Source organism: Phocoena phocoena, chromosome 5 (assembly GCF_963924675.1).
Source record: "Phocoena phocoena chromosome 5, mPhoPho1.1, whole genome shotgun sequence".
Classification (NCBI taxonomy): Eukaryota; Metazoa; Chordata; class Mammalia; order Artiodactyla; family Phocoenidae; genus Phocoena; species Phocoena phocoena.
In genome coordinates, this window is record NC_089223.1 from 69,845,157 (window position 1) to 69,989,335 (window position 144,179).

The 144,179-nt window shown below is 34.1% G+C and overlaps 1 protein-coding gene and 1 non-coding gene across 3 annotated transcripts; one reads left to right on the top strand and one right to left on the bottom strand.

The window, feature by feature from the left end:
* Positions 1-404: 404 nt before the first annotated feature.
* Positions 405-65,990, top strand: GABRG1 (gamma-aminobutyric acid type A receptor subunit gamma1). Of its 2 annotated transcripts, XM_065878331.1 has the most exons (9): positions 405-575; positions 17,241-17,389; positions 31,307-31,374; positions 45,990-46,210; positions 47,049-47,131; positions 50,344-50,481; positions 50,607-50,759; positions 54,819-55,030; positions 63,173-65,990. In XM_065878331.1, exons 1-9 carry the CDS (start codon positions 472-474, stop codon positions 63,440-63,442), a joined length of 1,398 nt encoding a protein of 465 aa, XP_065734403.1. In that variant the 5' UTR covers positions 405-471; the 3' UTR covers positions 63,443-65,990. The 2 variants fall into 2 exon arrangements, with proteins under 2 accessions (XP_065734403.1, XP_065734405.1); XM_065878333.1 differs by lacking the exons at positions 405-575; positions 17,241-17,389; positions 31,307-31,374 and adding an exon at positions 57,711-57,741 and having other exon boundaries at positions 46,083-46,210; positions 63,186-63,442.
* Positions 65,991-90,034: 24,044 nt separating this feature from the next.
* On the bottom strand, positions 90,035-90,107 carry TRNAR-CCG (transfer RNA arginine (anticodon CCG)). The gene has a single exon. It is a non-coding gene; the product is annotated as a tRNA-Arg (tRNA).
* Between the last annotated feature and the right edge of the window lie 54,072 nt (positions 90,108-144,179).

Below are 144,179 nucleotides of genomic sequence, written 5' to 3' on the forward strand. Positions count from 1 at the left end.
ACTCCCCACGGATCCCTCTTGGTAGACAGATTCAGAATCCAAACACGGGAGAGGAAACAGATCCCCGAAATAGAGTCAGGCAGGAGGGAAGGCTAGAGGGAAGAGGGAAGCCGTCTTTCCCTAGCGAGGGAAATCTGTCAGGGCCACTCAACTGCTTCTCTGAGGCTGCCGGGGAGAAGAGGTTTGTTTTTCTTTCAGAAAGACGGAGCCCTTTTCCCTACTGGGCTCGATTTCTAGTAGGGGAAGCCCCGCCTTTTGGGGCTGTTGATTGGTCCAACTTCTTTTCAGATAATTTATGCCAGCATCCTCTCGGTCTGATTGGCTCCCTTGCTCAATTCCGCTGGGAGTCGCATCCTACCTGGTTGGGAGGTGTACTGCCTTCCCACACTCTCCCTTCTGTACTCACCAGGCTGCAGCTAAGGTGGGAGAAAAAGTCCTGGCTTGGAGAACTGAGCGGAAAAAGCGATCCCAATGGGTTCTTGGAAAACTCTTCTCTTCTCCCCTTTTCTTCTGTGGAGTCAAAGGAAAGGGTTGAGGTTGATGTTCCTGTTACTGACCCTGCATCTAGGAAACTGGTGAGTAAATTCAAGGACTCAAAACTATTCTTTGGTATCTACCCACTCCCCCCTCATTTCTCTTTTTTTTAAAAAAAATCATTCTAGGTTAAATAATTTGCATTTCCCTGGGCACATGTGCAACATTTTACCATCAGTTTATTTTTTGATTAGATCTACTCTTTTTCTGATAGAATGAAATTAGCCTATGTGTGAAGCATGGAGATTAGCTCAGTTGAAGCAGAGTAGAAACTAGTAAAGATTCAGTTACTGGAAGTGGGGAGGGGAGTAGAAATGTTTTCGCTACTACATTTAGTCAATGAATGCCACTGATGAACTTTCTGGATGATTCTGCATTTTAAAGACAAAGTTATTTTAGAAACTTGTTACAGAGCATGGCATGTATGATGCTTTTTTATACACTAATATTGCCTTTTCCCTTACCTTTTTGCTATTCTAAAAAAAAAAATCAAAGTTTTACATCAAGAAAGATCATAAATATGGCTAAAAATCCATCAGGGTTAAAGCTATGTTACATTTAAGTTAGAAATAACCATGTATATTTTACTGAGCCAGCTTTGAATCATTTTTTTTAACTTGGCTGTGTACAAGTAAATAAATATTGTAAGGTGATGTGATTGTCCTGTGTGTGTGTGTGTGTGTGTGTGTGTGTGTGTGTGTGACAGAGAGGAAGAGAGAGAGGGAGTGCTTAGAACTCAAGAGTAAAATGCAATCACTATAGAGATGGAAAAATGCCTTTTTAAGTACTTGCATCACTGCTAAAATTTATTATTATGACGATTATTTTTAGCATATAGCTAGAGTGGATTTTTACCATTACTAACAGATAGAACAACTGTATTTTCTCTCCAAAAATAGAGAATAAAGTATGCTAAGTAATATTAGACTTGCCAGAATATGTTTGACACTCAATGCTTTTTAAATATTACAGTTTTAGTTTATTTACCCTTTTCCCTTAGAAACATAAATGTTCTGCATGAGCACAAACATACTACTTGATTAATTATTTCTTATATTTAAGTGCATTGTAATGGTTTATTTCTTTTAATATATTATAAAATTATGGAAGATATTTTGGTAGGCCATGTATTAGTGCTCTCATGCATCTTCATAATATCGCAAATGAATCTGTGTTCTCATAAGTAAAAACAGACTAACCCACTGATTTTCTGAAATAACAAGCTGTAAGCTGATTTATCACTGTAAGTGCAAGTTTCTCTTGCAACCTAATAGACAAGCTGCTTACTAAAGGGCATACTGTCTACTTAAAGAGATGTTTGGTTTTAAATAATACATTTTCTTCTTGAGGATATTTACATTATGAGAATCATGATGGGTTTCAGACTCTCTTCAAGCTGCTCAGAATTAACAAGTTGTGTGGTATAGTGGACAGAGATGGGCTCTGGAAGTCTGGAGACATGATTCTATGTGTCAAGGGTCCTTAACCACTCTGAACACAGTTCCTTCATCTAGGAAATGAAGGGCAGTAGTAGATCATTTATGATTTCTTCAAGTTTTCATATTCAATATTTCTAAGATTTGAACTGAAACATAAAATAACTCAATAGCTGCATCACTGGCTTTTTGTAGCAGTTTTCAAGAAGGAAATTCTAACTGGGAATGCTGTGTACTTTTGTTTTGGTCGTATGTATGAGTGAGAGAGAGAGAGATGCGTTATGCAGCTAAAATAAATAAATCATTTTATCATAGTACTATAGAGAATATGGATTATTCTGGCCAGTGAAAAAATACATATTAAAAAATAGAGCTGTATGTTGCTGTTGTAATTAACTCTTAGGGTCTCAGTTATGGGAGTGTATGTCTTCACTTTTCAAAGTAGCTACAGTTGTGATGAACTTTTTATCCTTTTAATATTTAGTTGAAGATAATTGATGTCAACATGTATAAACCATTTACATTCATAATTTCTTCTTCCTTTCTTCTTCTTTTGAGGGACCTTTCTAAAACTAATCACAGATGGTTCTATTTGTAAGAATTTTGATGTCTGATGCCAGTTCCTAAATTAAATTTTCAAAGTCACCTATTTTGGGACTTACCGAATTGGAGGCTATTATTTTTCGTATCTAATCAAAGACAGTAGCTTGTTTACTCATTTTTCATCAAGAGCATAAAGGAGAGGCACTTTATTGATTTTTACATTGCTGAACTATGAAAACCAATCCTGTTGTTGTAATTAAAATCTGTAGTCATGGTTCCTATGTTTCATTCTTTGTGAGGCTCTATGGCATCTTGGCAAGTTGGTTAAAATCTCTCAAGCTTGAGTTGACTTATTTGTAATGCTGAAAAAAATATAATTATAATCAGACTTTTGAAAAGAATTGAAAAAGTGCTTTGAGATTTTACATAGTCTAAAATGTAATTCATGGTAAGCTTTGACTAAGAAGTTATACTTTGAGAGAGCTAAAGAGAGATTGTTTTAGAGATTGTTTCTAAAAACAATCTCATGAGTCAATAATCATACAATTTAGCAGTCAGTTGCCCAAATCACAATATTCAAGTATAATTACATTATAAAATATATTATTTTAAAATAATTTCAGTAATATATTTTGTGGAGATGGTAATGCATGATTTTTCTTTAGGCATACAGAGCTTTGGCTTCATTTTCTAATAAAATATAGATGCAAATGAGTACAAAATGACTAATGATGCTCCATGATAATTAAATATTCAAAGAAGAACTGAGGGACAAAATGATTTTGAAGTTAAAATGTAAATGCTATAATTGATAAATCCCCTGTGTATAGAGTCTTTTTGGTATACTCGTCTTCCTTTTTATCCTATTATATACTATGAGTCACATTTTTGGCTTATCAACAAAAGGAAATGTTTGATTTTTTCATCTTAAAAATGAAAGAGACAAATCTAGTATTTTATATTTATATATTTACATAAAGGTGATTAAAATTTGTCTAAGAAAATAATAATGAAGGTGGGGTCCCAAAGAAGAGGAGACAGGCAGGGCGAAAAACTGAAAAAAAGGGCTCTTGAGATATTGTCAAAATATGATGAAATGACTGCCACAAGCCTCAGGAGAATAATTCACATATATGCATGCTACCAACTGAGAATCCTAGACTCGACCATTAGATGTAAATTCTAGTTTCAGCCTCAGCACTTCCCACTAGGCTGAAATCAGGCAAATCTTTGAGGCAGAGACTCCTCGTTTGTGAAAAGTAGAACTGGCATCTACCTTTCCAGCTTGTTTCAAGACCAAGAGAGAAAATTTTTGCAAAGTACATGACAGTTAAAATTTTAACTGAAAAGTCATAACAACAGATATTCTTGGAATCTCAGTAATTCTAGAATTTTTTATTCTAGTTAAATTTAAGTGCAGTAAACTCCTTGAATTGTTTGTGCATTATTAAATATCTTTTGGATTATGGGAGAGATCATTCAACGAATATTTATTGAATACCTGCTATGTGCTCTACACAGTGCAACTTGCTGGGTTTACAGTGGTGAATAAACTAGACATGAGAACTAACCATATGGATAGTGCTTGTGTCTAGTGTTCTACATGAGTACTACCATTATACACACTGCTGAGGCTGAGGTTTATGGTATTAACCAAAGGAAAACATCTTGTAGTCAAAATAAGGAAATATACCTTTACAACTCCAAAGATAAACAGGAGTCTAAATTTTTAAGGTTAGAGGGTACTGATAGAAAAGATCACAATCAGGGAAAGAGAATCAGAACATCATGAGATTACTCATCTATAATACCAGAAAACCATGGAGGAAATGTCTCCAAAATTCTAAAGATAAATGTTCAACCTGGAAGGTTATACTTAGCCGAACTACCAATCAAAAATGAAGGGAAAATAAAGCCCAGATACTGTTATTCTCCCCATTTCACAGATGGAAAAACCAGGGCACAGCAATTTTTACAAACTCACTAAAGATCATCTTGCTGATAATGCTGAATCCAAGACTCAGATCCCATGTGCTCTATGCCCAGAGCCTGCATTTTTAATCACCTTTCCTCCAAGATTACAAATGCCATATAAATCAAAGCAATTAATGTAACTGCGGATGAGGGGGTTGGAAAGTAAGGGAGGGAGGGATAAAAGGAAGAAAGGAAAGGAAATGAAAAAAAGGAAAGGAAAGGAAAGGAAAGGAAAGGTGAAAAGAAGAGAGGAGAGGAGAGGAGAGAAGAGGAGAGACAGTAAAATTGACACAAGCTCAGTAAGTTACAGTCCGCTGTGTATTTATCACATAATCTAGAATATTATGTGTAGTGCTGGATTAATTATTTTAAGAAAAACTTAAACGAACTGGAGTTCTTGATCTAGAAAAAACACCACTGGATAGAGAGTTAATAGCAAGAATTTTGAATTCAGGTAAATTTTATTGAGGAATCATATATTCTTAAGGGTGCTAGAGAAAATCATTGTTGAATTTATTATGTATAGATGTTACAGACAAACCATAAACAAGTAGTGAAAACTATGTGAAGCCAGATTTTCATCAGTACAAAAACACTCTAACAAAATGATGGATGTCTTGTCACTAAACTTCAAGCAGAAGCTTGTTAGAGTTCTTGTACTCTGTGAGAGCCAGATGAAATTTATGTTTTTTTCTACTTTTAAATATCTCAGAATCTAATTCTATCTGTACTAAAATGGTTTAACCAACTGAAGCCCCATGTTTCAGGAAATAGTCTTAGCTATTAATTCATTCAATAAACAGTTATTAAGCATTAGCATTCATTCAACAAATATTTACTCAGTGCCTACCATGTATTAAGCAGGGAACTGGAGACACAGTGGAAAGCAAGACATAATCTTTGCGCTAGTAGTGTTTGCATAGTGTATATAGGACATATATGTGATAGTATACGTGCTGGACAAAGAAGGCAGAGCCCCTGACCCCAGTGAACTTAAACTCTAGTAGTTAATGTTGAGATGGTCTATCAATATAAACAAGTAAAGACAATAAAATGCTATAACAGCTACTTGCAATTCTAGATGAGCTATAGTGGTGACACTAAGGAGATTGGCATCAATTGTAACTCTGGGAAAAGATTGAATGCTCTTAGCTGTCATAGGCATAAGTTCAGGTCAGTGTTAGTGAAAAATATACATAGGAAGATAACACTAATATTCTGTGGCCAGAGGTATGGTCTCATGCTTTGGTGGGCCTTTTGAAAACTATATTCCTAAGATATCCTTTACTTCGGTCATCTAACATATGACATTAAGATAGCAACGTCCTATTAAAACCTATATAACTTAGTTTAGTAGTAAATTTTTGAACTGTAGGCATTCTCTCCTTACAAATACAATTCATTTAGAGATTTAACATTTCTCCCTATTTTTAGACAAATGTATTGAGTAACAAATATTTTGAGTAACACAGTGGTAGAGACTGTGATAAATATTAGGGATATAGAAAGGAAGTTAATATAGACCCTGCACTCCAACCTGTAGGTAGATGAGCATATCAGAAGATCTATGATTAGAATATAGTAGGTTAAATATGAAAATTTTAATATTGTTGTGATCAGGGTGTGCTGTGGTTCTCCACATAGATGTAGGGCTGCTAGAATCAAGGGTTCTGGAAAACAAGTTAATCTTTGGGTAGATTGCTAGGACCATGACTTGTGGTTGCAGAATTTGTGATCCGTTTCAATATAGGCAGGTCATTTGCCTCTCAGTCGGCCTAGATGTGTACCACTATTAGAATAATTTTCCAACACATGCAGTAGAGTGTTTTCAGCAGGGATTACTTTTCTACTAAATAGCCACATTGAGTAGAACAATGTAGCCCTATCGGTTGGATTAAATTTAAGTTTTAATCAGACATCTGTGTTCTACAATTTGTTACTCTGTGCAGGTGTCTTATGAGTGTAGATTTCTTTCTGTCATTTCCTTAGTACAATTCTTTCTGAAAAACCTGCAAATTATCATAACTGGAGTTGACTAGAAAGAGTGTTTTGTTGTTTCTGTTCTACTCATTTGTATTCTCTCCCTTTTGAAGTGAAAGTTCTGAGAGGATACTTAGTCAATGAAACTATTTTACCTCTCATTTTATGGTCCCAAGACTTAGGGAGAAGGTATATCTTTTTGCATTCAAAAGAACGACTCCCATTTCTTTCTTCCATTTAATTTTAAGATCTTTTCATATCGTTTATAATTTAATAAGCCTCAATATTATGCCTTAATTTGGCAAAAATTTTAGCAGTCTGATAGAATTTATCTGATGCATAAGTGCATCAAAGGCTTAGAGAATGTGAATGTCATGAAGTGTTATACGTTTCTAAGTCTAATTTATGTTCCATTATGTTGTATGAATATAAAGTGGAACAATGGAAAATTTGGTGTTCAGTTTAATATACTTTCAATCCAGCGGTAATTTTTTAATGGACTGTGAAGAAAATTATGGTTTCTTTCCCTTCCTCCAAAAAATATTCACATGGAACCAGTCTCAAAAGAACATTTATAATCTCTGTGTATTCATCATCCCCCTAAAGACTATTCTTTGGAAGCACGATTCCCAATTTTCTAAACTCTGTTTTAACAAAATAGCGTTGGCCTGCCAAACAAAGCAAATAAAAAAATCCCAAAATTGGAAAAATATATTGTTTTATTATTAGTACTAGTTGTTATCTTAAGGATCAATCACTAAACTATGAGCAAAGATGTTACAAAAAATAATCTGCTATATTTTATATTTTTCTGTTTTTGTTTTCTTTCTAAAAATATGTCACTATACTAATTTTTAAAAATCGATTCTGATATCAATCTGTCGCTTTTCTCATTAACTAATATAACCCTACACTCCTGTATCTTATCTCACCAGATCAAACTATGTTCTACTAGATTTAGGAATTGGCCATACCCCTTTTGAAACTAACAGTGAAGCTCTCTGTGCCCCAAGTAATCTCTATTGCCTTTAATTTCCTAACATTAGTGTAATTTTAAAGATGCTATGTATTCTACCTTACCAAGGAAACTACATAAAAATCACAGTGGATGAAGATGTCACATTTTATTTTTTCTCTGAGACTAATATTCCACACCTCAAATTGTAGAATCATTAATATATAATCCAATTTCTGTTCTATTCTGTGGACATAAAATATTTTAAATTTTTTACCACAAATAGTTTAGACCTTATTTTTCTTTACTTGTTTTCTTAAACAAACAATTTAAGCAATCTCTAAGTGATATAAATATATGTTGTTGAAATATATGGGAAAAACAAAATTTTTTTCCCTAATGTCATAATAGTTTTGATCATATAATGTAAATAATAATGGAATAACACTTAGTCCATTCTACTCCTCAAAATTACTTAGCAATTTGGAGCCTATACTTCCAGATTTTTCCATAAGTTTAAACAAATATGTGTATACACATTTGTATGTACATTTTTTATACAAATGAAATCTAACAGTTGTTTTTGTCACACAGCTAATATCAAAGATATTTTTCTAGGTTTGTACACATACTTAGTTGTACCTCCTTTTTAATGATAATATGGTATTCTATATTAAGGAAGTATCATAATTTATTAAATTTTTCCATTACAGATTCTCTTTTTTGTTATCACTAATATTGTTACTGTGTATATATATATATATATATATATATATATATATATATACACATGTACATGCTTTTAGTTTCAATATTTCATCAATGTTGCCAAATTACTCAATTTATTCTATTAGAGCAATTTATTCTATTAATGGTTATAAAAATGCCATTTATCTATATTATCAATGGTACTGAATGTAATGAATCTTTTAATATTTTGCCAATGTGATGGCTAAAATTTGTCATATTTTAAAGTTATTCTCCCTTGCTACCAGTAAATGTTAGCACAGTTTGTTATTTTTATTAGTCTTTTTTTCCCTCTGAAATTTCTGTATATCAGTTATGTTGTAAATATCTTTGTCTCAATCTATCCTTTGTCTCCAGTCTTTGTCTAAACTGTCTTATGTCCTCCATGAGTTATTTTTCCTTTTTTTTTGTCATTTTTTTTTCCTTTCCTCGTTTGGTTACATGTTCCATAGAAAGACCTCCTCATCTCAAAAGTTAAAAAAAAAGCATTTTCAATATTTTCTTTAATAGTTTTATATTTTATTATATTTTGATCTCTAATATATCTGCAATTTATTGTCTAAGTAGTAATCTAATTTATTTTTTCTAAATGGCTTGATAAACCTTTCAATCCAAGTTACTGAATAATTCATCTTTTCATTTCTAAACTGACAAGTCACGTTTATTGTATACTGAATTTCTAGACACTTGGGATCTGAATTTGAAGGTTTGATTTTGTTTTCACTTATTTCTTTATGTGTTATCACAATATGGTTTTGATTACAGTAACTTTATTTTGTTTTCTTTTTATTCTGGCAAATTTCATCTAACAATCTATTTTTCAATAATTTCTTGTAATTCTTATATTGATTCTTCTACTTAATTACAGTATAATGATTTTAATCTGTTATATAGGAACTGTGGATTTTAATTAAAACTTTATTAAATTTATAAACTAATTTGAGAATTATGTATTAATAATATTGTTTTATAGCCAAAATATTTATTTCCCTTTATTTTGTTCTATTCTTATATTCTTCAATTGGTGTTTTAGTTTCTTCACATAAGACAGATCTTCCCTGTTATATTTTTTGTAATTGCTTTATAGATTGTATTATCATTGTGAAAGAAATCAGTTTTTTTTTAAGTTTATGATGGATGAATACTAGAATCAGAAAGCTACTGCTACTATGTTTTAAAATTTATATTAGGTTAACTACAATCAATTCTCTGATTAACACCAATAATTACAGTTTCCAGTTGTTTATTTTCTTTATTCACTGTAATTTTACTTGTAAACAGCAAGATGATTTCTAATATTTGGTCCATTTATTCATTTACTTAGTGAATTTTTTTAAAATTTTATGCCTACTATATGTCAGGGTAAGTGCCAATGGTATCACATTGAAAACCTTAACCCTGGCTTTCAAGGAGCTTACAGAGGGTCATAAATAAATAAAGTAAATAGCTAATTAAGATGCAGTGTGATCAATTTTATGGTAAAGTTAAGCACTGGATAAACTGGAACACACTTATTTAATATTCTAGGCATGCTTCCCTTCCCCCTCCTCAAATTTTCAAAGCATTCCTCTCTGTGCCTCAAGTGATGGGTCCCAAATTCTTTTGTGTTAAGAGGATAATCACAGAATTGAGTGGACTATCACTTCACCTCTCTAAAACTCTGAAAGTTCAAATCTGTAACTCTATTATCTATCATCTTTTACTTATTTCGCTTCCCTACCAACTTTTATGAGCAATAAAAATGATTCAGCATTACTACCCTAAAAAGAGCTTTGTACAAAAGAATTAAGCAGGTAGAATATAAAGGCAAAAAGAAAATAAGAATTAAAGTTTTTAAATTTTATTTTCTTTGAATTTCAGATCTAAATTCAGTGCCTATACATACTCTTTAAAAGTTAGCTCCTGTAGGCTTTGACATTAAAATATAATCTACTCAGAAACATTAGAAGAGGTATGTTTCTTCCCTGGAACTTGTCACTTGACTTATAGAAATGTATCTGATGTTCATAAACAAACACTAATTTGTCATGAGCAACAGATCACAGATGAGGCCTTGTTTGGAACTTCATCTGCACTTTTTAAAAAAAAATAACCCATTTTATTTATCCATTCCACTACTGATACATATTTGGATTTTTTTTCTGAATTGATGGTACATCCACTAATGCTTCTCTGAATATTGTGGAACAAGCATTCTGGTGAACATACTATGAATCTGTGTTGAGTATGTACCTGGGAGTGTAATTATTGGGTCATAGAGTGTGTGAACATCCATCTTTAGGAGATAACACCAAGGAGTTTTCTAAGTAGTTTTAACAGTTTGCCCTCACAGCCCTGTACAAGAGTTCCAGTTGTTCCACAACCTCATCAACACTTGGTGTTGTCAAGGTTTTTTATTTTAACCACTGTGGTTTATGTATAGTGGTATCTCATGTTTTTAATTTACATTTTCCTCATGAGTAATGATGTGGACTGTCTGTTCATGTACTCATTTCCATTTGGTTATCTTTGCTTGTGAAATGCCTAATCAAATCTCTGCCATTTTTTTTTTCCTGATGGATCATCCATCTTTTTCTAAATAATTTATGGGAGTTTGTTACAATCTTAGAGATGAGTCTTTTTTTTTAAGTTTTGCTATATGATTTAATATTATTTATTGCCTTGTCCTAAACAGCTTGAAATTCAATTTTGTAATCATAGCATCAGCAATATGTATTGTATTTTTTTACATCTTTATTGAAGTATAATTGCTTTACAATGTTGTGTTAGTTTCTACTGTAAAACAAAGTAAATCAGCTATACATATACACATATCCTCCCTCTTGCGTCTCCCTTCCATGCTCCCTATCCCATCCCTCTATGTGGTCACAAAGCACCGAGCTGATCTCCCTGTGCTGTATAGCTGCTTCCCACTAGCTATCTATTTTACATTTGGTAGTGTATATATGTCCATGCCACTCTCTCACTTTGTCTCAGCTTACCCTTCCCCCTCCGAGTGTTCTCAAATCATTCTCTACATTTGCATCTTTATTCCCATCTTGCCCCTAGGTTCTTCAGAACCATTTTTTTTTAGATTCCTATACATGTGTTAGCATACGGTATTTGTTTTTCTCTTTCTGACTTACTTCACTCTGTATGACAGACTCTAGGTCCATCCACCTCACTACAAATAACTCAATCTCATTTCTTTTTATGGCTGAATAATATTCCATTATATATATATATATATATATATATATATATATATATATATATATATATACCACATCTTCTTTATCCATTCATCTGTCGATGGACACTTAGGTTGCTTCCATGTCCTGGCTATTGTAAATAGTGCTGTAATGAATATTGTGGTACATGACTCTTTGAATTATGGTTTTCTCAGGGTATATGCCCAGTAGTGGTAGTGGTAGTGGTAGTCATATGGTAGTTATATTTGTAGTTTTTTAAGGAATCTCCATACTTTTATCCATAGTAGCTGTATCAAGTTACATTCCCACCAACAGTGCAAGAGGGTTCCCTTCTCTCCACACCCTCTCCAGCATTTATTGCTTGTAGATGTTTTGATGATGGCCATTCTTATTGATCTGTGTGAGGTGATACCTCATTGTAGCTTTGATTTGCATTTCTCTAATGATTAGTGATGCTGAGCATCCTTTCATGTGTTTGTTGGCAATCTGTATATCTTCTTTGGAGAAATGTCTATTTAGGTCTTCTGCCCATTTTTGGATTGGGTTGTTTGTTTTCTTGATATTGAGCTGCATGGGCTGCTTGTATATTTTGGAGATTAGTCCTTTGTCAGTTGCTCCGTTTGCAAATATTTTCTCCCATTCTGAGGGTTGTCTTTTTGTCTTGTTTATGGTTTCCTTTGCTGTCATCTGCACTGTCTTACTAGATAATGGAAGAGTCTTCCCTAGGTGTCAGAACAAGGGCGTTTGCATTGCAGTAAACTTTATATGAACTATATCCAGGATGACTTTACAATTTATCATCCAAATTAGGCCATTTTGTGAGTGAAAGAGGTTACTATTAATATTGTAATTATTCTAGGACAACAGGTGTAAATAAAGATTGTCCTGGGAAAATCTTGATGAATATTTACCCTATGTATGAAAAATAGTTTATATTGATTGATTGACTTGTTATAGACATATATATATTTTTTCTAGCTGTAAAGATGAATTCTCCTCATGATTATATGGCTTAGCATGCCTTGTCTTCACTTAACCTATCTCTCAGTTATCATTAGTTTAAAACTTTTGCTTGTCATATTCAGAAGAGTAATACAATCATTAAAGTACTCTTTTACATATAATAATTTACTAGGTAATCAGATGGATTTGTCAAGGTATTAAACTAAGTTAGTAAGACCAAAAATAACAACACTGATACAGGTGACTCAGAAATTTTCTTTAGTAACAAGTTACAAGTGTCAATTAAAGAATATGAGAAGCAAAAGCCTCAGAGAAACAGATGCCAAGTTGGGATTGGACATGTAAGAGATTTTTGAGAGAAATGCCTATGCAGGATAAATGAGAGGAAGTGGAAGTAAGCAGAGAGAGCCTTCAGATAATAACGGAGGTCTGATCCCTGTGCAAGTATAAGGCAAAGAGGATGTTTGGGTTAAAAGAGTCTCAGACTAGAGAGCCCTACTAAACAGGCTTTGGCCAGGCCAGCAGGATTCATCCAACACAAGTTGCCCTTTAGAGGAGGCCTTAGTCTTGCAGGAACAGGTCTGTACTACCATTGCCACAATGTTCATTTATTGCCTGAAAGCAGCCCGGGGAAGCTTGGATCTGGTACAGATGCAGTGCTCGTCCAGAGGGCTGGCGCCTGGGCTGTCAGTCAACCATGTTCCTACCCCAGGAGAATCGAGTGGCAACTTTTTAAGGCTGCCAATTTCATTTTCTTGGCAGAGTGTAAAGCTCTACTTGTCTCTATAAAAACCTCTACTTAATTACTTATTTTTTATGATTAGAAATTTATTTCTGGGTACTATCTGGTGTATAGGAAGAAGAAGTTCATTCTTAGGTAGGCATTAATGTCAAATTAACTCCTTTTCATATAGTTATATTACAAAATTATGCAGAAAAATTGTAGTATACTATTAATATACAGAACAAAATTAATTTTTCTATAGCTCCACTAGCATAGAATACTTAGTGTATTCATTATACTGCTTTCCCGTTAAATCTTTAGCCATTTTATACCTAGGTTTTGATCAAGGCAAATTATTATATGTTACTTTGCATATAACATTAAATTATGAAAATAATTTAATATTTTTACAGACTTTTCATAATCACCAATTGAATGGATGCATCAATCACACCATATGGACATATAATACTTTACTTAAACCTGCTCTTTTGTTTAAAATTTGTGCTACTATAGATAACACTGTGATAAGCATCTTTGTTTATGATGGTTTTTTGTATCATCTGAATAGTTTTCTCCTTCATTAGAAAATAAGATCATATAGATCAAGAATAAAAGTTTACTTATCTTTTTGTCTTCAGCAATTAGCATATTTTGTAATACATGGTATTTCCTCTATAAACAAATTAAAGCATTGGACTGAAGACTAAGCACACACTTTAGAAAGTCTTTTTCATCAGAGAGAGTGTGTGTGTGATTCCTTGAAATTATTATTCTAACTTCTCAGAACTCAAAGGCAGAGACTAAGCATTCTACCCATGCACAACCCAAATGCACTTGCTAACTACTTACCATAAATGTTGTGTTCTTATAAATTAGAAAACTCAAAATCTAACTACCCTGGATTGTTTAACAAAGATAAAGTAAGATACCATGGAAACTTCAAAGAGAAAAGGAGTCTTCAAGCTAAATCAATCTTGTTTCAAATCCTGGCTCTATTATTTAATAGTGTGGGTCCTGCGAATTCTATAAATCTATTTTTTTCTAATTTGTAAAACAGGACTAGTAATGTTTATTTCATGGGATTACTCTGGATTAAATGACATACCTTAATATGGAAGAAACCTAGCACTCAGTTCATGAAACATGGTAGGAACTTACTCAACAGCTGATAAGAACAATAAAAGCATCAATCATCAAAATAAACATTTAGTAAAATTATATACTAAGGGGTATATTTATTTCCAATAATGATAAAATTATACTCATTCAAATTATTTAAGAGAAGTGCTTGCAAATGTCTACAAATTCCCATAATATTATCTATGAAAATAATACTTGTTTCCTCCAAATGAATGTTCACTCAACATAGGTAAATGTTACAAAACTTCCAGTCTATGAATGATAGTGAAACATCAGATATGCTATATGAACTATCTTTAAAATTATAAGTGTTTTTTAGTCACCAAAATAATACCAGTGTGAAATTAAGGTAGTTAATGAATATTCTGAAGGTAATTCAGAAAGTGTGGAGGAAAAATGAAGAAAATTAACTATAATGAAATTTCTTTTCTGCTTTGACAAAAATGAGGAAAGTTAGTTTATGATGTCATTGAGGTCAATTTTTATATTACCTCAGAGATAGCTGGGAAAAGGGGGATGTAAGTCAGTATAAGCATGTGCTTCCTGGATTACCAAGATGTTTCTACCCTAAAACACAGGAAAAACATATTTTTTCTGGGAACTTCCATTTGACTACAGTTATATTTCAAAGAAAAATCAAGTTCTTATATGTGCAGTGGTCTGCATCTATCCATCAGATATTTTATTTTATAAAACTGGGATTTAAACCTAGATGGATGCCCTAAATTTGGTTGTTGACAATATCTCAGAAGTTCTAATTAGATAAAATTTTCCTGGAAGACACATGAGCAGGATTCTTAAGATTTCAGTACTTTTAATGCTTTAGTTTATAAATGAATGTATGTATCTATGTATGTATATATTTTATTGAGAGAAAATAAGAAATTATTTAAAGGAAATCATACAACTGTATTTCAGTAGTGTGTATTTTTGAAGTTAAATATAGCAAAACAATTAATCTAAATGAGCACTTCATTAAAAATCTGTTAAATAAGTGTACTCCAGGAGTTCACATAGGGATAAAATTTGTATACTGTGGTAATAAACTAAAATCTCAGTGGCTTACAATACTAAATGTTTATTTCTCGCTCAGGCTACATGTCCATTGTAGGTCAACTGTGGCTATGTTCATGTTGCCTTCACCCTGAAAGTGAAGTCATGGAGTAGTAGCCTCTGCCTGAGTATGGCTGGTCTTCTGGCAGAAGGACAGAGATATGGTGAACCATGCACTGACAATAAATCTGCTTGGTAGTGATGTATGTTACATGTATTCCATTAACCAAAGCAAATTGCAGGGCCAAACCTGAGTTTAATGGGACAGGGATGCATTGCAGAAAGGATTATTTCAGGTCACATGACCAAGTTAGAAGTCAGTGGAGTGAAAAGAATAATTCTCTGATATGAAGAAGAGGAAAAATATTGAGAAGAATAATGTACTCCATTATCCATTAACTCTCCATTAATAACTATCAATACAATTATTGTAAAGATAAAATGAGGTACAAATACTTACAGGTTAAGTTTTAATTTACAATGTTAATTTATACTCTTTAAAAGGATAAAGAGAGTGGATGTTAACTAAACTTATTGTGGCAATCATTTTACTATATATACATAGATCAAATCATTATGTTGTACACCTTAAACATATACAATGTTATATGTCAATTAGATCTCAATAAAACTGAAAAATAATTTAAAAGGATAAAGGGGGTAAAGGCTGCATTAGCTAAGATGTTTAGGTTCACAGCAAAAGAGATTTGAATGAATAGTGTAGAAATATCAACTAAGGCTGTTAAGATAAACTTGAATATCTACTGTGGGAGGGAAGCTCATCTCTCAAATATATGTAAATAAATAATATAGATTTACCTGATTTTACCAGTATAAAAGTTTAGATATACTTTTTCAGTGGAGGACTAATATTTACTAAAGTTGGGTGTAAGTCTAGGCTGATCTCACTCATATGAAGGTGGGGTTACTTACAGGTAATAAACAAAGTAGTTTGTTACTTTTGGTGAATTATAGATGAATATCTATGTTACTATATGTTTCTACCACAATTCATAAGTAAGCTGAAACTTTATGCTTGTTAAACACACAGGCGTAGCAGGAAACATTAGCTATAGGACCAGGGTTTGAGTCTCAGTTTTGAAAATAAATGAGTTTGTGCTTTGGTTGATTCCCTACTGACTTGTTTCCTCATTTACAAAATAAAGGCAGTGGGTTATTTGATCCCTAAAGTCTAACTTCTAGTCCTAAAATGTGATAATCATGCTTTCCATATATATACACATATATATATGGAAAGCATGATTATATATATGTGTATATATATAGACATGTATATATATACACATATGTGTATATATAATATGTATATCTATGTATACGTGATTATATATATATATATGTATATATATGGAGAGTGAGTCAACCACTCATTATTTGGTGAGACAATCTTTGACAGAGTTCTTGGAATAGATGTCTGGGGTCTCGGTTCTTCTGACTTAAAAGGAAGAAGCATAGGTGTGTTCAATACTTTTTCCTTTTTTCTTTGAATCCTTCTTCACTCATCTTTCCTTAAGTCTTCTTTTCTACACGTGCATTTTAAAATACATTTTACCAGACTAATGATTACAACTTTTCCTGCACTTATTTACCTTTTAATTTTTATTTTAGGGTGTGGTGGTATAGAGTCACTTACGTATGGTTGTGCAGATTGTGTACCACACAAATCTAGGGCCACTCCTCACATTATCAGTGCATAATCTCTATGGCCTTAAGTGAGAGTTGTGGGAGTGGCAAAACTTTATTACATTGATATTATACGATATTTTCTTGCACTGGATTCTTCATTTTTGAGTATTATTAAAACAGGACAGTTCATATGATGTAGGCCTTAGTCTTACTGAATGTAAAATATTTCGAATGCTTTTTTTCCCCTCTTATTATTCTCTTACACAATTAGAATAATCTTAAACTATTTTTTAAAATACACTACTTGGTTGAACTTTCTATTATACAATTTTTGTTTTTGAATTCTTTAGTGTTGATAAAGCAGATGATGAAGACGATGAGGATTTAACAGTGAACAAAACTTGGGTCTTGGCACCAAAGATTCATGAAGGAGATATAACACAAATTCTCAACTCCTTGCTTCAAGGCTATGACAATAAACTTCGCCCAGATATCGGAGGTAAGTTCGAGTAATCATTCTTGGATTTTGGTGACTGTGAAAGCCACATTTGCTGATGTTATTTTATCATATTTCATATTCCTTGAGTGTCTGATGTGTGTTAGAGACTGCGGGTTTGGCAATTATTATTTGGAATGGTACTGCTTTGAAAGCTTCACAGTTTGACGTGGGAAGAAAGACATCTAAACATTTTCGATGTAATTATTTTACAATTGCTACAACAGAGCAATTTTTGATAAAACTGCCTGAAAAACTAACAGATATTTCATAAAAGGGAATATTTGAAAGGTATGTAGGAGTTCCAATTTTTTGCATTGCTGCACTGTTTTAGTTAATGTAGAATTATAAGCCTTGAGAGTATATTTAGTGTAGACAATCCAACATTGCTCTTCTTTGTCAAAATTGTTATTCTAAGTTCTGAGCATTTATGTATACATTTTATAAAATAAATAATCTCTAAGTTTCCCACTGCAACACTTTAAAACAAACAAACAAAATATAAGTCAGCCAGATTTTTATTGGGATTGCATTAAATCTACAATCAATATAGAGAAATTGAAATGTTTACCATACTGAATTTTTACTGTACCAAATTCATGATCATCATATATTCTTCCACATATGTTCAATTTTTTATTAACATCTTCTGTAAAGAAGTGCTGAATATATTTTACTAGATTTAATTTTCTATATTTGAAGTTTTAATGTAAGTATAAATAGATTTTTTAAAAATTTTACTTTCTAAGTTTTTATTAGCAGTGTATAGAAATACAATAGATATTTTGCTAATCTACTCTGTCCTCAGCAGCCTTGCTAAATTTATCAACTTTATGTATTGTTATATTAATGTAGATTTTCTATAAACACAGAGAGTAATGACTATTACCAATAATGACTACTTTGCCAATAGTGTTTATTTTGCAAATAATGAGCATTCTAATTAATTTTCAAAATTATACTTTTTTCATGACATATTGCACTAAGACTAGAGATCAGTGTTGAATAGTCCTGGTTTGTTCCTGATATCAGGGAAAACAGTCTATATTTCACTATTAATTATGATGTTTGATGAAGCTTCTTTATTTTTAAGATGCTCTTTGTAGTTCCTTTATCTTCTTATTTTGCTAGGGTTCTTTTTACCTCCCTACTGGTTCAAATGATTTCTGTGCACCTATTGAAACAATCATATTGATCATATTTTGCCCTTTATTCTACTAACTTTTTTTTCTGTAACTAACTTTGGCTGATTTTTAAAACTTAAACAAAATTTGCATGTCTGTAATAAATGTTACTTAGTTGTGACATGGTAATATTTTTAAAATATCACTAGATTCAGTTTGATAATATTTAGTTTTGGAATTTTATATATATGTTCATAAAGGGCATTAGCCAGTTATTTTATTTTCTGTAATGTCTTTCAGTTTTGGAGTCAATATTATGCTAGCATCTACAAATGAGCTATATTTCCCTCTCTTTTCATCTCTGAAAGAGTTACCTAAAATGGATACTATTTCTCCCTTCAATATTTGGAAGAATTACTTGGTGAAGTCATGTTGGCCTAGAGTTTGTATTTTGGGAAAAAATTTTAGCAGTTCAATTACTTTATTAGTTTTGGTTAGTATTCAAGGAGTTTAAATTTTAAAATTTACTTGAGTTAGATTGTTTCATAACATCTTTTACGATATTTTTAATGTTTTTAGGATCTGAGGGCTTTTCTCCTTCGCCATTCCTGATATTAGTAATCTAGTCTTTCATTTATGAATAAATCTTGAAGGGCTTTAAAATTTTTATTAGTTTGTCATAAAATCGAATTTTAGCTTTGTCAAATTTCTTTGTTGAAAATTTTCTTAAATTTTATTATTTTACACTATTTTGTTTATTATTAATCTATTTTCCACGATTTAATTTTCTGTTTTCCTAGATTATTTTAATTATTTTTTCAAAATAAAATTTAGGCTTAATAAAATATTATCTATCCATGAAATTCCCAGAAATCTTTCAGCCATAATGTTAATATTTACATAATCATAGAACCATTATCTAAATCATTAAATTAATATTGATACAATACTATTAACTAATCTACAGACCTTATTCAAATTATGGCAGATACCTCACTAATGTCCTTTTTTTCTGTTCAGAATCCCAACCAAGATCACACATTGCATTTTGTTCTCATGCCTCCATACTCTCCTCCAACCTGGTATAGTTTCTCAGTTTTTCTGTTTGTTTCATGAACATGATAATTTTAAAGTATACTGGCCAATGGAACGCCCCTCAATTTGTCTGATATTTTCATTATTGGGCTGTGTTTATGAATTTTTGCCAAGAACACCGCAAAAGTGATATTTTGTGCTTTCAGTGTATTGTGTTAGGAGGCATGTGATGTTTATGTATCTTATTACTGGTGATGTAAACCACACTTACCATTAAGTGTGGTTTCTTCCACGTTTCTTCACTGTGAAGTTATTATCTTTCTTTTTGATTAATAAATATGTTGTGAGGAGATACTGCGCTAGGGAGAACTATGCAGATATTTTCAGCACACTTTTGTCCATTCCTCTGGTCTCTATCAATGATTCTTACCTGCAGGAGCATTACTGTGATGTTTGTCAAGTGGTAAGTCAGTATTATCATCATTCCTTCTACACAAATTAATTGTAATTCTGCAGTAACTAGGATCTGTGACTTGTCCAATTGTTTATCTATTCACTTATTTATTTACTCAGTGTAGACCTCTAGATATATGTCTTATCTTATAGTTTATTATCCTTTACCATCATTTATTTTATTGCTCAAAATGAAAATTTGACAGCTGGTATGTCCTATAATTTTATTTCTCTGTTCTTTTATGTTTCTATCATTTTCTGAGCATATCGTTACTTTCTAGCACATAAAATTTTCCAGGCTCCTCTTGATCCAGCAATGGAATTCATCATTTCTCCAAGAACCCTGGTTCCTCTTTTTGTAGAATGGTATTTAGAAACCAAGATGTGAGCACCAGGTGTATTTCTTAATATTGGGTGTCATTGCTTCTTGACCTTCTCATTGGGCAGAAGGAGAAAATATATGTTCTACACACACATTCATAGGCATCTATATTTCTATGTCTATCCCTGTGTATATGTATTATAAACCAGAAGTCAATACTGACAGCCCTGTTTCCAATCCAAAGACAATAGGGTTCATTCTAACCTTTCCCTTTTCCTTATCTGTAATTTCTTTTTCCATCAGGGAGACACCTGGCTCTCACTTACCCATAGTATATTTTATTATTTGTTCAACTCCAGTAAATACATAAAGTAATTCTATAATTTTAACACGTCTATAAAAAATTAATGAGAATAAAATATTCATATACAATTTATTTTGCCTTTATCTTTGCAGTATGTAATCAAAATACTGTTCCCAAAAGTAACTTAGGTTAGTTCTTTTCTTCCTTATCCCCATTCAATGTGGTTATGTTAACCATTTTATGACAGTTTTGTTTTCATGTTACTGGTTATATTCCACTTTGAATGGAATTCATCTATGTTTACTTTTAGCATTTGTATGATTTTATTTCTTTTACTTAATTCCCTGATGCATTTGAATTTTATTTCTGTGTATGGTGTAAAGTATGAATCTAATTTTTATCTTTTTCAAATGGCTTTTCTGTTGACTCAGCATGATTTATTAAAGTCAATCTTTGCTTCCATTATTTGAGATGTCAACTTTATCATATATTACATTTTCTTATGTACTTTTGTGATTTCTGTCCTTTCTATTCCATTCTTTCATTTGTTTTTCTATTTATTTGTCACCACACTATATTAACAGTAGAGATTCAACAGAATTTTGAGACTAAAACATTTAGTATTAATATCTTATAAAGCTGGCCCCACCTTATATTTTCATTTTGTTTTGTTTTTCCTTTTCAGTTTTCCTGGCTATTGCGTGTCATTAAAAAAAAATAGGAGCTTTATTATCAACAAGTTTAGATACATTTTAAAAAGAGCTGTTGGTATTTTTATTGGGATTGCATTAAATTTGTAAATTAACTTTGGGAAAACTAACATCTTTATAACATTGAATCATTTAATATGGGAACATGGGCTGTCTTTCTAAATCTTCATGTTAATTTTGTATCTCTCTGGAATGTTTTAAGATTTACTCATAGATTTTTCATATTTCTTAAATTGAATCCTAAGTATTTAATTTTTTTCTCCTGTAAATATTCCCTCAACTCTAATGTCCTCTACCTGATTTCTGGTTTTGCATATCAATGTCATTGATTTATAAATGTTCATTTTATATCTTACTACCTTCCTGCTGCCTTACTGATTTTTTTTGTTAGTTTAAGCATCATTTGTTTTCAAAATATGCTGTCATACCATATACAAAAAAGTATTTATTTTATTTACCAACTCATATGCAACTAATAGAATTATCTTGTCTAAACGCATTATGTTGTTTCATTGTCTAACATGTCTAATATAATAATGAATAGTAGTGGAGATAATGGGTAATTTTGCCTCATTTTAGTTCTTATGGAAATGACTCTAGCGTTTCTTCATATGAATATTCACATTAAGAACTTATCCCTTGATTTGCTTGATTTAGTTTTAAAATCAGGAATTGGTACTGAAATTTTTCAAAGACTTTTTCAACATTTCCGGAAATAATTTTGAGTTTTATCCTCTTTAAATCTATTAGTATGGTGTATAGTATTAATTGAAACAATTTGCATTCTGGACTAAAGCTTTCTTGGTCATGATATATTATAAACTTAATGAGGCATTGGATTCTGCTTGGTAATATATTATTTAGTATTTTGTATTGGTATTTATAAGTGATATTCATCTTTTATTTTTGAGTACTATCTTCATTTGTTTTAGCCATCCTTTTACATTTGTTTCATGAAAAGGTATTTTCCTTCATTCGCAAAGGTCTAGCACTTTATCTGGGTGTTAGCATCATCTGACTTTTGGAAGTTTGATAGAATTCCATTATAAATTCATCCAGGTCTTGGGCTTTTTGGAAATAGTTAATCACTTTGATCACTTTGTTTTCCTATGAAATTTGGTCTGTTTGTGCTTTCTACGCATTTTTGGTAATCTGTATTTGCCTAGGAAAACTATCTCTTTTATTTAGGTTTTCAAGTTTATTTGCAAAGAAGTCTTCAAAGTAATTTCTTAGGATTAAAAAAAAACCATTTTCTGTTTCAATGTTTAGTTCCCATTTGTTATTTCCTATTTTATATTTTGTATTATTACCCCCTTTTTTCTGATCAAGAAGATTCAGAGAAGTGGATTTTTTCAGAATTTCCATTATTAATGAATGAGCTCTACTGTGTTTCTATTAACTACCTTGTAATTTCTACTTTGTCTTTATTATAACCTTCGTTATATTTTATTTTGTTTTGCTTTCTCTTTTGAGTTGGAATTTAATTATTTATTTTCCCTCTTCAATTTTTGGTGTGTTACTATCTGTATTTCCCTTTTTCTCCTGTAGATTTTGCCTCATAAAGGTAAATGCATTGTTATTTGGTGTATAAATATTTTGTGTTATATCTTCATAATGACTCTCATGGCTTTAAACATCAAAAAGTTGTTGTTTTTATTGAGATGGTTAAATTGATGCCAGTTACTTATCACAAGAAACAGAAATCTGTACTTCCATTTTACTCGTCATATTTCACTATTATTATTTGACACTCTCTTTTCTTTCAATTAATTTCAACTCCCTGAAGGTAGAAAGCATCCTATCCCTCATTGCTAAAACAATGTCTGAAACATAAATTATGTTCACTTAATATTTACTGAGTGAACTTTTTTGAATAGAACCTAGCGTGTATAATCTTTTAATTTCATGTGTAAGTATTTTGAAAGTTGTTCTACTTCATGAATTTAGCATTTTACCTAAATTATTTCAGATCGAGATTTGGACTTTCAAATGCTATATACATCTGTGACATCACATCGTTTAATAGATTAGACGAGACATGTCCTAAGTACCTTGATAATTATACCATGCATAGCAGCATTTGTATTTCTTCATATGAATATTCTTCATTTCTTGCATCTCAGATTTCATGCATCTCAGATTATACACAATGAATTAGTTAATTGTCCACATGATTTGTAGGCATTCCTTTCTGTCCAAAATTTGTGTTAACATCTTTTTTCTTCATAAATTATGAAAACAAATTTAATCAATTTACTGAGGACTTATGAAATTAATAACAAATTAACATTAAAAGGCTTTGTAATTCTAGTAAAGCTTTAATTACTTTATGTTGAGTTTTCTTTTTTATTTCTTAACAACTTTTCAGGTAGAGTCTACAGCTTTTCAAACAATTTCAGTGATTTAAATAGTTTGATCTAATCTAAAAAATTACTATCCCAATAGATTTAAAGCTATCCCTCTCCCAGGATAGATGATAGACATGTGCCACTAGACAGGGACTTGGGGTGAGAAGGGGAGAATCTTCTTTTTTATTCCATCTGTTTAATTGTTCTAAGTTTCTAGTGATGGGAACATGCAGGAGATATGAGGAGTTAATTGGGTGCAGTTTGAAACTTTTGTCTTCTTAGTTTTTATTTCTTTTTGGGTTAACACCAAATGGCCCTTGGTACACTTGGAGAGGCAAACATATAAATAGTGAGGGTAGGAGGGTAGGAATAGAGTATAAATGCTTTATGTTGTTGTTCATAGGCATTTTATACTGTTCAATTCCTTGACCTGGGGAATCTAGAGGCTTCTCTATATCTTCCACCTGCCTTAGCTCCTTTCATCAACAATCTAGTCTGGAGATACGTGCTGCTGGTGGCCAAAAAACTGGTAAGATGCCTCTGGTCCAGTTATCTTCCTTTGATGTGAATTGTACCCACGAGAAAATAAAATATCCTAGACATTCTAAAGAGTGGGTGTGCAGATACTCCATTGCTTCTCTTTCTTTAAATCTCCTCTCCAACTTTCTTTTACCCTGATCAGGTGTAAGAGTGGAAGCAGGTTGATAAGTCTGCTGTCTAAAGAGACATTAAACTACAGAATAAGAAAGCAGTTTTTCATTCTCCTAAGAAGAAATTCCAAATAATTAAATTTACATATACTTAATATATATTATGTATATTAATAACAGTCATACATTTGTGAGTATTGAATACTTGAAATTGGTTATTGAGTACTTGAAATGTGGCTAGTATGGCTAAATTTCAATTAAATTTAATTAATTTCTATTTAAATGTAAGTAGTAATATGTACTGTGCAGAGTAGCATTTTATCTGTTCATCTCAGAGTATACATAACAAATGACTTAAGTCTCTCCAAAAAGTGATGTTGGGAAAGCTGGACAGCTACATGTAAATCAATGAAATTTGAACACTCCCTCATACCATATACAAAAATAAACTCAAAATGGCTTAAAGACCTAAATATAAGACATGACAACATAAAACTCTTAGAAAAGACATAGGCAAAACATTCTCTGACATAAATTGTAGCAATATTTTCTTAGATCATTGTCCCGAGGAAAAATAAATAAAAGCAAAAATAAACAAATGGCACCTAATTAAACTCAAAAGCTTTTGCACAGCAAAGGAAATCATCAACAAAATGAAAAGACAGCTTATGGGATGGGAGAAAATATTTGCAAATGATGCGACCAACAAGGAGTTAATATCCAAAATATACAAACAGCACATACAACTCAATATTGAAAAAATAAACAACCCAATCAAAAAATGGGCAGAAGACCTATATAGACATTTTTCCAAAGAAGACATACAGATGGCCAAGAGGCAGATGAAAAGATGTTCATATCACTAATTATTAGAGAAATGCAAATCAAAACCACAATGAGGTATCACCTCACACTTGTCAGAATGGTTATCATCAAAAAGTCTACAAATAATAAATGCTGGAGAAGGTGTGGAGAAAAGGGATCTATTGTACACTGTTGTTGGGAATGCAAATTGGTGCCTCCACTATGGAGAACAGTATGGAGGTTCCTTAAAAAAATAAAAATAGAACTACCATATGATCCAGCAATCACACTCCCTGGTACATACCCAGAAAAAACAAAAACCTAATTCAAAAAGATACATGTGCCCCAGTGTTCACAGCAGCACTATTTATAATAGCCAAGACATAGACACAACCCAAGTGCCCATCAACAGATCAGTTAAAGAAGATAAGATATATATATATATGATATATATATACATATATGTATATATATATATAAAGGAATATTACTCAGCCATAAAAAGGAACAAAATATTGCCATTTGCAGCAACATGGATGGACCTAGAGAATATTATACTTAGTGAAGTATGTAAGACAGAGAAAGACAAATACTATGTGATATCACTTATATGTGGAATCTAAAAAATAATACAAAGACTCTATATACAAAACAGAAAAAGACTCACAGGCATAGAAAACAAACTTATGGTTACTAAAGGGGAGAGAGAGGGGAGGAGGGACAAATTGGAATATGGGATTAACAGATACAAAGTACTGCACATAAAATGTATAAAATAGATAAGCAACAAGGATTTACCATATAGCACAGAAAATTGTAATCAATATCTTGTAATAATCTGTAATGGAATATAATCAGAAAAAAATAACTGAATCACTATGCTGAACACCTGAAACTAACACAATAGTATAAATCAAATATACTTCAATAAAATTTTGAAAACAAACAAATATGAATAATTATTAAAGTGATCTTTTTAGGCATTCTTTTCTGTCCAAAATTTATGTTAGTATCTTTTCTAGCCATCTGTGTTAGTATCTACTAGCTAAGGTATTAGACAGCACAGTCTCAAGTATCTATTTATCCATATCTACCTTTTCTTCCATGTGTATCCAAGTGTCTATTTGTCCATATGTAACCTAGGGAAGGAGATGGCAAATGTTAGTTCACATTCCTTGTTAGTAAGGCCTGGGAAGAAGCATCTGGACCCAAATATGACATCTTTGTGTTGAGAACCCCTGCTGTCTGTTCTAGGGCAATAAGACATATTAGTCATAGTTCTTTCAAAATCTGTATAACTGCAATATCCAGATCAGTGGGACTATTTCTTTTTTAATACCATTTAGGGGCAGTAAGAAAAGACCATGAATCTTATTTTCCAGGATTAGAGTTTTTGACTGACTTAAATTAATTTTAATATCCAAGGTGACCAAAAAGCTACATATTATGCTAAAGATATCTTAGGCTACTGGAATACAGCATGGTTAAAAATAAGTATGAAGAAAATATTTTTAAAATTCATTTTAGTTTATATCCTCTGATTGATAACCAATTACCCACCCAGAGTGAGCTCTCTTCAGTTTTGCCTTAACTACCTGGAAACTCGATGTTGAGCTCACTGTTTTTTTCTTTCTTTCTCTTTTCCTTCCTCTTTGTATTTTCTGGATTACTAAGTTGCCTGGAATGTCTATTTCTATATACTCACTTGCACTAGGAGTTTACTTATATTCTGGTGAGATACTTAAAGCAAAGTACTTAGAAGTCACAGCACAGAAAGAGGCCTTGCAAAAATAATTCAGTGTCATCTTTACCTGTCTTCCCTCTATCTATCAAAAATGTAATTTTCTGTGGCAGTACATGCTTTTCTAAGTCATTGCTGTACTATCACAAAAAACAGATCTTTGATCTCTGTGTGTATTGATGAATTAAACATAGTGTGCCCACTTTCTAAACATCATTTAATAAGCTTGGAATAGCAATTTTCTTTTAGCTTCATTTTCCTACTTTTGAATTGAAGTATGGCGTTTTCCTTTTTAAATATCACTAAAATCCTGCAATTGGACAACCTTCTACTGAGAAAATCATAAAGCCAAGAAAGTACTTACTCAATTACTAAGAATCCTGTATTTTAAGTGATTTCACCCAAAAGTATTGTTCATAGCATGAATCAATGAAAGCAGTAATAAGTCATTATTAAGGAACAAGTACAGATTTCTGTTGTTTTCCTTTTTATATTTTGAAGCATATAAGCACTAGCTGTAGTTTCAAAATTAATCTGAAATATTTTAATCCACTTGCAAGTTTATTCTACGTCGTGTTTTGGGGATGAAGTTTAAAGGATTGGATCAAATGATAGCACCTCAAAGTTATAAAATGATACACATAACAACTCAAAAAATGCTCATAGTTTGCAAATATATGTTCATTGTGTAATTTATTGAATATCTTCTGTGAATAGCAATGTTCTACGCTGGAATTACTGATGTAATATATCTTTTGTCCCATCTCAGAAGAACTTGATGTATGCGCATCATGAAATAGTGTGGCTCAAGCCCTAATGCCAGAGTTAATATTTTTGTAACACACGTATATTTGCCTTATAGTTAGCTAAGGAAATGTTGCTATCAAGAAACCAGGACAGATCACTCATATCTACATCTTTCTCTACTGTAAAATGTGAAAAGTATGTCCTGTAAATAAAAATGTCCTCAAGAATATTACTCAGCCATAAAAAGAAACAAAATTGTTTGTAGTGAGTTTGAGTGTAATTTATTTTTTGAGTTATTTGTAGTGAGGTGGATGAAACTAGAGTCTGTCATACAGAGTGAAGTAAGTCAGAAAGAGAAAAACAAATACCATATGTTAACACATATATATGGAATCTAAAAAAAACAAAAACAAAAACAAATGGTTCTGGAGAACCTAGGGGCAGAACAGGAATAAAGACGCAGACGTAGAGAATGGACTTGAGGACACGGGGAGGGGGAAAGGTAAGCTGGGACGAAATGAGAGAGTGGCATGGACTTACATATACTACCAAATGTAAAATAGATAGCTAGTGGGAAGCAGCCGCATGGCACAGGGAGATCAGCTCAGTGCTTTGTGGATAAGGAGGGTGGGAGGGAGATGCAAGAGGGAGGAGATATGGGGATGTATGCATATGTATAGCTGATTCACTTTGTTATAAAGCAGAAACTAAGACATCATTGTGAAGCAATTATACTCCAATAAAGATGTTAAAAAAAAATCATTTAGTTCTTGTCATAAGCGGTGTTCAGCCCCAAGTATCATGCAATAGAGAGCAGGCACTCAGTTTTTGTTGATTTATCAGATGAACTGAAAAAATCTAATCAGATAAGACTGGTACATTGCACTTAATTGCTTATAACTGTTAATAAATATACTAAATGAAACTAATAAACCTATTGTTATTAATTGACTTTCATAAAAGCCACTCTGTAAATCTAGTTATAATTAGCTTAATTATATGATATTTATTGGTTACAATTCATAGCTAGTCAAACATAAATGGCAAATGATTAAAGCAACTCATCTCAGAAGACATCAGCTTAGGTTAAGCTATATAACCTTCTATAAGTCATAGAACCTACTTTTATTTAAGAAATCTAATTGTTGGCTACTAGATCGAATTACATTGTCATGTATCATGTAAATCTAGAAACCTATAGTTTTGCATACTAAAACTATTTCTAACAAATCCCATTTATTTTTCTAGCTAAGAAAATATGTATGTCATGTAATAAAATATTTGCTTGAGGAAAAACAAACTAAATAAATACTGTATGTCTTTCTAAGTGTAGGGCTTTTTATAATTTCAAAGATTAAAAATAAATATGGTTTTTAAATAATACAGGCACTGTTTTCCAAAATGCCTCAAGTTTTCCATGGAAGCTTACCAGCCTGGAAGCTCTGACAGACTAAAAGTTACTAAGATAGGGAGACTTGAGACAGGATAGGGACTCAGACAGGCAGATTCAGCTATGTACTAGAGGAGAGGGTTCATCCTGCGAGGTCTAATATAGTGCCTGTATTGTAAGAGTGGTAAGTACTGGGCCAGAAAGGGAAATCACATAAACTCAGTACTGGAAACATACTTACTTTAGCATAGAAACTTTCAGGGTACAAGGTGGTTTTTCTGCTTTATTTTATTTGCATTATCTCTATGTAAATCTCCATGAGATCTATGACAGAGTTTCTTCTCACAATGTCTTTTTCCCTTCTTGTCTTCTTTATGAAACCTTTATACGCATTCCTCAACAAGTATTTGCTGAATCAGTAAATGAACCCTTTATGCTTTATATGGCGGCGGGGGGGCGGGTAGGGAGTAAAAAGAAACTATGTGAAAATGTTTTTCATAGTGAACAAAAAAAATCTCATGAGTATAATTATCATCATTATGGTAAATCTCATTATAGCAAGTCAAAAATACCTGACAAATGTTCGAAGTCCAAATCACAATCAAATATGCACTATTGCAGATAGTAGTTAATCATACCATTCGATTAACATTTAAAAGGCTGACCTGTGCTGCACATTTTGATAGAATATAAGAATACAGCATATACCATTTAAACACTAACTTGGAAAACACAAATGGTTATGTACAAAACACAACAGATGAAGTCCACAGGGATGGCTGTACAATATATTCTAAGAATTCGATGAAAATACACCTTTCACTGGAACCAGCTATAAACAACCCAAAGGAATTTTGTTAACAAGAGAGGAAGGAGGTGTGAACAAATTTAATGAAGCTCCTCACAAGAATCAGACCTGGATGTAGACGCTTCAGATCTATCACCTCCTTTAATCATCATAACTATGTTTCAAGCTCTAGTGTGTGCCAGAACTAGCTTATACTGGCTCACAATAACCACTCATTATATATCGTCCCGACTCTGTATTCAGTGACTTCACACTGGTGTCTTTAAATCATTCATTGTGGGAGTATTTACAACATTGAAATCAGCAAACGGTACAAATCAGGGCTTGTTTTCTCCCAGTCCAAGAGCAAGTTTGTTAACATTTGCTAGCACATTATGATATGCACTAAGTAGGATAACATAACAATGTTTAGGCTCTAAAATCCATCTAATCCTAAAATTCTATGACTATTGCAGAGCAAATTACGTAGCATTTTTAACTGAATACACTTCCTTAGTTTTAATGGATGATTTAGACAGTTTTAGTCTGTACACTGGGAGGTTTTTAGTCAAAAATGGTAACTTTTAGTTACATAATTTATTTGTAAAATGAAAAGGTTGTTGTGTTTATATAATGGGCTATGCTTCCTCATTTAATAATGAGAATGTTTTATTCTTGAAAGTGTAAAATAGTAATAGTTATTAAGATTTATTTAAATGAGATTTATTTAAGACAACCTATGATTATATCTTTGACCATTCTTTTTCTTTTTTTTAACATCTTTATTGGAGTATAATTGCTTTACAATGGTGTGTTAGTTTCTGCTTTATAACAAAGTGAATCAGCTATACATATACATATATCCCCATATCTCCTCCCTCTTGTGTCTCCCTCCCACCCTCTCTATCCCACCCCTCTAGGTGGTCACAAAGCACTGAGCTGATCTCCCTGTGCCATGCGGCTGCTTCCCACTAGCTATCTATTTTACATTTGGTAGTATATATAAGTCCATGCCCTCTCTCACTTTGTCCCAGCTTACCCTTCCCCCTCCCCGTGTCCTCAACTCCATTCTCTATGTCTGTGTCTTTATTCCTGTCCTGCCCCTAGGTTCTCCAGAACCATTTGTTTTTGTTTATGTCTTTTTAGATTCCACATATATGTGTTAGCATATGGTATTTGTTTTCCTGTTTCTGACTTACTTCACTCTGCATGACAGACTCTAAGTCCATCCACGTCACTATGAATAACTCAATTTCATTTCTTTTTATGGCTGAGTAATATTCCATTGTATATATGTGCCACATCTTCTTTATCCATTCATCTGTTGATGGACACTTAGGTTGCTTCCATGTCCTGGCTACTGTAAATAGAGCTGCAATGAACATTGTGGTACATGACTCTTTCTGAATTATGGTTTTCTCAGGGTATATGCCCAGTAGTGGGATTGCTGGGTTGTATGGTAGTTCTGTTTCCAGTTGACCATTCTTTATATTGGTATTTTGCAGTGAGGCCCACAGTAATTGAAACTGATGTTTACGTAAACAGCATTGGACCAGTCGATCCCATAAATATGGTGAGTAATGAATATTAAAAATAGTTATCTGGCATAGAGTTCTGGAGTATATATATACCACAATAATAGAAAGAATATGTGAATAATTTCTGATAACTAATTCTGAATGAGTTCTGGGCAACAGGTGCAATTAGTGATTCGTTGGTTGTGCATAGGCTGACTCCAAGGGATAGAGATGATTTTGCAGATGGTAGAGTCATTTTTTGAGATAGGAAATATAGCCATATGTGCCCTCAGATGCTGAAGGCACATTCAGGAGGAACCGTCCAGTAATGATTTGGATTTTAATTTCCAGGAAGAAGTTATGACTGGAAATAATTGTAAATTGGGGAGGGAAGAGGGACAAGCAGCATAAAATATAGCTTAAAGCCTCAATAAATGATCCAAGAAGATGCAGATTAAGAGGAACACATTTGAGAATCAGATGGTATTTATAATGAGGTCAATGCATGTAAAATACAGGTGGAAGAAAGAGAAATGCAGAAAAGGGACATACTCAGAAAAGTCAGAGGGTAGGAGAAGAACTAGGGAGAAAATGATATTGTATAATCTGAGGAAGAAAAGAGAATGGAAAAGAAGGAACTAATAACCAGTTGTCAACATACATGAGAATCCAGTGATAAATGGAATAAATTGGGCCCACTGGTGTTGGTTATATGGTACTGGTTATCTCTGTTAGGTGAAATTCAGTGGAAAAGTGAAAGAAAGAAAAGAATAACAGCTGAATTGTACATCTCTCCTCCATCCTCAAAATTGGTCTCCTATCCAACTTCTTGTCACAGAGCTAGAAATATGGGTTCTGCAGTGATAGACATGCAATCGTGTGGATTTCAAGGTGATGGTGAGTAAGTGGGAATGCAGGTTAATTTTATGAACTACTACTTTGAGAAACTTGACTTAGAAGAGAATGAGGTAAGAGTTTGGTGGTAGAGAAGGAAGAGAGTAAAAGAGAAATATGAGCAAGAGAGAATATGAGAAAATGTCAAGGAAAGGTCATTTAGGATGGAAAATGGAAAAGTTTGTAACTATGCTTTATCTCTTATACACAGAATAAATAGTTTTCATTACCATTTGAAAGACATAATTAGTAACTCCAATATAACCCACAGACATTATTTAAAATAGGTTGAAAATGTGCTGTTCCAAACCCTAATGATCCCATTTCTGTGAGTCAAACTACTTGGTCCCATTCAATGAGCTCAATCATGTTTTATGTTCATCTCCTCTGATTTGGTCACCTGTGTTACTCTCTCAGGCTGCCGTAACAAAGTGCCAGAGACTGCTGGCTGAAACAACAGACATTTATGTCTCCAGTTCTTAAGGCAGAAGTCCAAATCAAGGTGTCAGCAACTTTGCTTTCTTCTCAGGCCTTTCTCCTTGGCTTGCAGATGGCCACCTTCTCACTGTGTCATTACATGGACTTTCCTCAGTGCATGTGTTCCCCTGGTGCTCTTTGTGTATCCAAATTTCCCCTTCTATAAAGACAGCAGTCAGATTGGATTTGGGTCCACCCTAAAGACCTCATTTTAACTTAATCATCTATTTAAAGGCCCTATCTTCAAATACAGTCACATTCTGAGGTACTGGGGGTTAGGGCTTCAACATATGAATTTTGGGAGGACACCATTTAGCCCATAGCACCATGCAAAGATAATTCTCTAACCCTTTGATGATTTTTCTCCCTAACTTCATTTATTCATTACCACAACAAATTGTCTCTTTATTAGTGATCTTAACCACTTTATGCCTGAATAACCATCATTATATACTTGTCTGTGTCTGCTTATTCTTATAGTATTACAGCCATGCTCAGTTTTTCTCTTACTCAATGTGATGTTCACATGATTGTCATTAACTTTCACAGCTGCTTATATTGATTACCATACTGACAGCATTTTGGCCACACCATAATGGACATCTTCGTTGCCTTAGTGCAAATAAATACGAACTGGCTTGGGATAAGTTGAATTTGAGAGTCTGAAAATAGAAGCCAACTGTCAGGAGAAAGGGCTGGAGCAAATATTTACCAGGGATTAGCTAAACCTCCGAAGAATTGGAAAAGCAGTGTTAAAGTAAAGAGAGAAGGAAAAAGAAACAAATATCAGACCTCGAGTAACATATATTGGGTTGGCCAAAATGTTTGTTTGTTTTTTCCTGTAAGATGGCTCTGGTAGCTCTTAGTTGTCTTTAATTTGAAACAATTTTGTTAGATTGTATTGTGACAGCTCTCATATCAGCATGCATTAAAAAAAATTTACCAAATTGATGAATTTTTGTGTAGCCATTTTAATACTGAAGGTGGAAGAAAAACAGCAACATTTTCGGCATATTACGCTTTATTATTTCAAGAAAGGTAAAAATACAACTGAAATGCAAAAAAAGATTTGTGCAGTATATGGAAAAGGTGCTGTGACTGAACAAACCTGTCAAAAGTGGTTTGTGAAGTTTCGTGCTGGAGATTTCTCTCTGGACAATGCCCCACGGTAGGGTAGACCAGTTGAAGTTGATAGGGATCAAATCAAGACATTCACTGAGAACAATCAACATTATACCACATGAGAGACAGCCGACATACTCAAAATATCCAAGTCAAGCATTGAAAATTATTTGCACCAGCCTGGTTATGTTAATCACTTTGATGTTTGGGTTCCACATAAGTTAAGTGAAAAAAACCTTCTTGACCATATTTCTGCATGTGATTCTCTACAGAAACGTAATGAAAACATTCCGTTTTTAAAACAAATTGTTGCAGGCAATGAAAAGTGGATACTGTACAATAATGTGGAACAGAAGAGATGGTGGGGCAAGTGAAATGAACCACCACCAACCACACCAAAGGCTGGTCTTCATCCAAAGAAGGTGATGTTGTGTATATGGTGGGATTGGAAGGGAGTCCTCTGTTATGAGCTCTTTCTGGAAAACCAAACAATTAATTCCAACAAGTACTGCTCCCAATTAGATCAACTAAAAACAGCACTTGACGAAAAGCATCCAGAATTAGTCAACAGAAAATGCATAATCTTCCATCTGGATAACACAAGACCACATGTTTCTTTGATGACCAGGCAAAAACTGTTACAGCTTGGCTGGGAAGTTCTGATTCTTCTGCCGTATTCACCAGAGACTGCACCTTCAGATTTGCATTTATTTCAGTCTTTACAAAATTCTGGAAAAAATTTCAATTCTCTGGAAGACTGTAAAAGGCACCTGGAACAGTTCTTTGCTCAAAAAGATTAAAAGTTTTGGGAAAATGGAATAATGAAGTTGCCTGGAAAATGGCAGAAGGTAGTGGAACAAAAGGGCGAATACATTGTTCAATAAAGTTCTTGGTGAAAATGAAAAATGTGCCTTTTATTTTGACTTAAAAAACCAAAGGCACTTTTTGGCCAACCCAATATATTTAAGGACCTGAAAGATGAAATTGAGGTAGTAAATTAAACAGCATAGTTGGCAAGAAAATGAAGATAAAGCAAGGGAAGAGAAAGTTTCAAAGAGTGTTTTAGTACTACTTCTACCCCAAACAAATTTGTATACAACCTCTTGGTTTTTGTAAAGATAAAACATTCTATATACCTGTCTGTATTGATTTAACGTTATGCAAATATAAGATTTCATAAAGTAATGCCTTACTAAAATGTTAATTTTCTCTTTAAAAAAATCATAAAATATTCAGTCACTAATTAACCAATACTTAGATAAGCCCATTTGGGCATGTGGAAGTCTAAATTTTTCTGCATTGTATATGTTTTATTTGGGGTTTTTGTTTTCAATTTGAATGAATTCATTAAAGAAAAATGTGGTCATTAAAGAAGAAGTAGAATTCAAGACTGAATTTGTATTCCAGAAATATTTTGACAAGAATGGCTATCAAGAGGCTTCTATGATGATCTTCCTATATAAAAGTTTCATGGTATTAAATATTTAGTTTGCCCAGTGGGGCAAATTAGACACTTGTAACCTTGGACAGTGATAGTTTTTTAATAAAGCTAATTAAGTGAAATTACTATTAAAATTGGTGATACTAAAGCATGTATAAGAAAAAAAAACTGTGGAATATTTGATAGTGTTTATTAAAAGAGAAGCATTGTCATACTAGGGATTAAGGAACAGTTTACATAGAAGACTATTTTAACTAAACAATGCAGAAAAATTAGAATTCAGTTATTATAAAATGAACAAAATTGCTTTGACTGTGAGTGTAATAAAGCAAGCAGACTTGAGTGTAATTAAGCAAGCAAGTGTTTTTTTCCCTCTTTACACATACAACTTAAGTTACTGATAAGGAACAAAATTAATACATAGGTTTAATGTTTTTATTTTTTCAAATGAGGCAAAATTTTGTTTGGTGAAAAATGGTTGTTTCATTTTAAGCTTGGCTACATAAAATAGTATCTGTAGATTACTGATAAGACCTAAAGCAATATCATTCTACAATAGGATATGTCTTTCTATTCTTTTCTTTTTAAATCCAGGGTTAGATTAATGGCTTCAATCCTGGTGCCACTGTCAAAAAATAGATATTTAATAATTGCATGTTGAAAGAATGAATAAATCAGTCAATAAATAGATCGTTCCTATAATTTCTATTTTGAGAATTTAAGTGCAAAGTGAATAACAGATGCACTAATGAAGATTGAAAAATTAACTTGGAAAGAGGCTGTTCAACTATGCATCTCTAATTAAAACTATCTAATTGTAAACAGAACAGAAATATACAATCAAAACTGAAGGCAAAAAATGTTAATAGAGGTTATTAGACTGGAATTAAAGTATTTACCCTCTTAATTTTTCAGGTTTTGAGGAGATTATGTATTTTCACTCTTTCAAGTAAATGTGTCAGGATAATTAAACAATTGCACTTATCCTCTGGTAGCAAATACAACGTTCAAGGGTTATAGCGATTCTCTGAATCAAGTCAAAATCAATGAAAGCTCCAGAGAATCCAAGATGATATTATAGGTATATAACACAAGGGGAGTAAGTAGAAAACAGTTATAATTGAAAATTCCAGGTATAATTTGGACATGGGTTTACTCATAGGAACTGGTACACCATTATATAGTCCAATATTTAAGAGATTATCAATATACGCATTTTGAAAGTGTCAGACCAGAGAGAAAAACAGCTATAAAAAACTTGCTCAAGAACAAGATCCCATTTCATGTCTGTAGAACTTAAGTTTATATCGTCCTAACTGCCAGGGTCAGAGGTCACATGGTCTTAGAATATGCTTCCGGAGCTGAATATATTCTTCCAGTGTGAAATTGCGATTGGTTTTGGTAATGGAGACAGGGATGAAGAATGAAAACACAAGTTATGAGGAAGGTAACTTAGAAAGGAGCCAGGGCACAAGCTGGGCTAGACTCCAAAGTAACTACCTGCTGGAGATGACAGTGCTGGGGAGAGCAGTACACAAATAGAATTAAATTAATTTAGCAAAAGACAAGTTGTTTTCTTTCTGTCCAGTATAGAAATATTTAACAATAATGCCCCTTTTCAGACTCCTTTTACAAGAAAAGGAAAATCTAACTGCTCCCTATAAAAGAAAAAATATTCTTTAAAAGCGTAGACGGAACTACGATGGTTATAAACACTAATCATTATTGTATGGAAATACAGTACGGGATATAAGAGATTTTCCCAGAAACCAAATTTTGTTCTATCATTCAAATGGAATGGCCAAACATCAAATGTGTGTATAGGGGGTGAGGTATAGTTAAATAATCTATTTGAGAATGGTGAGAACTGAAGTTTAATATTTTTTATTTTCCCTTATTTTATCAGACTTGTTTTTGACAATAAACTCCCTAGACATATAACTTGGGTTTAAACATTCTAGATATATTGAGAAAGCTGGTGCTCAGAGAGAATTTTTTTCTCCATGAATTTCTTGCAAGGAGCACATTTCTTCAGCATGGTTCATACAATAGGTGCTAATGTTCATAGGTTCATCTTTCCATCTCTCTTTGTCTCTGTCTCTGCTTTTCTCTCTCTCCTCTCTTCCCTCTCATTCCTCTCCTTCCTTTTCTCTCTTTTTTGTTCCTGCTGCTTCCAGATTTAAGGAAATAAAGCCTCAAGCATAGCTTCCATATATCAAATTAACCGTGTTTTTTCCTCTTACTATATTAACAGGAAACGGTCACTCCTTGCCAGCTATATTATTTTTAGGAATTATGAAACAGCAAACACATTAAGTTTATTTGTTTGGTTTGTACAATATTTTAAAGTTTGTTGCCATAGTCTTAATTTCTTTTCTTTTGCATATTATGTTAAGATTTATTGTTTTCATTAAATACTCTAAAATCGATTTCTTTTCACAGGCTTTATTTTAAAATAATATAGAATTTAGGTAAGTTTTGATTCAACACTAGCAGAGGTAAAATTTAAAATTATAAATAAATATTATTTTCAACTCTGTACTTCTTTGATCCAGAATGCTCACTTGCCCCATGAATAGGAGGCTAAAGCTCTTAGAATAAAGAAATTAAAATAACCTCTGAACTTCCAAAAATTATTAAAATAATTTTACTATTTCTCGAGTTGAAAAAAACACATTTAAATTTTTATTTTATGGTCTTATTTGTCTTTTATTTATGTAAGACTTGTATTGCAAAAGTTGGTACATTGGCTACTAAGTTAGAATATATATGGCCTCTTTCCTTTGGAGAAGTATAAAACCTAGTGGGGAAGATGTCTAAAAAGTAACAAATTAGATCAATACAGAAGAGGAAGGGCCCGGAAAGTTCTGTGTATGAACACATACATATTTTAAGTTGCAAATGGTGACCCTATGCTATTTTATTTCTAAAAATCTTTCATTAAAATAGGATTTTTTCCTTATTATAAAAGAAATACATGACCAATATTGGAAAATTAGAAATTCCATTTAGGCAAAAGAAAAAATTAATATTCTAGATTATGATTATCCAGTGGTCACCATTGTTAACTACCATTTTAATAACTTCATGTACATAGTTTTCCCAAATGTTATACTATTAATATTATACATATTTTTATAACATTGTGTCTTTCTACTTATTATATCATGACTGTTATTCCACTTAACTACTTTTTAAAAATATCATTAAATGTTGCATGATATTAGGGGATGTATTTGTACCATAATCTATATAGTAATACATTATCTAACATCTTGGTCAGATTTTGGAGGTGTCTATATTGAATTATTTTTTAATGATCTGCCTCCTAGGTTAGTTACAATTTTGAGTCCTTCATGAATTAGTAGATAGAGAATGTTGTAGAATGGGACTGTACTGCTTGGTAGTTCTGGCCTCAGGCTAGGATTAGGGGGAAAGTTCTGCCAGAATAAGGACCTAATCATACATGTGATTAAAAGGTAGGTAGCCTTGCTTCCTGCCTAGCTGATTCAAGGCACTATTTCATTTGTCAAATGTTATAGATGATAATAAATATATCTTATGAGTATACATTTTTCACCTCTCTGTTTAAAATCAAATTATATGAGTTATATGGTACCTACCAAGGGTTTTCAATGATAAACTCAAAGTTATAGGCAAAGGCTTTGATTGCTTCACTTCTTAATAGAAAATTTATTTACAAGAGGAGAATGACAAACGTTAATACGTTGCTAATAATACTCTTTAAAAAAAAAAGGAATATCTAAGAAAAAGCAGTTTAGCACATATGGTGATAATTAACATGGCCTAAGATAACTTCAGAGGGATAATATTTCACCATTTTTGAAGATTACATTTAAAATTCTGTTGAGGTACATTTATTAGTTGAATGTTAAAGTTTTCTTAAATACACACACACATAAACACATGTTCTCAAACAGTGTTTATATATAGAAATTTTATTTAAAGAGATGACAGGTTATACTGTACAGTTTGAGGAATTCTGTACAAATCTCATCTATGGATTTCTCTCTCTCTCTAACTCTCTTTATTTCTTTTACTTTTACCTTTATTTTGGTCAGGAAACCTAGTTATTGGATAGAAATGCCTTGAGGAAGTGATAGAATTTTAAGTCGAAATTTTCCAAACTTTTAGAAACCCAGACTGCATTTAAGAAAAATGCAATTTTTCAGTATTGCTTTATGAGATTCTGATTCAGTAATCTGGGATGGGGACCTAGAATCAGAATTTTGAAAATGCTCTTTGGGGACTTCTGATCAACCAGTTTTGGCAGCCACTGGCTTGAGCCATTTTCAACTATAAATTTAGCAGGAATTAGGTGGGATTAAATTAAAATAACAAAGATGCCTATAGATCAGAAGTATTTTTATGAGAATGGGTCACTGGACAACACCATGTCCATTGCAGCCTTTATTCTTGTTTATGTTTAGAACAAGATCACCAAACCTTAGAGATGGGAAAGATCAGAATGATAATTTCGCATAGTGCCCTGATTTTTCCAGTGAGAGAGAGTAAAGGACATAGTCAGCACCCTACTCTAAGAAGTCACATAACTGGGACTCTGACATGATTTTCTGACTCCACCCAACCAGTAATTCTTTAGATTACACCATAACATCTCACTACACACACTAACTACAACACACTTTGGATGTATTAGTATTAGTCATTGTTTATCTGAAAAGTATTTACAATTATGTATACAATTAAAGACAATGCCCTACCTCCTACTCAGTTGTGTTATTTTTATATTTGTTTCAGCCCAAAGGCTTTAAATAATGTACTAAATTTTTAGGTTTTAGATTGGCAATGAATTTGAACTCACATCAGTTACCCTGCAGTTTAACTAAAATCTGAAATAGAGAAAATTTGTTAAATGTCTACACTTTTAACATCTTGCTATAATGGAAATCAAGACAAATCTCTATAATGGAAATTGTGCAAATCCTGCCACAGGCTTTGGCTTATCTGGGTAGAGCACTCAGCTTTGTGATATGCACAACTTGATCTAAACTACTGAAGTAAACGTCGGAAGCCAGCACTTCCAATAATAGTGTGAAAAATGCCATCCTAGTAGCATACTGATATGTCAGAAAATCCTCTGATTCTATTTTTGTGTTAGGATTTGAACTTGTAACAAAGAGTGGACCACAAAATTAACTTACATTTTAGAGATAAAGATCTCTCTTTAATGTTAGTAGTCAGCTGTGTGTGATAGTCAGTTCAGGTAAATACAACTTCTGTCATGAAGTCTTTCTTAATTTTCCATAGCTGAAAATGATCTCTATTGTTTCTATTTCTGTTTAACTCTATCCCCCCTAAGCATTATGAATTTCCAATTTTATTATTTATATATTCATAACAAGAAGTCTTCATGTAAACCAAGAACAATACAGAAGTAACTCGGACACTGAAAAATATTTGTTAAAAAGTTAAGTGATGAATGCACATGGTGTTATGTACCTTTGGAAATCTAAATTTAGAGACATAAAAATAGAACCCAAAGGGTTGATAACTGAACTCAGGATTTATGTCTGCTTTTGTAATATCTCTCAATGTACTGCTGATTGATTTCAATGATTTAAGTACCTGACATAATCTCCTTCCTTATTTCTTTTTCATTTGAAAAAATAGAATAACACCAAGTTATTTTACTTATCTTGTGATAGTTGCAAGAAGTTGGTGCTTTTACAATAATTGAGCAAAGTGGAGCAGAATCCTATGAACTTTTATCACTAAAGCTATTTGTGCTGGGGATTAACTACACTTGTACCTTTTCTCTACATGTTTATAGCCTTAGTATCTGGTTTACTGCTAAACATTGGCCCATCATATTTTGGCCGTGTGAATAGATACTTTAGGGAGAGATTAATGCCAAGGTGCTAAGATCAGATCAGGATCAACCCAACTTCATGATGTAATTATGCACCTAAATTAATTATTTAGGTCTGTATTTTGAGTGATGCTAATTCCATTACTAAAAAAAAAAAGTATTGAATTAACCAGTGCTTTCAAATGTTAGACACAGCACATAACTGCAAATCTGACAGTGAAGTAGAAGAATGCACTACATGAACTTTCATCAGTTATGGTTTGACTGATTAAGTTAGAAATCAAGATGGCTCACTTCTTCACCTTTATTCACTAATGCTATTTTCTGGGCTAACTTGCAAGGAGGCAAAGTTTCATAATGTACTTTGGATCTCAAATGTTAAATGCACTGTTCCTCATCTCAAAATGTTTATCCTAGAAGCTATTCTTCAACAAGCTACTTGTTCTCAGTGAATGGAAGTTCCTTTTCATGGTTCTTTTGCTTATTTATTATGCAGGTAATTATAACCTCTAAATAGGAACATGAAGTACAAGAACACAGTTTGATTATTTTCTTGAAATTACACTAATACAAATGAGCAAACAAAATTGGATTTTTCACTTATGTATAAAATGGCACAGACTTTAAAAACTTTTCATCTCAATGAGGCATTTATTAAGGATTAGTAATTTAAAAGAGCTTGGAAGTATTAGCCTTTGCAAAAAGTTTAGGAAGGGTGGATAATCAAGACAGGCTCTGTATCTTTCTCTTCTTGAACACAGATTGAGGGACTTGTGAGCAGAAAAAACTTCACACTTTCCCAAAAATCTCTGCTTGGAAGAATTTGGCCTTTGGAAGTTATAACTCTTTTAACAGTGATTAGCACATTTATAAACAGGTGTGCTAAAGAAGATCCTGCCAGCTGCTAAGCAGGATTCACAGATGCTTGCTATATCCCAGCCCTATATAAGTTACTTCTCAAGTGCACTCTTTAATGCCCTGTTAGTCAGGAACACCGAAGCCAAGTATACCTACTAAGTAGATTGAGATTTCCTCTACCAACCAATGTTGGATCTTTGCCAAGCCATAAACCCGGTGGGTATGTTAGTTTCTTCCTTTATCTTAAGCAGTTTCTGCTGTTCAATCCCATACAAAAGCACAGTGTAATTCTGGTATAGAATGTTGTTTAAATGGTAACCAAGACTATGTGAAGAGGGGGTCATGATGCAATGTTTTTGTGTACAGGGACCTCATGTCTTTACATCTATGCAAAACAATGAACGACACACTATAGATGTTAAATATATGAATGATCACTAATTACATTATTATATGGGACAAATTAACCATAATAATTTATCTATGCATATTAGTCACTTTATAAAACATACATTTCAGACTCATTTACATAATGTCTAGGCCTGTGTTGGATTTTAAATAATTATTAATATGTATGTGGCTTTCCCAAATTGCAATAGTGTTCATACGAAATAGATAAAATAATGGTGTTTAAAGGTATAAATTTATAAGGAGTATTCTAATGCATAGAAATCTAATGTACAGTATAATGAATATAGACAATAATATCATACTATAATTAGATACTGTGATAAATATCACTATAATGGTAACCATATAACAATATATAAATATACTAAAGTAACCTTAAACGTACACAAAGTTACAGGTCAAATTTATTCAATTAATAAAAACCACCAAGCTGGGAAAACTGGGCAGGTACGTGTAAAAGTATGAGATTAGATCACTCCCTAACACCATACACAAAAATAAGCACAAAATGGATTAAAGACCTAAATGTAAGGCCAGAAACTATCAAACTCTTAGAGGAAAACATAGGCAGAACACTCTATGACATAAATCACAGCAAGATCCTTTTTGACCCACCTCCTAGAGAAATGGTATTAAAAACAAAAATAAACAAATGGGACCTAATGAAACTTAAAAGCTTTTGCACAGCAAAGGAAACCATAAACAAGACCAAAAGACAACCCTCAGAATGGGAGAAAATATTTGCAAACGAAGCAACTGACAAAGGATTAATCTCGAAAATTTATAAGCAGCTCATGAAGCTCAATAACAAAAACACAAACAACCCAATCCAAAAATGGGCAGAAGACCTAAACAGACATTTCTCCAAAGAAGATATACAGACTGCCAACAAACACATGAAAGCATGCTCAACATCATTAATCATTAGACAAATGCAAATCAAAACAACAATGAGATATCATCTCATACCAGTCAGAATGGCCATCATCAAAAAATCTAGAAACAATAAATGATGGAGAGGGTGTGGAGAAACGGGAACACTCTTGCACTGCTGATGGGAATGTGAATTGGTACAGCCACTATGGAGAACAGTATGAAGGTTCCTTAAAAAACTACAAATAGAACTACCATATGACCCAGCAATCCCACTACTGGGCATATACCCGGAGAAAACCATAATTCAAAAAGAGTCATGTACCAAAATGTTCATTGCAGCTCTATTTACAATAGCCAGGAGATGGAAACAACCTAAGTGTCCATCATCGGATGAATGGATAAAGAAGATGTGGCACATATATACAATGGAATATTAGCCATAAAAAGAAACGAAATTGAGCTATTTGTAATGAGGTCGATAGACCTAGAGTCTGTCATACAGAGTGAAGTAAGTCAGAAAGAGAAAGACAAATACCATATGCTAACACATATATATGGAATTTAAGAAAAAAAATGTCATGAAGAACCTAGAGGTAAGACAGGAATAAAGACACAGACCTACTAGAGAAGGGACTTGAGGATATGGGGAGGGGGAAGGGTAAGCTATGACAAACTGAGAGAGTGGCCTGGACATATATACACTACTAAACGTAAAATAGATAGCTAGTGGGAAGCAGCCGCATAGCACAGGGAGATCAGCTCGGTGCTGTGTGACCACCTAGAGGGGTGGGATAGGGAGGGTGGGAGGGAGAGAGACGCAAGAGGGAAGAGATATGGGAACATATGTATATGTATAACTGATTCACTTTGTTATAAAGCAGAAACTAACACACCACTGTAAAGCAATTATACTCCAATAAAGATGTAAAAAAAAAAAAAAAAAGAGTTCGCCTGCAAATGCATGGGACACAGGTTTGCTCCCTGGTCTAGGAAGATCCCATGTGCCAAGGAGCAACTAAGCCAGTGGGCCACAACTACTGAGCCTGCGTGCCACAACTACTGAAGGCGGTGCGCCTTGAGCCCATGTGCCGTTTATTTTTTGGAGAATAAAACCACTTCTGAGTGATTAAAATTTTTTAAATAAATAAATAAATTGAATTAAGCTCTTACAGGAAACATTAAAATTTTATTTGTTAAAAACTGTATGTGCAAAATTTTTAGTGGACTATGAAATTTAAATATTTCATCTTTGTGGCAATTCATAATTTGAAAATAGGGCTTTTCCACTGGAGGCTTAGGAAGGCCAATTAAAAATTGTTGGGTTATGGGATTATTAAAAAATTAAAAAATAAATAAATAAAAATAAAATAAACCCACTGAAATAGATAAAAGGAGATTTTCCACTCACTTTACTCTCTGTATTCTAGTCAAGTAAATTGTAATTTAAATATCCTGCCTGGAAATTAGGATTTGATCCAACTTCTCTATTGACAAGTTGATTACTAATCTGTTTACTTATTATTCTTTCTACCATTTAAAAATGTTTTTCATTCATTAGTCAAGCTCCCAATTATAATTCCATTTATTATAAATATTTCTCTCCAGGTAAATTGGACAAAAGCTAGTATTACACCAAGAGTGAGTAACCAATCTCTCCCATCTCAAGTGACTCATATAAAATTTCATATCTTTCAATTTACTCTCTTCCTCCTCTTTTAATATCAAAGTTACACACAAATACATATAATCACTTTCTTTCCTCAGTAGCATCAAATATGCATTCTTATTCATTAATTTTATCAAATAAATTTTAATGCTTATAATATGGTAGATATTCTGTCAGGATATAAAGGTAGATTATACCTAATCACCTACTCCTAAGAATTCTCTCATAACCATGCAATTTCCTACTTACAGTCACTTGCTGATTATGGGCAGAGCCTTTGCTCTAATTATGGCACTCATCAGGCCTCACTGTGACCACCATTATATGTGGTTGTTAGATATGTGGATTTGGGATTCAACCTACAGTGTCTCAGTTTTCATATCATCTGCTCTTTGATGTGGGGAGAAATATTTTATGTCTCTATTAATAATTGTTCCTTAAAAATAAAGATTATAGTAGTAATTATTCACAGGGCTGTAGTAAGGATTTAATGACATGATACTTGCAAAACTCAACAGATACTTGGCATATTATAAGTGCTTAATAGGGTGTGTGTGTGTGTGTCTGTGTGTATGTGAGTATGATTGCTTTAAAATATTTGAAAACAGTGGATCTAAATAATTGAAATTAATTTTTTGGACAAAGGACAAGATAAGGGCTTTTAGATAATTTGGCGAGTGTTTGCATTTTGATTTTGTAGCTTGTGAGTTTTTGTGTGACTTAAGCATTCACAAATATCACAAAATTTAATATAATTGTTAACATGAAAATGATTGGCCTTTAAGTTTAATAACTATATCCTACCTATTATAAATCTTGAATACAATTTACAAAAAACTATGTAAAGCCACACGGGACAGCAGTGATTACGAGAAATCTTGGATTTTAGTTTATGTGACTCATGTAAACAATGAAAAAAAAAAGATTAAGATAATGGCATACTTTTTTTCTACAAAAAAGACTGAGTTTAAGTGCTATTTACTTACAGAAACTTTATAAAAATCCAACCTGAAGAAAATGTCTAAAATAGTGGCTTTACTATTATGTCATTACTCTTCTTTTTATCTTTTAGGAATACACAATAGATATAATTTTTGCCCAAACCTGGTTTGATAGTCGTCTAAAATTCAACAGTACCATGAAAGTGCTTATGCTTAACAGTAATATGGTTGGAAAAATTTGGATTCCTGACACTTTCTTCAGAAATTCAAGAAAATCTGATGCTCATTGGATAACAACTCCTAATCGTCTTCTTCGAATTTGGAATGATGGACGAGTTCTATATACTCTAAGGTATTACTGTTTAAGGAAACTTGTAGTTGCTCTAATTTATTTTCCATACTAATATTTGATCAACTCATAAATTTCCATTTTTCAAACTTGGCAAAGTGAGAAATATGAAGCTTCTTTTATACACTAAAATCTAAAATGGTGAACAATTGTGGAAACACTTGTTTAAGCTCGGAGTTACTAGTATGTGAAAAGGACTGAAAGCAAAGAGGAAAAACTCGATTTCCCCTCTTTGAAGCAGAAGAGATTGTGGTACAAACATTATGTTCTTTTTAATCTATAGGGCAAGTGATTGACAGAGATTTTTCTCTGGGAGTTCAGCCTGCTATAACATTTTAAAATACTCTGATTTTCAGTGGTGTAGTAAAACATCCCTAACACAGGATTAAATGAGGGTCGAGGTGTAAGATTCAAGTTTATTTAATTCATTGTCTTGAACATATCGACTCATTAAGAATCATCCTGTTAATGGAAAGATGTTTATGGTCAAAAGAAAACAATTCACCATACTTAACCAGGTACACTCTGTTAACCTGCATGTGTGTGCACGTATATGTGTTTGTTGAGATCCTGAAGTATGAATTTTTAAGTGTAAACACAGAGATCATACTTGGGCTAATTATGAGTTATCTTAGTTGGCTGGAGAGAAAAATGTCAGAATTTTCTTATTCATTTATGAATGTTATTATATTACTACTGTGAGACTTCAGAATTATTATTATTTTCTAGTGTATCACAGTCCATTATTGTAGGCCAAAATCACGTTTAAAAATTAGACAAAAGATTTTTAATGCCTGAAATTATTTCTCATTATTTAATATTTATTTTTCCATCTAAATAGATTGACAATTAATGCAGAATGTTACCTTCAGCTTCATAACTTTCCTATGGATGAACATTCATGTCCATTGGAATTTTCAAGTTGTAAGTGATAAAATACTTGATTTTTCATAGAATTTTGTAGCCTCTGATCCTGTTTATTTAAAAATGTAAAATAAAATGAGATAAACTACAATTTATACAATTTTCAGAAGTGTGGACTATGTTTAACTGTCTTAGATAGAATTACAAATGACATATTTGTTCCTGGCTTTAAGTTAAAAAGTGGCAATAAATCCATAGTAAATATATATATTTTATCATTCTTTACAAATCTTAGTTATATCCATGTTCTTTTCTTATTTTGATTAAATAAGGGACTACTGAAGATAGATTTGTATTCAGATGTTTTTACACTGCCATGAATAAAAAGTTGATTCGAATTTTATTCATTTGCCTAGAGGCCAGATTTAACTTTATTACATTGTACTTTAAAATATATTTAATTGGTCTGGTGAAGAACATTTACTATATGGGTAGCAAATATTTGAGAAAACTTTAATGAGTTGGAAAAACCAAGGTATAAATAAATTTATTTTATTCAGAAGAATGAATGAAACAGAGAAATGATTAGAGAGAAATAATTTAGATACAAACACTTAGTATTTTGTTGCAAAGAACTAGTTATAATCTTTCTATACCAATATCAGTTTTGTTTTATATTTACTAACATATTTATCCTCATATTTATCTTTATAAAAATGTTTTTCTACATAATATATAATTGAGCAAGTCTTGAAAACCCATAAAATGACTTTAAAAATATTGCTTATGTCTATGAATTGTATAATGCTTTTTCCTTTTTTAAAATTCAATTTTTTTCAGATATCACATTCTAGAATTTATTCACAGTAGATTACAAGTATTTATAAGTATTATCCTGCTTCTTCACTTTAAAAATTTCCATATATCTCTTGCTGTCATTTATTAAGGATTTTCTTGACTTTCTTAATAATTTTAATCTCACTAAAATGTCCTTTTTACTTCATAGTCTCATCTCTCACTGCTCTGATTTTCTAACATTGACTTCTCAATGAATAAAACAGCCAAATAACAGCAAAGACTTGATTAAAAGGAACATTCAAGGACTAGTTGATACACAAATATTTAAAGATGTAGCAATTACTGTATTCTCCTCTAGATATCATACCTGAATTCTTGGTATTGTCATTGGGAATATCCTATCCCTGTTAGTGCAATTGGGTGTTACTGACATAAATATAATAATCATAGCTATCTTTTTTCAGGCACTCTATAGGGGTCCAGTAGAGGATCCGGCCTTCTCCATCTAATATTTCACAACAAATGTATTTGGAAGATTTCATTATGGCTCCCATTTTACAAGTCAACATCATGAGATTTAGAGTGGTTAAGTAACTAGCTCCCTGTTTCTATTTGTGCCCACATTCCTATATATTATGATTATACTCTATTACTTCTACAATTCCAATGAAAAAGAATGGGAAATATGGAAAAAAAAGATGCTAAACCTTTAGAACAAGAGAGAGAAGATGGAGAAAGGAAAGAAGAAACACATCCTTATACAGGCCAACAAAGATGAGAGCAATTTCATTGCATGGCTGATTAAGGGGTCCTGGTGGGAAATGATACTCTGTTTCGGAACTTTTTTAAGTTGATACTGAATTTCATTCCGGTAATATGGTAGATTAACCTTTGTGTCTAAAACAATTTAAAACATTTTATTTTTAAAATCATCTCAAAAACCTTTAAGTGATCACTAGGAAAGAATTTTCAGCCACAAAAATTCACATTAAAAGTTGAAACCAGAAAGGTAAGAAGGTTTGTAGCCTGAGGACATTTGCCAAAAAAAGATAAAATTGAGCTTCGATTTTGACGGCCTTGTGGATTGGAAATGTAGTAAAACATGATCGCTACATACATCTGGGTTACAAAAGGCTGGACACTTAGAGTAACATTAGAGTAACAAGAAGGAGTACCCCCTACCCCGTACACACACACATACACATACAAACACTAAGGTCTAAAAGGAAAGTTGTCTCTTCAATCAGCATACCAGGGTGAATTAACTCCTTGAGAGGATTTAACCACAAGCCCAGCCCCACATGGATTTTCCCAAATTTCCTTCACTTGGTCCAAAAAACCCTTGTGGATTTCCAGGAAGTGTAGCAGAAACAAAATCATATCCTTTTTAAAAGAATTCACTTCCATTCTAGACAGGTGCAGAGAAGGCAAAGGCATTTTCAACATAAATAACAAAGGTCTAGTATCCAGAATATACATAAGAATTCAGATAAAAGAAAGATAAAAAGGAAAACCCAATAAAATAATGGGCAATTGACAAGCAGTTATCCAAAGAAGAAACCGAAGAATCTAATAAACACATGAAAATTTTTCTAGGTTTTATTCATAATCAGGAAAAAAGTGAAATAAAGTACACTCTACAGTGAAAATAAAGAAGACTGTCCACATAAACTTTAATGAGAATATGGATCCACATATATTTTCATACTCTGGTTGGTGAGAGATGAGTATAGTATACTCTCTATGGAAAAAAGATTGACGCTGTTTCATAAAGTGGGAAGTATATGTAATCCACGACCCAGCTACTCCATACCTAGGTATATATACCAGAGAAACTTTTGCATATACAATTGTGAGACATGTACAATAACATAACTAACAGCAGTGTTAGTAATAGCCAACAGAAAAGATTACAAGTGTGGACACAGTAAAATGGATAAATAAATTTTAGCACATCTTTACAATACAACAAATTTACTACTACTACATAAAACAGCATGGATGACTATTACAAATATGATATTAAAAGAAGTAAGATATAAAATAATGCATCCAGTATGTTAACAATCAAGCAGAGTTCAAAAAGAAGCTAGACTAAGCTATATATTTCAGAATTGCCTATCAAAAAAATCTATAACCAAAAAAACAAGGGGAGGATTATCACAGAAATCAGGTTAGTGGTTACCTGTGGTCGGGAGGGGAAATACTATATTGGAGTGGACACATGGTTTTTCCCAAGGCTAGCAAGATTTTATTTCTTGATTTAAATGGAGTCAACATGGATTATCATTATTTAATCATTATGATTATTCCTTAACCTATACTCATAAATTTATGCAGTATTTTTTCTGTATTTGACATATAATAAAAATGAGAAAGAATTTCAAAAGAATTTGTCTTTGGATGTTGGTATTGCAACAGTAACAGATTTGGATCTGCTAATGTATATATTTTTAATTTTAATTTTTACCTAGATGGATACCCTAAAAATGAAATTGAGTATAAGTGGAAAAAGCCTTCTGTAGAAGTGGCTGATCCTAAATACTGGAGATTATATCAATTTGCATTTGTAGGGTTACGGAACACAACTGAAATCTCTCACACAATCTCTGGTAAGAATGAAATACAAATCAGTAATTAATCCTAGCATCAGTGGCATTTGTATTTAAATCTATGGTTTGGAATCCTATATTTATATGTATTTTATAGCCAAAATAAAACATATTTTTTCTTCCAGGGGACTATATTATCATGACAATTTTTTTTGACCTGAGCAGACGAATGGGATATTTTACTATTCAGACCTACATTCCATGTATTCTGACAGTTGTTCTTTCCTGGGTGTCTTTTTGGATCAATAAAGATGCAGTACCTGCAAGAACATCACTGGGTATGACATGTAATATATTCTATAGTGTCATATGACTTTTAGCAACATTTTAATGTGATAAAAGTTTACAGTTTAATATGTTAGAAATATTCCTCTAACTGCAGTCTGACAAAAATGAACAGATACTCTAGTGCAATATGATGTTGAAATGAATATATGAAACAAGTAGGAAAAAGAATTGTAAAGAGCTTGAAATCTCAGAAATGTTTTTAACATAGGTCAAGGGAAGAATAAAACTAAGTAAGAATTAATGCATGAAAATCATACATAATCCCTGAATCTTAAATGTGATCAATATTTTCAATCACTTTTTATCAAGATTTTATTTTTTAGCCAAATCACTAATAGCCAGTATTTATTGACTGGTGTGCGTTTAGAAAGCTTTGAAATCCCCTTCTCTTACAATGGTGCTAACGAACAGTCAATGGTTCCAAAGGGCAGGTGCTGAAAGGAGCAAGAAGTTTCCAGGCTTCTGTGATCTATAAAATGTGTAATAAGTCTGTGAATATTTTTAGAGTTGCCTGTACAATAACACTGATTAAAAGGGTAATTTGTAATTCATACTTGATAAAATAGACTTTTCATCTTTTCTTTAGCAATGTGTTGCAATAGAGTCATAAGAAAATGGGTCTAATTATTATACATTGGTTTAAAAGAAAATGATAACCTAAATTTATGTATTGATATACAAAGATGAATTATTGATTGATTAATTCCCAACATCCGTATAAGATATGAATCTCACTACTGATAATTGTGTCCTAAAAACATAAAGAAAGTTGGGACAGTTTCTAGTTTCAACAATAAAGAGGTTTTCATGTGGTTTCTATGGTAGCTGGTGACTAACTCCATTTAGTAAATATAGTAAAATGTAAATTACATAAAAGCAGCAAAATAAAACCTGAAGTACCTAGTTCTATACTTGGAAATTCAACTCCTTGGGAATTTAAATAGAGGTGTAGATATAGCTAGGGGATAAAATGCACTCATATCCGAGTTTTGTTTCCTACATTTATTTCAAATTATTTTATGTTCTAAGGTAATCAAATTACTTTAGTCTTTTTTGTATGCTTCTCTGAGTATACCAAATATTATATTTTGTTCTTAAATATTATTCTTATATTTCTTCCCAAAGAAAATTTGGATGGATTATTTCTACCATTAGGGTTATATGAAGACAAAAGCCTATGCCATAGTGTCATGAAAGAGAATAGTCAATAGTGGAATTGTGTTTTTACATGAATTCATATTTTTAATATTACCATATCAACTATAAAGATAAGCCATAGCCAGATCTAACTTAAAGAGTATCTCTTACAACTGTGGACCCTATGTATTTGGAGGATCAAGGATTTTTTTTTAAGTGTACATACATACATCCATACATCCATCATTGAAGGACAATTTCCTGAGCCCATTTATTCAAGATTGTATTTTAACAAACATTTATCAAATGCTTTATGTGAAATAGGCAGCATTCTAGGTGCTGCAGTGTTAACAGTGAACAAATTGTGATGTGCTCTTGTTCATGTTAAAACATAAAACATTTATGTTTTAGTGCGGTGTTTGTTTTAAAAGGAAATCCACCATATTATTTTTAAGCTAAACTCTGTGATAATAATTACTAAATTAAAGAAATAAATGTGTAGAAGCTAAGTTCTGCTATAGTTTTCCTTAATTTATGCAATAGAAATGTAATAGTATTTTAGTAAAGTGAAATTTAATTCCATCATTGATAATGAAATCAAAGAACACATTGGCCTTAGGATTTTTTTTCTACTTGGGATGGGACATTTTTATGGAAGCCAGGAGTACCTTGGGAAAGCTACCTTTGTCTGACTATGGGAATGTTATGACTTAATAAGTTATTTAAAAAATAGTGCACAAATCAAGGAAGAGAGAAGACTGGTAGTCACTGAAATTATTTCGCACTTACCATATGAAAAGCCTTTAAATATAATTTTGGCTTAAAAAAAAGAAGCAAAAACTGTCAGGAATAATGGGAGAAATACACAAATCTGCAATAATAATTGAACATTTTAATACTCTTTCTCTTTCACTGATAGAATAACTACATGGAAAAATCAATTAAGATGTAGAAAATTTGAATGCAATTATCAAACTTAACCTGATTGATATTTATAAAACACTGCACCCGGGGCTTCCCTGGTGGCACAGTGGTTAAGAGTCCACCTGCCGATGCAGGGGACACAGGTTCATGCCCCGGTCCGGGAAGATCCCACATGCTGCGGGGCAGCTAGGCCCGTGAGCCATAGCTGCTGAGCCTGCGCGTCCGGAGCCTGTGCTCCGCAACGGGAGAGGCCACAGCAGTGAGAGGCCTGTGTACCTCAAAAAAAAAAAAAAAAAAACACTGCACCTAACTACAGAATACACAATATGTTCAAATGCATACAGAACATTAACCAAGATCTCAATAACATTCAAAAGACTAAAACTTTCCAGAGTATATTTTCTAACCAAAATGAAAGTAAATTAAAAATGAATAAAAATAACACAGATTAATAATGGCCTCAGTTATTTGGAAAAAATTTAAATGACCTTTAGATAACACTTGGGTTAAAGAAAAATCAAAAAGGAAATTAGAAAATATTTCAAACTTAATTTTAATAAGAATTTAACATATAAATATTTGTAATATGCAGCTAATGCATGCTTAGAGGGGAAATTTTAAATGCTAGTATTAGAAAGGAAGAAGGATTTTACATGTACTTTAAAAAATAAGTAAATACCTTTTATATAAATATATTATACAAAATTTATTACATTACTGTGCCCATTTTTTAGATGAGAGGCACAGAGGAGTTAAGAAACTTCCCTGAGGTCACAGAGTTAAGAGTGGGAACATGAGAATTTGAACCTAATTTGCCTCCATGACTTCCAATTCATTATACGTGTATCATCTTTAATTTTTTCAATCCTAAGCGATAAAAATGAAAAGATGGGCATGTGAAAGAAATTATTATTAAGGCATGTTTCAGTGTAGACATGAGGGAAAGAGGTGGATGTTGCCTTTACCATATCAAAGAGGCACTTTCTATTTTTTTCAACCCAGATGTTGCCACTTTATAAATAATTGACCAAATTAAGATTCATTTGGCATTATATTTAGTACTTTTTTGGAGAGAAAACAATCCCACTAATGGTGCCTTCTTTCATAAGGCAAAGAATGAGAATTAAGGCAGTTTAGATCAGAAGAGACATAACATGTGCAGCTGTGAGTTAGGGGCCCTAAAATTAGTAATGGTAAGAACCACAAGAAGGCCATGGATAAAGAGAAACAGATACTCCCAAAGATCCATACACAGGGCTGGGCCCCAGGCGGGTATTCTAATTTTATATGTTGACTTCTTCAAAACATGAAGATTTACTCTGTCTTTTTAAAGTATTCCCTTGATATCATTTTGCCTGTGTTCTTTACCGAGATGAAAAAAATAGGTCTAATTCAAGTAATAAAAAAAAAATTCTATGGTAGTTTGGATTACTTTTAACTGTGTGTGGCACGAAACTTCAAATCACTGTAGATTAAATTGGGTAGAGGTCTAAAATGGCTTCTGGTGCTCTGGCTATTGTATTCCAGAAAAAATGCAATTAGGAAGAGGGAACGAAGAGCATTTCCTATCTTTCTAATGACATCTTTTGTTAGTTGTTTACACCCTTGACTTAATTCTTCTTGGCTAGATTTCAGCCTGTGGCCACACATAGCTAAAAGAAGCTGGCAAATAAATTTGTACTTTCAGGCAGGTGCAGACTAGCTAAAAATTGGATAGTCTATTACTATGGAGGAAGGGAAGAATAGGTACAGGGAGTAAACTACCTGCGGTCTGGAGAATTTAGATGATTAGAACTCACAGAGACACAAAGAACACATTGAACACAATGTAGCTATGGTTACCAGAATTTTTTTTGTTTCTGTAAATCACAAGTAATTATATGCTTTTGTTTCCATTGTTTATTTCTGCTCACAATATTGCCAAATCGGTTGGAAGAATAAAAATGGTCTTATTTTTCATCATTTATTTTTCTTCCCTCCCTCCACAGGTATCACTACAGTTCTGACTATGACAACTCTGAGTACAATTGCCAGGAAGTCCTTACCTAAGGTTTCTTATGTGACTGCGATGGATCTCTTTGTTTCTGTTTGTTTCATTTTTGTTTTTGCAGCTTTGATGGAGTATGGTACCTTGCATTATTTTACCAGCAACAAAAAAGTTAAGACTACTAGAGAAAGAAAGCTAAAAAATAAGGCCTCGGTATGTTAAAAAAAATTCTCTATTTTATAAGCAACAATTTACTGTTAGAGATACTCTTTTCTCATGTTATACTTTCTTAGACTGATATGGTTGCTATTGGTACCTTGACAAAAGATAAAAAAAATATTAAGATGAAACTGGGGTACCTAACATTGCCCACCAGCAAAAGTATTCTTATATTTTTCCCTAGAAAAGACTTTTGGATCACCTTTGTAAAGAGTGGTTATTATGCTGTGAACTTTTCTACAAGTAGTAAATTCTTTGTACCTAAAAATTATTTAAACTCTCTCTTTGAATCTATTTTTGTGATAGGATTTGGACTTCTTACACTGGTACCCCACAAAATTAACTTAATTTTTAGAGATAAAGATCTCTCTTTAATGTTAGTATTCAGCTGTGTTTGAAAGACATAGCTTTCTATGTCATAGAGAAGATATCTGTTTGGCTTTTGCATATTTGTACTCACTTACTCCCCCTTCCTAAGTATATATCTACCTTAACTTACATCACATCAAGTTGATAAATTAGAATTAACTCTACTGATTCTAAAATACTTAAGTATTGGATGATTAACTATAGTTTCTTTTTATAATGGCAATTATAACAACTTTAAAGTAATATCTAACACTGAGTATTCCAGGAACTCCTTTATATGCATAATTTCATTTATGCTCATAGGCACCTTATACATACAAGTTCAGTAATTTGCACAAGGACAAACTTAGGAAGTCAAGGATCCAAGACTCAAACCCAGGTCTTTTATGATAACAGAGGTGAAGCTTGTAATCCTTCTTTATGTTGCCTGTTTTCATAGGACTCAGAAAAGTAAACATCTTTTTCTCCAATATTAACAAAAAAGACATTTCACTGCTAATTCCAATAAATGTTTTTAAAGCAGATTTTTTCCAAAATACCAACATACTTGAGGACTATATAAAACAGTTATGCATGAGTGGCAAGCTTGTAAACCTACCATAGCATGTACATAATGAGGCATGGGATTTTTCATGTTATGTCCTAAATTTGTAAGTTCTAAGATTCAATGCTTTTTCTCCCTTCCCCCATTTTTCATTAGTTTCCTTATAAAACTTTACCATACTTTTAAATTATATTTTACCTTTTATGTTATACTCCAAGGACCAAAGTCTTGTGTATTTGGTTCCAGATTCCCACAATATCCCAAGGAAGGAGAGCACATTGTTGGTGGTACACATTTCAGAACTTACATGGTAGAATTAACATGTGACTCGCTCAACTTGACATGATTTTAGCTTATCCATAGGATTTATTATGGCCTCTGAGTGGACAAAGCATCAGGGGGCAATGATTTCAGCTTTAAAATCCATTTGCTAATTTTTTAGGTAAAGAAGAACACAAGTTTTCTACTATCTTCCTTTAATCCAAGCCAAACATCCTCTCTGAATTTTCCATTTCATCATTTACTCATCCACAGCTGTGCTTGATTAATACCTTGACAATTTTATTTTTGGAAATTGTGAATGAAAATGTTTAGAACAAAAATAATTAACATCATAAGCCAGACAATGTACAATCTCACATGGATTCTAGAATTTCATTCTAAGAATATGTAATATAGGTACTAATATTATCTAAGGCTATTCAACCAATAAGTGGCTACTGTAGGACTACAGATAATCAGTTTGACCCCAGATCATGTGCTCTCAACCACATTACCAGATGTCTCATTTACTCAGGAAGCTGAAACATTGGAGTACGAGATTTAACATTATGACATTCATTTAATCATTCATTCATCAAATATTAATTAAGGACACCCATGTTCTAGGCACTGTTCTAGAATAGTTATTTAGGAAAAAAATGCCTGTATGTTGAGTATTTAAAACTTAGCACCAAACCCAAGAAGCAAAATATTAAAGATGAAAAATTAAGGAATAAAAAATAAATGAGAGCTTTGAAGCATTAAATTGCAAATATCAAAAGTTAAATTGATATGTAATTGACTACCTAGGTAAGAAAAATATTTTTAGAGCCGTCCAAAATAAAATTCTATAGTAGTTTCTTTCTGTTCAGCTATGTGCTTCGTGAGGTTTTTCAATACACAATGACACTTTAAGTGAAAAATTGGATCAGTAATCAAATCTGACTCCCTGCCTAGTTCAGTGTTTAGCCATATGGTCTTGCCAATCAGGTAAATCAGAGCACACTTTTATGAAGAATAGATAGCTCTGCTTGCTGTTGTCTCAAAATATTCTATTTAAGCGTTTTGTGGAATCTGTGTTTTTCTTCTGTTCCAGCCAGGAGGATCAAATGCAAGCCTAGACCCAGAAATCTTGCAGCATCTTGCCTTTACACATGTTTTAATTGTTTGTGAGTTTATCTTCGTTCTCTCTCTCTCTATCTCTCTCTCTCTATCTATCTCTATCTCTATCTCTATCTCTGTCCTTCCATCTGCCCACTTTATTTTATAGGCTCAAAATTCTGAGTTGTTTAAAATCCAGCATTTCCCTTTTCTTCACCAAATTATTTATGGCAATAGGCCAGGACCAAAGATCTTGCCTAGAGTCACTGAAAAGTCAACATGTCTGTTATTAAAAGAAACTGAAATCCCCTTCTTGACATCTCTTTGACTGCTTAGCTGAGAATCCCAGAAAACTCCAATTTATTTTACTCAGGAAGAGATGATATTTGAACACAATAGATTTTTAGCTTCAATGACCCCTCTAAGAAAAATATAAATTAATAAAGATGCTTTCTACCTTACTCTCCACATGATATATTGGACCTTTTCTCTCTTTCTTTTTCTTGCTCTCTCCACCTCCCTTCCTCCTTTCCTTCTTCTCCCCCTTCCTCCTTCCTTCCTTCCTTCTTTCCATTATCCCTTTCTTCCTTCTGGCCTTACTTATGTCCATATTTCTTTATTTCTTTCTCCTTTATTTTTTATTGTGAATGTCAGTGACATTTTGACTTGGTCCATATTACCATCCAATATATTTTATTGGGTTTTTATTTCTACTCATTAAGAATATGATTCACGTGTGTTTGTATCAATATCTATTTTCACGAGAATCTAATAAGTTAACTATGTTGAAGTATAGAATCAAGATCCTTATGAAACATGTAAAGATCTCAGAAAAGCAATAGTAGTAAACCAGCTAACTAAAGAGTAGTTCTTGTTGAAACTCAAATAGCCCATTGATGATAAAAAAAAAATCTCAGAAAACCATGTTATACCTACATCAGGAGCCTGATCTACCCATTTGAGGTAGAACTTATTTGTAATCTCTCAATTGGTTAAAATGTTAAATGAAGGAAGTTTATTTCACCAGCCATGAACAAGGCACTATGAAGAAAATAACGACACAATGTGTTCTCTGCTTTCGGGGATCTTTGAATCTAGTTGTGGAAAAATACATTAGAAGTGTAAATGTAAGATAATAAAGTACAGTCCAATATAAAAATCAAAAGTAGACAAAGACACTATAAGGAAGTAGCAGTTAGGTGACTGGTTTCAAATACCTTTTCGGCAGCAAAATATTTTCTATGATAGATATAAGTTAAGAATATTTAAAGATGTTCTTATTGAAATAGAGATAGGTACCACAAAGTCCGAACAAAGTGGCCTGTCCTATGCACAGAGGAAATCTTGAGACATCATGTAATATGGTCTGTGAAGCACTAACAAGCACATAGTGTTGAGAAGAGGCTATGTCATTGTGAGCCAACAGTGCAGTGGGTGGCCTTTTTCATTTCATTGTAAATAATTTATTCAAAATGTATGTAAACTAACTCTTCCAAAGGGAATTTGATAGAGAAAATTACAAAGAAAGCATGGCATCATTGAAGTAGTTCTTTAAAGAATAAGTTGCAGTTTTCAGGAAAACAAATTATCAAGAATATTTGAGAGAGAAGGAACCATGTAAGCCAAGTTGAGGCATACATATAAGAATACAAAGTAGATTTGTATATTTCTCAGGCTTTTCATCTAATACAGTAGCCACTAGCCATATGGCTAGGTTGATTTAAATTAATTAAAATCAAGCAAAATTTAAAATTTAGTATCTTAGTAGCATTAGTCACATTTCAAGTGCTTAATAGCTACATGTAACTAGTGGCTACCATATTGAACAATACTGATACAGAACACTTCAAGCACTGCAAAAACTTCTCTTGGACAGTGCTATAGAAAAGAGGAATCTTAGGAAAGAAAATATCCAAGTTCAGGATAGAAAAGTGGTTTATTGCTGAGAAGTGGAAAGTCTCCAGTACCATGTTAAAAATTTCGATTTTGCACTGTCAGCACTGATAAGCCATGCATGTTTTTAAGCAAGATGGCATATTTGCTTCTATGTTTTTGAAAGATAATTATAAGTAGCATGGAGTATATACTTGAATGGCAAAAGAAGCAAGGAGATAAAGACTATTGCAGTAGTTCAATAAGTCATATATTACTGAGAGTGGAACTAGGGTATTGGAGTGGAAATAATGGGTGGAAGGTTGTGGTTTTTGTTTCTTGTTTGTTTGTTTGTTTTTGCCCACAATACCCAACCATAACATTTTCTTCACACACAAAAAATATCGTATTTTCAGCCAGTGCATATCTATATGAATAAACATTCTTCTACCTTTCAGAGCACAAAAATAATGGAAAGATGAATCAATACACAGTTTCACAAATTATAAACCTTCTTTCCTGTAATGGTAATTGGCAAAGCTCCTAGGAAGGATTATTTGATATTGGTGAAATGTGAAATACAGTAAGAAGTTTACTTGTGCATGGTTGAAACAAGTGAACAAATCAAACAGTATATAAATGTACAAGTGAGAATACAATTCTCTGCTTCACAGCCTTGGTCCCAACCCTCAGAATTTTTTTTTTTTAACTTTCTATTTGTTACTTTCCTCTGATAATTATTTCCATTAACTTCTAATTCTCGGAGTACCAAAATTGACAACTCAGAATCACCAAAATCCACCTCATGTCTATTTTTAAACATTGATGTAGATCTTGTAATTTTTGAAATTCTCACTGATAAATAACTGGGATTTTGTGAAAGTTGATTGGAGAAAATCTGTGCTTAGTTTGGCATTCTCATGTGCCACTTTTTGAATGAGAAGTTAATAGTGATATTAGTTAATATTTCATAGTATCAATAACATGACCTAATAATGTTTGCTAATCATATTGCTAATACTTAATATAATTAATTGTATTAGTATATGATCTAAATAGTTATTATATTATTGGTCTTGGTGCTTAAAATATATTTTGTATATTTAACTATACGATTAATCTATAAGTAAGAGTATTTAATATATAACCAGACACATATGTATCTTTAATAGTGAGAATGGGATGGATTTCTCAAAATGTTAAGTTCAGCTATTCTTAGTGACTTTTTTAAATAACAAAAAAATGGCATAGTCTCAAAACTACATCATTTGAAGTAAAAGGAAATTCTATTCAATTGTGTTGTTTCTTTTTATGTCATTTAAATGGATCTATTTTATTTTTTCAATGTTTGCTATTTGGGGGGCAGCAGGATTTTTATTTGAGAAATTGTAAGGTGGGTTTTGCTGTTGTACTTCAGATAAATAAGGCATATAATGTTTATATTGTTCCAATTAATTTTTCAGTGGTTTCCAAGGTCACAAATGTGTCGAGAGTATTTTATTTTACTGATACTGTGTCAGCTCTTTGGCTATTTTTCTCAATACATATAAAATTCATTCCTAGTCACATTCATCGTTCAATAAAGCGTAGTTTCTTTCAATTTATGAATTAGTGGCGTTTTGGGGGAGGCAGCGGGGAACTAGAAAATTGTCAATCTAAATTGTCACTGCAATAAGAAGCTCTCCATGATTTTGACCACCAGGGATTGGTCAATGTTTTAAATGAACCATTTGCAGTTTTCCTCCATGTTTGTGTACTTTAATCATACCTCTCATGCACAATTGATATCTTCTAACAAACACACCATCTTCCCATTTATGGCAGTTCTGAATGATATATGTAGTGTGTTTTATGCCATATAACCTTGAAATTGCGGACTAACAAACTTGCATTTTAACCACTTTTTCACTCTGGTTAACATTGGAACATAAGTTATTTAAGTATTAAGTAACAAGAAAATGAATACCAATTTGCTTCATTTTTATACATAAGTTTAGTGCTCCACTAAAATTTAGGAGTCTAGTCGAGTATCTCCAGGTGTCAATCTCAAAAAAGATCTGTCATTAACATTTAATAACATACTGCCTCCGTTTTTCATGATATATCTAGGCAAGTGAAGTCATGCATTTGTGTTTAGGGCATGGTTTCTTACCTTCAGGCTGCATATTTTGTTCCTAATATGGATGTTATGACTTGTGTGATGGTTTTATCTTTTTAAAATATCACTAAATGTGATTATTTGCTTCTCTTTGCATCTACTGAATGTTTAATATGTAGTGGGTCAGATTCTATGTTTCTTTTCAGAAATGAAATGGGTTTGAATATAGGTCCAAATTTTTTTAAATTATCATTTTTTGTGTTTAATTTTTAAAATCTTTCTCATACAATGTTTAATTTTCATGGCTTTGAGATTTATTTATTTCAAAATTTAGGATGAAAAAATTTTATAAACATTTTCATTAGAATTTAAAATCAGGATAAAACAATTGTTATAATCTCAGCATCATATTCAGTGTTTACATAATGACACCACTGATTATAATAAATTGTAAGATTCACATTTTAAAATAATCCCTGAAATATGTGGAAGTCCTGAGAGATGAAGGGTTACTAAAACGGCAATCTTCACTCATATTTTACTTGCCATTTTATTCAAGCGTTCATTAATGTATTTCTTTCCAGGAACATTTTTGATGAGGTCCAAGTTTTTGTTGTTGTTTTTATTGTTATTATTGCTTGTTTTCGCACATATTTTATAGTCAATTATGATATATCCTCTCCAGGAATCAACAGTAGCAATGACAATTACAATACTATTATCAATTGGCAAGGGAATAGTTGCTATGTTTCAAATATTTCATTTGGTGTTTTATGTATACCATCTCATTTACTCATCAAACAGATCTATGTATTGTTTTTGTGGCTTTGGTATGGCAAAAGACACAGACACAAAAGAGCAGTGACATTTCCTGTTCAAAGTTACAGGACTCTACTGGGCAGAGCTGGAATTTCAGCCTAAGTGATTGCTTTAATATTGCACAATATCCTGACTCCAAAGTGATTGCTTTAATATTGCACAATATCCTGACTCCAAAGTGATTGCTTCAAAGTGATTGTTCCAAAGTGTTGGCTTTAATATTCCACAGTATCCTGGCCATGCTCAATTTTTTATATTTTTAAAAATTCTTGTTCTTATTTAAGTATTATTCAGAACATGGTATCATCAAGAGTTAGTTTGATATGTGTCCCAAAAAATCTTGGTAAAGATAATAACTATTACTACTAGGCAAGACGAAGCACAGATCATTTTACATGTCATGAAGTTTATTCAGCACGACCATCACAAAAATTAGGTGGTAATATAATTCCAGCTGGATAGCTGGAATGAGCAGAATTTTGGTAGAATTAGCAGAATTTTGAACACCAGTTGTTCTCCAACCTGAATTTTTACCTCCTGCACATTCTGTCTCCCAACTATGATGCTTTGTGCCTATCCACAACTCCAGACCCCATATCTGTTTTATTCATTCATAGCTCCTCAAAGTTTTCTGCTTTATCAGAATGTCATCTTTACTATTTGTTCTCATTATTACTAAAATAAAGTACAGAATATAACCATAGCAAACAAACACATGTTTATAGCATTGTAAATGTTTTACTGTAAAATATCATAGAAAAATATAGTTTATTCTCATTTTAGAATTAGATTCATGGTTAACAATAATTCAGTAGAACAACTTTCTAAAGTTATAAAATATGTTTAATTTTGAGTGTTTTTTTCCCTGCAAAATCTTTGGAATGTAAAATAATATTTTTATGTGCTACAAGGTAAATTATAATCTAAAAACATGTTAAATTGGGTATTCATTTGATTTTTGGAAAATAAGATTATTTTTACTGCATGTCAGTCTCTCAGAGTTTGCCTTGAGGGGACAAATTGATCTTTTTTATGATTTTTTTCCTCAAAACTCATTTATTATTTTACTCAGATGTCCTCTGGACTTCATCCAGGATCTACTCTCATTCCAATGAATAGCCTTTCTCTGCCGCAAGGAGAAGATGATTATGGGTACCAGTGCTTGGAGGGAAAAGATTGTGCCAGCTTCTTCTGTTGCTTTGAAGACTGCAGAAGAGGATCGTGGAGGGAAGGGAGGATACATATACGCATTGCCAAAATTGATTCCTATTCTCGAATATTTTTCCCAACAGCTTTTGCCTTGTTCAATCTGGTTTACTGGGTTGGCTATCTTTACTTATAAATTCTACTTACTAGGCAAAACTCATAAGAAGTCTGACTAAATCCAATATAATCGACTGTCCTTCAGTAACATGAAGTTTAACTTTAAAATGCAGAGAAACCAATGGTTAAAATGTGAATAGTTATTTTAACTATTTTACAGCTTTCTCGGGTAAATAAAGTAGCAGCTTTCAGATTAATATATATAAAACAGATTAGTTGCAAAATTCAGTATATTAAAATAGTATTATATATTTGTACTTTAATTTTCTTTATTTTTACATATATCCTATTATGATTTTGAATTTATAAGTTCTGTAATTCATATTTCAAAGATGGAATAATTTTAATATATATTTTATTTAAACATAACCTATCGTTTGTAATGGTAGCTTAATCTAATGCCTAATATTTATGTAATATGTTTTTGCCTAGAAAATATTGTTAATTTGATTTTTTTTTTTTGCTTTTTATTTTTATGCTCTGTTTGGAATAGAGTTAGTTGAAAACATATGAAACGTATGAAAACAATGATTTCATTGGATTGACTTCCAAGAAACTTTACTCCCAAAAACAAATTAATTTATTTTTAATTTTTTTATTATTTAAAAAAGAAAAGGCCCTTTTACCTTATCTTTGATCCAATTCATTTCCTAATGAAACATTAAATAAAACTCCAGTTATATTTAGGTTTGGTGATTTACAAACTAAGATGGAAACCATCAAAGTAATTTAAATACAAGGCGAAAAAAAATGAAGAATATTACATTTAACCATTTTATTCTCTGCCGCATAGCATTTATGAAGAATGAAGAGATTAACACTGAAGTGTTTAGATCTACCGACCCTGAAATTAAATACAGAAAGAACTGACTTTTTCTTAACCCTCTACAAAAATGTTACATTCCTTAAATTAACCAAAAGCATTGAGGAACAGGGCTTCTATTTGCTCATTGTGGCTAAAGAATTATTATCTAGCAAATTGATTTGAAATGCATATTGAGGATATGGTCTTAATTACGTGCTATTAACATTTTTCAGACCAGAAATGTTCTAGAAACACAGTCTTAGGCTTGTGTTCTATATTGCCTTTCCCAGTTCCTAAATTTGGACTTGGTCAGCTTTACGACTTTGTTATCAATTTTAATGATATTCTCTTTTTTTAAAAGATGTGAGCAGGCACAAAAATCATGTTAAAGGTGGAGTTCTATTAGAGGCACCTCTAATGAACATGAGTGTGTGGAGCTCTCTCAATTCTGAGAGGAACAAAAATAGTCTTACTATAGTTTAAAGCCTGTTGCTTAATAGTTTCCAAAATGTCTGTTTTGTTAAGAGGCGAGATAAATTTAGGCTTTAATAATCTATTCATGTAACTACTTGGGCATATCAACTATTTATAAGAACTCCCTATTCATTCACCATTACCTAATTATCTGTAAAATCACCAGAGTGATCTTGAAGATAGCCTTTAAAAATTGTTTCCATTGTCAAGAGCAACTATCAGGATGAATAATTTTGTGATCAAGGCCTATCTTATGGTATGTGGAGGAAGCTATCACCTGTGCTCCTGACACCATGTGGATAGTGAATACATGTGTATGCTCTGGCATGGTTATACTTATGATTTTAGAATATATAGTGTTTTGTTTTTTTTAATCTAAATATGTTTCATTGGGTATCCACCACCTACATATGAACTTTTTTACTTTGTTTATAAATCTTGGAAAAACGTAAGCATCAATTAAATGATATTGCCCAAATATCCACCGACACTGTTTTTTTCTGAATGGAGAGCCAAATTAAACTTTGGCCATGTATATATTCACTTACAAAGTGCTCATGCATTCATTGTTATAACATTGAGTATTGATGGATATTCTTAACGTAAGCATTCATTTAAAGATAAATGAAAAATGAAGTACCAACGAAGAATAAATCATTTCACTAAAATGTATCATGGCTATTTCCATGCTTTAAGCTATAGCCTTCTCATTACCATGGGGGCAATTTTAATTCTGGGATTCTTTCAAGTCTATCAGCATGACCCTATTTTAAAATTCTTAAAAATGCTTAATATTAGTAGGTTTGATTTTCTCACTGGTGTTCCATTAACTTGGCTTTAAATGTTGACAGTATTTACAAGTGGAAATAAAATGTGATATGATGATAAAAATATGACAGATGCTTTTCTATATACATTCATTGTATATATCATCAAAACTAGTGCTTTGTTTTCAAAGCCAGTGGCATTTTGAGCAGTTCTGTTTAAACAAGCAGATCAGAAAGGGAAGTGTGTAAAAATCTTATTATTTCTAAAAATGAGAATGAAAAGGTGAAAATGCAGTTAGATTATTTTTACAAGAAATCAAATAGAGCTTACTTTCAAAGGGTATGCAGTCTAATCCCTGTTTCTCTCTTCTTTCAAGTATTAGTTTTATCATCTTGAGAAATAATTTTTAAAAAATCCTCCTCTTTCTCCAGGTGAGTTATATCTTAATTTTATTGGATTCACTGGTACTTGTGTTTCCTGACTGATTTAAATGTTTTTAACACTAATATAGACCAAAAAAGTGGATATAGATGAGGGGAGAGATAATTAGAGCAGAGGGACTTAGAATAATTTGGAAAAGTGTTCATTCACATCGAGCCATCCTCTAAATATGTGACCAGGATCTAGAAGTATCAAGAAGGGAAACTGTGACTAGCATGATTTTATTCTCTTGGGTTTACAATTGCATGATAATATTTTATCTATTCTTGAATTGCATGGATAAACTCAATTGAAATCAATTCCTAAAAGGCCAAGTAGTTTCTGGAAAAAAAAAAAAAAAACTTAGATTTCCTGAGAATTCAGTAGGGAAAGGGCAAAATTAAAGAATAAATCTAACTAAATATAAAGTGTTAATGTAAGCAGAAATTAGATAATTCATTGGCTACATTTTATTTTAAAGATATAGATTTCATTAAGGAGTTTTGAAAACATTAACTTTAGGTTAAAGTACAATAAATGTGGGTAAATATACAAATAATCACCAGGGTTTTTTTTCCCCTTTAGTGTGTTCCCATATTCTGACATCAAATTTAATCATAAAATATCTTATATTTCAGTTTAAGAACAAGATCAATATTGAGAGTTGCATTCTTTCCAATGATTCAGCATCAAAAAGAATGATTGACAGTATTCTCACATCAAGGGCCCATAATTGTAAGATGTGAAATTGTATTCCAAGTCAAGGTGTTGTGAAGAAATGCATCTCGTACTTTGATTACACAAGAGATTTAGACAGGATGATTTTTTTGAGTTTAAAATTTAAATTAATAACCAAAAATTGATTAGATATATAATAAATGAATAAATATATGTACAAAATTATCAGTTTTATACCAGTGTCTATTTTCACTCTTGCAAAATTCAGCAAGATACCATTCACAATTATTTCATTGATCTTAGCGCTGGAGTTTAAGTGATCACTTAGACATTCAATAATTTAGCATATGTCCCACCAAAAACATTTTGAAAATAATTTCTGACCAAGCTATTTTTCTTTATATCATCAAATTTATTTAACTCCTCAATGTCACACCAAATGAAGTCTAGACATACTTGGTATTATGTTTCTGTTGGTCATTGTTTTTTACTGCTAGCGAGCCCTTGACAGAGCACTGTAAAGTCACAGAAACCATTACCAAGCCTCTATCAAAACATTCCAAATGGAGTTTCCAGACCCTGTTGACCACATTGCTGTAGTCAATGTAAGGTCAGTTCTATCTTTTTTTGCTTGTGCATTTTGGAAATGACATAACCTAATTCAAATATTTATGCAGCACTTCTTATATATAAAGTGCTGACTTAGATACAATAGGGAATATAAAAATGAACTCTGGAGGAGATTATAATATAATCAGAAGACTAGTTATACAATTTAAGGGATGGAGGATAACTCTGGGAAAGTTTCTTGGAGAATATAGGCTTAGAGATGGGAGCTTGAGAATTCAATATGTCAATAGGCGAGGTTAACAGAGAATACATTTTGCAGTTGAGTAAACAGCTTGAATAAAGAAACAGAAGCATGGGCACAAATAAAAGTTCCATTTCAATTGAAGGTTAAGATTCATATAGGGAAGCAAAGATGAGGCTAGAAAGATAAGTCTAGCCCTATGGTAGAGAGGCAAGAATATGAACTTCAGAGGGCTGAGTGATATCAATTCTTGAAGAGTTCACAAAGATACATGAGTACAGAAGCACCATTATTAATATCGCAAGAGTTTCATTTATTGGTGTGTGATGTTTGGAGTAAGGAAAGCCAGTTAGGAAGCTACTGTAATACATGAGGTGAGAAAGAATGAAGGTCAGTACGCAGGTGATTGAAGTTCAATGGAGAAGGGGGAAAGACAGATCCTGAATAAAAAAGGAAAAATGGCAAACATGAAGCTGTGATTAACAGGCAACTGAGTGACATGTTGTGTGTAAGAAGAGAGGGGATCCTGTATTGCATAGTAGGTACTTGGGTGTAAATGAACACTAAAACACTGCAAGGAAATTCTGGATGTATTACAATCTTGTTAGCTGTTACTTTTAACATTTTAATCAAATGCTTATTTTTCTTACTGATCTATGTTTCCCACATTAGGGATGAAAAAAAGAATAATCTCCTGAAGTATAATCTGTCCAGATTATTATTATTTTGTGAGAATCTGTTCCTCATGAAAAGGGCTTTCTCTTCAAATAACTTTCTCTTCTTTCTTTCTAACTAAGAAAAAAAAACAATGTATTTGGACAAAGAGAGGAAGGGAGAACTGTGAATAGAAATAGGCTGCTGTGTGACCAGACAAATCCAGGATTCTGATTCTCAAACAATTTCTGAAATATTTGTCTCAAAATAAATTAAGTTATTTTTGGACAATGAAATATGTACCTGGAAGCTTTGAGTCTGGGAATAGTTAAGATGAGCCTGTAATGCAGTTAGGCTGGAAAGAGCTAATTAAAGGACTTTTAAGATATAATTGACCTAAATAGAAATAGTTTGGATCTCGGTAAACCACTGTAATAAGAGTTATTTGTGTCCATAAAGTGTATGTAGTCACATCGTATAATAAAGTTTTGTGGCTTGTGACTGTAGTGGCTTCTGCTTCATCATTTTGGGGAGCATTTTGTGTGTGGCAAAGTTATCTCAATTTATCAATGTATTATGTCCTTTAATGATTCTAAATACAAAATAAATTCAGTAACGTTATGAAATAGTTACATTCTCTTAAAATGTGTCTTTTTTATAGTTTTCATATAGATATGTCCCTTTTTTAGTTTTAGAGTATGTAATCATGATTTTAGCATTGAAGTTAATTTATGATCAATGTTATTTCACATTTTTCTAATTAAGAAAATAAATTTAAGAGTTCTCTTTGACACAGAGTTCTGAAAATGAATTAAACTGAATGAATTAAAAGGTTAAGCAAAGATAGTTAATATTTATGCATGATTTTCACTACCAAGACAATGAATCTGGATTATTCTAACTTGTGATTTCATCCTAATCGGAACTGCCAGATAGTATTCCCCAGGTGAATCAATAAGAAAAATATATATTAGTGAGGATTAATACTCAGGTCATTCCAAATACCTTGTTTTATGAAAATGTATTATTTCATTTGAGCAAACAGTGAAGGAAAATTCTCTGCCACTAAAATACAGTACTTTAAAAAAAAGGAAAGTTTGTGATTCTTCCTTCAGGTTCAATGCTGTTTTTATTAAAAAAAAACAAAAAGCTGAATAAGATGAAGGAGGTTTTAGTGTTTCTTGAGCACTTACCATGTGTCTAGAACTTTAAGTGCATTCTATATTAATAACTTAGACTTCAAACGAATGAGCTCTATGTAACAGATGGAAAAACTGAGGCTCAGTATATTAGATACATGCTCCAAGCTTGTATACCTGTAGCCTGAAATTAAATACAGGTACCTCTAGTTATACATACACTTCTCTTTCAGTTACAAGTAACTATTCTGATGACAATGTGATTGTTCATATTCCAAAACTAGAACAAGTTTCCTTCACAGAAGAGGTGTTTAGACTTAAAAAGCATCCTACTCAATTCTGTTTGAAGCACAGAAACCCTATATTATTCAGTAAGAGTGTATTCTTTGTTATCTCCTTGTTATTTCCTGTGTGGAATCAATGTCCGCTGATATATTTTAAACAGGTACTATAAGAGTTCTTAAAAATTACTCCTGATACCCAATCAAATATAATACAGACTACCAGGCATGCCTCAGAGATATTGTGGGTTCAGTTCTACACTACTGCAATAAAGTGAATATCGCAATAAAGCGAGCCACATAAATTTTTTGGTTTCCCAATACTGAAGTTATTATAGTGTTTATACTGTAGTCAATTAAGTGTACAATAGTTTTATTTCTAAAAAACTTACATACCTTAATTTTTAAATATAGCTGAAAAATGCTAACCATCATCTGAGCCTTCAGCAAGTCATAATCTTTTTACTGGTGGAGAGCCTTGCCTAGATATTGATGACTGCTGACTGATCTGGGGGGTGTTTGCTAAAGGTTGGGTGTCTGTGGCAATTTCTTAAGTAAGACAAAAAAACGGAGTTCTCCTCATTGATTGACTCTTCTTTTCAAGAATTATACCTCTGTAATAGGGAATGCTGTTTGATAGCATTTTACCCACAGTAGACCTCCTTTCAAAATTGGAGTTAATCCTCTCAAACCCTGTCTCTGCTCTATCAACAAAGGTTATGTAATATCCTCAATTCTTTGTTGTCATTTCACCAGTCAAGTTTGCTGTCTTATATGGACATGGTTTGTGACCACCCAAAAAATTATAACAGTAACATCAAAGATCACTGATCACAGATTACCATAACAAATATAAAAATAATGAAAAGTTTCAAAATATTGAGAGAATTAACAAAATGTGACACAGAAACAGGAAATGAGCAAATGCTGTTGGAAAAAAATGGCACCAACAGACTTGTTCGATCCAGGGCTGCCACAGACTTTTAATTTGTAAAAAATACAATATCTGCAAAGCACAATAAAGCAAAGCACAGTACAATGAGCTACGACTGTGTTTACTTTTTAGAAAATGGAGTGGCACACTAGAGCCACAGCAATAGTAACTGGCTCACAGCCATACCCCTTTATTTACATATTGTCTGCGGCTGCTTTTGCACTGTATCAGCACAGTTGAGTAGGTACAACAAAAATCAAGTGGTCCTTAAAGCCTAAATATTTATCCTCTGTCATTTTACAGAAAACGTTTGCCAACCCCTGTTTTGGAATAACTTTATTGTGCTATTTAAAAAGGCACCACATTTTTTAAAATGCATTTTCTTAATTTTTAAATAATAATACAGTTAATTGCTCTCCACTGTACTTTATAGTCTCAATTCCTCTCAAAGAAACATTAATCAAAGCTATGTTCTCCTTTTTTAAATTTGCTAAAAAAAACTGTTGTGAATCTGTTTCATTAATGAAAATTCAGGCTTCATAATTATTTCAATGTTTTTTGAAGTAGATAAAGTAGACTAATCTAGAGAGAAGGTTGCTGTTACCACTAAAATTGACACAAGATGCTTTAAGTAAAAGAAAAGTGATAAATGCAACTGCTAAAGTAATTTTAATATTTTCCCCCTTGAGACAGCATAAAGTATGTTTTCTCATTAAAATTGTTTGTGTCAGTATACTATCTTGCTTTTAACATTTTTCACAGTATTAAAATCCAAACAGCTTTTTCTGAATAATTTCATTGGAATAAATATTTAGTTCACTTTACACAGTACTCATGAGCTTTCTCTCTGCATTTCAGGGTGTGCACTTCAATAATTAAAATTTACAATTCCAATAGTCACAAAACTTAGTTTGCTAAAATTTTTATGCTCAATAAAATAGGAAAACATCTTTAAGATAATACTATATAATAGGTAACTTTAGTAATGATACATTCAACATTTACCATAAATCAAATTTCTGAATATTGATTCAAGTACACTACTAAAAATTGTTTATGTTCATACTAAGATTTAGATTTTTACTTTTTTCACTTTTTTAGCTTTAAACCTTTTAAATTATTGTGCTAAAATTTCAATTCTTCATTATGGCTTGTCATTTTAAAAGATTACTCTTATAATAAAATTTCAAAATTGTGAAAGCCTCACTTTGCATTGATATTAATAATTAATATTAGCGTATCCTTTTACCACACATTTTAAAATTAATGATCTCAGCTGATGAGTAGCAAAGCCTGTGCCATATGAGGGACCAATAGTAAACATTCCGTTTGGCAAACTAGAAACCGTGAGCTTGGGTGACCCAGACAACGTGACACACATCAAGTTCAGTCGTTTGTTTATAAATTCTGTTTATTAAGTAAACTCTGGATTTTAAGATATATTATAAAAGAACTAGAGCCATTTGTACTGCGTGCATAATCCCTCCTATCTTTCCTGACTTTGTCTTCTCAAGGATGAGTAAGAAAGGTGAGAACATGTACTCTTAACTCAGAGTGTTTTGATGTGTTTTTCAGTCATGGTCCCAGAAGGAGAATGATGGGATAGTTGAACTGTGTAACTTGAGGAGGGTTTAACAAAAGGACGCTTTAAAAAAAGTATGGGAAAGAGTTAGGAATGCCTAGAAGCATCTTCCAGAATCCTGAAACTAATTCCAGAAGGAAGAGCTGGTGCCAAAGGATCAGAGGGGAGGGAGTAGTTGCAGGGAGCAAGAAAGAAATAACTGTGGGCAAAAGGACATTTGACAGATGCTGGCAACTTGTGGCAACCTTGTCGGAGGATCCTGTGGAATAAATACCTCAGTGACATCATTTCCCTTCTTCCCTCCAATCTTCTGCTAGTGCTCCTCAGTGGCAAAATTTAACTGGGAGCCGAGAGCAAAGGGGCACTTGATTTGATCCATACAGGTCAGTTTTCTGGGACACAGAGCAGAGGGCAGAAGACTGGAGATATTTGGAGGGGAAAAGGGAAAACACCCAGAACAATGTTTGAGGGCACTACTGAGAGATTTAGAACTGATTACAGTTAATGACCTTTATGGTCACATAATTACTTTCTCTCTGCCTGGAAAAACAGAGCTAGAGGCATCTCCTGGCAACTCGGAGCTCTGGGCCTCTCACCGCACAGTCACCAGCCATGGCTGGATCAGGATGCCTTGGCAAAGTTGACCTATGCATCAGAAAAGCTTCTCTGTCCCTCCAGCTCTATTTTCTCTGATACAGGCAGGTTTTATTTGGTGCACATTAGTGCAGTAAAGTTTTACGTATATGTTCGTTCCAAGAGCAAAGGGCTAATTTACAGATTTTTTTTTATTTGACATTTGTTACCAAAATTCCAGTTAGTGTGTTTTTCTTTTCCTTTGTCTCTATTATACACCTCTTTTTATTGATAATTTGAATGGAAGAAGAGAAGCAGGACCAGGAAAGACAAGATCCAGGTCTTTCTAGCTCTTTCTTTTTTGCTAGGATTACAACAATGAATATGACATAGTTTCTGACTTCAATAATTATTATAAACTAAAGTGTAATAGTACATGCTGAGCTTTCACTATGTACCTAGAACTATTTACAAAAATTCAATTGTACATGAGGGTGAAACTTTAAAATGTATTGATGGTATTGACTGGTCTGCAATTGAACATCTGCGATACACAAACACACCATAGCTCAATTCTGATTTAACCACCTTTGACAAATAACTGTAATACAGGAAATTGCAGTTGACACACTAAACTAAGTATAGTGAGAATGAGCCATGTTTTTCTATGAGGAATTGTGAGAGGGAATGGCTTCTGAGAATAAAAAAAAAAAAAGAGTCGGAGGTAAAATATAATATAAAAATAAGAAAAAGTAACTTTAGCCAGTACATAATATATACTTGGCATTATCCTAAGAACTTTATTCATAATAACTAGTTTAATTCTTACAACATCCCTAAGAAGTAGTTACTATTTTATTTGCAATTTACACAGAGAAGCTGAGGCACAGAGTGTCTGATATACTTCCTCAAGGACACAGAGAAAGTGAATAGCATACCTGGGATTAAACCCCAGCATGCCAGCCTGAGACCTGTTCTCTACATCACTCTACAAATTGCCTCTCTATGCATACAGGATCCACATACTGATGAACTAGAGAAACAAGATTATTTATATTAATATATAACTGAGAAGTCAAAGGCCAAATATTAATTGTCCTAGCATGAGACTGCAGGGATAAAGGGTGAAGGAAAAAAAGGGCAATCTCCAAATGGAATATACAGATTTCATATTTTAAATCCTTTTATTAATTAAAATTACTTCTACAATGATTCAGCAATCCTATATATATCCCAAAGAATTGAAAGGAGCATCTTGAAGGGATAGTTGCACACACATGTTCATTGCAGCATTATTGCAATAGCCAAAAGGTAGAAGCAACCCAACAGCTATCAACAAATGAATGGATAAAGAAAATATGGTATATACATACAATGGAATATTATTCAGCTTTTAAAAAGAAGAAAATTTTGCCACATGCTGCAACATGGATAAAACTTGGGACGATACACTAAGTGAAATAAGTGCATTCCTATGAAACCTTTTCTAAGCCTAAACCATGTAAAGCGAAGAAGCAATTACCTTAGGACACACCTTGCTAACAGATGCCCACAATAAATAGAAATAAAGTACATATGCTCACAAAGTTGAAAGCTATGGCAGATTGATGCTAAGATGTTGTGTAGTTCCTGGAGAAGGCGCTTGGTGGTGCCATTCTTGCTGCTCAGGCTGTGCACTGCCTCTATAAAAGCTTATTGCAAAACAAATGCTGAACACTGTTTTCACTTTTCACTTTTTTTTTTTTTTTTTGTAAAAGCAAAAATCCTCTTAGGATTTATTTCAGTTAGAAAAATCAGGTACCAACATAGGTCTTTCCATAAAACTTAAGTGGCATAAAGTGCCACTTTCCATAAAACTTAAGTGGCATAAAGTGCCACTTTTGAAAAGTGGGGTGTACCTGTACTGCAGATTCCCCTTTGTGAGTTATCTAAAGCAGTGAAATTCATAGAAACAGAAAGTAGAATGGCACTTGCGAAGGGCTTGGGGAAGGGAGAAATTGGGAGCTGTTCAATGGATATAGAGTTTCAGTTTTGGGGGTTTTTTTTCAGATTTTTTTTTTTTGATGTGGACTATTTTTTGAAAGTATTTATTGAATTTGTTACAATATTGCTTCTGTGTTATGTTTTTTGGTTTTTTGGCTGCGAGGCATGTGGGATCTTAGCTCCCTGACCAGGGAGCGAACCTGCACCCCTGCATTGGAAGGCAAAGTCTTAACCACTGGACCACCAGGGAAGTCCCGAGTTTCAGTTTTGCTAAATGAAAAACTTCTAGAGAGCTGCTGCACAGCAATGTATATATAGTTAACACAACTGAACTGTACAGGTTAAGATAATAAATTGTTTTTTAACCACAATTAAATATATGTCTATATATCTATCTATAGAAGATAGATAGATATACAGAAGTTAAATTACTTCCCCAATCTTCTTTGCAGACTAGATATAGATGAGTAGTATCAGCAATAGTCATTTATATTTAGGAAAATTAAAACCTTATTGTGTAGTAAGAAAGAGAAACAGCTTTGAAATTATGCAGAATTGGAATCAAATCCTAGCCCTCCCTTACTTCTGTGTGGCCATGGACAAATTACTTAAATTTATAAGCTTTGGTGTTTTTTTTAATCTAAAAATTGGAGGTAACATATAATTCAAAGGATTTCATAAAGATAACATTTATGGAAATACTTGGTGTCTGGCAGATGCTCCAAAATTGTTAATATCTTCCCTTGATGTTTACGTGAGGGGTAAGGCTTATGAAAGGGAGATTTCTTGAAATAATGACTTTTTGCTCCAGGACTGTAATAGGAAGCAACTTTATATAGCAGATGAAAATGTGATTCTGAATTCAGATGCACAGTTTGTAGCCTAGATCCACTAGTTACTGACCACGTGGCACTGTGAAAACTGCTTAACCCCTTCAAGGGTTGAGCCACACTCATCTCAACCATAAAACATGGATGATAATAAATGTACTGATTCTATAGAATGTACAGCAGACACTATAAAGTGAGTGCCAAAAAATATATTCCAGAGAAAGACAAATATCACAGGACATTACTTATATGTGGAATATAAAAAATGATACAAATGAACTCATTTACAAAACAGAAATAGACTCACAGATGTAGAAAACAAATTTATGGTTACCAAATTCATGGGGAAGGGGGGAGGGATAAATAGATAGATATACAGAAGTTATGATGCTGAGCATATCCTAGAAGAAGAATGCATTGGTATCAATCTGCATGTTAGTCATAGTTTGGGATTAACATATACACACTAGTATATATGAAATAGATAAACAACAAGGACCTACTGTATAGCCCAGGGAACTATATTCAATATCTTGCAATAATCTACATTGGAAAAGGATCTGAAAAATAATATATATATGTATATATATAATTGAATCTCTTTCCTGTACACCTGTAACTAACACAGCACTGTAAATCAACTATACTTCAATAAAAAAATATTCCAAAACCCTATCTTTCCCTTAGGCTTTCTCTACTATAGAGGAAAATAAAGAAAATAAATATGTGTTTTCCCATACTTTCCTATAATTTAAGGGTGACCATGTGATCCAGTTCTCATTAATTATATGTAAGAAAGTGCCTGGGTGTTCCTTCTAGCAAGATTTTCTTTTTCTTCTTAAGAAATAGACTAGTGTCTGCAATCAGCCCTTAGGCCTGTCAGCGTTTGGCCTTCCCCTTTTTCCTCTTGGCATTCAGACAAAAAACCTGGAAGTGCAAAAGTTGATGTATAGAAAAAAATAGAGATCGTTATACCACTGATGAGTTGCCACGTAAGCCTTAGACTGCTTATCCCAGAATTTCTTGTCATTATGGATTAAAAAAGCCAAAAACCCTCTATTCTTTTAGACACCATACAAGCTTATCACAAGCATTAAAGGAAGAAAAGGGAGGAAAACACTTAGCATGGTGACTTGCCTGCCGCAAATTATTATTGACAGGCATGTATGCCTAGATGAATGTGAATCTCACAACCCCTCTATTCCATATTCTATGATGCTGAGCATATGCTACAAGAAGAATGCATTGGTATCAATCTACATGTAAGTTATATTTGAATGTTTTTATCACTTTCCTAACCTTTGCCAATAAATACATAATTATGAAAAGCCAATTGTATTACAGGTTTCCTCAATTTTTACAGTTACTTTCCATTATATTCTGATTGATTGGTTGAACAGTGAGGAAAATAGACGTTCAAGAATGCATGAGAATATATTGTAAAATCTTCCAAAAAGTGTGTAAAAAAATCATTTCTGGGATAGATTTTACTGTTGCATTAAAAAAAAAATTTGGATCTGCATCTGGTTTGGACTATTTTGATGAGCTTAAAATATCTTGAGGGGAGTAGAGTGTGTATACCATATGCTCAAGCCTTAGTTCATTGATTAGTTTATTGAGCTGAGCTGACTTCCTAGTGTAAAGCTGATTCATTTTTTGATTCATCATAGAGAAAGCTGATAAATTGAAATGCTCTTTCTACTATTATGGAAAATGTATGTTTCTTAATGGGCTTTATAATGGTGTAGTTTTCAACCATGACTTGCTTTCCTTAAACTATCAAGATGAAAGTTAAAGTAGCATTTAATCTAAAACGATACATTCAATGAAGTAAAGATGTGACTGGCTCTTTGAAAGCATATGAATCAAATCATATTTCCAGAGTTCCATTATTTACTGAACCAATTCCACAGTAGATTGTGTTTTCAAGAAAAGGTTGCAACAACACTTCCCAGCATACATGATTTGTTTGTTTGTTTGTTTTGCGGTTCGTGGGCCTCTCACTATTGTGGCCTCTCCCATTGCGGAGCACAGGCTCCGGACGCGCAGGCTCAGCGGCCACGGCTCACGGACCTAGCCGCTCCGCTGCATGAGGGATCTTCCCGGACCGGGGCACGAACCCGTGTCCCCTGAATCGGCAGGCGGACTCTCAACAACTGCGCCACCAGGGAAGCCCTGTTTGTTTGTTTTATGATGTGATTTTTGACTTTCCTCCAATTAAAAGGTAGGACTTAATTCAATTACTTATTATCTAGAAATTTCTATGGTATCTGGCCTTGCCAACATCTACAACTTTATCTAGTGCCATTTCAAAGACCCTGGGTGTTCACAACAAAGAACCTTGGCATAATTTTTTATTTTTGCTTAGATTATTCTTCTCCCTACAGTTTGCTTTCTTGGCCCATTCTTGTATTGTAGATCTAAGCTTAAGTGTAATCTAAAAGAAGAATCCTCTGACTACTCTGTAAATGTGAGACCCCCTTCGTTATTCTCTATTCTCTATATATGATTGATCTGAGGCCCATTATTCATTTTGTAACACTTATTATAAGCAGTAACTTTCATAAGTATATACACACATATTTATTAATTGATTAATAGATCGTCCTCTAAGTTGTAGCTTCAGTTAGTGAGGGGCCAAAATAGCTACCAGATAAGACAAAATTAATAACTATTATTTGAAAGAATCATTGAAATAATGATTCAAAAGAGAAGAGTCATAATTATACCTTGATTACAATACAACAAATGTATAAAGTTTTTCAGGTAAATGGACAGTATTTAATGTTACCATCAATTAGAAAAAAAAGGAAATGGATTGAATAAAAATTCAATTAAACAATACAACAAATGCAGGAAAACCAGAAAATGAATAATAGTAAAGAAAAATTAAAGATTGATAAACATGACATGAATTGATAAACACAGACAAGCAATTAAAAAATAAAAGAGAAAAATCACTTATAAAACAAGAGAGAAGGGGCTTCCCTGGTGGCACAGTGGTTAAGAGTCTGCCTGCCAATGCAGGGGTCACGGGTTCGGGCCCTGATCTGGGAAGATCCCACATGCCGCGGAGCAACTGGGTCCGTGAGCCACAACTACTGAGCCTCCGCGTCTGGAGCCTGTGCTCCACAACAAGAGAGGCCGCGATAGTGAGAGGCCCACGTACAGCGATGAAGAGTGGCACCCGCTCACCGCAACTAGAGAAAGCCCTCGCACAGTAAACGAAGACCCAACACAGCCAAAAATAAATAAATAAATTTATAAAAAAAAAAAACAAGAGAGAATAAAAAAGATAACTAATGTAACCAAAGTTGTAAATGTAAGGAAGATGAAACATCAACTAGAGAAATAATTGAGACATTTTAGAATACTTTGTGCAATTACACAATAGTAACAAGGCAACATGAAATAGGCACGATTGACATAAAAGTTTTAGGTATGCCAACAACAATGTGAATCAAAGGAAAAAGGCACTGGAGTCAGAGACATATAACAAGGGATTATTTTACATTTCAAGAAATAGACTAGAAATAAGTTTTTAAAACCTTCCAATTTGACTTTTCCAGAAAATATATTTTAAAATGTGAAAATAAAACTATAGGCCTATTGCATAAAATATGTTACATATATTTTATATAAAATTCAGCATTAATTGTTCCATACCTAACAGAGAATATTACTTGCTACATATGGCCAAGAACTTCTGAAATGATAACTAACTCAAGAAGGTTGTGAGATGTAGCTTCCCCGAGGGTTTTCCTGAAGCTAAATTTCCATTTCCACAGGCTATTTGATATATCTCATACATATGACAATTTAAAACAATATTTTTAGCTCAATAACTTATAGCAATAAATGTGTACATGCACAAATATACTTTTAATATTTCAAGGAAAATAACAGTTGGAAAAAAATGATTTATACATTATTTATTTCAGGCAATTTTACCATTATTGAAGTTATTTCAAATCAAGTTAAGTAATGAAGGAATATACACGTACTAAGGGGTTTGCAAAAATAGTATTTCTGAATTCATAAAGATTAATTCCAAGTTGAATATTCTATGCTTATTCAATCTTCAATTTTTCTCTACCACAAGGAAATTTTATGGAGTAGATTTTATTCACAGTCATCTTGAAAAGCTTATTTAATGATTTTATGGATGCCTTAATTCTACTATCTGAAAAACTCCTGGCTATGAAGGTAGGAAATGGATCCATGTCAGGGAAGGAAATTCATTGTCAACATGTGCTTAAATAGTGACAATGCTTGATGCATTATTTCATTTAATTCCTGCAGTCTACCTATGAGGTAGTTATTTTATTTTAAATTAGGTACTGAAGGTTTTGGTACTAGAGTTATCTGTGCAGGTCATGCTGTTGGTAAATAGCAGAGTGAGACTTGAACTTGGATTAACCTGACTAAATACAGTGTGTGTATGTGTGTGTGTGTGTGTGTGTGTGTATGTGGTGTGTTTCCATCTTTCATGGTTTGATATGGAGAAGGATAAAAGAAATGTGGTTAACTCTATTAAAAGCAAAATAAATTAACCACAAGTCATAGAAACATTAAGTATGGTAGCTCTCCAGCAAAGAAAACCATAAAAAAGACAAAAAGACAACCCTCAAAATGGGAGAAAATATTTGCAAATGAAGCAACTGACAAAGGATTAATCTCCAAAATTTACAAGCATCTCATGCAGCTCTACATTAAAAAAAAACCAACCCAATCCAAAAATGGGCAGAAGACCTAAAAAGACATTCCTACAAAGAAGACATATAGATTGCCAACAAACACATGAAAGAATGCTCAACATCACTAATCATTAGAGAAATGCAAATCAAAACTACAATGAGGTATCACATCACACAGGTCAGAATGGCCATCCTCAAAAAATCTACAAACAATAAATGCTGGAGAGGGTGTGGAAAAAAAGGAACCCTCTTGTACTGTTGGTGGGAATGTAAATTGATACAGCCACTATGGAGAACAGTATGGAGGTTCCTTAAAAAACTAAAAATAGAACTACCATATGACCCAGCAATCCCACTACTGGGCATATACCCTGCGAAAACCATAATTCAAAAAGAGTCATGTACCACAATGTTCATTGCAGCACTATTTCCAATAGCCAGGACATGGAAGCAACCTAAGTGTCCATCATTGGATGAATGGATAAAGAAGATGTGGCACATATATACAATGGAATATTACTCAGGTATAAAAAGAATCAAAACTGAGTTATTTGTAGAGATGTGGATGGACCTGGAGTCTGTCCTACAGAGTGAAGTAAGTCAGAAAGAGAAAAACAGATACCGTATGCTAACACATATATATAGAACCTAAAAAAAAAAAAAGGTTCTGATGAACTTAGGGGCAGGACAGGAATAAAGACACAGACGTAGAGAATGGACTTGAGGACACGGGGAGGGGGAAGGGTAAACTGGGATGAAGTGAGAGAGTAGCATTGACATATATACACTACCAATTGTAAAATAGATAGCTAGTGGGAAGCAGCTGCATAGCACAGGGAGATCAGCTTGATGCTTTGTGACCACCTAGAGGGGTTAAGGGTATACATTTAAACATATAGCTGATTCACTTTTTTTTACAGCAGAAACTAACACATCATAAAGCAATTACACTCCAATAAAGATGTTTAAAAAAAAATGGTGGCTCTCAATGTGAAATATTATTATAAACATCATGAATTATTTTTCTAAATGATATTGTTTTAGAACAATATTTTATTTCCAAATTGCTGAAATACCGCCATAAACATACTAGCATTTTGAAAATATATTAACAAAGTAATAAAGTAAAGCCAAATTGCCCTAGGATAGATGAGAGCAGTTATTAATGAAATAGGACTTTCAAAAATCATAAAAATAACAAGTAACAACAGACTTAAACATTTTCTAGTAAATTGTGAAAAATGGAAATAATCAACCTATTTGTGATAATCACAATCACAAAGAACTTGAGGAATCTTACTATTGTTTTAATTCCTATTCAAATAGATTGGAGTATAAATATGATTTCTTTGGTAACAGATTTTAATAGTCACAAGCCCCCCAAGACAAACAAACAAACAAAAACCTTGGACTCAGCTTTTCTCTTATTGCCATCATCACCTTTTCTACTGAATATTTCTAACTTTCTTCTAAATATAAAAAAATCTTCACTAAGTTTTCACTACCGAGTTTTGATGGATATTTACCCAAGGATATATTAACAACTTTCAGGTTTTAAAATGTTTTCTGTTCTGTTTGTTTCATGAAACTCTGACTATACTAATGGTAATCATTTGACATATGTTACACTTGGTCCTTTTACAGAAACAAACAAAAGAAAAGTGGTTTAGAGTCAAACAGCCCACTATCCATCTACTATATCCAATCGCATTAAATAAATCACCTGAGTTTTCCATTTATCAGTTCTAGAACAACTGAATATGGTCCAAGTATTCTGAATCTCATCTTGAATATCTAAGTCAAAAGTCCTTCCAGTATATGAAAAACCATCTGTTACTCATTTGTATTTCAAGGACTTCTTCTAGACACAGCATAATATTATACATTAGTCTTAAGAATTACTGTAGAAACATTTGAAGTCATAAGACACAATTTTTGGAATTAAGCATCATCAAGAAATTTCAAATATGGTTGATGTTACGGAGAATAATAGATGACCTCATCTCACCAGAGTCAATAGTTTTCATTTCTATTACTGGTTTCCAAACTACAGGAATATTTTATCCATTCTTTCAATGTGACCTTTTTGAAGTAAATACTAGAGCTCATTCTCTAAAGGAATTCCTTCCTTGGTGCATGTGCAGTGGCGGGTGACATATGTAAATGTGCAATGGGATACCTGGGTTCTCCAAGAAGCAAGTCAACACAGGATTAGATATGCAAGAGCTTCACTGGGGGTAATTCCAGATGAATTACCATTACCAGCTTTACCTTGCATGATTTTCTGAAATAAAATTTGGACATAATGTAGGTAAATCATATATTTCTACACTTAGATGATCTGTTTTTCAGGAAGTGATAATAATACTAACTTGACTAAATACATCTTCCCCAGTCTGTCTTCTATACTGATGCTTCCAGTTAAGCAATAGAGGAGAGATACTGTCTCTGGAAGACCTTTGTTAAACACTCAAACACCTTTTCATAATGATGGGAGGTTCCAGGGAGTCTTCACTGCCTTCCTTCTGCTAGAATGGATGAGTTTTTCTGAACTGTAATATCCACTTATTTTTGTATGTTTTACCATTTATAAGGCATTAGGGGACCTTACTTCATTTGATCTTCACAATGTCTAGAAGTAGCTAAAGAGTACCACTAGTCCCATTGCACAGTTAAGAAAACAAGAACTAGTTATTTTCTGAAAGTTAAAGAAGTACTCAATTAAGGCCAAAGATATGAGCCTTTTCAAGGCTAATTCCAGAGTTCTTTCTAACACAAGGCCATTCCTTTCTGACTGGTGTTCCTTCACTTTGACCAGCCCAGACAATCTAGCCCTGTGAGATGTGAGGAAGGAAAGAGGGTTCTTGCTGAGAGAAGGGATTGATCCTACAAGAACAAATGCCCTTTGAATAAAGGAATATCTGAGGTCATTTGGCCTGGTGGGCAGTAAGGAAACAAAGGGGCAAAGAACTGAAGGTATTGAGAGGTGGAAAGGGAAGGCTCCAGACTTCCTAGATGTGGTCTACCTGTTGCCACATGGAAGATCCAATATATTTCACCAAGACATTCCACAAACTTAACATCATAGTAAAGTACTGCAGGATTGAGTAGTATACAGCACAATATATGTCATTTTTAACTCTACCAACTAATTTGATTACTGTAATAATGTTCTGACTAAATTAATTTTAGAGACTGAGGAAATTGGGACTCAGTGAGGTTTAGTGATTTTGATAGAAGTCATCAGCTAGCAAGCCAGAGCTGAAAATAGAACCAGCTTTTGACACCTATTTCTATTTAATTTCCTCTACATAAACCTCAGTGAACTGTATTTGTTGTATCTAAGACATTCTGGTCCTTTGAATCCTATTGACAACATTAAAAATAAAAATAAGAATAACATTTGAATATCAAAATTCTTATGAAACATAAGGTACTAGGTAAAAGCTAAGCAATCTTCTTAATAAATATATTTCACTTTTCATGATTGTTCATAGTTAACTTTTTTCCTGTAAATCTAGGCTCAAAATGGCATTGTCTTTGAATTTCAGTATTTTATCTTCTCAAGAAAAACTTAGAATGTCATTTATTAAATAATGACAGATTTTAATGTAGGTTAAACTTTATCAACTTTTATACCAAACAAGCAATAAAAATAAGGTTTTAAAAATTGACTAATTATAGTTATGCTAAAGTAATTTGTAGTTACAACACCAAGATTGCAGCTTACCATTAATTCATTGGAGGTATAATTATTTAACAATGTTGATAGAAGAATTAGCAGGAGAAAGAGCCTAGTGAATGAAATATGATTTGTTTATTCATTTTTCAAGACATTAGTGGGAATACGAAAGCATTAATATAAGGCCACAGCAGTATTTGTCTATCAAAAACAAAGTGCCTATAGAATTTTTGGAATGACTACCTGAATATCAGGAAATGTTAAAATCATAATACATGTCAAGTATAGAAAAATACCTCAGTATAAATTTAAGCTACACAATGTTGGTAAAACATATGGAATTTGTTTTGATAAAAATATATACAAAGGGGCTTCCCTGGTGGTGCAGTCGTTGAGAGTCCGCCTGCCGATGCAGGGGACACGTGCTTGTGCCCCGGTCCGGGAAGATCCCACATGCCGCGGAGCGGCTGGGCCCGTGAGCCATGGCCCCTGAGCCTGCGCATCCGGAGCCTGTGCTCCACAACGGGAGAGGCCACGGCAGTGAGAGGCCCACGTACCGCAAAAAAAAAAAAAAAAAAAAAAAAAAAAATATATATACACACACACACAAGGATAATTTACATTGTCAGGAGCTGAACTGAGAGAGAGAGCTGAGCCATCAAGTGTCCGAGTAGTGCATTAAACAGCAAACTCAAAATGAAAGTGTTAAACCTTTAACTACTTACTGCTATGATATAAGCTAGAGTCTGAAATAGGATAGAGCTCCAAGTCCCCCTTTCACTTCTCCAGAATGGCACGTTAGTCTGGTGTCAGGTGGATTAACACAGAAGCGAGGGGTGGGTCACTCAGGGTTTGAGGAAGCCCTTAACAAAAGGCGCTGGCAGTTTCACGGACCTTGGGTTGGGAGGAGAGCAAAGGTAAAGGACTAGGAGTGAACAAGTACTGGGTCAGACTGGGTAAAATTGCCTTCAAGTTTTCTGCCTGTTACTTCCTAAGGAGGTCACAGCAGAGGTACCTCTACCCAAGGCCCCAGATGAAGACCTGGGAAAGAAGATGCCTGGGCTATCTTCTCTTTCTTCAGGTCCCTGTTCTAATATCACCTTATTGAGGAGGCCTTCCCTTAACCTACTGAAATAGCAACATCTTTTTTCCCTTTCACTGCAATTGATAATCCCTTACTCTACTTAAGTTTTCTCCATGGGTTTTGGTGACAATATTAATCAAATAATTAATCCCACATTCTTTTTCTAAATTTTCTATTAAAATGTTACTATAGTTAAGTATTTTTTACACAGGATTTCTAATGAATAAAATGGTTGTGTTAAAAACCAGAACAAGTGTTCAACAATTTCCTTTGAGTTTATGTTCTTCTAGTATACATTTTAACTAAGATGAGGCCATTTCTAATTTTCTTAGTGGTCAATATATGGAACTAAAGTTTACCTTTAAGTAAAATATAATTATTATAGGGAAAAAACTAAGTTATGAGATATTTTGTTCAGTTGAAACAAACTCCTCAAACGTTTCACTCATTCAGCCATTCATTCAACCATTTATATGCAGAATATTTTCATTATGTTCATTTTATATATAAGGTTCTAAGTTAGCCATCCCATATGCAAAGTTAAATAAAGCATAGCCCTTGTCCTTACCTTTACCAGAACTTGATGTCTAAATCTAATCATAATTTTGATCTAATCAATAAAGCAGGCCCAGATAAACTATCTTCATTAGCAGCAGTATTAAAATGACCTTATATGTTATGTTTTTTTGCAGGAGATGATTGTCTTTAAGTGATTTTCTAATGATTCTGACTTTTCAGCAATTCAGATGATGTTTCCTAATTCCACATCAGTGAAGTTGGATATTATCCTTTATGTTTTTCCCTTGCAGGAAACTGCTTTGAGGCTATTTAGAAGAAGACTAATTTGTTCTTGCAATATCTTGCCAAGCTAATTGACATAATTTTCTTCTACTTATATCTTTTGCAAGATGGATACATTCATATTTCAAGAACCTAAACTTACACAACATTTGCTGTAATTATTAAATCATAAAGAACAGGACTACTTGCCCTATTTTTCTTAAGGAGGACTAAATTCATATCCAGTTGACTTTGCAAATATATAGACTAATAAGAGAAAACGTGTGCATTTTCTTCACTAATTAGATTTTCTATTCTTCTTCCATGGAGAATTTCTTTAAAGCAGTGATAAGTCCTAACAACTAGATCATTGTATTAGGTATTTTAATGTACAAGAACATAAAGTTATGTTAGGTAGGTTAGATATTTTATATAACATATGTTCTCGTTATAGAGAATATATTTTCAAGTGCTTTGACAGCTGATTTCCCTATTTTAGAGAAGACAGGAAATTTGGCAAATCAAGGAATGATCAAGCAATTTTAATTACCATCCATACTGAAATAAGTTTGCTTGATTTATTTTTTTAACTTGTCAGTTTATATCTGTATCATTGAAAGATATCTCAAATTAGATTTTAAGTAGTGATGAAACAGATATTCATTATGACAAGATAACTTGACTACACTATGGTTTGAATCACATCAAAATTGAATATATATATATATATATATATATAAATTTCAAAAAATTGCCAAATGACTTTCTATTTCTATAACTAACTTTTGGGTTTTAATCTTAAGTCAAAATTATCTCCTAGACTCATAATGCCTACTTGTACTTTCCCAGAAACTAAGAAAGAAGATATATAAAAAAGAATGAAACAAGTCCCGTTAATTGTAGAAACTTACAATTTTGTTAGTTATTTTGACAGATTCACCTAAAATATCACTAATTACTTTAGAATGTGAAAATTATATGAGTTTTTTAGTCAGTATTATAAAAATGTGTTTAACTTAGAAAAAGTAATTGATAAATCTAGAAAGCTGCTAAGAATTTTTCTTATAAGATTATTATTTTTTATAAGTTTCCTTATTTCCTTAATTTTCGCTAACATATCAAATATAACCAACTGCTTTTAAAATTTTAAAGTAGATGTAAAGTACTGCACATCAGGTGGTGAGCAACAAATTGTCTAATCAAAACAACTATATGAAAGACAAAAAAAGGAGCGTGTAGGTAAAATAGTCTATTTTATACTTTGATGTTAGCTTCGGTTAGACGAAATGATACAAAAAGGAAAATTGGAAAAGAACATATGGTACATCAGAACTCATCAAGAAAAAAGTTAATGACTCTGAAGATTAGAGACAGAAGTCTAAGCTACCCAATTTAGATAACTGGTCAAAATGCTGCTAAGAATTCTAAATCACATTATTAAATTCGGGATAGTTTTGTGAAAAAAGAAAACCATCAGCACTGCATGCAGACTTTTAATAGAGCTTTTCTATAAACCTTATTCTTTTATATTTATGTAGTCTACACATTATAATTATTGCTCATAATTTCACTTACGAAGAGTTAAGCCACAGGTAATGTAGAAAAGACACTATAAAAGATCGTTCTTGCCTGAATTTATTCTTACTATATAAGTTGAAGAATGGTGATTTTTCTAACTCTATCATTCTTTGACAATGATCAGTTTGCATTCTACCGTAAGAGTCTTCCCTTCTCCCTGAATTTATTTGTTCGCTTGGTTTTTACTGACTACGTAAATCATGAATTTTTTTATGTTTGTTGTGATTTTTTTCATTGATCAGATCTCTTTTCACTTATTTTCACAGCATCTTTGGGTAGCAACATAATCATTTAGAAAACTGTAATGAAGTGAGTCACTTACTCTTTTAAAATATTTAGTATACTGTATATAAGTAACAAATATAATTCTTCTCAATTATTTTAAATTTTATAAGAAAATATTCCCAGTGTTAACTTGATAGTAAAAACTGCTATATATCTGTATTGCCCTGCTTCACATCTCTGGTCTCCACAATAATTTTTTTCTAAATACCCATTGTGTTTTAATCCATAACTGTCATTAGTTATTTTGAAGATTTACTTTCCTAAATTTGGCCAACAGTGGGAAATTTTTCAAAACTGGTTCTTGTGTCATTTGTACAGGACCCCTCATTTTTGAGTGTCTGTATACTTTCTGACACAGTAAGATATTCCAGAATCATCTTCTACTTTCCCTGGAATTGGCCATTTCTCTAAGTACTCCTATTTTACTTTTAATAGGGAACAGTATTTAGAAAACAAGATACAGTGGTAAGGTGTGCTCACTGTGGCTGTAGTTCCATTGCTTCTATCCTTGCAGAGTACAGAAGCAGGAATTATGTATTGTAGGGCTGAGCAAATTTGTAAACACAGTGATATTTCTGGGAGCCAGGGTTCTCACTATGGGAGAAAAGACAAATAAATATAGAATGGAGAAAGAAAAAATGTTATTGTATTTAGTTGGCATTAGATATATCAGCATAAAATGATAAATTTTTGTCATTTAAATTTATTTTTATGTAAAGAAACCTTTAACTTTTGAACTCATCCCAGTTTTCTCAATTAATAGACTTTACACTTCTGTTCCCATTAACATGAATGAAAATTTTACAATTGTTTTTAACAGAACATTATTCTCACAAGATGCTTTAGGGTTGAATAAAGATTTTGTAGTCATTAAGTTTGGAAAATACTGTATTCTCTATTTCCTTTCTGGTGATAGATGATACACAGTAGCATTTTAAAGCTCCTAAGAAGTCTAGCATTAAAAGAGTCTATCTAACCACTTTCCTTAAACTATTTAATCACAGAATCCTTTTCCCATTTAGAAAAAGGAAAATCTAATCAAACTGGCATTACACAGAATACATTTTAAGAAATGTTCTTCTATATCGCTTCTACAGAAGTATGTTCTTGAGTTTGTCAATGTGGCCCCCTTACAAGGGAGCAAAACTAGAGGGAGCACATTATTTTCACATGTGCAAACTGTACACAAGGATTATTTGCTGCCTTAAAAAAGGAGAAATCCCAGGATAAATTTTTCTGGCACGATCCAAAGGAAATTTCAGCCAGAGTCTGCTGATGGGACTCTTCACTGCCTCCAGTTTACAGCTTTAGGTGATGATTCAATAAGGGAACCCTCCTGCCCTGTTGGTGGGAATGTAAAGTGATACAGCCACTATGGAGAACCGTATGGAGGTTCCTTAGAAAACTAAAAATAGAACTACCATACGACCCAGCAATCCCACTACTGGGCATATACACTGAGAAAACCATAATTCAAAAAGACACATGCACCCCAATGTTCATTGCAGCACTATTTACAATAGCCAGGTCATGGAAGCAACCTAAGTGTCCATCAACATATGAATGGATAAAGAAGATGTGGCACATATATACCATGGAATATTACTCAGCCATAAAAAGGAACGAAATTGTGTCACTTGCAGAGACATGGATGGATCTAGAGTCTGTCATACAAAGTGAAGTAAGTCAGAAAGAGAAAAACAGATATCGTATATTAATGTATATATGTGGAATGTAGAAAAATGGTATAGATGCACCTATTTGCAGGGCAGGAATAGAGACGCAGATGTAAAGAACAAATATGTGGATGGGGGGAGGGGAGTAGGATGTACTGGGAGATTGGGATTGACATATATACACTACCATGTGTGAAAAAGATAGCTAGTTGGAACCTGCTGTATAGTGCAGGGACCTCAGCTCAGTGCTCTATGGTGACCTAGATGGATGGGATGGGGGTAGGGGTGGGAGGGAGGCCCAAGAGGGAGGGGATATATATACACACGTATAGCTGATACACTTCATTGTACAGCAGAAATGAATACAACATTGTAAAGCAACTATACCCCAATTTAAAAAATAATATGTGTTTACAGTACTAGTCAGTAGTTTAATAATCCAAAAGCCTTATCCAAAGCCTCTTTTTAATACCAAATCCAGGAGACAAATAAATTGCTGCTTCCTCAGTCTTAAAAACAATTGTCTTTCCTTATTTAACAGCAATCATTTCAGTGTAGGAAGACTTGGAATTACAATACGACAAATATTACTATATGTCTAAGAGCCGTGTTCACTACACATCTACACATCTGTTGTTGAGAAATTGGTTTCATCCTTGGATAGATAAAGGGTAGTTGGAAATGTAGAAATTGAAGTAGGTATATGTAGCATAATTATTGCTAAAGACTATGCTCATTATTGTCTTTTTAAAAAATATTTATTTATTTATTTGGCTGCTCCAGGTCTTACTTGTGACACGTGGGACCTTCGTTGCCGTGGGTGGAATCTTCGTTGTGTCATGCAGAATCTTTTAGTTGTGGCATGCTGGATCTTCAGTTGCAGCATGCAGGATATGGTTCCCTGACCAGGGATCGAACCTGGGCCCTCTGCATTCGGAGTGCACAGTCTTAGCCACTGGACCACCAGGGAAGTCCCTCATTATTGTCTTACACAAATTAAAACTCACAGAATTTTTTTGCGTATCCTAGATAGACATACAATTTCTTTTGTTAGATGGATAAACCAGTTCAAGCCAGTATTTCTTAAAACTCCATAATACCTTTAATAAATGAGAGAATACACAATTTAAGTGATCCTGCTTCTTTTACTATTTTGTTTCTCTCCTGGTTTTATATAAAGAAATTAGAAACATATTAAAAGTTGTCTAAGTCATTTCTTCAAATTTCTCTCAGTTCTCAATATGCACAAGAGCTCTAAAATTAAGATATCTTTTTTTTTTTAGCGGTACGCGGGCCTCTCACTGTTGTGGCCTCTCCTGCTGCGGAGCACAGGCTCTGGACGCGCAGGCTCAGAGGCCATGGCTCACGGGCCCAGCCGCTCCACGGCATGTGGGATCTTCCCGGACCGGGGCACGAACACGTGTCCCCTGAATCAGCAGGTGGACTCTCAACACTGCGCCACCAGGGAAGCCCAATTAAGATACCTTGCAGAAATTCATTGATATATGTACTTTTTCAGGATTTTTATACTGCTTTATTTAATATAGGTGGCACTGTATCTCCAGTTCAAAGAAAAAAAAGTGTTTGCTCTGCAACTATTCACTCAGCCCTTTCTATTTGCTAGATATAATCTTAGAGGTTTAGAACACAAAAAGTGAAGAATACATGGGCCCTGCTTATAGTATAGATGCCTGTAGTATAAAAGAAGGCAGGCATGAAATGAGATATATGAGTGGAGATTGTCAGAGAAACCATAAAAATATAATAAATGAAGCATTATGGAGCACAGCAAATGAAGACATTGATAATACCTATAATGTTCGTAAAAACTGATGCTTTTCTGAATTAATTTTCAACAATTTCACCTTAACCACCAGCTAAAATCCTGTGAAGACATGGTACATTGTATTCTAAAATTCAGGAAAAACACTAATACGTGAATTATAAAATTTCATGAACAGAAATACCACTGTATTTCCTTACATTAAATTCACAATAGTAGTAAAGGTAAAGCCTCTGTGGTAATAGAAGGACCAATGCCGTGGAAGGAGCTGTATTCAATGAGAGACTTGGCATGTAGCATCCTTTTCCTATTTATTCAGTCCTGGTTCAGGACAGGGTTGAGAAGGCAGAGAATGCCATAGACTTAAAACTCAGTTGCTTTAGAAGTAAGGTAAAGATGTTGAGTTATATGATTCTTAAAGGGCCCTTGAAGCTTAGGACTTTATATATCTAATCCTAACTCCTTTAAGTATGAACAGGGCAGAATGCAGAAGAGGCTAGAATGAGCAGGAGCTGAGCCCAGCAGGTCGCAGGACTGAATAAATTCTGACAACCAAGTGGAAACAAAGGTGTACTGGCCCCTGTAGGCAAAAGACAGAAGTTATGGGGGGCGGACAGAGCTGGGGAGAGGTGTGTAAGAATGAAAAGGCCAGGTGAGGACTCCTATCCAGTCCTTTTTCCATTATCACTAAAAACTGGCAAGAACCTGGATATTACATCAGATACTAAAAAAATCCTATCCTTACTCTGATTTTTCATGCAATAGCACAGGAGAGCCAAACACCTACACTTATACCCCCACTCCTTGTTGAACTGCGAGCACACAGAGCAAGGAGCTGAACAGTCAACCTGGAGAAAGCATCCTCTCTAGACCAGATTACAGGTTTCTCTTTTTGCTTTAATGAAATGTTCCTGGGCTCAGGGGAAAACATTCCACAAATCTGAATGAAATCTCTTTGGTCTGAAATTTGTGCATAAACCTGGAAGGAGGTAGTTTTCATGTGGTTTGGGGTTTTCTGATGAAAATGTCAGTGTTCTGGTTTGTTTGTTTCCCCTAGGAGTCTTCACAGATGAGCCTGTGTGAAAGTTCCCAGCAGATATTTCATTTTATTCGCTTTCCTGCTTTCTCTTGTGGCTGATTTTTATCTTTCTCTTTCAAACTCACACAGCCTAGTCCCTCAGAGCTATGTGTTAGGTCAAAATGTTTTTGCATTGCTCTGTGAATGTCCATGTGCGGATGAGATGCTCCTTTCATTGTAGTACATGAGCTAAAAACTCTGGGGCACATTTTTCCATCAGAAAGCTAACTTGAGTCCATCTAGCCCAACATCTTTATTTGCTAGCAGATCAACCTGAGGCTCAGAGAGGTTAAGTAAAATTGACTTCCTTACTCTTATGACCCTAGTGACTCAAGGCTGCTGCTATCTCTTCCTTTGTTTGCTACACACCTACCTAAGTGTGTATCACTGTCTTTAGATTTGCCTTTTGCAATCCATTCTCCACATTAACAAATGAGAACTCATTCAAAAATGTACTCTTCATGCCATAAAATCTCTAAGGCTTCCCACTGCCTTAAGTAGCCCCTTAATTTCCATTTCAAGTCTGTGACTGATATGGCCACTTCTGATTTCCAGCTTGAACTCTTCTCACCTCTCCTTCTCAAGTGGTGTCCTCTACGTTACTGACCTCAGCATGTTCTTGCGTGCCCCTGGGTTTTGTATTGATAAATGCTGATTTCTTGCTCTATAGAAACTTCCACCTTATCCTTAAATCTAACTCCTACAGGTTATAGAGTTGAACTCAAATATCACTAATAACTCCTGCACACGGCTTTAGTTCCTTGCACACCTCCCTCCCTCCCAAATACCACTTAGCAACTATAATATGTGTTGAAAATATTTTTGACTGTATGTTTATTCACTAGACTATGAGCTCCATCGAAGCAGGGTTTTTATTTGTTCTTGCTGATTGCTGTAAGTTATACAATTAGCACAGTGCCCAGCATATGAAGGACTCAAGATATCTGCTTATAAAACAAAGTCGAAACTGGAAACAAATTCTCCTGCTTTTTAGTCTACTATTCTTTCCTCTACTCTATATATTTTAATCTCTATAAATCTACAATGACAGTCTGTGTTTATTCATGTCCCCAGCCTTATTTACTACCCTTCAGCATGCTGTGGTTCCAGTTTATAGAATTAACTGCTGCTCCTCTAAAGTGCCACCTCATTTGTATCTTTCTTCCTGTACTTCCTCCTCAGTCTGGTGAAATCCTGTTCATAGATCACCACCTCTAGGAAGCCTTCCAAGATTCCCCAGGTTGACACTCTTGTGTCTCCACTGTACTTGGCACACATTTTCAAAAGGACTTTTCCTACACATATTTGGCACATACTTCCAGGATGACATTTTTTATATTTGTTTAAATGTTTGTCACCCTAATAACTTCAAGATTCATGGATTTAGGGATTATGATTTACCCACCTTTCAATGTCAGTATTTATCACATAATCTGATGCATGTTAAGCTCAATAAATGCCTCTTGAATAAATAACAAAACTGGTATGATATTTTTCCCCATTCTATTTCCCTTTAATTCCTGCAAATAAGAGACAAGTGGCACCTCACATATGATAAAGCAAGACACATTCATTTTATGTCAGAATATCCCTGGGTTCCAGTTTTACCACTGATGAGCTGAGTTACCTGAGGCCACTCCTTTTACCATTCTGAACTTCAACTTCCTGATCAATAAAATGAGTTGAAAATAAATAATTGAATAAATAAAGTTTAAAATTAAGATATCTACATGAAATCCATTGCGACTATTATGAAAATGAATGCAGTGTTTTTTAATCAGTGACATGATATTCTGATGCTAGCTTTTTTTTTTTTTTCCTGCGGTACACGGGCCTCTCACCGTTGCGGCCTCTCCCGTTGCGGAGCACAGGCTCCGGACGTGCAGGCTCAGTGGCCATGGCTCACGGGCCCAGCCGCTCCGCGGCATGTGGGATCCTCCCGGACCGGGGCACGAACCCGCGTCCCCTGCATCGGCAGGCGGACTCTCAACCACTGTGCCACCAGGGAAGCCCTGTAGTTATCTTTTATTACTAGAAATATACAGATTAAAAATGAGATCTGAATCTTTCCTACAGCATTGAATTAATTTTATATCAAAAATTCTTTTTGGTAATTTAAATAATTATGAATGATTAATTAAAAGTAATTTAAATGTTTATGAAATATTATTTTTCTTCCTAAAGTTTCCTTTTTTATTTTGTAAATTGAACATGCTCAGTATATAAAATACAGAACATTTACAAAGATATAAATAGTTAACAAATCATTTTTTATTTTTATCTATAAATAGCTTTTAATTATATTTTGCTGCATTTCTCTCAGCCTTGTATCTATGTGTACTTTTATTTCCTTGTTTCACTTAACTGTGATCCTTATCACATAGTCTACATTGTATTCTTTTTTAAATTACTCATCATATAAGCAGAATTCATGTTATTTTTCACTAAGTACATTTTAATAATTGAAATTAAACTAATATACTAACAATTACTTTTGGACTTTTACATTGTTTCAAAAATTTACAGTTACAAATTATGTTGTACTATCTATCATTTTGCCTAAAGTTTTTTAACCTAAAGCAAAATTACAAAATATTATTTTTAGGTCAAATAAGGAGACTTTACCTTTCATTATAAATATAGTTAGATTGATTTCCAAAATGATTATACAAATTTTCACTCCCACTAGCATTATGCAAGAACATTAAACGTAAAAGTGTAAACTTCTTGCATAGTACATTCTTGTATTTTCCCATATCTATGCTACTTTAAAAAATAAAAATTATTTTTTCATATGTATTTCTTTACCAATGAAGTTTACTTTTCCCCTAAACAATATATGTCCTCCTTTTTGAATTATCTATTTATGTCTTTTATTCATTGATCTATCTTAAGTATTTCTAATAGGTTTAGTGGGAAAAACTGTCATATTATTGCAAATATTTATCCTACTTTGTTCTTCATATTGGCTTTTGAGTTATATTGAGCGCTTATTGCATATTATCACTCTTCCATGTGGTTTACCTGTATTAACACACTTAATCCTCACAGGAGCCCATCCATTGAGTACTGTTATTATTCTTACTTTAGGCATAAGGAATTTAATATATAGGAAGTTAAATAATCTGCAGTAGCAAGTTAGAATTATCACTCGATATTGTGGCACTAGCACCTATGCTATTTGGCAGTATACCATGCTGTCTCAAGAACTAAATAAAACATAAAATGTGATTATTTGAAAAAAAAAGGATTTATTTGTTTTACAATTTCTTACCATTCTTGATGTGATTCAGGAAACCATTAACTCTTTTTTAAAGAAATAAACTATGTGGATCTACAAATTTAGATTGTTATACATTACTATATAAGGTAAAATGTATTTAGGTTCCCAATTTTGGGCTCTATCATTAGTCCCAGATGCTGTATGCAATTTCTAAGAATTCATATGTCTGCAATAGCTTAAATTACTATAGAAAAGCAAGAATCTTTCAGCAGATATAGGGAATATAAACAAAACAACCTCGTCTAAATTCACTATGCACTCCAAGTTTATATATAGATCTGGCTTCGGTAAAATGAAACTATACCTGTTCAAAATGATCTGCTGAAATCTCTTTTGACTTTTACTCTCTCAGAAATGGAATTTTAAAATATCAACTATATATTTTTTTGAAATGTCATTATTGATAAACATTGGGTGTACTATTTCACAGAGATTTTCTGATTTCCCATGAATTATGTTTGCAGTCTTGAGTAGCAAGAACCATGTGAACATCAAGCAATATCATTTATTAGATAATATGGTGACAGAATAATTTACAATGCACATTAAATAAACAAGCCAATGCACCCAACATAGGAGCACCTCAATACATCAGGCAAATGCTAACAGCAATAAAGGGGGAAATCAACAGTAACACAATCATAGTAGGGGACTTTAACACCCCACTTTCACCAATGGACAGATCATCCAAAATGAAAATAAATAAGGAAACACAAGCTTTAAATGATACATTAAACAAGATGGACTTAATTGATATTTAAAGGACATTCCACCCAAAAACAACAGAATACACATTCTTCTCAAGTGCTCATGGAACATTCTCCAGGATAGATCATATCTTGAGTCACAAATCAAGCCTTGGTAAATTTAAGAAAATGTAAATCGTATCAAGTATCGTTTCCAACCACAACACTATGAGACTAGATATCAATTACAGGAAAAAATCTGTAAGAAATACAAACACATGGAGTCTAAACAGCACACTACTTAATAACCAAGAGATCACTGAAGAAATCAAAGAGGAAATCAATAAATACCTACAAACAAATGACAATGAAAACACAGCGACCCTAAACCGAAGGGATGTAGCAAAAGCAGTTCTAAGAGGGAAGTTTATAGGTATAGAAGCCTACCTTAAGAAACAAGAAACATCTCAAATAAACAATCTAACCTTACACCTAAAGCAATTAGAGAAAGAAGCACAAAAAAACCCCAAAGTTAGCAGAAGGAAAGAAATCATAACGATCAGACCAGAAATAAATGAAAAAGAAATGAAGGAAGTGATAGCAAAGATCAATAAAACTAAAAGCTGGTTCTTTGAGAAGATAAACAACATTGATAAACCATTAGCCAGACTTATCAAGAAAAAAAGGGAGAAGACACAAATCAATAGAATTAGAAATGAAAAAGGAGAAGTAACAACTGACACTGCAGAAATAAAAAGAATCATGAGAGATGACTACAAGCAAGTATATGCCAATAAAATGGACAAGGTGGAAGAAATGGACAAATTCTTAGAAATGCAAAACTTCTGAGATTGAACCAGGAAGAAACAGAAAATATGAACAGACGAATCACAAGCACTGAAATTGAAACTGTGATTAAAAATCTTGAAACAAACAAAAGCCCAGGACCAGATGGCTTCACAGACGAATTCTATCAAACATTTAGAGAAGAGCTAACACCTATCCTTCTCAAACTCTTCCAAAATATAGCAGAGGGAGGAACACTCTCAAACTCATTCTATGAGGCCACCATCACTCTGATACCAAAAACAGACAAAGATGTCACAAAGAAAGAAAACTACAGGCCAATATCACTGATGAATATAGTTGCAAAAATCCTCAACAAAATACTAGCAATCAGAATCCAACAGCACATTAAAAGGATCATACACTATGATTACGTGGGGTTTATCCCGGGAATGCAAGGATTCTTCAATATGCGCAAATGAATCAACGTGATACACCATATTAACAAATTGAAGGAGAAAAACCATATGATCATCTCAATAGATGCAGAGAAAGTTTCCGACAAAATTCAAAACCAATTTTTTATAAAAACCCTCCAGAAAGTAGGAATAGAGGGAACTTTCCTCAACATAATAAAGGCCATATATGACAAACCCACAGCCAACATCATCCTCAAGGGTAAAAAACTGAAACCATTTCCACTAAGATCAGGAACAAGACAAGGTTGCCCACTCTCACCATTATTATTCAACATAGTTTTGGAAGTTTTAGCAGCAGCAATCAGAGAAGAAAAAGAAATAAAAGGAATCCAAATTGGAAAAGAAGAAGTAAAGCTGTCATAGTTTGCAGATGACATGATACTATACACAGAGAATCCTAAAGATACTACCAGAAACCTACTAGAGCTAATCAATGAAATTGGTAAAGTAGCAGGATACAAAATTAATGCCCAGAAATCTCTTTCATTCTTATACACTAATGATGAAAAATCTGAAAGTGAAATTAAGAAAACACTCCCATTTACTACTGCAACAAAAAGAATAAAATACCTAGGAATAAACCTACCTAAGGAGACAGAAGACCTGTATGCAGAAAACTATAAGACACTGATGAAAGAAATTAAAGATGATACAAATAGATGGAGAGATATACCATGTTCTTGGATTGGAAGGATCAATATTGTGAAAATGACTCTACTACCCAAAGCAATCTGCAGATTCAATGCAATCCATATCAAATTACCACTGGCATTTTTCACAGAACTAGAACAAAAAAATTCACAATTTGTATGGAAACACAAAAGACCCCAAATAGCCAAAGCAATCTTGAGAAAGAAAAACGGACCTGGAGAAATCAGGCCCCCTAACTTCAGACTATACCACAAAGCTACAGTAATCAAGACAGTATGGTACTGGCACAGAAACAGAAATATAGATCAATGGAACAGGATAGAAAGCCCAGACATAAACCCATGCACATATGGTCACCTTCTCTTTGATAAAGGAGGCAAGAATATGCAGTGGAGAAAGGAGAGCCTCTTCAATAAGTGGTGCTGGGAAAACTAGACAACTACATGTAAAAGAATGAAATTAGAACACTCCCTAATACCATACAGAAAAATAAACTCAAAATGGATTAAAGACCTAAATGTAAGGCCAGACACCATCAAAGTCTTAGAGGAAAACAGGCAGAACACTCTATGACATAAATCACAGCAAGATCCTTTTTGACCCACGTCCTAGAGAAATGGAAATAAAAACAAAAATAAACAAATGGAACCTAATGAAACTTAAAAGCTTTTGCACAGCAAAGGAAACCATAGACAAGACCAAAAGACAACCCTCAGAATGGGAGAAAATATTTGCAAATGAAGCAACTGACAAAGGATTAATCTCCAAAATTTACAAGCAGCTCATGCAGCTCAGTATTTAAAAAACAAACAACCCAATCCAAAAATGGGCAGAAGACTTAAATAGACATTTCTCCAAAGACGATATACAGATTGCCAACCAGCACATGAAAGAATGCTCAACATCATTAATCATTAGAGAAATGTAAATCAAAACTACAATGAGATATCATCTCACACCGGTCAGAGTGGCCATCATCAAAAAATCTACAAACAATAAATGCTGGAGAGGGTGTGGTGAAAAGGGAACCCTCTTGCACTTTTGGTGGGAATGTAAATTGATACAGACACTATGGAGAATAGTATGGAGGTTCCTTAAAAAAACTAAAAATAGAACTACCACATGACCCAGCAATCCCACTACTGGGCGTATACCCTGAGAAAACCATAATTCAAAAAGAGTCATGTACCACAATGTTCATTGCAGCTCTATTTACCAGGACATGGAAGCAACCTAAGTGTCCATCGACAGATGAATGGATAAAGAGGATGTGGCACATATATACAATGGAATATTACTCAGCCATAAAAAAGAATGAGACTGAGTTTTTTGTAGTGAGGTGGATGGACCTAGAGACTGTCACACAGAGTGAAGTAAGTCAGAAAGAGAAAAACAAATACTGTATGCTGACACGTATATATGGAATCTAAAAAAAGAAAAGAAAATGGTCATGAAGAACCTAGGGGCAAGATGGGAATAAAGATGCAGACCTACTAGGGAATGGACTTGAGGATACAGGGAGGGGGAAGGGTAAACTGGCGCAAAGTGAGAGAGTGGCATGGACATATATACACTACCATATGTAGAATAGATAGCTAGTGGGAAGGAGCCGCATAGCAGAGGGAGATCAGCTTGGTGCTTTGTGACCACCTAGAGGGGTGGGATACGGAGGGTGGGAGGGAGGGAGATGCAAGAAGGAAGAGATATGGGGATATATGTATATGTATAGCTGATTCACTTTGTTATAAAGCAGAAACTAACACACCACTGTAAAGCAATTATACTCCAATAAAGATGTTAAAAAAATAAAATAAAAATAAAAAAATAAACAAGCCAGTGCATAAAATAAACCTTCCAGTTTGAATTCTTGTAGAGGAGACAAAGGCTATGTAACAAATATCAATTTAAAAGATACAACTTATACCTCTTAACAGAAAAGAAGAAAAAAAAAAAAAAAACACCAAAGCAAAATCCATCCTGATTACTGTAAATGCTGTTCTCAGTTTTAAAAGAAGGGGCAAACTGCATTAAACATTCCAACATGGGAAGCAATGTGTCATGTTATTCTCTTCCATAGCATGATGTGATGGGTATTGTGTCTTATGACCGCTGGTAATGTCCACCACAGGAGATGTCAGAAGGAAATCTTGTGAAATGTCAGCTCTAAAGCCCTGAATAGTGTGTTCACAGAGAGAGTGCTTAGATCAGCCAGCTTCAATGAAAACCCACAGGAAGGTGAAAATATTCTCCCCTACTATTATAAAATACATAACTCCTGAATGAATACATTTAACATCACATTACACTTTTTTTGCTTTCATATTTTAATATGAAGTTGTGCTGAGTATTTTCTCTTACACGTTGTACAGCACTGTAGTATGTATTGATAATCATATATAATATGCATTAAGCACTTAACTCTCACAGCGATCGTTAGTGGTAGGTGGTGTCACTATCTACTGCGAGAGAAATTAAGATATGCTTTTAACACTTTCTGTTGATCCTAAGATATATTTCAACATCAAAAGCTATTACTATTACAGTACTTTCATCATAGCTATCATTCCGCGATTAGTAACTGATATGCATATTGAAAGCATAAGTGGTAAATTTAATTACTGAGTCAGATCTATGCAGTAAATAAATTTCAAAACCATTTTTAACAGTTTTACTAAATGTACAGGAAGAGTAAGATGAGATAAAAAGATTGTTAATGTTGATGTTTTATACAGTACAAAACATTTTATCATTATGTATTATTGAAGTGCCTTTTAATGGGAAGATTCTCTGAAGTTTTATTTCCTTCAAATACTGGGGACAATGATTATTCTCACTAGGGAAAAAATGCAACTTATTATAGTTACATATTAAGACAAACGTATTCATCGGCATATGTTCTGTTTTAATTAGCAGTCAGAGTTCTGCTGGGGTTGCTTATCTTTGATAATTGAAAAGAAAACTTTAGCAGACACATTTACATAGACAATTTATCATGTTACATGCAGACCCAATCACAAGTCAGTATGGGAATCAGGCAGGCAGGAAGTGGGGATTGACCTGGGAGTTGACATGACCAAAATTTGAACTGACAGTTCCAGGACCAGAACTTTGCACCCACAGATGTGGAATAAAAAAGCTTTGTTCTGATTCACACCCACTAAATATCTAAGGGCACTGGTCTGGGAGCTAGTACCCACCATAGCAGACTCTAAGCACAAATGGGGTTGTGGGGGACATTAAATCCCATTGAGGTCATAGTGAGTAGAGTGTTGTCAACCACGGGGAAGACACTTATGAGAATATAATTAGTTGTTATAGTTCGCAACAAATTCAGAGCGAAATGAGGGCATAATCTCAATGATATTGCACAAATCTCATCACTCTGACTTGGCAGAGAGGAAATGGGGAGCAGTTAAGTTCAGGCCTGAGTCCTCACTTTATCCATTTTAGATAATGGGCTTAAAACAGAAAACAAAGTGCTGACTCTATCCATTGTCTAAAGGCATCTAATATGCTACCAGGGTCATTGTCATTGGCCTGGGGACAGAAGGGAACTGTATCTGCATCTGTCAGGCTTCATTAATTGGGCAACTCAGCACAGGCATGGAGACAGAGATCATAAAGCATTATGATTCAGTTTCTTATTCGTGAAGTAATGACAACTGGATCCCTAGGAGAGAATGAGCTCTTAAATATGCAAGCAAAATCCACCAGTTAGAGAGGGGTAAATATCTCTGCTTATAATATCTGTTCATTAACTCAGCAGATAATAATTGAGAGTATACTAAGTGTCAGGCATGTGTATAGTTGCTAGGGTTAAAGATATTAAAAAGTAGTAGATGCTTATACTCTAAAGGGCAAACTCAATTTTCCTTTCCCTTTCTACAAACCGGAAAATAATTTATTTTACCATCAGAAGTTCCTATGTATATACTGTTGTGGTGAGATTGAGGAACTTTGAATTTTGATAGAGTGTCTTTGTATTATTTCCTATAAGGTTTTAGGATATCACTCCCTAGATACATAATTAAATGTGAATTTTGCTGTTAAGGAGTTTTGCAAAAATTTTATTCCAACTAACTGTGACAAGTTGTTCTGGACAAGCCTGAATACAGTTGTAGTTAAAATAGCAGATTTGTTTTGTTTAGATTTCAATCGAGGATAGTTTAGTTCATCATGCTCTTCCATTCATGGGACTCTATGATCATCAATCTTTACAAGTCCTCTCTCATATTTTATATTTGATTTTATTTATTTCCTACATTTTATTTTATTTTACACCCATCCTGCCCTTAACTACATTCTCACTTTCATATATTATCAGGGAAATACAGAGATAGATCTTTTCAAAAATATATAGTACTGGTGGGTGTATGTATATGTTTTAAATATATCTTAAAATAAATAATAAACAGTTTTAAGAATTGTTCAGGTCTTAATATGTGTGAAGCACTCTTCAAAGTGTTTTTCATATATTGACTCATTTAAATTCTTAAAACAATTTTATGGTGTAGGTACTATTATTTTCTCCATTTACAGATGAGAAACAGAGGCACAGAGAAGTTATGTGATTTGCCCTAGGTTACACACCTAACAAGAAGTCATACCCAGATTATCTGGCTCCAGAAACTGGAAGTTTTAACCCATCTCTATTTATTTTGCCTCTATGTATGTCACATTGTGTCATAGATCTATTTTCCATATCTTAATTTTCCACTTGATACTACAATTTTCAGTCCACATTAGCATATAAATATCATTCATTGCTTTGAACTGCTACCACTGCAGCCTGTTCTATAGTACAAGGAAACTATATTTTATTTAACTGTTCTCTTTGTTGGAAACACCCAGATTATTTCCAGCTCTCTGCTTCTACAAAAAATACTGTAGTAAACATTCTGCGAATTTCCCTTTTGAGCCCATTTTTGTTTGGATGTGAAGTGGAATTGCTGGGTCATGCTATACATTTACATTACATTTTAACACGCCATGTTAAAATACTCTCCAAAATAGCTGTACTAATTTTCATTCCAAGAGGAATGCATGCAGGTTACTATTTTTTCACATAATATACAACCCTTGGTATTTATCTATGTTTGCCAGTCTGATTGAGGGTATATCACTGTGGTTTTAATTTGCCATTTCTATTTACTAGCAGAGTTAATTCTCTTTTTATATAGTTTTAGCCATTTTTTTCTATAACTTAATTGTTCATATTCTTTGTCCATTTTTCTAATGTGTTTACTTATTTTCTTTGAAGTAGTTTCTTGGACATTTTTTATATTAATGTAGAAGTCTTTTTAAATTTTTTAAATTCTTTTTGACGTTTTTTTAATCAACAGTCTCAGTATTACCTAGACTAGTCACAATCATAAACTGCAAGCAGGTATTCTTAATGGAACCAAGAAATTTGGTGATACTCACAGATTATGGTGACTGAAACAAAAAGAATAATGACAATAACAGAAAATCCATAATAGAATGTTAGTGAAAAAAGACTAACACATTACATCAGAAAGTTAACTAAGCATAACAACCCAGTGAAGTAGGTGTTGTTATCCCCATTTTAATGATGATTAAACTGAAACTCACAACAATTAAGTTACTTATACATAGGATTGATAACTGAAGGTCAATAGTACTTGAGTAAAGAAAGATGCAGTGGGCTTCAAATCTTCATTTCTATCAGCAGAACAAGTGATTCTGATGGATTTAGTTCTTCACCAGCACTTCAAGAAAGACTGTCTATCTAAATCCTACATTTGTCAAATTTTGTGACTACTGCTCTATGTGCAGAGATGAAAAAAATTTATCAAAGTGTGAATAAGGAAGAAATCCAGAACTTCTTTGCCAGTTGTCACCCTTCCTTTCTCTATAGATATAAATGCTCATGTATCTCTTGGTCCACATATAGAGAAGGTGTTTTGGCAAAATATAATTGAAAACAAAATCTTCTGTCAATTCAGAAAATTTCTCCAAAATGTAGAAAAAGAAAACAGTTTATTATTGAGTAAGCATTATCAGAATGTGATGTGTATCACAGGTAATCTGCTAAGAAGTTTAGGTTTCCAAGACAGAAAGAAATCTCAACCTTTTTATAACCAAGCAGATACAACCCATTGCATATATATTCTCAAGATAAACAATAACTAGTCCTCGAGTAGGGGGACGTGACAGCATCATTGACCACACGTAGTGTGATCGCCGACAATACCCTGGTAATCGGGATTACCATCTGTGTTAGTTACTTAGCTAAATTCAAAGGAAAAATGATCTTTTCATATCTCTATGACGGGTCAGTTTTGCAACTTGCAGCCAGTTGAAGTTAGGCTCCTATTCTCCCACAGAAACTGGGAAATAGGGACCCTATCTTCCTTGGATGTTTACATTACAATGAGATGGTTTCCAGGTCCTTGAGAAAGCCATTCCTGGGTATTCAAACAGCCCAAAAACCTTCTTTAGCTTTTACCAAATGTAAAACCGATAGCTAGTGGGAAAGCAGCCACATAGCACAGGGAGATCAGCTCGGTGCTTTGTGACCACCTAGAGGGGTGGGATAGGGAGGGTGGGAGGTAGGGAGATGCAAGAGGGAAGAGATATGGGGATATATGTATATGTATAGCTGATTCACTTTGTTATAAAGCAGAAACTAACACACCATCGTAAAGCAATTATACTCCAATAAAGATGTTAAAATAAATAAATAAATAAAATAAAATGCTTTACATACATTTCAAAGAGACAGAGAAAGAACTTACACTTAGAAATTTTCTAAAGCAAATGGTCTAAGAAAAGGGAGGAGAGGGAGTTCCTTTCCCTTATTTTTAACATAGAGAATTAAGCCTCCTATTTTTAATTTGTATTTGCCCTTACGGGTGCTAATGTATTCTGCAGTTAATATCCATGAATTTTCTACAGCGTCCCTAGTGTCTTTTATCCACTGGTAATTTTAGGGTAACAATAAACATAACAGGGTTTGTTAACAAAATAAACAAAACAAGGCATATGCTTTGATAAAACATTTTATATGTATTAAAACAATTAGTACTCACCAAAAACTATGAGAGCAATACTATTACCCTCTTTTTTAGATGAAGAAATTGACAAACAGAACTGAAATAACTCAAGGTAGCCTGGTTCTGAAGTCTAGAAAATTAGCTACACTTATAACCTGCAATCTGTTTTACATAAAATTTTCTCTCTCTCTCTCTCTCTGCCTCTCTGTCTCTCTCTCTCTCTCCCTCGCACACACACCTCCTCATATCTTCCACTTCTCGTTAAGAAAATTTTGATGACAAGTTTAATTCTGAAAAGCACTAATAGTTTCCTTCCAGACAATTTTCTGAAGGAACAAGACTACTCTGACAGCAAATGGCTGCTAGTTATTTTGAATGTTTGGAATTTATGCTTAGTTAATTCCTGCTCAATAAAACAAAAACTTATAAAGCATTAAGACAGGGGATACAAAAGAGAAAAAGAGCTTGCCTCACAGTCTTTGTTATTTCTCATTATAAAGTATGTAGCATGGCCTCTAAAAAGCTGAAATAGTTTATTATATTTTTATCAAAACAAAATTTATTTGTATAAGACAATAATGCCCACAAGCATATAGCTACCAAAGCAAAAATCTTGCCTGCCAAATGTGTTTTCTTATTAAATCTCCAAGTAGTGTAAATTAAGTGTAGGTATTAGGCTAAACACTGAGAATAGTTTGGAGGTAATGTCTTGACCTTCAGAAATTTACACACTAATGGGTAAGGTGGAACCATTAACATTCCAAGCACTGTCACAGTTACAAAACCTCTTTTGCATTTACTACCTCATTTGGTCTTCATTACAACTAGTGATATATGTCTTATTTTAATTCTCACTTTGCAGGTAGGGAAATTGGGCCTCAGAAAGGTAATTAATTTGTCTAAATTTACATTCTAAATGAGAGGCTGAAACTAGAACTTCTTACTAAATGCTGTGCTCATTCCACTCCACAATAGCTGCTTAATTTACTAATACTGCCTTTAAAATAGAGTGAAGTCAGAAAGAGAAAAACTAATATCGTATATTAACGCATATATGTGGAATCTAGAAAAATGATATAGATGAACTGGTTTGCAGGGCAGGAATAGAGATGCAGACGTAGAGAATGGACATGTGTACACAGGCGGAAGGAGAGGGTGGGATAAACTGGGAGATTAGCTTTGACATAAATACACTACCATATGTAAAATAGTTAGTGGGAACCTGCTGTAGAGCACTGGGAGCTCAGCTCTGTGGTGACTTAGATGGGTGGAATGGGGGGGGAGGGAAGTCCAAGAGGGAGGGGATATAGGTATACATATAGCTGATTCACTTCATGTACAGCAGAAGCTAGCACAACATTGTAAAGCAATTATACTCCAATAAGAAAAAGAACCCTCACAAAAAATTTAAGTAATAAATTCAGATAATTAATCCACTTATTAATTTTAATAAAATAATTAAAATAAAAAATATATATAAAATCAAGATTTCTAATACTAACCAATTTACCAATATTTTACTAAAAAGATTTCTGGTTCATTTCCAAAATCTAATTTGGAGAATCTCTTGTTTTGTGTTACTTAGCACTCATTTCACCCATATTCTGGTAGCCACACCCTGATTTTCATGAGAGTTAGATACCTAGCTACCACTTGACCTTAGGGTTTGTAGGGAACACTGTTACTCCAATCCTTTTGAATTCCTGTGAGCCCTCGCCCGTCTTCCATGTGCATTTGCTTCCAGTGGTCTGCATTCAAGGAGGAGATTGCCCTCAGGACCCTGGATCCACTGTACCCTCATGCACAGGAGATCTGGAGATCATGTTTATCCAAGCCCAGTCATTGAAAAGGGTAGGAATAAATTACACACCAGCTTTCCATGTGGGAAAATGTAGAAGACATCCTTTTCTGGACAGTTCCTGAAACATACCCCTTTTCTGGACTCTGCCTAAAATTACATCCTTGCTTGTTTTCCTTCTCATCCCTGTCTTCCTCTCTGGTTTCTTCTAGGAATACTGCCTTACTTACCTACAAAGGTATCTGGGGAACCTGACCTAAGACAGAGTGTATCATATGACCTGACCTTACACAAATTGGTGACTCATATTCTCCTGCCGTAGGTTTATGTTTATAGTTGATATACAATTTAAACCAATGAGAGAGAATAAGATCCCGGGAATCCTATGGGAGAGAACACTGTCCCTTCTTAAGGAAACTGGAGCTAAGAGAATGTAGAGTTTTCACCTTCTGCAACTAGTTTTTCTGAGCCTGTTGGAGAGTAGAGCCAAAACATTGAGTCAAGTTGAGCCAAGTGGTGGGGAAAAAACAGATGCTAAGGATGTCATTTATGCCAGTACATCAAGCTTTGATGAAGGCCGCCCTACCTCTGGACTTCTCAGATACTTGAGCCAAAAAAATTCCCCTTTTTGCTCATGCCAGATTGGCTGAAGTTCTCAGAAGAATAACAAACTATTTCCTTATTAGTAGAGGAAAATGAGATACATTTTTCAATTGATGTAATGTAAGGAGTGTTGAGTCCATTTTTTGGTCAACAATGAAAAACGACTTGAAATCATTCAATATGCTCAAATTTTAGGATTATGTATTTAAAGATAGAGAACAGGCCACTGCTTTTTAAAACTGTTTTTATAAGTATTTTCTAGCAAAAGATAAAAGGGTCTCCCTGAAATATCATTTTTGTGCTAATAGAAATTCCATCTTTGACAGTAAAACCAGATTGTAAACAGCACATTAAAATTATCTTAGTAATTTTTCACTAAATTAACCCAAGGATTTACATACTCTACATGCAACATATACACTTTAAGTATTATATTATTGATTACTATTTATGAAAATTGAGAGAGGAAAGGGTGGTATAAATAATTCCAAAGATAGCACATCCTCACTGAAAAGAGATTATGTTGTTATTATTATTACTGTTATTAATTAAAAGCAGTGTATAACTAAGAGTATGGATTCTAGAGTGATATGGGTTCTGGAACTGTATGCAAATTCTGACAGATTCTAGCTATCCAGCTGTTTGATTTTTGGAAAAATAGCTTTTCTGAGACTGAATAGCCTTATCTGTAAAATGAGAATTATGATGGTATTTATATAATTAAGTTGTCTGAGGAATAAGTAAGATAATTCAGTTCAAATACTTAGCACAACGTTGGCCATATATTTATAGTAAAAATTTAAAATCAACAATTATTATTGTTTCCAATGGGGAAATTGTTTTTTCACATTTGTCACATACACTGGTTTTAAAAGAAATACTTTTTCACAAAAAAAAACTCTTTAACTTAGTAAATAAAAAGCTTACATAGCTAAAAGTAAAATATTTGACAGCATCCCATATCTGTGGAGAGGTTCTCAATGCCATAAGCACAGTGGTCAAATTATTTATATTTTATTTTTTCCTTTTTACTACTATTTAGATATATTGTATACAATAGGATATTTTTGAAAAATTTAGCATGAATTTATCAAGGACTATTCAGACTTGGAGTTATGCACCCTAGATATTTTAAAGAAAAGAATCAGGTTAAAAGTTGTATTTTTAGTGAGGCCTCTTATTTGTAAAAATTCATAAATATATGTGAATAAAAAATTTCTTGAAAGATAAACTCCAAAATTTTAATACTGTTCAATTCTGGGTTGTGAGATACTAATATTATTTTCATCTTTTTACTTAATAATATTGTCTATTTTTCATATCATTTGTATGATTTACTTTTCAAATTTAAAAATTAGTTTTAAAAAGAAAAATAAGGGCTTCCCTGGTGGTGAAGTGGTTGAGAGTCCGCCTGCCGATGCAGGGGACGCGGATTCGTGCCTCGGTCTGGGAGGATCCCACATGCCGCGGAGCGGCTGGGCCCGTGAGCCATGGCCGCTGAGCCTGCGCGTCCGGAGCCTGTGCTCCGCAACAGGAGGGGCCACAACAGTGAGAGGCCCCCGTACCGCAAAAAAAAAAAAAAAAGAAAAAAAAAAGAAAAAGAAGCAAAATAAAATAAAATTAAAATATGGCTAATGCTGCACATGCTCATCATAGAGAACACGCATAAGTAGAAATTTGTTGTTTCCCTAATTTCTTGATTCATTATCTACACATGGCAGTTTTGCTGAAAATCATCTATCACTCAGAGTACAAGTATGGGTTAAAAAAAAATACTTTCCCAAAATATTCCAGAGGAGCCTAAGTCAGAAAATCTCAAGTACTGCCAATAGCTTCATTCTCTATGGGTTAAAGCCATTCCCTTTAGAAAGTCATGAACTTAAATAATTTGGAATCCACAGCCTTCTCTAATGTAGCACATAGTTAAGAAACTGAGTTTTGGGGCCATTTCTGTAAAGGGAGATATAAATAAAATCTGTCCCTTTAACAAGATTTTTTAAAGTCTAGTATTCAGTTCCTTAGATTTTTTTTTTTGTTTATTTTTTAATTTCCCCTTTCTAGCTCTAGTTTCAAAAAGCCAAAGTAGAGAGAACATTAGGCAAGACATATAGCAAACTGCCTACAAGTGACTTAAAAAAAATTGGTATTTGATTCAGAAGTCTAGGTCTTAGTTGAGTCTCTGAACTTGGAAGGTTAGGTGTTTCCAAAGTCACTTCATCTCTCTGAGACTTATCTGCCTTATATAATAATTAAAGTTAGGATTAGGTGAAGGCTGAAGCTTTTTCTGTCTCTAAAATTACATTTTATATGTTTACAGTTAATTCCTATAGTTAAAATCAAATTTTAAAAGTCCCAATACAGATTTATGTGTGAAATATATTAATTATAACTTCTCATATCTGTCAAGACCACATAACCAAAGTTTTCCCATACCCTACAATTTGACAGCAAATTTCCTAAGTAATCTTCAAATGCTTTTCTCTATTGAGAGTAAATATATATATATTAATTTGGAGGTCATTTAAGATATTAGTTCCATTTAAAGGAAAATAACAGCATAACTTGTTTTTCCTCCAAATATATGTAAATTTATTTTGGCTCTTGCTAATTCATAGAATAGCCTAAAAACTAGTTACAAAATCTTAACAAGAAATGAAAAAAAGAGATAGGGAAAAATTAGGAGGAAAGAAGAAGGGATGTAGGAGGAATGGAAGATAAATATAATTGCTCTTGACGCCTTAAGAATATTTAACTTTTGGATGTCTTAGCCCAGGTTCTCTAAAATTCAGAGCCTGAAATGAAAACTTATATGCTAACATTTTATGGGTGAGGAAAATTGAAATCTCAGGAAAAATGGAGTGAGGGAAAATGAGCTGAGGATAGAAGACCCCACATAAGAGGGTGCATTTCTGAGCTGGCTGTAGCCAGGTAACAAACATAGACAACTTCTCAGTGTGAGGGGCATCTGAGAGAACCACTGTGCTGCAGAAAGTTTCTCTGTTTCTTGTCTCCCACTGACCAAATTCCTCCATAGGGCTCTTATACCCAGGCTTCCAAGTTTTTCAGTTCAGTCTTACTGGGCATCTTCTAGGGGAGCCAATCTCAAAGTAGCAGAGGAAGGCTCCAAAAGATCTAGTGGCCCCTTGTGTCTCAGAAGCAACAGGAGAACCCGTGGCAGAAGGCAACTGGTGTAGGTAAAGGTGTGAGGTGAAGTGCTCCCTATCTATGTCAGTGAACAACATGGCAGACCAGGAGGCCCAGCCTGAAGGTCTGCTGCCCAAGCAGGTAGATTACCGTGAACACCACAACACGGCATCAGAGCTCAGTGGGACTTCCTCTCCAGAATATTAAACCTACCAGAAGGAAGATAATTCCAAGTGATCTTTCTGGAAGTTCATTACAAACATAGTGCAGAAAGGGAGATGTGAGCAAACCTGGAGAGTCACCTAAACTGCGTCCAATGCCTGGGTATAATAATTCTCCATTTCTGTTCTCTGCTTTAGAATTATTACATAATAATATTTTTGTTAACCAGCACGCATTTCTAATCTATTCATTCTCTGAAGATAGATGGCATTCTGAAGGAAGTCAGTCCACTGTAAATTGGTCTGCAAGGAAGTTATTTATAACAGGAAAGTATAGCTCTCTTTAATAGCCAGGTAGATTTATTGCAGAAAACATTCATTGCCTGAAATATTATTTCAGGTTGTAAAGGTCAGCATAATAATATAATTTCCACCAATTAGCTTTTATGCAACCCTTAGGTAGCCAATGGTAAAGATTATTTTTAAATGATATCTAAGGATCAATTTCAACTGGCCACAGGCCTTTTGGCAATGGTTGTTTTGTGTGTTTTAAAAATAATGTCAAAAGAAACACACACACAGAAAACTAGCACCAGTCTCTCTTAAATTGATTTTGATATAAGTACAAGACTGGAACATTAGTTCTTGGAAATGTCCAACTCTTTCAAAGAATTGAGCCTTTCTTGAAAGAGAAGAGAAACCATCAACACTTTGCTGAACAGGGATTTCCCTGGTGGCGCAGTGGTTAAGAATCTGCCTGCCAATTCAGGGGACACGGGTTCGAGCCCTGGTCCGGGAAGATGCCACATGCTGTGGAGCAACTAAGCCTGTGCACCACAACTACTGAGCCTGCATGCCACAACTATTGAAGCCCGTGTGCCTAGAGTCCGTGCTCCACAACAAGAGAAGCCATGGCAATGACAAGCCTGCACACAGCAACGAAGGGTAGCTCCCGCTCGCTGCAACTAGAGAAAGCCCGCACGCAGCGATGAAGACCCAACACAGCCAAAAATAAATAAATAAATAAAATTATTTAAAAAAAAAACAAAAAACTTTGCTGAACAATGTTAATGGATGGCTTGTTTCTCCTCATGAAACTGCACAGAAAGATAAACCATGAACTATAAATCTGTATTTCTTCTCTCTTTAATTTGTACTCAACCTTATTTCACCAATATCCTATAAGGTTTGTTATCATTAGGAGCCTGCAAAATGGTAATGCAGAAAAAATTCCTTGTGGGTAGGAGGAGAGATGATAATTCAATCGATTGGTAGACTGCCTATTCATTAAAAATATATATTCTGGTGACACAGGAAGTACTTCAAGATTACTTTGAATCAGAATTTTTATTTATATCAGAGTCCATAAATTCAAACATTTTTTCTAAATATTAAATTACCTTAACTGATATTATATAATTTTGTCCATAAATGTGGCTGAGGCTGCAAGGTACATGATTATCAGAATAAAGACCATATCCCCTAGTCTTCCTTGCAGGGAGGTATAGCCACCTCACTAAATTTGGCCCATGTCTTGTGAACAGACGTGAGAGCACACCTTTTAGATATTGGCTTGAGGGAGAGGAGAATACACTCCACTTCCCTTTTTATCTCTTCCTTCTGGCTGAAAGAAGCTATGGTGGCGAATGTAGAAAATGTAAGTTGTGACAGAGATAGTAATGCTCACCAGACATTTCAGACATTCTATGTATTTTCAATATATCCCAAACCCATGTATTTAGGGAAGGTCAGATGCCTACTTCTGTTCAGTGAACTGGGAGAGGAAGTGACCTCTAACACTTCCTGGCTTAGGTAGGGAAAATACCAGGTGCTAATCTGCAGTATCTCTCTCCCTCTGCAACGGTGACCAGTGAAGCTTCATATTCCATTTGTTGGTGCTATCAGATCATAGAGTCCCCATCCTCCCACGTTCCTGAGTGACTTTGTGGAACAGAGCTCTTTGCTGATGATATGCTACAGAGCAAGTAGACAATAACCCTTCTTACTTTAAGCCTCTGGGATTTAAGGGTTAACTTGTTAATGCATAATAACTTGTCCTAACTAATGAATGGACAGAGGCAACATTCTATGAAAGGTAGAACACGGAGCTGAGAGAACTTGGGTCTCCAGCACTGTGCAGCTTTCATATCAGTTTTGGACCTCTTAAAGAATTAGGTAAGAGAGAAATAAACATCTTTCTTGTTTAAACTTCTGAACTTACCGCCTTATATATGAAGTTTCACAGTATCCAAAGAGTCATTTACCAAATTTGAATTTAAATTCTTTAATGTTTATATTTTCTAAAATAAGAATTATAATTGGTCACAATAAAATAACAAAATCATAATTGCTAGGATTGTTAAAAACCACTATTTTGGACTCTCCTTTGAATAATGGTCTCTGAAGAGATTCTCATCCAAGATTGTTGTATTTTTAAAATAAATACACATAACATACCTAATTCTGAACTTGCACACCATCTTTTACATAGTAATGAACTTTTATTGAACTGTTACTACATTCCACAAATTGTACTATTTATGTGCATTACTTTATTTACTCTTCACAACTCTATAAAGTAGATACTATAATTACAATCCCCACTTTATAAGTGAAGAAACTGAGATATAGAGAGGAAGATAACTTGCTAAAAATCACACAGACGATAAATGTCCAAGACAAGATTCAAACCAAGTTTTTAATGATTTAAGAGCCTGGTCTCTGACATGATACTATATTTGTGTTCATGGTGAGATAAATGCACACAGGATATTAAAAGTCCTTTTTAAATTTTATTCATCTTAAATGTATTTTTTCCTTTTTCCCTTTCTTTCTGGTTTTCTTCCTCCCTCCTCCTTCCTTTCTTTCTTCTTTCTTTCCTTCCTTCTTCCTTACTTTTCTTCTTTCCTTTCTTGTTTTCTTGTGTTCTTTCTTTCACTTTTTCTTCTTTTAAGAATGAAATGCATGCGTGCCTTACTCAAGATTAGAAATCTGAGGATTGCTGCATTTGTCTCACACTATACGGCAATAGATCTGCATGAGAAATCATGAGCTTCCTCTACTTGCATCAAATCTTCTATTACTCCTGTAGACATAATTTTATATCTGGAAAATAACTTTTTTGAAAATAGCGAATTCATTCTGGAGGATTGTTTTGCAGACAGTTCTAACAGCAGGATCAATCTCGTTTTCATTGTTCCTTTCACTTCATTTAGTACAGGTGCCTGTGCTGCTTTTTGCTGTGTCCCAGCATCCCAAGTGGCTCAATAGGCAGTCCCTTGACATGGAGTGAGACGCCTACAAACTGAGCTGGGGGACTGTTTCTGGCTAGGCTCCTAGGGTGGGTGTGAAACATATGACAATGAGAGAGGAAAATTTCTGTGCTGGTATTGCTACTGACACTTCTAATATAATTTTGATATGTTAGCATAATGAAATATGTTATACATGCTAGAATTACAGAAATAAAAAGCATGATCTTGAAAAAGGTGTTTCAAGACTAGAAATAAACAGAGAATATGCATGATTAAGGTTTAATAAAGATAGATATTCTGTACTGTGGTAGCAAGAAAGAGAGATGTGGAACAGAATTTAGTCACAAAAAGGAGAGGGTAAGGGGTTAGAGAAGGCTCTGGGAGCAAGTGATCCCTGCTCTGAATCTTAAATAATGAGTAGTAGTTAGCCAGGCAGGTAATAGTAGGAATATTATGTTGGGATGTACAACATTGCTATTACACAATCATTTTTCAATTATAAAAATGACAATTTCTAATGGCTTAACCTAACCTAACAAGTGCTTTTCATTGATCCAGGAGTTTGATAATTATTAATTTATTTAGTTCTCATAACTATCATAGGAGTTAAGTACTGCCATTTTACACTTAAGAAAATAGGCATAGAAAGGTTAAGTATATTCTAAAAACAAAAAAAAACTCAGTAGAAAAGCCAGGATTCGAGCCCAAACAATCTGGCTCAGTCATTTTCTTTAAAGAACTGATTTGCAGTCAAGATAGTAAAGGACACTCCTTTCCTCTTTAGAAGTAGATGATTCTGTTCACATATATCTACATCTAATTCTCATCAATTTCCAGCATTCATGCTAGCTTAGGGCCCTCCTACTAGAGAAAAAGAGAATGATTATTTAAAATATTTATTCACAAATAAAAGTTTACCTCTTGATGGCCTCTAGATTATAATATCAATAAAGTAATATTGTTAGGACTTTAAAACTTACATACTGTATAGTCAAATTTTACTAGATTCATTGAGTGTCTTTTTTCCAATTAAATATATCTGTTTTATAGACTTAAAAGTGTGTTACATGCCAATTTAAATATTTATTGCGTGTGTATACAATCACAACCAGAACACTAACAAGAATTTTAAAAAAATATTATATAAGCCCATTTACAGAAAGGAGACAACTTTAATTTCTAATAAATTGTTTATAAAATAAACATACAAAAAAGCTCCATTAACTACATTAAAGGCTATGGCATCATGGTGACTTGAATAATATAAATGGAATCAGTAGATTTACCACATAATTTAAAATTAAATCAGCTGTGAATACATGATTTGAATATTAAGTTTGGGTATAACTGAATCAGTTTTTACTCTTATAACTAATATAGTTTCACAAAGGTATATAGGTCAAAACCAAAATATTTTAGTCAAGGTTTTTTGTTTTTTTGTTTTTGAGCTAATTGCTCATATTAACTCAAATAGAACAAGGGGTTCATTCAGAGAGTTTATAGAACTGATGGAACATCCTAAGCCAGAATAGCTACAGACAAGGCAGAATCCAGATTCCACTACTGGTCTGGGATGTGCTGGTTGATATAGGTCAGGAGTCCTATACAGGTATAGGTCTAGCAAACCCTGGAGACTTCAGCCAGGTACACTGCTTTGATCAGCAGTGGAAATACTCTGACTCATAACTCTTATTTCATGTTTGTATTAGTCAGCTAGGGCTGCCATAACACAATACCACAGTCTTGGAGGCTTTAAACAACAGAAATTTATTTCTCACAGTTCTGAAAGCTGGAAGTCCAAGATCGAGGTGTTGACAGGGTTGGTTTTTTACTGAGGTCTCCTCCTGTTATCTTCACATGGTCTCTCTTTTGTGTGTGGTCACCTCTAGTGTCTTTCAGTTTGTCTAAATTTCCTCTTATTATAAGGACACTAGTCAGATTGAATTTGGACCCACCCTAACTTCCTCATTTTAACTTAATCACCTCTTTAAAGGCCCTTACATTCTAGGGTACTGAGGGCTTCAACAAACAAACTGGGGGAGGGGAGGGCATATTTCAGTGCATAATATTCAGTTATACAACCCAAAGTCCTGGGTAGGATTTTTGACCTAAGTATGGATTTATTTTTTTAGCTTGTGCCAGATTTGGTCACATTCTTAAATGTTTTTGGACAATTCAGGCTAAAGTATGTGTAAATTTTACAATTACATATTATAACCAATAAAGGGTATATTCTTTTCCATTTTTTTCAAATTAAGCATAGAAAATGATTTCTATTTGTATTGCTATGTAAGAGACTACCTGAAAAATATAAATTACTACTTTTTATCGTTCTATGGGTTGATTGGATCTATCTGGGTAGTTCTCATTCAGGGCTCCCAAGTGGTTTTAGTCAGAAACCACAGGCTTGTGCTGGAGTCATCTGAAGGTATAACTGGGCTGGGGTCCAGGTGGCTCTTCATTCACATGCCTGGCACTTAAGCAGGGATGGTTGGAATAGCTGGAGGCTGACTGGCATCTCTTTCTTTCCGTATTGCCTCTCCACATGACTAGTTTGGGCTTCCTCATAGAAAGGCAGCTCAGAAGAGTTAAACATCAGATATGACCACCAGCTTTACTCCATAAGCTTTCCAAGACACTCAGATAGAAACTGCAAAACTTCTATGACCTTGTTTCAGAAGTCGCTTTCACCACATTTTATTTATTACATAGGCCAGCCCAAATACAACCCAGGGGCTGGGGTGGGGAGGGGCATACAACAATGTGAATATCAGGGGCATTGTCCATTGGTCCATTGGGAAGCCATTTTGGACACTAACTACAACACTTGTTTTATTTATAATAGGATTAACAATAACGATTTGCAATTAGATGGAGGGAAAGGGAAATTTCCTACTGATTATTTCCTGAAAAATACATCAGTAAGTATAGAATTCTCCGTGGCACAAGTAGGTTTTAACTAGTTATTAAAATAAACTGAGTAGAAAGTTTAACTTTCTACTCAGAAAGAAGAAGATTTAAATCTTCTTTGTTGATAACAACAATATCCAATATAATCATTTGCACTGATGTATTACCAAAGTATTCCCTTGTAGGTGTTTTATATAAAGTAATCAACAGTTGCTAGTGTGTGGCCCATGAAGGCCTTCCATTCAATATGAACTGACAACAAACAACACATACCATTAGCAAGAAACCTAAATCTACTGTATTCGATTTTTTTTTTTTTTTTTTTTTTTTTGCGGTACGTGGGTCTCTCACTGTTGTGGCCTCTCCCATTATGGAGCACAGGCTCCAGACGCGTAGGCTCAGCAGCATGGATCACGGGCCCAGTCGCTCCGCGGCATGTGGGATCTTCCCGGACCGGGGCACGAACCCGTGTCCCCTGCATCGGCAGGTGGACTCTCAACCACTGCGCCACCAGGGAAGCCCTACTCTATTAGATTTTGAAATGAATTGACTTATTATATCCTCATTGCAGCCTTTTGAAACAACTATTCTTCTTCTTTTATTGATGAGGAAGCAGATGAAAGAACAAGTGGAGATATTTTTTCTAGTTAACATAGCTAGTCAATGTCAGAGCTGGGATTTGATCTGTGTTTCACTGACTCTATATATTTAACTGTGTACCAAGTCTAGGCATCTTAAGGTAAATCTACAACATGCTTTCTAACCAATCTACCATTTTCAGAATTAATCAAATGGGTAATTTAATAAAAATCCATGGGGGTAAGAAGATCTGACACTTGTACCAACAGACTGTCACTTGCCTTGCCAGTTACTGTTCAAGGGAACAGGAGCCTTGCCTTGGCAGTGACTTTGCTGAGACATGGAAGCAAGAGCTGGCAATTCTCTGACGCAAGCCAAAGTTAATGCTACCTTTTTTCTCTATAAACAATGGAGGAATATCATCATCTGAATAGTAGACAGGACAATATTTCTGTAATTGTTTTGAAGCATCACAGCGTCACATTTTCTCTTGCCATTAGTGATTTGACATGCTTTTAGTTACTGTGATATTAGTGATCTGAACACTTCTTTACATGTTAACAGTGTTTGCTGATCATGGTGAACACTACTAAAGGAAAAAGTATTTAATAAAGAGTTAATAAGCAAAGCCATGCCATACTAAGAACACTTCTCAAATTATATATCAAGAAGGCAACTCCAAAATCGAGTTAAAAATAAGAAATTACCTCAAATATAATTTGAAACAAAACATGCCGTTTAAATATTTTTTCAAGTATTAAACATAAAATCCTGGGGTAAGTTTGTATTGTCAATTTGAAGTTTTATTTTTATAGAATGATATAATCAAACTTTCAAAAAAGATAATTACACTCCTACATTTTTGTAAAATCTACTTGAAGAGACAATCTGTTAATATAGATGATTATCTGAAAGCATAAAATATATACTATTTTCAATGAGCTGCTAACTCAGATAGTACATGGATTACTTACTGTGGTCTATTTGGAGGAAATACAATTGAAAACAAAATTTCCTCTCAACCCAGAAAACCTCTCCACAAAGGTAAAAGGGAAAGTAAACAGTTTTGCTATTGAATAAGCATTAAACCAGAATGGGATGTGCATCACAGTCAATCTTCTGAGAGACTGCAAAGACAGAAAGAACTCTCGCTCTTTTATATAGCCGGGCAGATTCACCCGTTACATACATGTTCTCGATTTAAATGATGACTGGTCCTCAAGACGACTTGACAAAACCATTTGTCACACATAGTTCATCCTAAATTGACTTGGCAGTTGAGGTGATTATCTGTGTTGCCTAATTGATTTTATCCAGAGGAAAATAAACTTCTCATATTTTTCTGACAAGAGGTAATTTTAGAGTTAGGCACCTGCTGCAGTTAGGCTTCAATTATCCCACAGAAACAGATAGGTAAGGACAGCATCTTCTTTGATGATTACATTTTAAAGGGATGTTTCCCAGGTCCTGGAGAAAGACATTCCTGGGTCTTAAAGTTGACAAGAGGCTTATTTAACTTTTAAAAAGATTTGCTTACATTTCAAAGAGAGAAAGAAATAACTTACAATTACAAGTTTTCTAAAGTAAATGCTCTAAGGAAAGGGTGAGGAAGGGGAAGGATTCTATTTCCTTATTTTTATCAGGGAGAATTAAACCTCTTATTTTTAATTTTTATTTGCCTTTACACTACTGTCTGTAACTGCTTCTGGTACTGAAAACAGTGAATCAATTTATGAAAGAAGACCCACATAGTGATTCTATGGGAATCAGGAATACTAGAAGCTATCTGAATTTTTAAAAGAACATATTTGATGCTTTAGATTTTATAATTGGAAAGTGATATTAGTTTTACGTTTAAAAGATATTAGTAGACAAGTCCTTGGAATTTGCTTAAAATTATATTTTAAAAAGTACTATACAAAACAATACTATATTTATGTGGTGTTATTATTTTAAAATGCTTATCATTTTCAGTCTGTCCAATCCCTGACCTTTCAAAATAGTAATATTTATTGCATCCTGTGTCTAAGTAAGTCACTGGTGGAAATGATGCCCTCTCAAGTTATGTTGTTAACTTCCTTTTATAGGATATCTATAATTGCAATTTATTGATATGTTAACTAATTTTCATTGCTTAATATAGAAAAAAGATATTTCCCCTTTTTTTTCAAACAATGTTTTTTTGAAGTCCACAATTACCCCCATGAGAACTAGCAATTTTAGGAGGACTTTTTTTTGTTGTTTGTTTATTTTAATGACTTCATGAGATTTCTCTCAATAGCTGAATGAATAAAAAACAAAACTGCATTAAGCTTGAATAGTGGGAGTTTGGCAAGGCTCCCCTCCATTAGTTAAGAGGCTTAATTCTATAAACATGTTTTTCATGCAAAAAAGTAGGATTCAAATAATCACTTCAGCAAAATGACAACCAGTAGATCTGAAATTGGGGTTGACAATAGAGTGAGTGTGCAGCTACTTTACACTCCACGATCAGGAATACCTCTGTGTGGGAGTGGACATTTAAGGTGAGGTTATCAGTGGAAAAGTCAGGGTGTTGAACACTATCCTGATTTTCCTAGGCTGATGGTGGGGAATGTTTGCTACATTCTCAAACCTAGAAGAAATTCGAAATGCCTGTGCTGGATAGAATAGCGCCCTCCCAAAATTCATGTCCACCTGACACTCAAAACCAATACCGTATATTAACGCATATATGTGGAACCTAGAAGAAATTCAAAATGCCTGTACTGGATAGAATAGCGCCCTCCCAAAATTCATGTCCACCTGAAAACTCAAAACAAATATCGTATATTAACGCATATATGTGGAACCTAGAAAAATGGTACAGATGAACTGGTTTGCAGGGCAGAAATGGAGACACAGATGTAGAGAACAAACGTATGGACATCAAGGTGCGAAAGTGGCGGGGTGGTGGTGGTGGTGGTGGGATGAATTGGGCGATTGGGATTGACATGTATACACTGATGTGTATAAAATGGATGACTAATAAGAACCTGCTGTATAAAAAAAATAAAATTCAAAAATTCAAAAAAATAATAATTGTAACAAATTCAGTAAAGACTTAGAAAAGAAAATGTGACCTAATGTGGAAATAGAGTCTTCAGTAATTAGTCAACATAGATTAGAGTGGGTCCTAATCCACTGACTGGTGTCCCTACCAGAAGAAAAAACAGAGACCAAGAGACAGGGGGAGAATGCCCTGTGATGAGAATGGAGTGATGTGTCTAAAAGCTAGGGAACACCAAGGATGCTAGCAACCCAAGAAGCTAGGAAAGAGGCATGGAACAGTTTGTCCCTCACTCACTCCAGAAGGAACCAACCCTCTTGACACCTTGATTTCAGCCTTCTGAACTTTAAAACTGTGAGAGAATACATGTATGTTATTTTAAACTACCCAGTTTGTCATAACTTGTTACAATAGCCCTAGGAAACGATACAATGTGTTGGCAAATGTTTTCTGTGAAGTGCCAGATAACAAATATTTTAGGTTTTATGGGTCACATAAGGTCACTGCTGCATATTATCCTTTGCTCTATTTTTATAACCCTTTAAATGTAAAAACGATTCTTAGCTCTGTGGACTATACACAAAGAGACCCTGGGCTAGATCTGACCCAGAGACCACAATTTGTCTCCCCTGCCTCATTCTCTCACTCCCTTGCTTTAGGAGAGAAAAGAGATTACATGGTCAAATATAAGGATATAATCAAGTCTCTATATTAGGAAGTGAAGTAGAAGGGGTTGAATATAAACAAGCATGAGTTTGGAAAACTTTACTTAGTGCACATTTTGTTGGATTTTTTTCCCCCTCACATTTGTATTACACATTAAAGCAATGCCTTGTTCAGAGTCAAAGCTTAAGAAATGGAAAGCTATTGTTATTTTTATATCTATGTCTATCAGCGTAAGGCATAAACATTAGAGCACTGGCTCATAATGAAGGAAGTTTGAATTGCTAGAATGGTTAGAGGAGAGTCATGTTTGGACCGTTTTTATTATCATCCCTTTGTTTTGCTTTCTGCAACACAATATGCATCTCTGTTCAGTGTTTGATTGGACCTTTTAACAACTTAGCTTAGCTACTGATGATAGAGAATAGGTGAGGGTATTGTTTCTAAGATGATTTTTTGGCCTATGAGGTAAAATTAATTTAAGCAATGCACTGACCCATTTAAGAGGTGTTATTGGTTGCTATAGGACTTGTCTTTGTTAGTGTTTTTAGTTTGAGGGAAAAGCCAAGTAGACATTCATAAATTCTTGAGGATCTGAATTATATATTTCATTACTCCACGGTGAAAACACAGAGATCACTAAGAAGAGTAAAAGGCTGAAGAAGGGGTCCTCAAGTATAAAGCCTTGTTATATCCTGAAGAGACTATCAATGGCCCTAGTTGACATCGGGATTAACAGAGATTACTGGTTTCCTACCTTTAGAGAAACTCAAGAAATCTTCTCCCCTCTCTTCACTCCTTGAAGAGGAGAGAACCTAGGACTCATATAGGCCATCTTTCTACCAGGTAGTGCTTTATCAGGAGTAGGATAAATACATTAATTTGGGGGCCAACTTTCCCTTTTGGGAGGTTGGCTTTACTACGCCTTACTTTTTCTTAGATCTTCTTGTCTAACTGTCAAGGTTCTACTGTGGGCAAAAGGAAAAGGCCCGCCCCCAAAAATTCCTTTTGGCTCTTGTAGCTTACATAATGCACTGTGACAAGATAGAGTTTCTGTATGTAAGTCTGTCTTGAATATCAGTGTGATTTTTGTTCAGAGTATCCCCTCTGGATATCTTTCTCCAGATCTCGTGGCTTCCATTTCTATTAATTATGCTTGGCTAGCTTCTCAAATTCAAATGATTAACAGAAAAGATTAAATCAGCTCTCATAAATTGCAAAAGCAAAGTTTTTTGAAGTTAAGAGATTTAAATTCTGAATTTTCTTATCACTTCATCCTTTCTTCCTTCTTTGCTTCACTGGTTGCTTACTAGTTAAACGATTATGATAATCGAGTCAGTAAACTAGACTCCCTGCAGGACTTATAGAAAAGGAAATTTTTCCCAGTTTAATGTACTCTGTAATGCCACTGTACATGGACAATGCAATCACAGTTTGAAAATAGTTACAAATTGATAAATACGATGTATTTAAAAGTTTCTATCAAAGGCCAATATTCATTTATTTCAAAGCTCTCCATGTAGAAATATTTCTAACACCAGTTAAAATGAAACAAATTGACCAAAGGAAGATTTTCTCTACTTTTTAATTAATGTATTTACTTATATTCTACCTTTTTCAAAGCAGATTTAAGAAGGCTCTGCAGATGACTTAACTCCTTTGCAGTGAAATGCGTGAATATACAATATTGTTTTCCAGGCTTGAGTACAAAGGTGATATATAAAATTGAATACAAAAATTGAAACAAGATTGTTACATGGCTATTTAGATATGCTGCATTTATCTAATTAATTGTTAGGGAGAAATACTCTGAGTCAAAAATGAAGAAATAAACCTAATCCAACATTTTGTCTTTTTGGTAGATTTTTCTCAAATATATTCTGGACAGGAATGTCTGGCTCTTAGATTTCTCAAGAGGAAATGGATTTCATAGCATCCCTAAATAACTCATTCTAATACTTAAAAACCAACTGTCAGAAAATATTGGTTAAGCAAATTTGAAATCCATTCTTCTGCTCTCTCAGTTCAGTTCAGACTGAACTATGGAGAGACAAAACAACAGGACTGTACTGTTCATATAAAAATACTTGTTATAGGGCTTCCCTGATGGCGCAGTGGTTGAGAATCTGCCTGCCAATGCAGGGGACACGGGTTTGAGCCCTGGTCTGGGAAGATCCCACATGCCGCAGAGCAACTAGGCCCATGAGCCACAACTACTGAGCTTGCGCGTCTGGAGCTTGTGCTCCGCAACAAGAGAGGCCGCAACAGTGAGAGGCCCGCGCACCGCGATGAAGAGTGGCCCCCGCCTGCCGCAACTAGAGAAAGCCCTCGCACAGAAACGAAGACCCAACACAGCCAAAAATAAATAAATAAATTAATTAAAATAAAAAATGCTACTTGCTATATGCATGTATGCTGTACAAGTAATATAATTCCATCAACTCATGAGTCTCCAGATGCCCTGTGGGACATTGTGGGACATTGTGATGAATGAGGCCTCAGAAAATCTCCCTATGTGAGGAAGAATGTTTGTCAGAGCTAGGGACATAATTCCAAAATCAGTATGAATATATGTATTAAACATTGCTCCAAAACATTATAGGGAAAAATAAGTGTGATCAATATTTATTCCTAAATTCTTTGTCACATTCATATATCACAATCACATTTCTGCAGTTCTACAATGCTGCCATTTGTTGAAATGCAATCCTTTTTAGCTTGAATATATATATTTTCTTTAACCTTTCCTTTATTACTTTGTGCTTATTTCTGTACACTCCATCTGTGGGTTTTTAAAACTATATATGTATAGTTTTATATATATATATATAGTGATATATATATATTTTTATATATATAGTGATATATATGTGTATATATATAGATATATATCTCTATATATATCTATATATATATATCACTTGCTTGAGCACACAAAAATAAATGCAGCATTTTCATCCACTAACAAGGACTTGATGAGGGAGTTTTCAAAAACCAGAGAGCTCTTTAAGACAATATGTAATTAAAAGGTTGATTATTTAGTACACAGCCCATGAACATGGGGATTCTGAGAAGATGGAGATAAATGAGCACAATTTTCCTTTCTTTTCCTAATCCAGGTTGGCTGATTCAAAAAGTTGAACCTGGGAGCAATCCTTTTTACTCTATGTTTGGGAAAACAAGAAAGTCATGGAAGGGGAAAAAAATAAACAAATGAAGGCCTTTGAAACAAAACAGATCTGGGATTAAGATAATACTTTGACATTTAGCTGGATGGCTTTACACAAGTCAACTAAATGTATTATATCTTTTTAAAATCAGGATAGTGTTCTCTCATATGGTTTATTTAAAGACTGGAGGTAAACATCAAACACTATGTCTGTCATATAGAAGTTACTCAATACATAATAGCTACTAAAATTATTATAATTACTATGTAAGTCAGAAATAAACAAACTTTACCAACTCACAGTAACCTAAACTTTTACTTCTGAATAAAAGTATCTCTTTTCATCATGCACAAAATTTGTACCCATTTTGGAAACACACATGAATCAGGTAAGTTCCATGTCAGACAAAGATATGGTACTAATGGGTTTTTAAATTTATTCTCAGCAATGAAAAAAAAATAATAGAAGTCAGGCAAAATCAATACATTGAGAGTTCTGTGACAGCAATAATTTTTTGTTCTGGACACTTTTGACAGGGGTATTTTAAATCTTAGTGAGTAGCATCCTTTAGAATTGCTTTTAGATTTCTGTAATGTGAACTGTCTTACAAGGACTCGGAATTTTTTTCCAAGAAAAAGAAGTAACTGTAAACCTGAAGAGATGTTTGACCTCTTGTCAGGTCAGGGGCTTCAAGGGAAGAATGGTGGTTCAGGGACAGAAATACTTGGCTGAAGTCTGCCTTTATATGATTTGAGTTTAATTAAATGAAGCTGATGAATTATGCAATAAGGAAATGGCACTATGCTGTCAATGATTTAAAGCCAGAAATTCTTGTGTAGGAAAATGATAAAATTTCCCATAGTAGGAACACAGATATTAAGCCCTAAATTCTGCTCACCAATGTTAGTAAATTTACACAGAGTGATACATATTTTCCCATATTTTTAGGCAGTGAAGACACAGGTGTGCTAGATTTGTCCTAAGTCACCATTATCCCTAAGGATTCATTATTATTCTCCAGATTTTATACATGCACATTTTAAGGCAGGGTTTCCCTCAGATTTCAGAGTCACAGGGTATAAAGCAAAACTTATTTTTATGCCTCAGTGATTTCAATTAAATGGCCCAGCCATCTATGAATGTCCATTCCTCTCTGCCTTGGTGTAAGACAAGGATATGTGCTTAAGTATCACAGAATTCCTGTCCTCTGCTGGGGTGGGAGTAGCAGTCCAGCAAAAGGCGAATCAAAGCAAAAAATGGATGCCCCCTATTGACCACCCCTGGAACGTCTGATCTGTATATTTTACAATCAAAACGAATCTCTATACAAAACAGAAACAGACTCATAGATAAAGAAAACAAACTTATGGTTACAAAAGGTGAAAGGGATGGGGAGAGGGGTAAACTAGGAGTGTGCGATTAACAGATTCAAGCTACTATAAATAAAACAGATAAGCAACAAGGGTTTACTGTATAGTACAGAGAACTATATTCTGTATCTTGGAATATAGTTCAGATATATTCAGTATAATGGAAAATAATCTGAAAATATATATATATATATATTGTGAATCAACTGTAATTATAAAAAAAGAGATTTTGTTTTGGTAGCTGAAAAGTGTTCTCTAAACACTGTCAGATCATAGTCATGCTAGCTTCTGGGAAAGTTGAGGGGATGAGTTCATGTCAGGGACAGCTTTCAGAAGCCAGGGAAGTTTAGATGCATGGTTTCTGTGTTTCCAAACGTCTAGAAAGTTGCTCTCCAGCAAGGGTCAGCAAACATGACCTGCAGGTCAAATCTGGCCCACTATCTGTTTTTATAAAGAAAGTTCTTTTCTTTTTTTTTTTTTTTTTTTTTGGAATTTGCAGGTTATTTGGAAAATCAACAAATGATCACATCTTTCTTCTCCCAAACATTTAAAAAAATCTTACCAATCCATGTTTCTCTCTATTTCAATATAGATAACAGTGAACACTCAGGCTTTGTTATATTCATAAAACATACAGAGTACAAAGCTTAGTAAACACAAAGAACACTGCTTGATTTATTTTCCCTGGTTAAGTGTGATTCGTGTTAAAAATCAAAGCCAAATTCTTATGAAACTATCATAAAATGTGGCCTAGTTCTCTTAAATAACTGCATTTTACAGTTGGCATTTCCATTTGACCTCTGGACCAAGCCAGGAGTGACTCACGGGCCACTACAAATAAAACTCTAAAAACTAAGGGTAGGATTAAATAAAAACCTCATTCATCTTCTTCAGTCCAGAAACCAATGTGGTATATATTTGTCCTGAGCTAAACCTAGAATGTAACAAATCTCTTATTTGTAATCATAGCACAAACTTAAAAGTCTACAGAAGTGTAAATAGATTTCTAGAAAGATTCCTTCCTAGATGGCATTTTTGATATAATATGTGCTAGTCAAGGTATCATGTATTCCTTTAAGCCTCTACTTCGTTGCTAGTTCACCTGCTGTTCCATGTAAGAGGGATCATTATGCCTCATTTTCATGAAAGCAAGAAGCTAGGCAATATAATATCTTGAGATCATTTTCAGATCTGACAGGAATATGGGAGGCATTCATTGAAAATTAAGCCATGTCCTGGCTATTGTAAATAGAGCTGCAATGAACATTGTGGTACATGACTCATTTTGAATTATGGTTTTCTCAGGGTATATGACCAGTAGTGGGATTGCTGGGTCGTATGGTAGTTCTATTTTTAGTTTTTAAAGAACCTCCATACTGTTCTCCATAGTGGCTGTATCAGTTTACATTCCCACCAACGGTGCAAGAGGGTTCCCTTTTCTCCACACCCTCTCCAGCATTTATTGTTTGTAGATTTTTAGATGATGGCCATAGTGGGAAGCAGCTGCATAGCACAGGGAGATCAGCTCGGTGCTTTGTGACCACCTAGAGGGGTGGGATAGGGAGAGTGGGACGGAGGGAGACGCAAGAGGGAAGAGATATGGGGATATATGTATATGTATAGCTGATTCACTTTGTTATAAAGCAGAAACTAACACACCATTGTAAAGCAATTATGCTCCAATAAAGATGTTAAAAATAATAAAAAATAAAGGGAGAATTCTTTAAATAAACAAGCAAAAAAAGAAAAAGAAAAAGAAAATTAAGCCAGTCATCATTTTATTTTCACTCTGCAGAATAGAATATAAAAATTAGCAAATTCTGTATCCTGTTAAATCTCTGGAATTCTATCTGGGAGGTCTTGCTGCTGCCCTAGTAAGGGAAAAAAACACATACAAACACATACACACACACACACACACACACACACACACACACACTCTCACATACCCATACACACAATTAAGTTTGCTTACATGATTGATTGAGACTACTGATGTGAACATGTCAGTGTCAGAATTTTCTAATCCAACTTCCTAAAATTACCAGTTCTGGCAGCCATGGAGATGTACTACTTGGATCTCCTATCATGAAGAAAGGTTTGTGTTCAGTGGTAAGGAATAATGTTTGCTGACAGCCTCCAGTTATTAACACCTTCAGGATCACCTCAGTTTTCAAGATGCAGCCACATTCTTCTTGGTTAATCCCCAGACAATTACTGAGCATGGTGGCGGCACGAAGACAATGTCATTTTCCTCCAATATGGGACCCTTAACAGTAAGGAATTTTTGTTCCAGAGCTACCTGTGGTTTGGTGAAGACTAACATCTTCATCACAGTTTGTTGTTCTTTCTGTCCAATCTTACTACTTCTACATATTCCCCACTCATAAACATTACATGTCCAATATAACTCTTGTAATGCTAACTGTGCCTCAGCGTCTACTCCGACTACCTGAAAACACTGATGTTTGATGAGATATTAATATGGTTCTTGAATAAATAGTTCCATGGCCAAACAAGTTGATTTCACATAGATATGCACAAACGTGCATGAACAATATAGAATTTCTGTGGCAATTACACTTGTTTAATGTTGTTTCAATCTGCATTTCTAGACTTGTTTAAGAACATAGTGCTTTCTTACAAATTTTTCTTTCAATGTATCTATTGATTTTAATGTTCTACAAATTTTGATATATGTGATATAATGATGTTACAGAAACATTTTTTGATGTTGGAAAGAGGAAAAACTCTGTCCAATCCTTCTTCAAGTCACATCCTACTCCCAAATTTTGCTTCTTCGAAAGAGTTAATGCAATTGGTAATATTCAATGATGACTACGTGGTTCTCTTACTGGAGACCAGGGTCATTCAGAAATTCAAAGTCAGAGGCATAGAAGGTTCTTTCTCTTTCTTCTTTTACCCATACTCTTGTTGACCCTCATTTTTCTCTTGAGCTGTGTAAAGTACTGAGTTAGGATTGGGGTTTATGGTTTAAGGAGGTTTCATCATCCTTTAATCTGGCCTTCAATGAAGGTAGGCATACCAGAGAACTCTTCTGCTTGTGTTGGGAGTAGGATTGGTGATAGGAGGACAGAGATCCAGCTAAAAATAATGCTGATTTGCTTTCCTTTGACATTGCCTCTTATTCATCTATCTCCTGATAGAATTTTTGGCCAAGAAGGATTTCAGACATTCCTTATCTCTCTGGCCATCTTCACATCACCAGAACTCACTTTGCATTCTAATATTTGGCCTGGTCAGCTTTGACATTTAGCTGCAGTCTGGATCTTACTCTAAGACATCTTTATTTTTCAACCAACTTTTTCCAGCACTCTTGTACTTATTCATATGGGAATGTTGACCCAGAGCAATAATAAGGGATATACTATGATAAAACTCTCAGTATATTTTATTAAGGGAAATGTGAAACTCAATGATATTTTCTGAGATTTGTATCATGGCTCTGGTATATAAATCCTGAAAATGAATACTAAGAACAGAGATCTTATTAGAAATTCTTTTAGTACATCAGTATCTTGATTGGTATTTCAAATATGCCACCCCAGGGAAATCTCTATATAAGCTTATGAGATGGAAGGGAATATGAGAGTGACTCTAAAATATCCCTGTAGTCAGTAAATATCAGTTAAAATATTTTTGCATCTCTGTGTATTTGAGAACATCTAGCCCAATTTTCCTGCTGTGGGTACTACATGGTAATGTAATCCTATATAAGGGGTGCTAAGGTAATCCTCATAGACCTTGTAAGGAACCTATTAAAACAGTCTTTACAGAGACATTATGCTTGTGATATGTGATATCAAATTAAGAACAGAAGTCAGAAAATCTGAATCAATTTCTAGCTCTACCTCATATTATCTATGAGAACTTGAGCTAGTGATTATACTTCTGAAGCTCAGTCTCTTCACTTGTGAAAACAGGAATCACGATGTCCTTATTTCACCATAGAAATGATAAGAACAACCAGATTTGAAAAGATATGGAAATTACTTTTTAAATGGGAAAGCACTATGAAAGTGAGAATGAAAAATCCCAGAATAAACCTTAGACAGAAGTATAAAGGAAGTAAGTTTTTGTTCTGGTCCTCAGATTTCATTGTAGATAGCCCAAACACTCCCTGGTAGTCTAAAATATCTATGGCTGTAGACCAGGTATGGTAAATATAATTCTAAGATGACCCCCGTGATCTCTGCCCTTTGGTAAGTGTCTTGTTTCTAGCCAATAGAATATAACAAAGGGAATGGGATGTAATTCTGTTGACAAAGCCAACAGAAAATATGTTATATGAAAAGGGTGATGGTGACAGGACTACATTCCCTTGATCTCATTATATTATACAAAACTCCCTCTATGCTAGTGGCTTTGAAGAAGCAAGTTGCCATGTTATGAAATGCCTATCCAGAATATCAAGTGGCAAGATTGCAGGGGACCTCAGGAGCTGATGGCCTCAGTCCTGCAACCAAAAGCAACTGAATTCTGCCAACAAGCACATGCTCTTGGAACAAGGTCCAGAACCTCAGATGAAACCACAGTGGTGGCCAATATTTTAATTGTAGCCTGCAGAACCCTAAGCGGAGGATCCCCTTAAACCATGTTCAGATTCCTGATCCATGAAAATATGAAGTAATAAATGTCTGTTGTTTTAAATCATAAAGTTTGTGGAAATCTGTTTTGTAGCCATGGAAAACTAATGCACCAGGTTATAGATCTCTCCTTTCACATTAAACCTAAACTGTCTGTTTTTCCAAAGCTAATCTGATTCATGAATTGACACTATGTTAATTGTTCAGTATTCTATTCTTCCTAGTTAATATACATGGGTGGCTAATATACATATATAATAACTGTAAATGCTTTAACTTGATGGTTTTTAAAAGGAGTTACTCAGAGCATTAAAAAGATTTCAAGGAGGAGACTCCAGGTTATAGATGGGTGAGCTGATAGAAGAGGCACATGCAAAATAATTCCAGGTCTTGATATCTACTTCTGTGCTACAAATGTAGCAATTCCTTTAGGTGTACAAGTTAGAAATTACTTTTAAAAACAGTTATTCTTATAAAATATTTGAAAATGACTTTCTTAATTCAAAGCATTAATGAATGGTGTGGAGGTTGAGTGAAGGAAGGTGTCATCATAATCCCAGTTGCAAGTGTGTATAGATAATCGATAAGGAAAGAAAGAAGAAAGGACGAAGGGAAGGTAAGAAGGAGAGATTGAAACAATGCATGTAAAAACACTAGGCTCCTAATAGACACTTAAAGTGTTAGCATTTAAAACAATCTATTTTGTATATTTATGGAATTCTATACTGAAATTCATTCTCATTCATTCTCATAATTTTGAGAAGCAAAAATATTTGTCTTTTTAAGGGGCAAATTGTAACCATATTAGCTCTTTTATTTTTTTTTAGATTAAAGGTGCTAAATTCCAAGCATATTAATAATAGCCAATGGATAAAACATGAAATAAAACATGTTCCACTCTGCATACATAGAAAAGAAACCAGTGATAGGTGAATGAACTGTCCAACTTGTGATTCTTTAATGACTGCTCTGTTAGGCTTACACATGTGCTAAGACCAAGTGCCTTGACCACTGAACGCAGCACTCACTGAAAGACATATTCAAAGAGATGTAAATTTCCTTCTAATTCTTTGGGCTAAAGGGTGAATGCATTAGAAAGTTAAAGCAATTGAAGTAGTTCACTTGTACTCACTGAATTGAGACACTTTTAGAGAACAACTAGGTTTTCGTTTTTTTTTTCTTGTGGTATGAGGGCCTCTCACTGTTGTGGCCTCTCCTGTTGCGGAGCACAGGCTCCGGACGCGCAGGCTCAGTGGCCATGGCTCATGGGCCCAGCCACTCCGTGGCATGTGAGATCTTCCCGGACCAGGGCACGAACCCGCATCCCCTGCATTGGCAGGCGGACTCTCAACCACTACGCCACCAGGGAAGCCCTCAACTAGGTTTTAAATGGCAAAATGGAACTCAAGTTTCCATGAAAACAGAGAAGCAATTCCTGGCCTGATAGCAGTGCACAAATATGAGGTAGCTCGGGAGATGTGTTGTGCTTTTTAAGTAAGTTCACACTCCAAACTCAGTGAACTCTGAACTCATAACATTTTATATTAGTTACAGGGCTGCAAATAGCAAAGCACTTTAATGTGTCAACTCCTTTTATCTCCAGCATGTCTATCTTGGTTATAACGCAAAGCTAAACACTGGCTTTTATCTAATATACTTGCCAGAATCTTCAACCTTTCCCTTTGACATCCTTGCTATTAAAAAGCCAGGAGCTTCAGCAAGTTGTAGACCTGTGGAAATACATTTTTTGCTATTCAATCAAGTATGGGAAGATTTTAAGATGTACTTGAGATGTACTTAAGCTCCTGAAAAGTAAATAGGGATTTTTTTCCCTTATAGGCTTCTAAGTCCCAGATTTTATTTCCTATCTTTCCTAACTAAATTTTAAAATAAAACCATGAGAAAATGATTTTTGTCAGTGTTCATCACTGTACAAATTTTAGGAATCATTTAATTGGATCTTGTGTATCACTTGTGTAAAAATTTTTATATACAATGTGGTAGGAAGGGAGGATGAAAAGGACAAAAGACTAGTCCAGTTTGACTAGGGAAACTGTATAGGTCACTGATGATGTTCATAACTCATTTTGAATATAAACAATTACATGCTCAATTATTTCTGTCCTAGAAAATCAGTAAGTAAAGGGAATTTCTACACAACATAAAAGTACTGAGTAGCTAGTAAATAACTAAATTAATCGGTTGATATGAGAAATCACATATAATTATGGTGGCCATGAGGATATAATGCTCAGTCATCTCTTTGAGAAAACCTATTGCAGAGAGTTTGTTGGCTGACAGTCTGCAGTTGCTGCATCTAGGGATTTCTTGTTAATGCTCCCAGCCAATGATTGAGCACATTTGGGGTACTAGGGCTGGGTTATTTATGCCACCTGCTGAACCCCTCTAAAAAGCAATCTTGTTAGAGACCCACTGTTGTCCTGGATAATATTTTCTCAGATCAGCTGATCTCTTTTACCCTTTTGTGTCAGTAGAAACTCTGTATAAAGAACATGTGTGATTATAATATAGAACTTAAGGTCTAGACCTAAAGTTGTGCTTTTCTATCATTTCATGAAATAAACCTAAAATAGGGACTTCCCCAGCAGTCCAGTGGTTAAGACTTTGTCTTCCAATGCAGGGGGTGTGGGTTCAATCTGTTGGGGAGCTAAGACCACACATGATTCGTGCCAAAAATCTAAAACAACACAGAAGCAATATTGCAACAAATTCAATGAAGTCTTAAAAAATGGTCCACATCAAAAAAACAAACAAACAAAAAACCCTAAAATAGTAGCAGAGTTGGTGTTCTGGGCAGCTAATGACTTGGTGGCTGCTTTTATTGTTGTTCTTTGTTCGTTTTTCCTTTTTTATGCATAAATGAGAAATCTTAGTATATCCTTAGTGGCAGGGAAACTGGACATGAGCTCAGCTAGGTGCTCTGTGGTGACCTAGATGAGTGGGATGGGGGTGGGCGTGGGAGGGAGGTCCAAGAAGGAGGGGATATATGTATACATATAGTGGATTCACTTCTTGGTACAGCAGAAGCTAGCACAACATTGTAAAGCAACTATACTCCAATAAAAAAAATAAAAAAAGAAATAAGAGTAGCTTGGTGGTTCAACTAGAAAATAATATAAAATATTTTCTTACCGACTGTCAGTTCCTTCTGCAGTGTAATGGAGATCCTTGAAATGGATAGTTATTTACGATACAATATTGGTTAGTCATTTTTCCTATAATCTTACATAGGTCAATGAGTGTCTTCACACTTTTTTTTTTTTTCGGTACGCGGGCCTCTCACTGTTGTGGCCTCTCCCGTTGTAGAGCACAGGCTCCGGATGCGCAGGCCCAGCGGCCATGGCTCACGGGCCCAGCTGCTCCGCGGCATGTGGGATTTTCCCAGACCGGGGCACGAACCCGTGTCCCCTGCATCGGCAGGCGGACTCTCAACCACTGTGCCACCAGGGAAGCCCACATACTTTTGATGCTTTAAATGATGATGACTTTCTTCAGAAGTAGTATTAGTGGTACTTCTTTGGTGTTTAGGATTGCTTTTCACTTGAAATCAAAAGTGTCATTTATATTTGAACAGTCATTACCATAGTTCTGTTAAACATCATCCCAAAGAATTTTGTACAGATGGCATCTGTTGCATGAATACTAAGCAAAATCATATTGATTTCAGTTGCACTTTGCCTACTAGCATTTGCATCATAAATGTAGAGCTTAGATATCACACAATGCAAAAAGAGTGAACACACTGATGCTTCTGCTCCAGCAAACGACAAACTCAACCACTTCATTTACATTACTTTAGGTCTAGATAACTGAGTTGTTATGTCCTGAGAATATGAATCTCTTCATTTCTTGTGTTTATAGCCTTGAAATTGATATCTTAGATGTGAACGGGAAATTATGCTAATATGGGGTTAAATGATCATTTGTTAACTTGCTGGAATTTTAAGAAGAGGATTTGTTTGTCTATTGCATGAATCTCCAGGTGTCTAAAACTCATATGTTAAAACTCATAGGTTCTTAAGTCACAGGGCATAGGCTTACCCCAGTGTTGTGATAACATGGCTCATCCCAGAAATTGCTACGCAAGGACAGCTTGCCCACAAAGTAGAATACGGTGATATGATAAATTCCGGATAGTTTTGGGTTTGATGATGGTCAGAACCTTCACATTTTATTATGTTCATTTTTTTATCAGTGTGCATTGTGTACTGAAAAAGAGTCGTAATACTTGAAAATAGGCACTCCTACATCCATATAGCTTACTATCAGGAATAAGAATTAAGGCAGTCTTCATCAACATGACTATACTATTTGTTCCAGAAAATCCTTGCTGAGAGATAGGATTACAGACCAGTAAATAATTTCATTAAATGCTTTACAAATTTCCCTTGAGTCTTATGTTTCCTTCAGTGTTCTAAGCTATAGTTTAAAGTTCTCAGGATAAGTTTGTTTTAGTGAGTAGGACAGAGAACCCCATGGTCTGTTTCCCCAGATGTGTAGAAGTGGTATGTTGGTTACTCCAAGACACAGTTAAATATAAACATCAGAAAACCTTGCTCCCATGTGCCTTTGTCAGCAATGCTGTTGGAAGAAGGAGGCTCACATTGCAAACAGCCAAGGCATCAGTTGTATTTAGACAGCTCAGAAGCCACTTTTCCTGCTGTTTGGGGATTGCTCATTTGGCTCACTTCTTGGGGCTTATTGGTCTGGGCTTATTTGTCTCATAGCATTAACTGTTAAATGCCTTGTAGGTATCCTACCACACCCTTAAATATATACAAGTGGAGGGCCCCCCCATGGGATATTAATCACATACACACATAAACAACTTAAATAGCCTGAGAAATCCCTAAAAGGTATTACTAGTGATAGTGGATATGCAAATAGATCCCAGGGACACTTCCAGGGAGCTCTTACAAAGTCAAAGTACTGAAGCACTAAGCCCTCTCCAGCTGTAGACTGAAGAAGGCAATAGGAGAACTCTCACCAGTACCCCACACAACAGTTTTAGGTCAGTGTCTTGAATCTGCTCGTGGGCCTATTAGCTCAAGAAGAAGTTACCAGCTTCAGGGTAAGGCTATTTAGTACATGCAATTATTATTCAGAAAAAAACTCCTTTGCATTAAAGAATAATACTAATATCTACCATTTATTGAGCACTTACTGTGAGAAAGGGACTCTTTCCGAATAAGTGCCTTACATTCTTTACCTTATATAAGTACAAAATTAAGCTGGCAATTTTGGTACAATTGTCTCCATTTTATGATCGAAGGCAGCGAGGCTCTCAGAGATCAAATAGTTTTGTAATATCAAAAAATTAGTAAGTGATGAGCTGAAATGAGAACCTCATCATTCTGACTCCTGAGTTTTACTTATAACCAATGCATTATACTGATGAAACTGTATTCTTCAAAGGCATATAGCCCCTGACTAGTGGATTTGGGTCTGTACAAACATGCGGATTTTCATTCATTGCTCAAGTAGCCAATGGCATATATTTTTTCTTGATGGTATTTATTCTGTGAAAAATTTCTCTGGTCCAGAAATACCAACCAACAGAATTATGTTGAATCACACAGTTCCTGGCCTCTTAAGCCATGTTTTCTAGCATCTTGTCTATCCTCTCTGAATCTTGACTCTCATTTATTGGCTAGCAAATATATAATCTCCATTTCTCATCTCATGGCCTCTTTCAGTAGATTCCCAATTCTCACTAAGCAATACCAGAATTACTCCTCTAAAATGGACATTTGTCTGTTTCTTACTCAATCTCTATTCCCGCTTCTCTTTCCAAAGTGTAGCCAAATGCTTGTCTTGTAGCCACTGCTTTTTGCATAGCCTATACATCTTTCAAAGCTGACCTCACTTTCAAGTACAGTTATAGGCTCTGATTATTTTAGTCCAGTCAATACAGGTTATCACCTTGCCTATGTTTAAAGGTGGTTTGAGGGGGAAAATGATTTCAGCTAGTACTTCCAGTTTGAATTCCTTGAAATATTGTTTGATACGCCCTTTGATAAACCCTTTCTTCCTTTGCTGGACATGAATGAGTGAATATATAGCTCTAATCATAGTGGATAGTCATTGCCTATACATAAGATCAGCACATTTTAGAATAAAAGCTGTTATTTTGGTTTTCAGGCAAGAAAGAGAGAAAAGGACTAGACATTTGATGCCATAATTGGGCTTCTGGAGCCATGAACTCTGAGATGTACCTTAATTGGATCTCTAGTTATAATATCCAGTTAGGCCAAAAAATCCCTTTACTGTTTATGTTAATTTGAGAAGGACCCATATTATATGCAAACATAAGGGGACTAACTGATGTAGAATTTGGCATCAGAATGTGAGGGGTTAACAGAAATGCAGTGTGGAGAACTGTCCAAATTTATCTCAAGCTGGAAAGTTGATGACCCTCCTTAGGTGTTTGTGCAATTGGTTAGATTGTTGCCTTTGTATGTTAGGATGCAAACCATGCCCTTTAAGGGCATAGCATTAAGAGACTGTGAAGAAAATTCATGGGGTTGGAGTGTACTGGTTCCTTTTCCTGGCCTTCAGTGAGTTCCTATAAGCTGAGAAAGTTCAGGCCAAAGGTGAACTACTCATAGAGAGGGGAAAGAAGAAATACTGCTTTGCTAAGAAAGGCCTAAGGCCTTTTTTTTTTTTTAACTATAGTCTGTAATATTAGTTAATAGATAATGTGATAATTTTGATCCTGCTTGAATTGAAAAATTTTTTCTCCCTCATATGCAGAATTGGAAAATGGGCTCTTAACAGAGGATATAACTGGAAAAGATAGAGCACTTCTGTCTCAGTATCTCAAGGAAGACTCCTAACCTGTAGTTTGAACTAGCTTAATCCACCTCTGAGCCATTCTTAACTATGACCAGAAAAATGAAATGCACTGACTGATTTAAATCAACCAGATCTTTTTTTTTAAAAAAAAACAGCTTTGTTAAGGTATAATTGATATACACAAAACTGTATGTATTTAATGTACACAATCTGATGAATTTGGACATACACATACAGCATGAAATCATCGCTGAAATCAAAGTAATAGATATATCTATCTCCTCTAAAATTTTCTTATGTCCTGCTGTGGTCTTGTTTGCTTGTTTGGTAATAAGAACACTTTATATGAGACCTATCCTCTGAACAAATATTAAGTTCATGACACAATAAGGTTAACTATAGACAGTATATTTTACAGCCAATTTCAAGAACTTATTGGTCTTGTATAACTAAAACTTTATGCCTATTGGACAACTCCCTATTTCCCCTTCCCCCAGCCTCTGGCAACTGACAATCTACCCTGTGTTTCTATAAGTTTGCCTGTTTTATACACTGCATATATGTGGAATCATGCAGTATTTGTCCTCTGTGACCGGCTTATTTCACATATTCACAATAGCCAAGATATGAAAACAAACTAAATTGATGGATTTTGGATAAAGAAAATATTGAATACACATACAATGGAATATTATTCAGCCTTAAAAAAGAAAGAAATCTTGTCATTTGTGACAACATCAATGAACCTCAGAGACATTATGCCTACTCAACCAGATTTTAACCCCTGGTATTTGGACATACTAGTGGATACTCACTGAACAGCTGGGTATACTTAGATAAGGGAAGGTGGGCGTGAATTACGGCTGTATAATCAACAAATTTCCACCACAGACACCCTCTGTGATTAACCAGCATCCATAAACACCATTATTATCATATAAACATTTTCAAAAACCCCCTACTTTCTTTCCGAATAGAGACCACACGATACATCATATCTGACATGTATCCAGCTACACACACAATGTCTAACTGGGAAATGCAGTAATTGTTTTTCTGTATATCAGCCCAACTGCTTACCTGGAAGAAGGTAGAGAAGCCTGGCCCAAAAGTTTCTGTGCAGCCATTTGTAGGATTTGTTTACTATGGGCTCAGGTTAAGACAAGGCATACATATTCCAAGCAAGGAGGATTTCAAAGACCAGAGAGATAAACCAAACTAAATATTTTAAGGGAAAATCCAAACACTAGGAGACACATACAAAAAGCCAGAATCAGAACTAGAGGGTACACTTAATTGAAATTGCAGAAGTGGGAAGTAACACATTCTACATAACAGATTGGCAGGGACATGTCGAAGGTTTCCTGAGTGATGTCTAGGCTGGTGCTCATTGAGCAGTGGACGGTTTCCATCTCACCCACAGTAAAGCGAAAGCCCTTACATGACCTACAGAGACATCCACTGCCATCCGTCACCAGTCCATCTGCTACTACTCTCCCTTTCACTCTCCACTCCAACCACTGACTCCCTTACTGCTTTTTTGGATACTCCAGGCTTGATCCCACCTCAAGCACTTAACATCTGCTGTTTCCTCTGTCTATATAATGTTGTTTACTCAGATGTCTACATACCTTAATCTTTGATAATTCTTTAGATCTTTAGTCAAAAGTCAGCTTATCAGAAAGGCTTAACCCTGGCCATTCTCTCAAAACTTTCACCAATCACCCCCACCCCCGTACTTCATACCTTCTTTTATTGGTTCATTTTTTCCTCCTTAATACTCATCACTAAATACCATATATATTTTGCCTATTTACATTGTTTATAGCAGTCCTCACTTCTAGAATGTGAGGTCCATGTGGGATTTTTGTCTGTTCCATTCACTTTTGTATCCCTAAGGCCTAAATCAATTTTACAGTTTGGCATCGTTGAATAAAAATGTTTTGAATGAATGAATGAGTGAGTCAAGCGGTTAAAAAGGGCCAGAGGCAGGACAGGTAGGGCTTGGAATGGTAGGCCTGCAACTTCAGTGGGTACATTAGAGGGAATCTCAGCTACCAAAGGAGCCACTCCCCCAGAGGTATCCTATGTTTACCAATTACAGTATGCCTATTGAAGTTCATTCAGTGAATATATGTGGAGGGGTAATTGTAAACTCTGACATAATTGTGAGAGAATACTTGTGAATAATTGTGACAGGGAAGAAGTAGTGAGTAGTTACAGTACCTTAAAGAGAAGTGTTCTGTGTGAGGAAGAACAGGGTTGTTTATTCCTTGTATCACTGCAGCTCTTTGTAATACAGACCCAGTACTCTAGAGAATTCTCCACCCAGCCATTTACCTTGACAGAGGAGAGCTCATTGAAGGAAAATCCATCTCTTTACTGAACTTTGCAGCCCAGAAATATAAACCCTACAATAGAGAGAAGGAGACAGAGTCCTGTCTCCTGTTCTACCAAACTGAAAGTCCATTCACCTCTTCACTTTGTCTAGTCTGTATTTTGGAGGAGATGCTAGGCACTGTCCATCTTCCCTTTGTTGGAGACAGAATTCCTGAAATGATGCCAAATCTGCTGGACAGTACTCTTTCCACTCTATAATTCTAAAACAATAAGCAGCCCATTTCCCCTTGTGAGATTTCCTGGGCCTTAAACTTCCCTCACTCTCTCCCTTCTACCCATGATAAATCTGAACTTGGGTTTAATTTATAACATTATAGATGAGACTTGACTTAATTGTCACCATGCCATGAGGGTTTCCAACAATAACAATATCACAACAAAGGAAATCTTCAAAACTGCCACAAATCTAACCTTTTCCTTTAGGTCCAGGTCTGATTCTCTTCCAGCATGCTCTGAGGCACACTTTGGCAGGGCAAATCAATCATATTCTGTTTTCAAGGAAGATACTGAAGGATAAATAAAAAAACATAGAAAAATCATGAGCATATTATTGACTAACAATATTCAAATATTCTCTCTAAAAGGAGAGGATTTTTTTTTTTTTTTTGTGGTACGCTGGTCTCTCACTGTTGTGGCCTCTCCCGTTGCGGAGCACAGGCTCCGGACGCACAGGCTCAGTGGCCATGGCTCACGGGCCCAGCCACTCCGCGGCATGTGAGATCTTCCCGGACCGGGGCACGAACCTGCGTCCCCTGCATTGGCAGGCGGATGCTCAACCACTGCGCCACCAGGGAAGCCCCAAAGGAGAGAATTTTTAGTGTAATGCAGGGATTTTGATTCCCATGATATGTGCACTCAACTTGAATGTTTTTGTTCTTTTGCATGTAAACATCTTTGTTTCTCTACCTAGAAACAAAGATTTAAAAGGTTTTAAAAATCAACCCCTTATTCATAAGTTAATTTTAGAAGCACAGGACCCAGCAGTATATATGCTGCCTACATCTGCCTTCAGGCCCCAGGCTTAGAAAACATTTACACAAGGAAGATGTCACTGCTCTCTTCCAGCTTGCCATTTTATGGTGCCTTGTCAAAATTCTCTCTACTGCTCATAGACATTTCATGTGCTTTCTCTACTTGTAGGAGTAGCATTGCTTCAAAGTAGAGAGCTGAGGCTTTTGAGCCAAAGGAAAACATAGTACTTCCCTGGACTTTCAAACCTAACGTAGTGTTTTACAGATTTTTCTGATGATAAGAATTTCGAGGATACAGATTTCCAGGTTCTAAATCTGGAGATTCTGATTCAGTCGGTCAGTTATGATATCCAGGAATCTATTCAGTGAACATTTACCAAAGACCCAGGTGATAAGTTAGAAGCCACTGACCTCTGGAGCATATCAGAATGGAGTTTATTACAGCAAAGTGTGACATAATGAGGCATTTTTATTATACGTCTGTAACTCTTTTTATAGGGAATATCATGTAACTCTCTGGTTAAGAACATGGTCTTTGGTTCCAAACCTGGTTTCAAATCATGGCACTACCAATTATGTAATCTATGGCTCTGGTAAATTTCTTCAATGGGTAAAAGTAGTGCAACCTCATCGAATTTTTGGATGAATTAGGTAATCCACGAAAAATCCTATGAACAAGTGCCAGGTAGTATTTAGCACTCAATAATAGCTATTAATTGTCCTGTTATTATTGCTATTATCACTATTAAGTGAATGCTAAGAGTTGTATTATGGCTAATACAGTTATCCTGTTAGACATATTAAAGTAAAGCCATAGCTCTGTGTTTAAGGTTTTCAGGGTTTTACCTGAAGAGTGAAATTTTGTGCTGCCAGGCAACTTTGAAAAAATCATACTTTTTAAAGGGCTGATAGAATGGAAAGGTAAAACTCCAGGTAAGCTTCAGAGTCGAAGTAAGGTCCTCTTGTCTTTGGCAAATAAAATTGAACATGTTTGGTGAGAAGTCTTGATTTTGTGACATAAGAAGATGAAGAGGAAAAAACAAAAACTTATTTTATTGGCAGTGCAAACTGATACTCAATATATGCTACTTTCATTGACTCTGATAACAGTTGGGATTGGTGTTGATATCTGTATTGAAAACTGAAGGAAGAACGGCTCAAATAAGTTAATAACTTATCTGAATTCACTTACGCTTAGTTTGTCAGAGAAACTATTTGAGCTACAGTTATTCTGACTTGTCTATAGTAGAGGAAAGCTAGGTGCTAGGACAAAAATGGAAATCAGCCATGGTGCTTATGAAGCTGTGGAGTCAAAGGGCAGATGTTATGAGTTTTGTTTGCTTTTTAAAATTTTATCTTTTACAGCTTTGTTGAGGTATAATTGATATACAAAAACTGCACATATTTAATGTATACAATTTGATCAGTTTAGACATATGCATACGCATATAATACCATCACCACAATCAAGGTAATGAACATATCAATCTCCAAAGTTGCCTGGGTGTCCATTTATGTGTGTGTGTTTTTAATAGTGAGGTTACTTATTGATAGTATGAGATCTCATACTGTTGTATAATAAATAGTATGAGATCTGCCCTGTTAACAAATTTTTAAGTGCGCAACACCATATTGTTAATTATAGGCATTAACTTGTGCACAGCTACAACTTTATACCAACTCCCCATTTCCTCTTCCCACATCTCCTGGCAACTAGCAGTCTATTTTCTGCCTCTATAAGTTTTACTATTTCAAATACCTCATATAAGTGGAATCATGCAGTATTTGTCATTCTGTGACCAACGTATTTCACTTATAGTAATGTATTCCAGGTCCATCCATATTGCTGCAAATGGTAGTTATTTCCTTCTTTTTTTAAAAGACTGAATAATATTCCATTTTATATATACCACATTTTCTTTATTCATTTATCTTTCAAAGGACCTTTGGATTGTTTCTGTATCTTGGCTATTATGAATGATGCAGCAATGAACATGAAGTTGCATATATCTCTTCAAGATCCTAATTTCAATTTCTTTTGAAACATATCCAAGACTGGGATTGCTGCATCATATGATAGTTCTATTTTTAATATCTTAGGAAACTCCCTACCATTTTCTATATTGGCTGTACCATTTTACATTCTCACCAAAAGTGTACAAGTATTGCAATTTCTTCACATCTTTACCAACATTTGTTACCTTTTGGGGTTTTTGTTTTTGTTAATAGCTATCCTAACAGGTGTGAAGTAATATCTCATTGTGGTTTTGATCTGCATTTTCCTGATGATTTGATGTTGAGAAACTTTTCATATACCTGCTGGTCATTTGGATGTCTTCTTTGAAGAAATGTATATTCAAGTCCTTTGCCCATTTTTTAAGTTTGATTGTTTGTTTGCTTGTTTTGCTAATGAGTTTTACAAGTTCCTTATATATTTTGGAAAAATGTTTATGTTCTTAAAAAAGATCAAACTGTTTTTGGTTTGTGTTTCTGTTAGTCTCTGTAGCCATTTCTTCTTTATTATTCCCTTATGGTTTAGTACAGAATTTGTGTGTGTGTGTGTGTGTGTGTGTGTGTGTGTGTGTGTGTGTGTACTTTCAGCTTTACAAAGAAAAACCAAGGAGAGGACATATATGGATAGTTGGCCAAGAACAATATTATCATTATAATCATACGAACTAGCAATTATTGAGACTTTATAAAAATAATGGCCCAAGAACATCATATTCATTATCTGATGTAATAAGCCAACAGAAATCCAAGGTATGTGTTATTATTGTGGTAGATAATCAATTGGCTGGCTCAACATTTGTTCTAATTTCCTTCTGTATGCTTTCTTCGGGAAGCTAAAATCTTACCTTCTTGATGCTCCCCCTTGAAACCAGCTTTCTGGATTTTGTTGAGTTTGCCAATCTGATGTACTTGCACATGACTAGAACGTGGAACTATATTAAATGGGGTAAAGGGCAAGCTACAAGCATTTATTTTGGTGGTGTACATTATCACATGGTACTATGGTCAAATGCTTCCTGATTTCACGGCTTACTTTAGTTCTATGCCAGTTTTCCACATAATGGGAGAAACAGTGGGATTCTGGGACCTGATTTGTTCCTGAACTTCAACTTGTTCAAAGGAACTACGTAGTTCTTTTGTTCATCCCGTGGACTTTTTTAAACACTTAAAACCTGTCTGCTTAAACTAGCTAGAGGTTTTCTTATGTTTTTAAGAGAAACCTTAAAGATACACTTATTATTGCTTTTTTTACAGAAGATGAACGTAAGGCTTAGAGAGCTCAAGTAAATTGCCTAAGATCATCTCACTAGTAAGTACTAGAGCCAGGAACAGAAGTATGTCTGCCTGCAGAACTCAAATTCAACCTCTACCTTGTATTTCATTTTAATCAAGGTATATAATAGGAAATATATTCCTAAGGATTGGCATTTTGAAGTGAGTTAAAGCAAGCAGTTGTACTGGGATGGTGAGCAGTAGAAAGGTAATGTCAAAATATAAGACTCTGCATTTTGCTTTATTAGTTAAATGGAGTTTTCTATTTCATGGTTTTACTCCTCATTTGGGACAGTATTACTGTGGTTTACACATTTTTCTTGTCTTAGCAGCTAAGAGACTGTCTTAGTTTTGACAGTCTCTTTCAATTTTTTTTTTTGAATGGAAGAAAGCTAGTGATGCAAGTTAATATAGTGTATTTATTTCAACTCACCTGAGGGGAACAGAGTAAAGAGAATACTGAGTGTCTTAAAAATGATAATATGTGGAGTTGAAGACAAGAGCTCTGTTCCTAACTTTTT

Coding starts and splice junctions, on each gene's coding strand:
- GABRG1 (XM_065878331.1), top strand. CDS start 472: ATGGGTTCTTGGAAAACTCTTCTCTTCTCCCCTTTTCTTCTGTGGAGT. Junction 17,390..31,306: donor ACTTCGCCCAGATATCGGAG/GTAAGTTCGAGT, acceptor GGTATTTTGCAG/TGAGGCCCACAGTAATTGAA. Junction 50,482..50,606: donor AATCTCTCACACAATCTCTG/GTAAGAATGAAA, acceptor TTTTTCTTCCAG/GGGACTATATTATCATGACA.